The 144,179-nt window shown below is 40.5% G+C and overlaps 2 protein-coding genes across 6 annotated transcripts; both read left to right on the forward strand.

Annotated features, from left to right (window-relative positions):
* Positions 1 to 38,479: 38,479 nt before the first annotated feature.
* Positions 38,480 to 85,148, forward strand: LOC117673915 (protein SSUH2 homolog). Of its 4 annotated transcripts, XM_034431635.3 has the most exons (13): positions 38,480 to 38,739; positions 40,390 to 40,451; positions 54,220 to 54,318; positions 55,564 to 55,642; positions 56,701 to 56,830; positions 62,294 to 62,354; positions 64,472 to 64,596; positions 65,867 to 65,929; positions 68,452 to 68,534; positions 76,939 to 77,031; positions 78,741 to 78,846; positions 81,382 to 81,489; positions 84,221 to 85,148. In XM_034431635.3, the coding sequence occupies exons 1-13, from the start codon at positions 38,714 to 38,716 to the stop codon at positions 84,359 to 84,361; spliced, it is 1,176 nt and encodes a 391-aa protein (XP_034287526.2). In that variant the 5' UTR covers positions 38,480 to 38,713; the 3' UTR covers positions 84,362 to 85,148. The 4 variants fall into 4 exon arrangements, with proteins under 4 accessions (XP_034287526.2, XP_034287527.2, XP_087744029.1 ...); XM_034431636.3 differs by lacking the exons at positions 38,480 to 38,739; positions 40,390 to 40,451 and adding an exon at positions 45,408 to 45,705; XM_087887903.1 differs by lacking the exons at positions 38,480 to 38,739; positions 40,390 to 40,451 and adding an exon at positions 46,365 to 46,741.
* A 25,292-nt stretch (positions 85,149 to 110,440) lies between these two features.
* On the forward strand, positions 110,441 to 139,740 carry LOC117673830 (protein SSUH2 homolog). 2 transcript variants are annotated; one of them, XM_034431469.3, is made up of 13 exons: positions 110,441 to 110,659; positions 111,266 to 111,324; positions 118,285 to 118,386; positions 119,670 to 119,730; positions 120,742 to 120,871; positions 122,668 to 122,728; positions 124,103 to 124,227; positions 126,512 to 126,574; positions 128,184 to 128,269; positions 129,910 to 130,002; positions 131,795 to 131,900; positions 133,121 to 133,231; positions 138,138 to 139,740. In XM_034431469.3, exons 1-13 carry the CDS (start codon positions 110,637 to 110,639, stop codon positions 138,276 to 138,278), a joined length of 1,161 nt encoding a protein of 386 aa, XP_034287360.2. In that variant the 5' UTR covers positions 110,441 to 110,636; the 3' UTR covers positions 138,279 to 139,740. The 2 variants fall into 2 exon arrangements, with proteins under 2 accessions (XP_034287360.2, XP_034287362.2); XM_034431471.3 differs by lacking the exons at positions 110,441 to 110,659; positions 111,266 to 111,324 and adding an exon at positions 117,707 to 117,842.
* The last annotated feature ends 4,439 nt before the right edge of the window (positions 139,741 to 144,179 follow it).

Raw genomic sequence — 144,179 nt, forward strand, 5'->3', positions numbered from 1 at the left:
GTAGTAAATACATGCAGATGTGAGATACAGCTTTCCTTCCAGATTTTGCCGTCTGCCAATGGCAGTGCAATTTAGAATTTCCTTAGAGAGCTATTGCACAAAATTCATTTTTGCTGACTTTTGCCCATTATTTGTACTTTAAAGAAGGTTGCCAGTGATCAGAGCATCTAGGACAGTGATGGCTAACCTTTTCCAGACCAAGTGTTCAAACTGTGTGTGCATGCACGCGCCCAAAACCCCCAAACTGCAATGTGTGCACGCCCCTGCGTATGCGCCCCACCCCCATGCATGCACCCTGCCTCTGCATATGCACCCACCCCTGAGCATGCACCTTGCCCCTGTGCATGCGTGTGCAGCCCCACCCTCTGCGCAGGCACATGGCCCCCCGCATGTGCCCCACTCCCTACATGCGCGGCAGAGACCCAAAGACCAGCTGGCCAGCGGGAGGCACGCACACATGCACAGCAGAGCTGAACTGGGGCGACAGCTCATGTGCCATCAGAGAGGGTGCTGTGTGCAACCTCTGGCACATGTGCCATAGGTTCACCATCAGGATCTAGGATCTCTCTCTCTCTCTCTCTCTCTCTCTCTCTTTCTCTTTCTCTCTCCAGCTGAATAATTATCTATAATTTCTAATCTTTGTTTCCTTTCTATGCTCTGAGACTCTTCTTCTTTCACTACTCTATCCTATTTCTTTGCTAGACCTGCACTTTGTAAATCAAACATAAACATATATGAATCAAAGAACAGTGGTATAATCAAATCTCAGAATACTCTATAATCTCATTTTGTATAATGGTTACCCATCCAGATATACTTGAATTCTTTATAGTTGGTACACAATGGCATCAGAATTCAAAATCCATCCTTGAACCATATAAATAGACAAAAGAAGATATTTATACTGTGAGTCACTCTACATTCCACCGGGAATTCTTTCCATCAGTGGTCAAGTATAACTCTATTAATATACTCAGCGCAGAGGTGTATCAGCTTCATCAATGTGCTTTGAGATGGTCTCCATTTTCTTTTGTGTGAAAATCCTTTTCTTTGCAAGGGTTGTATGACGTTCTGACATTATTTTCCAGACTGCTGAACTTTATATGTTGTTTGAACAGATTCGGATCATCCCATACTTACAGAAAATCAAGCAAATAAGAATTCATCCAAATGTTGCATGCAAGAAATATCTGGAACATTGTAGTCTTTTCACCTTTTCAAAACATACTCTCCTTCTAAACATCTATGGAGATTCTCAGTCATCCAGGTCATGGTTGTCCCAAAGGTGCTTTTTCAAAAGGCAACTGGACTCCCTTTGTTTTTCCTTTGAAGACGTTTAGCTTCTCATCCAAGAAGCTTTTTCAATTTTGATTTCTTCTAAACAGCTACAGGCAGCTGCATCATGCAACCCATTCCAGATTTGCTGATAAATTTGCTTTCCTGCTGCTTAGTTGTGTTGCTTCCACTCTGGACAGGAAAAGGGAATTAACAATGTATTTCCCACAGAGGGATTCAGCGCATCCGTATTCAGAAAATGCAGTCCGTGTATGATAGTTAATTATAGCAGTTAGGGTTAATTAAATGGAAATTAAATACTTCCATGTGGTTTCCTTGGTAACAATATATCAGGGGCTTTCTTCTGGGTGTGTTTCCATCTTCCCAGTGTAGTCCATAGCCTTAGGATTTCATACTGATCTCCATGGCAAGGATGAATCAGCTCTAACTTTGCTTAGCTTTCTCAAATTCAGTTAGTGTTGGTTAGCTGCAACAATGTTGAACAATAACACAAACATTTATTGAATGCTAGACAATTGAAACTGGCCGATGATGTTGGAAGTAGGCAATCACACACTCCTGGAATTGCTCAAATATTTTGCTTGATATATGACATTCGGACTCACCGCCTGGAAAACACTTTAAAGAAAAAGTATAATAAATGTTCCATAAATATTTTGATAGAAAGCACAACCTGGAAGAACCTGTTCACTATCTTCACCTTGGCAGTCCCACAAAGGAAACAGTGATCACATGGGATGTTCAGATAGTTGCCCATCATTAGCACTGAGGACACAGCTTTTAATTAGTTGAACATAGCAGCTTTATAATGTTTCAGTACATTGGGGAAAGGTACAATACATGGCAGAGGCAAAGCTGTTATAAACCAGCCCTGCATATAAAGGTAAAGGTAAAAGTTCCCCTCACACATAGGTGCTAGTTGTTCTGAACTCTAGGGGGCAGTGCTCATCTCCGTTTCAAAGCCGAAGAACCAGTGCTGTCTGACGATGTCTCCATGGTCATGTGGCCAGCATGACTAAACACCAAAGGCACATGGAACGCTGTTACCTTCCCACCAAAGGTGGTCCCTATTTTTCTACTTGCATTTTTTATGTGCTTTTGAACTGCTAGGTTGGCAGAAGCTGGGATAAGTAATGGGAGCTCACCCCATTACACGGCACTAGGGATTCGAACCACTGAACTGCCGACCTTTTGATCGACAAGCTCAGTGTCTTAGTCACTGAGCCACCACATCCCTATATGCGCCCTGCATATAGTTACCTATATGCACCCTGCATATAGGTAACTGGAAATCAAAGTCTTCTTGTTAGATTTGAAATGCATATACACGGTCCCTCATCTCTTCTTTTTTATTTCATTAAATTTCAAGGTTGCTTAACTCCAGACAGCCTTTGAGTGCTTACATGTTAAAAGTCAAAAACCACACAAAGAAAAAAAAAAGAGACAATTGAGCATCTTATATTAGTTTGTAAGAACAGAAGAGTAGGAAGGAATGAAGAATGATTAAACTGGCAATATAGTGATCAGATGATAATACAGGTAGTCCTTGACTTACAACCATTCAACTGAGTCCCAAAATTCTGTTGCTAAGTGAGATAGCTGTTAAATGAGTTTTGTCCCATTTTACGACCTTTCTTGCCTCTTTCTTGTTAAGTGAATCACTCTGGTTGTGAGTAATACGGTTGTTAAGTGACTGGCTTCCCCACGGACTTTGCTTGCCGGAGAGTCGCAAAAGGTGATCCTGTCACCCTCAGGGACACTGCAACCGTCATAAGTATGAGTCAGTTGCTAAGCTCTGAATTCTGATCACAGGACTGTGGAGATGCTACAACGGCCGTAAGTGTGAAAAATGATCATAAATCACATTTGTCAGTGCTGTTGTAACTTCGAATGGTCACTAAATGAACTGCTGTAAATCGAGGACTACCTGTAGCATATTTTCAAGGCTAAAAAAAAAAGGGGGGGGGAGGGAAGGTGAAGATAAGGACAAAATCCAAAAATAGTTCCAGAAAGGAATTAGTAAACTTTTGCATAAGAAAACAGCAAAACATTTCTAAAGATCCAGATTCAAATACATATGGATGTTAGGAGGATTTTAAAGATTAATATAGAACTGAAACCAAAAGTTTCAGAGAAAAGCAGTCTGTTATTTAGCTTTTTGATTTTTATCACTGACCTTAAAGAAAAGTATTGAAGACAATTTCAAAGCAGTAAGCTACTCTCATTTCACAGCAGTCCTTAGGAACTGTAGCATTTTACAAAATAAAGCATCCCCAAAATTATTCATCCCACTCTTCCCTCTCCCATTTTAAAGGGCCATCATGTTAGATTTCTGAATACCGTATCTTTTTTTATTTTTTAAAGGAAGAAATGGCTGGCTCTAATGACAATTGAAATTATTGACCTCCTGTTGAGAGATGACTCTTTACAAGGCAAAGCACAGATCAGAATTTAAAAGTTCACACATGCTTTCAATTTGTCCCCTGAAGGGCAATTTAACCAAGAAGACTTATGGCTTCTCTGAGTAGAAAAACAGGGAATTAATTATCCAGGTAGGCACTCAGTTGCCATAATTCTGCAGGGAAGATGAGTGGTACTTGCAGTGGTGGGATTCAAGTAATTTAACAACCGGTTCTCTGCCCTAATAATTTCTTCCAACAACCAGTTTGCCAAACTGCTCAGAAAGTTAACAACCGGTTCTCCCGATAGGGTTGCCAGGTCTGCTTCCAAAAAATAGCGGACAAGCAGGTGTGTGTGTGTGTGTGTGTGTGTGTTAAGTAGTAAAAAAATAAAAAAAATTTTTACAATTAAATTATATATTTTCTTACAAACATTTTAACATGTATTAAAATAATCACTTCAAAACTTTACTTAAAATTCAAAACATCAAATATATTATAATAATATGTAAAATATTAAATTACATTTTACTTTGCTGTCGTGTGTATTTTTTATTTGACTGCGCAGCTTTGATCAATTCTTTGTGTTTAAGGAATAATTCTTTAATTTCAGTACAACGTTGAGAAATATTAAAAAATATACAAAGTTCACTTCGAACTGATGGTACAAGCAGTCGGTTACATTCGTCAGTCCACAAATTTCCCATGATGCTGAAAATTCGTTCAATGTTTGCATTTGATACCGGAATTGATGCACAATACTGGAACAGTTTCAGTAAACTCGGAGCTGGCTCTTTCATTCTAACTTATGAAAATAAAGACAAAACACGATTCTCCTATCCTTATTCTCTTAGATTGTACAGCTTTAGATTACGTACCATTTCATCATAAAGCTTTTGAATAAAAAAAATGTCCACTATTTTGTGAAAAAAAATAGTGAACATAATGTGAAAAAAGCAGACTGTCCGCTCAAATAGTGGACACCTGGCAACTCTAGTGGTGCAAACTGGCTGAATCCCACCACTGGGTACCTGATACTCGGGGATTCCCCCCTCCCCCCTTTATATGCAATCCAGACCTCCAAAACAATCTCGGCAATCTCTTCTGCTTGGTATAATTAACATTCCCGATAATTGCTTTATAGATTCTGTTATTTTTCTTCTTCTTTTCTTATGGATCTTAAAGCACGAACTGGTTATGTGTGATGCTCTGTCGTTTGGCTTAGTCATTGTACGTGAATACTGAAATGCGGGGACCACAAAGTAAAGAAAGAGGAGAAATCTAACAGCACCACACTCCAATATGTGATGAAGAATTAGAGAAATGAATTTACGAATTTGGTAGAAGGTTTATTAAAAATGAGGAAATGGATGGATCTACAGTATTGTAAAATATTGCCAGACTTCCATGAAAAGAATATAACCACAGTTATTTCATTTCAATATTACCTTTTCTTTATGTAACTTTACAAGAAAATAATGTCATTTTTAAATCTATTGCAATTAAACCACAAATCTTGAATGTACCAATACATACACCCTTTTTCTTTCTTTTCAAGAAAATCAATATCACAGATTGGTGCGGTTGCTGCTGTACAAATTCCTAGGGAATTAAAATTGAGAAAAGATTTTCAAGTATTCTGGATAAATAAATGGCGGGGCTCAAAGAAGCATTGATGAAGCTGCTATTTACAAGATATTAAGATATTTAAAAATATTAATGATTTGCCTGAAATCCACTACTATTGCATTTTAAGCATGATACTTTTTATATAATTGTTATTAAAGATTTTTTAAAAGAAAGATAAAAACTAATACAAATTAATATAAATTAAGAAAAAGAAAAGAAAAATAAAAAGTAAAAAAATGAAAAATAAAAATAAAAAATAAAGAATAAAGATTCAAAGAAGTAGCTTCTTGTCTTCTTTAAAGCAGGTATAAGTACAATTATATGTTTATCACTTACTCTATGGTTACAGCATAATTCTTTCTATAATCTATCCTGTCTAATTATCAAAACCATGAACCATATGGTCATTTTTTTCTGTTTTACATAAAAATTCTTTAAGGGATTTCCAGTCAGCAGTAAATGTAGATATTGTAGGAGATGACGAAGCTGAGTCCAAGGGAGAGGTCAAACACAAGTCCCTGCGCACCCGCAAGACATCTCAGTCCAGCCCACTTTGAATTCCTTCTTATCTCCCACTCATTTCCCTTGACTGTTAGTAGGTCAAATTTTTGTACAGAGATTAAGCTTGCAATAAATCTTTATACTTATTTGAACTGCCTAGATCTGCTGATTTCCCCAGTGCTCGTCAGATATTGTCTTTTCTCTGATTAAACAGGTCAATTTGGCCATTTTAGCAAGTGCCATCATCTTATCATTCCTCCATTGTGGGCATTGTTGAATCTTTCAATTTTTGTGCATACAATAATCTTATTGCAGTTATCATATAGAAAAAGTAAAGTTTGTCTATCAAATATCAGGGTTCCAAGTAACACCCCCAAACCAATGAAGACTCCAAGGCCAGCAGTTCCTCAAAGTTCCATTTTATTAGAGATGTTATATTGGCACATCTGGGAAAACCCGAATCTGAAAGCCACCGGGTTTTCCCCACCTAAAGGAAAATCCAAGTCCCTTCCCCTGCACCCACATTCCATCACATGGTCCAATCAATCCACCATCCCAACTGGAGATGATCCCCCAGTCACACCTCTCCAGGTGCAGGCTGAATGTCCTTGACTCCCAGAGAAAAGAATGTTGTTATGGCTATATATCTCCACCAACTCCATGTAAACCCCCTCCCATTTTCCCACAGCCCTAAAAAAAATGGTCTCCAGGGCTGATGTCAATCCCAAAAGAAAAACTTTTGGTTTCAGTTGTATATTAATCTTTAAAATCCTCCAAAGATCTATATGTATTTGAATCTGGATTTTCTAGCTTTTTTACCTCGCTTATGATAAAAGATCTGTTCTTGTTGTTCACATTTCCAACACAGAAGGAGGAAAGAGTATTATGTATTTTAGTTGCCTTGAATTATTTATAAAAATAATAAAAGTAGGATAAAAAACCCTAAAAAGGTGCCTTTCTACATTGTAGGCAATTTCTCTTGTGCCATATATCAATGGTGCATCATTTTATAAAATATCTCTAAGATTATAGCATAATCTAAAGTCCCTTCACTCACATATTTCCCCATTGTTCCATCTGTAGATTATCAGCACATAATTTATTGCGCATTTCTTTCACGTATGTTTCAAATTTCAATAAAAGTTTATACATTTTAGCAATTATGGTACATGTCCATCACTTGTTGAAACAATTCTGTTTAGTTTTAAGACATTCAAAACCATACATTATTTTTACTTTAAAATCTAATAAATTTTAAGCATGAAATTTGTCACATGCTAAACATTTAAGTTTCTCAAGAAGTCCCACCTTAACTGATCCTTGGAGATGATATGTACCCGATTAAACTCCTGTGTGAAATTTTGTTGACAGTAATAAATTATTTAAATGGCTTTGCCCAAGTCAAAAAAGGAGACAATTTGAGGTTGTTTAATCTAGTCTTCTCTTGCATGTTTTAGTTCCAATCTATGGGTTGAGTATGGGTTGATAGAAAGGTCAGCAGTTCAGCAGTTCGAATCCCTAGTGCCGCATAATGGGATGAGCTCCTGATACTTGTCCCAGCTTCTGCCAACCTAGCAGTTCAAAAGTACATAAAAAATGCAAGTAGAAAAATAGGGACCACTTTTGGTGGGAAGGTAACAGCATTCCATGCACCTTTGGCGTTAAGTCATGCCGGCCACATGACCATGGAGACGTCTTTGGACAGCACTGGTTGTTCGGATTTGAAACGGAGATGAGCACTGCCCCCTAGAGTCAGGGATGACTAGCACATATGTGCGAGGGGAACCTTTACCTTTTACTTATGGGTTGAGTGATTCTGATGCGTAGCTTTAATGACTTGCTTTCCCAGAAGGAGGTTTAGCTATTTCTGAGAACTTGCTTTTAATCCCCTCACCCACACTGGTTCCTTCACGAATACCCAAGGTGCTAGACACAAACTGACCTTTGTTTTGTTTCTTGTAATTCTGTTTCTCTTGGCCCTATTTCAATGGCATTGAGATTCCAACTGGCCAAACCAGCAGGGATATGTTTAAGGTAACCAAGGATGTGGCCAATCAGAGACAAGGCTATGTGAGATAAGTAATTTGTCTGTTGCTGGAGCTCATTCATATGTTATGATTTTCTGGGACTGTGTTTTGCTTTTATTTCAGGAAACCATCCAATAAGGTGTTATTGAATGTGGAAGAGTAGAAGAACCAGGCCTGCGACACTTTTTCCCTGCTGAAATCTTATTCTTGATCAGGTTCCTTGCGCCTGCAATTTAAATGAGCAAATATTATATTTGCATTTCAATTAATCTTCTCTTTTCTCGGCAATGCAAATGTCACAAGAAACCTAATCCATATTAACTGCAATTCAGAAATGGTGTCACTATTCTCTCCTGCGAATCACCCAACAGTGGGGCAAACCTCTGCCAATCGTAGCATTGCTGCAAAAATAAAGTGGGCCTGGCTGTAGGAAACTGACACTTCTAAATTCATTTCTGTGACGTTACTATACTAATGACTATTACTATAGCAATTACTATATTCTATTATTATTAGAATATTTCCTTTGTACTGCAGCACATTGTATAATATATATTGTTCAAGACAAGGTTAAAATACTGGTACAAAACTCAAAAAAAAAATCATCCAAAAAACAAACAAAAATAAAAAATCACAAAACAATCAGAACATTAAAAGGGTACATCAAAAACAACAACACATACATGCATATTATCCCCTCCAGTTGGATACTGATTAACATATTACATAAGTTACCACCCCTTGAGAAACAGGCCCTCCCAAAATTTTTAAACTATTAAATGTATTTGCAGAGACCAGGGGTGAAATGCTCCCGGTTGGGACCGGATCACCCGATCCGGTTGCGATGGCGGTGGGTGGTTCGGAGAACTGGCAGCAGAAAACCCTGCCCCCCCCCCATGCCCAGCTGAGCCGCACGATCATCAGAGGCTTTTTTTAACTTTTAAAAGCATTTTTTCTACAAATGCTTTTAAAAGTAAAAAAAAAAAGCCTCTGATGATCGTGCGGCTCAGCTGAGTTCCTCAGAGCCTTTTAAAAGCATTTTGTCTACAACCTCTTCGGCTGAGACATCACCCTGCCAACAAAAGTGTGTATAGTCAAGACTATGGTTTTCCCATTTGCAATGTATGGCTGTGAAAGTTGGACCAGAAGAAAGGCTGAACGCCAAAGGACCCAGTTTGTGGGGGCAATAAGATGACTTTGTATAAAATATACAAAAGTATGAAGGCTATTGTTTAACGCATTGTAAGCCGCCCTGAGTCTCCGGAGAAGGGCAGCATATAAATCAAATTTTTTTTAAAAAATTTTTTTTTAAAAAAATTGAGGCCTTTGAACTATGATGCTGGAAAAGGCTCCTGCAAGTCCCTTGGACTGCAAGGCAATCAAACCGGTCAGTCCTAGAGGAGATCAACCCTGACAGCTCTTTAGAAGGCCAGATCCTGAAGATGAAACTCAAATACTTTGGCCACCCAATGAGAAGGAAGGACTCACTGGAGAAGAGCCTAATGCTGGGAAAGACTGAGGGCAAAAGAAGAACGGGATGACAGAGAATGAGGTGGCTGGATGGAATCACTGAAAGTAGTAGGTGTGATCTTAAATGGACTCCAGGAGATGGTAGAGGACAGGAAGGCCTGGAGGAATGTTGTCTATGGGGTTGGGATGGGTCGGACAGGACTTCGCAACTAACAAGCAAACAAAAAAAATATATTTGCAAATTGTTGACCTGTCTTCTATATGTTATATTATTGACAAAATAGTTAAGAGAAGGTATTAAGAAACAAACATGAATATTTGACACAGGACAAACTATAACTTTTGGGATGACTTGGAATAGATAAGATACCATGGTAAACTCTCCATGAGTGGATTACAATAATAAGAGTTTTGTAACTTTAATTTTATTTTGTGTTACTGTTATTGTGTTACTTTCTACTGTACTACAACTATATAGCAGTGGTTCCTTCTTACAAATCCTTCTGCCTTCATTACAAATTCTTCACCTTTTTGTTTTGCTTTATTGTGCGTCTATACTTCTTTCTTTTCTGGACCATTCACTTCCTTTGAAGAAGCACCTTTCATTTGGCTGGTTTACTCTGCTGGTGGCTGCACAGTGGCTTCCAAAACATACTTCACCTTCATGTTCCTCTTGTCTCCTCCCAAATTTTTTTCAAGGTTGCAGCTTTATTGGCAACTCTGCTGTGTTGATGATGGGAAAATGGGAGGAGAGGAAGGCAGCACAGCTGCCTGCAATTTTTCTAAACAAAAAATCCTACAAATCCTCCAAACCAATCTTAGGAGCATTCCAGATGATCCAGAAAGCCCTGCTGGTAAAGTCCAATGGAGAGACCACAAACTGGAATTAGCTTTAGAGTTATAGATCTCTTACAAAATGCTCAGTTCCTTTCTCAAAAGTCCTGTCTTCTTCCACTGCTTGGGTTTCCAAAAAGTAGGCAGAGAACCTGTCAGAATGGTGACCATCAGCCCACAGCTACCTGAAACATTGGTGCTTGGGATCAAATCAGAGGTGGTATTCAGCCGGTTCATACTGGTTTGGGCGAACCAGTAGTGGAAATCACAGGTGGGCCTGCCCATCCGCCCCAGCTCTAGGCCATCCTATTTAGGCATGTTTTCGAGGCCGGGCACATGCGTGACAGGTGCGTGAGCGAGCAAAGTGCATGGATGGAAGGCTGGGCACATGCGTGGAAGGTGCACGCATGCACAAAGCAAGTGTGTGCGTATGTGGCAAACCAGTGGTAAGAATATTGGAAACCCACTGCTGGATCAAATGGTGCTTCAGTTCTCCAGACAAGATTCGTAGGTACCTGTAGGACTCATGACTCAGTCTGACACTTTTAAAAATTAAAAATTAAAATCGATGGCCCTACTGTACCATCTTCTAAGGAGACAAGAGATATGGTAGATGGATGGTATCAGAGAAATTGCTGAAACGTTCTTAGACAAGATAAGAATTTGCTGGGAACAGGTTAAGATGGTACGCATTGATCCATACAGTCACCAAGTGCCAGACCTTACTCAGTGGTGCCTAACTAATAAGACTGTGTGATGAAGCACGCAAGAGTGTGAATGTCCCATTTGTTTATGAATCTTGTATTTTCCCCCCCAGGAAATTACAGAAGCTATTTTAAACAGTTGCAGGCAGCTGTTATATTCGTTCACTCAATCCAGAGCATCTTTTGGAATCAAATAAGAAACATGACCCAGACCTATTACAAGTAAGGAGAAATTTTCTGACAGTGAGGACAATCAGTGTAACGCCTTGTGGGTGCTCCGTCACTGGAGGTTTTCAAAAGTAGATTGGACAACCATTTGACTAGGTTGGTATAATGTCTCCTACCTTGAGCAGGAGGTTGGACTGGAACAGGGGCATCAAACTGGCGGCCCATGGGCCGGATGCGTCACATGCAGGCCACAACCACCCCAGCTCCATGGATGGGAAAAACATTGTGAACCGTGATGGCAACGTGACGTGGCGAGTTTGACTAGAAGATCTTTAAAGCCCCTTCCAGCTCTATGATTCTATGTTCTATTAATCAACAAATCTTTCTCTGTGGGTAAAAGTGTTCACATTTACTTGAGTTTAAATTATTTTTTTAAAACAAATTTATATTTTTGACAGGAGACAAATTGTTCTATATCATCCTGTGAAAGCAGTAACTGGGCAGAAAAAGCAATCAAATCAACAAAAACTTAAGAACGTGAGCTGCAAAAGTAGCCAGCTAACAAAGTAAAAGAGCTATAGAGGAGAGAGGAGCTTCTGATCATCCAATCAACAGCTTTAAAAGTATTTGTAATAGGTAGTTTGGATTTCAAAGACTCTGAATATCTCAACAAGGCAGGGGTGGGTTCTACTTACCTTTACTACCGGTTCACAACGGGATCACACACACGTGCTTGCTTCGCTCGCGCACATGCCTTGCTTCTGCACATGTACAGAACTTCTGTGCATGCACAGATCGCCGATGACAACATTCGGGGCAGTGGGCGGGGCCTCCCGCTGGTTTTACTACCGGGTCAGGCGAACTGGTCTGATCTGGGGACAACCCATCACTGCAACAAGGCCTTTAATGGAACCTTAATAAGAATGATGACTCCATCCCAAATTCCAGGCAGCCCCATAGTCTGATTCCTACAAAATCTACTGCTAATGTTATTTCAACAATTATTCCATAGTGATAATTAAAGATGTAAAAAAAAATAAAGTTTGTGATTTACTTTCTTTAAATGTATAATACAATGGAAACAAAAGGAATATAGACTACTGGATATTATCATTACTGAGCCCAGCATGTGTTTTGTTCAAGCACCTGAGGCTAATGACGTGCAAATGGGAGATTTGATTGCCACTTTGAAGCTGCTAATGATTCATCCTTTGATGTTTTAACCGAAACTTAGGAGACTGATAGCCTAATGTGACTGGGAGAGGGAGGGGAGGGAGGGAAATATGGATTAGCTTCACAAGAGCCCAGAAGGATGGCAAGTATAAAATATACAAAAGTATGAAGGCTATTGCTTAACGCACTGTAAGCCGCCCTGAGTCTCCGGAGAAGGGCGGCATATAAATCTAATTTTAAAAAAAAGTAGAACGAGATCCAGGATTACAGAGACCCGAAAGGTTTTTTCAACATCATTGCATGTTAAATGCCTGCTATTTCATTGACTGCCAGAACGCATCACATGACCAGTTTTGTCCTCATTGGGACTCCTCAGATGAGAATAACCAGACATGCTGTGAAGTTCAAATTCTTTACCAGGAAATGAATTCATGGTCGTTCACACTTAGATGACTCTATGCAGTACATTAGCTTTAGGGGCAATTGAAGTCCTTGCACTCAGTGGTTATAGAATATCTAGAAAAGCTCTCAGAATACAGACCACCAGAGATACAGATGTTGTATTATGTCATATGGCATAGTATTATGTTATAGTATGGCATTATGGCATATGGCATAGCTATGACATGTGTCCCCTGGTGGTCAATGCAACTAAAAATATCAACAGGATATACAGTATATGTAAATATAATGCACACACACACACACACACACACACACATTCACAGACATCACAAAAGAGGAGTGTGCAGAAGTCATGTAAAAACCCATACATGAAGCCTGGCATAATGTGACATCTGTATCTCTCTGCTCACAGAAAGTAGGGGAAGATGGACTTTTATAGAGCATTCTGATAGATTAATTGTCTGCAATTAATTTTTCAGAGTAGAAAAATGGTTGCAGCCCACCAATTCTTTTTCCACAATAACTATGAAGCTGAAATGAACAATATGTTCATGGCTAATTATATTATTTCTTAGGTATCATCTCTTATCTTCAAGTACATTATAATATTCAAGAATATTATTTGGTAGCAATACATGCTCCAAAACTGGAGACATTCAGTTGATACAGAATATTTTCAGAGTTTTAGCAGATATGTTTGTCTGTCTTTCTGCCTGCCTGCCTGCCTGCCTGCCTGCCTATCTATAACCCTAAACTGGTAGCTTCCCAGGGTCAATTAAAGACGGTTTTCCACTAATCCCCAGCCTTGAGCCTTACTCTATAATATGCCTCCCAGAGGTCTAGTTTGGCCAGCATGTCCTTCATCAACAGGAGTGGGTACAGGTTTTCTACGCACACAGCATTGATTCCCCGAAAGTCAACACACAAATGTAAGCTATCTATCTGTCTGTCTGTCCGTCTGTCCGTCTGTCCGTCCATTCATGTACATACAATCTAATCAGTAGTGGGTTTCAATTTAGTTGGTGACCACCTTTAAAGCGCTCCATGGCTTAGGGCTGGGGTATTTACGAGACCGCCTTCTGCCACCAATAGCCTCCCACTGGCCAGTATGCTCGCACAGAGCGGGCCTCCTCAGGGTGCCGTCCGCCAGACAATGTTGGCTGGCGACCCCCAGGGGGAGAGCCTTCTCTGTGGCGGCGCCCACCCTCTGGAACAACCTCCCCCCAGAGATACGTACAATAACAGACCTCCGGATTTTTCATCGGGCCCTGAAAACTTATTTATTTCAACTAGCTGGGCTGGCTTGAGTTAAATTTTAAACTGATTTTAAATTGGGTTGTTTTTAAATTATGGCCAAAAATATTTAATCATTTTAAACTGCTTTTAAATTTTGTATGTTCTGTTTGTTTACTCTGGCTGTTCACCGCCCTGAGTCCTATTGTAGAAGGGCGGTATAGAAATGGAAACAAATAAATAAATAAATAAATAAATAGTTTGCTACTGAGAGAGAGAGAGAGAGAGAGAGAGGGAGAGATTGGTCATATAATTTCATTTACCATTTTAGGGAATTATAGCACTCAAAGTTTGAAAATCCCGCAGGGAGGTGAAAATTAAGTGGCTATTAAAATTGGTGTTCCTTCAAATCTGATTTCTTCCTATTATGCATTGGTATTGACTAAGTACAAGCAAGTAAGAAAATAATATCTACTACTAGTAGTATATATGAGGATCGTAAGTAGATATATAATTACTATTAGTAAATAGCCTTGGTAGGCTTGGTACTATTAGAAGAGCCTTGGTAGTACAGGGATTTAAGGCACCCTGTTATTAAGCTTATTAAGACCAGCTGCCTGCAATTACTGCAGGGTTCGAATCTCACCAAGGCTCAAGGTTGACTCAGCCTTCCATCCTTTCTAAGGTAGGTGAAATGAGGACCCAGTTTGTGGGGGCAATAAGCTGACTTTGTATAAATATACAAAAGGATGAAGGCTATTGCTGAGCACATTGTAAGCCGCCCTGAGTCTTCGGAGAAGGGCAGCATATAAATCAAATTTAAAAAAAAAATGGAATTAATATAGTAATTACATTAAATTCTTCATAGCCAAAATTAATACATGCACATATGCTCATTATAACATTATAGTTACATTCAAACTATTTTATGCTAATTATTTCAATGTCTTCAATGCCAAAGGGTGTAACTTCATTAAAACATAGTAGAAAACTATGATCTGAATTATGGGATAAAGAGATTTGAGTCTTAAACTCACATGTATTCCTTCCCTTCCCTTCCCTTCCCTTCCCTTCCCTTCCCTCCCTCCCTCCCTCCCTCCCTCCCTCCCTCCCTCCCTCCCTCCCTCCCTCCCTCCCTCCCTCCCTCCCTTCTTTCTTTCTTTCTTTCTTTCTTTCTTTCTTTCTTTCTTTCTTTCTTTCTTTCTTAGATTCAAACAAAGGAGACCCGAAAGCTTATTACTAGTCAGCAACAAACCACATTTGTTATTGTGTCTACATTTAACAAGTTATCCATTATTCAACTAACATTGCTTACAGTTTGGTTCATTCATAAAAGAGTAACAAATGGAAACAAAGTTGGCATTTGAAAGGTTGTATAATTTACCCTTCATCAACCTCTACTAGTTGCTGAAACTAGATTCAAAGAAGATGAGCATAGTTTTAAATTTTGAGAAAAACATCCATAAGTTGGACTATGCTGATGACACTCTTATTAGGCAAAGGATCTGCAAGCTCTAGTAATAAAAAAATCAAAGAGCACAGTGAAAAAAGTAGGACTAAAGTTAAATATAAAGAAGTTCAGACTAAAGACAACCCTTCAAAGATCAGAATCATGTAAGCGTGGTATTCCCTGTGATGCTCTATGAAAGTGAAAGTTGGCCTTTGAAGAAACAAGATAAGACGAATGCTGATGCTTTTGAACTTAGGTGTTGGAGAATATTCTTTTTTTCAAGTTTTTTAAAAAATTATATTATTTAAACATATCAATGTGTGAATATTGTGATACCTGGGTATCATACATTTTGATACAAATAGTATCAAATATTGAGTAATACAAATAATAGTATACAAATAGTATACAAATAATGAGTAATATTATTACTCATAGTTATTATATTTAATTTTCATTGTTTCATATTGTTTAAACATACCTAATACTACTGCCCTTCAATATCTAAACCTCCCTCTTATTATTACATACAGTGTTTCCCTGAAAATAAGACCCTGTCTTATATTTTTTTGAACCCTGAAATAAGCGCTTGGCCTTATTGCCATGCACTCAAAAGACCGATTGGGCTTATTATCAGGGGATGTCTTATTTTGGGGAAAACAGGGTATATCTTGTTATGTTAATATATCTATATCTATATCTATATCTATATCTATATCTATATCTATATCTATATCTATGTACACACACTATTATTCCCCTCTTATTTCTATCTCTATTTTAACTTTTTCCCCATATCACTGTAATATTCAAAGACATTTCTTTTCTATCTTCCATTTTCCCCTGCTTTGTGATTCATATTTCCATTATTTAGCTCGAGGCTCCAACTGGTCTAGAATGCGGCTGCACAGGTGATTATGAGGGCGACACGGCGCATCCATGTAACACCTCTCCTGCACGAGCTGCACTGGCTCCCGGTGGTCTTCCGGGTGCGATTCAAGGTGTTGGTTACCACCTTTAAAGCGCTCCATGGCTTAGGACTGGGGTATATACAAGATCGCCTTCTGCCACCGATAGCCTCCCACAGGCCAATACGCTCCCACAGAGAGGGGCTCCTCAGGGTGCCGTCGGCCAAACAATGTCAACTGGTGACACCCAGGGGGAGAACCTTCTCTGTGGGGGCACCAGCCCTCTGGAATGAGCTGCCCCTAGAGGTTCGTATGATCCCCGACCTGTGTACCTTTCACTGCGCCCTGAAGACTTATTCCAACAAGCTGGGCTGGCCTAATAGGAATTTTAAATTGGGTGTCTGTTAGCTTTTAATTTTGTGGGCCAAATTTTCATATATTTGTTTTTAAAGTGTTTTAAATTTTGTAAGTGTATATGTGTTTTAAGATAGCTGTACACCACCCTGAATCCTTTGGGAGAAGGGCGGTATAGAAGTGTAATAAAATCTAAATCTAAATCTAAGTTTCGTCCTTCATTCTTTCATTGTTCAGTGTTTCAATGTACACTTCTAGTACCAATCACAATCATGGAAACATATAGAGTAAATCTATTCATCTTCTTTCCAATCATCCAATCCATGTGATTCTACTATTAATACACATTCAAGTGTTGGAGACTATTCTTGAGAATACCATGGAATCAACCAAATGAATCAATGAACAAATAACTTCAGAATTCTCACCCAAGACCAGGGCTCCAATCAGTGGTGAAATCTAATTTTTGGGGGGCGGTTCTGTGGGCATGGCTTGGTGGGCATGGCAGGAGAGGGATACTGCAAAATCTCCATTCCCAACCCACTCTGGGGCCAGCCAGAGGTTGTATTTACCAGGTCTCCGAACTGGTCAAAATTTCCACTACCAATTCTCCAGAACCTGCTGGATTTCATCCCTGGCTCCAATTATCCTACTTTGGACATATTAAGTGAAGACCTAGGTTTCTAGAAAAGGCCCTAATGCTAGGAAATGGGGAAAGAAAGAAAACAATGGGCAGCAAGAAGGATGGACTCTGGAACACTGGCAATGAGTGTACCCTGGAAAAAAATTATCTATGTGATCACTAAGAATCAACAACAACTTGATGGCACATATTAATCTATCAACATCCATGTGACATAACTAGACATATCAGCTAAGAAGTTTTAGACTGCTTTCATACCATCCACTCTGCATACTATTTTCTGTGGTTGAGAATAATCTTTATTCAACTTAGCATACCATATTTTTGGAGTATATAAGACAGTCTGGAACACACATTAGTTTTTGGGGAGGAAAACAAGAAAAAAAATTCTGCCTCTGCCTACCAGCATCCATTGGTATTCATTTGGCTAGCGACCTTGCAGCAAACAGCCTGGACAGCTTCAGCATGTTATCGCAGCCTGATTCAGCCTGAGCAGCTGATTGGCGGTTGGATCGGCCTCCCAGAATACCTCCAATCAGCTGTTCCAGGCTGCGGGGATCGTCAGAGTCCATTGCCACCTCTGCACATCACATTTTCGGCCTCTGCGCATTGCATTTTCAGCCTCTGCACGCTGTTTTAGACCCGTTCCAGGCTGCTGGGATCACCACAGCATATCACCACTTTTGGCCTTCACGCATCACATTTTTGGCCGGTTCCAGGCTGCAGGGATTACCGGCAATGCCGATCCCCGCCGCCTGGAACTGGCCAAAAATGCAATGTGTGGAGGCCAAAAACAGAGTGTGTGGAGGCCGAAAACATGACACGCAGAGGCTAAAAATGAGACGGCAGAGGTGGCAATCAGCAGCAATCCCCGCAGCCTGGAACAGGTCTAAAATGGAGTGTACAGAGGCTGAAAACAGGATGTGCAGAGGCCAAAAACGGCCAAAGGGTGGGGGCCAGTGGGTGGTCAGGGCACTTCAGCAACATTCGGTGCATAAGACGCACCACAATTTTCAACCACTATTGGGGGGGGGGAGTGCATCTTATACTCCAAAAAGTACAGTACAGTTACTTCCACTTGATCTGCAATTTCCTTTCCTAAATGTCTGCCTGCTCTCATTGTATTTTGTCCTCTCTCATGTTGCTTTGTTGATGGTTAATGGGAATTTGGAAGGAAAATAACAAGCAATAAATGCTACCAAATCAGGATTCAGCTGTTGAACTATACAGATTGTTTGAATAGAATCCAATCTTTCTAGACTCTGGCAGTGACAAAGGGTGCTATTAAAGTAAATGTACCAATTAAAGAGCTGTAGAGAGCACTGATGATGTTACTTAGTTGGGTGATAAAACATCTGCAGGAAAATAACCAAACTGAGAGAGCACCAAGGACCCTACACTAAATATATCTAGATAGCAATGTAAGGTAGCATTTCACTAAGTGTTGGAAGAAACTCTAGTTGTTGAAACGGAATGAAATGGATGTTCTTGCCCATAGGACTCTTCTCCTTCTGAACAGCCATTTTAAAGAAAGGAATATGACTTTAATAGCATGAAGAATCCAGCAATCTGTAAGGGTGAGGAGCAAAGTCTGAAAGTTGAGGAGCAGAACTAAGTGAATTTGAAAACGGGACTCATAAAATGGGTAAAAAAGATGTAGCGAAAGACCTGCTCCATTATGTATCTGCCCATCGTCTAAAGAAGTGAGGAAAACCTCTGGAGAACATTCCATCTGCTAAGGATTTGCTATGCAATGATCTGAAAGAGGCCATTTTGATATTTCCTCCCTCTGGAAATACAGGGGGTGGGGGGGGAAACCCCAGCTCTTTGATAAAATGGTGTGCTTTTGTGTTTCTGTCTAGACAGTTATTGTTGTTCTGCCTTTGCAGGCTTTTAGAATAATAACATTTTTATTGTTTTAGCTCAGTGAAATCAGTAATTTAACTAAATTGTACTTTTAGGTTGAGATTCATTCTCTAAATGAAATTGTGGAATATGAATAGTATAAATTACAGACTGAAGCAATGCTTCAGATTTAAAAATAAAAAAAGAAATGTTTGCACCTTTCTTGGCAAACATTGCACCTGTCTGCAATCCTGTCTCTTCCCCAAACTATTCTGCAGTCTGAATAATAAACAAACAGCATTTATTTTATTGATAGCTATTAAACCATGGCAAAACCAGAAAATGTGCTGAAAATGGCAACTCATGGTATTTAGCTATTATTGCATATCAGATGGTTATTTTTTTAAAAAAATATACATGATGTAGCGAATGGTTTACAAGAGAACCCAAAGTTAATTTATCTTTTTTCATTCCTTCACCTTTCATCCATTATGCTATATCCTGATTTTGAAGATTCAATACTGCTCTTGGTAGCTGCTGTTTCTCTCCATATAAAATTGTCTTGTGTTTTATTCCAATGTCTAGTTATTTGTCTATGTAAATGACAAAATGTTGCCATTATCTTCTGTCAGCTGACTCCTGGTGACTCCAATGATAAAAGCTGTTTAAGTTGTCCTTTGCTGATGTACAAAAGTTTTGATGCATTCCTGTGGCTTTGTTCCCTCCATTTCATGCACTGTCTGCCTCTTTTCCTGGTGACTCCAATGATAAAAGCTGTTTAAGTTGTCCTTTGCTGATGTACAAAAGTTTTGGTGCATTCCTGTGGCTTCGTTCCTTCCATTTCATGCACCGTCGGCCTCTGTTCCTTCCAGCCAACGGGCCCATCATAATCATCTTTTCCTAATAGGTTCATTAGCTTTCAGGGTGTGTCTAAAATACAGTAGTTTTGGTTTTTCAACAATCCTTGTTCTCAATGAGTCACCTGGCTTGATTGTTCTAGAATTGGGTATTTGGGGCCTCGGCTAACTTAAGAACTACAAAGCCACTTTCTCCATAGTTCAAAAAAGGCCAAGATATTTTTATTTTGATATTGCAATGTATCCCTCTATCCACCTATCACAACAGGGAAGTTAATTAAATTGGCTATGCTAACTTTTATGATAACTGAAATATTATGGTCTTTCTAACCATCTGATATTAGCTATATGGACCGTATGCCAGGACTGACTTCATTCTGTCTGAAAACAGGAAGAAAGAGTTGGACTTTAAAAGTGGTCCATACTTGCCTTATCACAACATCATCTGTGGCATTTTATAGAACTATGTTCTCCCTCATCGATAACCACATCCTGTTGTCATTGCCTTTCATGGCTTGTGACTGCTAATTCATCAGAATCTATCTTGTTTGTATAATATCTAACATCCTTATCTGCAGCCTGTCTCAACATTCATCATCTGTAAATGTACCCTGTTTCCTTGAGTTAAGGCATGAGGAAATGTCATTTACAGATACGCACTTTGCATGAATTAGACTTATCTTCCTCTTTTTTTTTTTTTTGAAGTAGCCAGTTTAGCACAGAGGCTAAGGCATCAGGCTAGAAATCTGGGAACCATGAGTTCTAGTCCTGTTTTAGGAACAAAGCCAGATGGACCTTGGATCTCTCTCAGCCCTGGGAAGAAGGCCGTAAGGGCAAATGACTTCCAAAATCTTGCCAAGAAAGAAACCCGTCTGAAACCTGTCCAGTCAATCATCAGGAGCAGTGGTGGGATTCAAATTCAAATCCCGGTTCTCTGGGCGTGGCTTGGTGGGTGTGGAATGGCTTGGTGGGCATGGCTTGGTGGGCATGGCAGGGGAAGGATACTGTAAATTCTCCATTCCCACCCAACTCCAGGGGAAGATTACTGCAAAATCCCCATTTCCTCCCGATCAGCTGGGACTTGGGAGGCAGAGAATAGATGGGGGTGGGGCCAATCAGAGGTGGTATTTACTGGTTCTCCAAACTACTCAAAATTTCCACTACTGGTTCTCCAGAACTGGTCAGAACCTGCTGAATACCACCTCTGATCAGGAGTCAAGACATAATAGTAGAATGGAATGGAATGGAATGGAATGGAATGGAATGGAATGGAATGGAAGCTGGAAGAGACCTTGGAGGTCTTCTAGTCCAGCTCCCTGCTCAAGCAGGAGATCTTATACCATTTCAAACAAGTGGCTGTCTTTAAAATCTCTTCTTTAAAACCTCCAGTGATGAAGGTCCCACAAGTTCTGAAGGCAAGCTGTTCCACTAGTTAATTCTTCACACTGTTAGAAAGTTTCTCCTTAATTTCAGATTGCTTTTCTCCTTGATTAGTTTCCATCCATTGTCTCTTGTCTTGCCTTCTGGTGTTTTGGAGAATAGTTTGACTCCCTCTTCTTTGTGGCAACCCTTCAAATACCAGAACACTGCTATCATGTCACCCCAGTCCTCCTTTTCTCTAGGCTAGCCAAACCTAATTCCTGCAACTGTTCTTTGTATATTTTAGTCTCCAGGCCTTTAATCATCTTAGATGCTCTTCTCTGCACTTTTTCCAAAATCTCAACATCTTTTTTGTAATGTGGTGACCAAAGCTGGATGCAGTATTCCAGATGTGGCTGAGACTTTAAGACTGGTTCAAAGGCACCCCCACTCCGAAAGAGTGAATGGGCCAAGGCTGTTTATCTGATGAATAGCAAGGACATCCCCCAGTCCTATTTGTAGTAGAACAACTGAATTTGCCAGCATTTTAGAAATGATTGTATATTCACTGATGATGCAATTGCATATAAAATTATTACACAAAATTAACCTTGCAAAAGCCAGAGGCAATTTCTTTTGAGTCAGTCTATGAAGCATTAGGCTATAGATCAAACTGATATTCATAATATGATTTAGAAAGAATTCCATCTTTTCAATATGATATATTGCTGGTTTCTGAGATTTAAAAATCTGTGCCATATTATACGAAGAGGCTATTTCATACTGTTCAGATTTAGATGTATTCCTAGCATGGTGCATTTGCTGACTTTCCTCACAAAAGAAACATCAAAATAAATTTCAATCAATCAAAATAAGAGCTGGAAGGGACCTTCCATGTCTTCTAGTGCAACCCCCTGCTCAAGTAGGAGACCCTATACCCGCGATGGCGAACCTATGGCACACATGCCACAGGTGGCATGCAGAACCCTCTCTGCGGGCATGTGAACCGTTGCCCCAGCTCAGCTCCACTGCACATGTGCATGCACTTCCCACCGGCCAGCTGATTTTCGAGTCTCTGCCGTGCATGCGCGGGGGCAGGCCACATGCAAGAGACACGTGTGCATGCATGGGGGGTACAGGTGGGTTGCATGCACATGCATGGGGTCAGTGTGCATGCATGGGGGGCATGTGTGTATGCGCGGGTGGGGGAGAGGTGGGGTTGTGCATGCATATGCCGGGGTGTGTGGATAGCGGGGGAGGGCGAGCAGGGGAAGCTCGTGCGCGCATGGGTGGGGACGGGGCAGCACGGGGAGCGAGTGCATGCATGGGAGGGCGGGAGGAGCATGGGGGGGTCACATGCGCATGTGCGGGGGTGGGGAGAGCACAGGGGGTGCACACGTGTGTGGGGGGGCAAGCGGGTGGGAGGTTGCACGCGCATTGCATTATGGGTGCAGAAGTGCAACAACAAAAAGGTTAGCCATCACTACCCTATACCATTTCAGACAAGTGACTGTCCAGTCTCTTCTTAAAAACCTCCAGTGATGAAGTACCCACAACTTCTGACAGCAAACTGTTCCACTGTTTAATTGTCCTTACTGTTAGGAAGTTTCTCCTTAATTCCAGGTTGCTTCTCTCCTTGATTAGTTTCCATCCATCGTTTCTTGTCCTGTCCGCTGGTGCTTTGGAAAATAAGTTGACCCCTTTATCTTTGTGGCAGCCCCTCAAATACTGGAATACTGCTATCATGCCCATCCTAGTTCTTCTTTTCTCTAGACTATATTTATATTTGTATATATTGTAACATGTTAGGGCACAGAGTATCTTACCAAAGCAAGGATCATAATTAACCAAACATTCTAAAAGTGTATTGGTAATTTTTTTGTTTTTTTCAAAATTTTCAAAATAAATAGTAAATTTATGTAAATGTAAAAAGCATAATCTTTTTAATTCTAATCAAAAGGAAAGAAAACAAGGAAAAAGGAGAGAAATGCAGAGAGAGAGAACAAAAAGAAATAAAAGCTTTTGATTTCTTCTGCAGCATACTGCATAATTACAAAATTAACTCTTACTTTATAATTACAATGAAAAGAAAAATCTCACTTTTTTTCAAACCCACCAATCATACATTCATTCTTTCCATTTCATACAAAAAGTCTATAAGGGATTTCCAGTATCTATAGATGTATTGGTTTTCTCCCCCAATCAAAGAAGTTATTTTATCCATCTTTGCAAGTTCCATCATTCACAATCCAATTCCTCCATTGTGGGTAGTGTCAAAACTTTCCATATTCAAAGTATATAATAGTCTTGCTACAGTTGTAAAAAAAAAATTCCCATGACTTTTTTTCTAATTTCTCTTCCAAATGAAAAACCTCTAATTTCAGATCTATTTTAAACTTTAGAATCTTCTGAATTAGTGTATATATTTGTATCCACCATTTTTGCCTTAAATGTATATGCCTACCTTATGTTCAGCTAATGGAAAGATGGGAAGAATTATGAATTTGAAAATGGTAAGGTGTGAATTTTGTGGTGCTGGCATAAATTATTGTGTATACCATGGACAGCTAGAGTAACTAACAGAGAGATATTAAATCATAAAACCAGACACATCACTGGAAGCTGAAATCATAACACTACATCTGATTTACTTTGGCCATATTATGCATGCGAATTCATTGGAGAAGGCAATGATGCTAGGAATGGTTAGTGGAGAAAGAAAAAGGGGCAAACAAAGAACACGCTGGCTTGATGACATCAAATCTTATGCAAAGTTGAACATACAACTGAAAGAAGCTGTGATTGACAGGGTAGCATGGAGAGCACTTGCCTATAAAGTCATCAAGAGTCGGACATGACCAAATGATTGAAAACAAATAAAACAAGATTGAATTTCAAGTGGAATTGTGTACAAATGACAACCATAGTATTGCTATCATGTACGAACTTCTCTTGAAAATGGAAACAGAGAATTAACAACTTAAAGACTATATAATAAAAGAGGAAAACAATTTTGGATTATGTAGTATTGTTATTTTTATTATATTTTTATGCTGTCCATCTGGATCAGTTGGAGAGTATGTGGAACAAGAGATTGAAATATACACTTAATTACAGCCTTAAGGAGAATTTTTGTTACAATGATATATCACTGGTACATGACCCCATACAAATTGTCAAAAATGTATAAGGGAATTTCAAATATTTGTTGGAAATGTAATCGCTAATGTGCATTTGAAGTAAGACTTGCTTTGGGAAGAAAGAGTGTTAATAATGTCTTTGGCTTCTGTTGCAAAAATTGTATTTTAAACCTAATTTACCAGTTTAGACTCTTTCTTTTATGACTATATAAATCAATGAGGTTATTTCTCTAGGAGTTCTTATGAGAGATAATTTTGGAAATGACATGGTATTCTTATTAGGTGGTCAACATGGTGAGCATTGCCCTCTTATAAAACGGCTTCTCTAATGGCCCGACAGTCACAAAGTACCAATTTACCAAAAAGTGAACTGCTGAGATTACTTCTTGCCATCTTTATTTATTTATTTGGAAAATTTATATTGCCACCTTACTCACTCATGGTGACTCAAGGCAGCTTACAAGAAATAAAAACACAATATAAAAGAAATAAAATAATAAAAATAATAACGCCCCGCCGCCCACCCTGGAAACACCACACACTCATACCAGCCATTTAATGGGCTCCATCCAGCTCTGGGTTCTCCAGGCCCGCTAGCAGAACCACATCTTCGGGGCCTTCCAAAAGAGTGTTGGAGTGGCAGTCAGTCAACTTCTGGAGAGATGATATTCCAGAGCCATCACAGGCAAGGCCTTTCTTCTTTGTCTTGACATATGTATCTACTTAGAGGATAGGACCTGCAATATTCCTTGTCTCCCTGCTCTACTAGGCCAGGTGGATATGACCAGCAAGAGACGGTCCCTCAGATAACCTGGTCCCAAGCTATGAAGGCTTTAAAGCTAAAAACAGCACCTTGAATTGCATCCGGAAGCAAATCAGCAACCAATGCAACTCCCGCAGGAGAGATGACACATGTGCACACCGAGGTCTGCACAAAACCATGTGGGTCCCTGTATTTTGCACCAACTGGAGCTTCCAGATGCTTTTCAAGGTCAGCCCCATGTAGATCGTGTTGCAATAATCAATACAGGAGGTGACTGGGCCTTATGAATGACTGTGAGTAGAGATTGTCGGTCCAGGAAAGGGCGTAATTGCTGCACCCACAATTGCGCAAAGACTCTTTGTGCAGGAGTCATGAGTCCAGGAGAACCCCCAGATTATACACTGGGTCTGTTTGGGGCAGTGACACACCTTCCAAGATCAAAGGTGGCAATTCTCCATGGACCAAAGAACCCCAAACACAGAGCCATTTGGTCTTGCCAGGGTTCAGTTTCAACCTATTGCTCCCCATCCAGCCCCTAACAGCTTCCAGGCACTGCGGCAGGAAGATGACAGTATCACTTAACTCACCACAACTGAGTATCAGCAGCAGATTGATGATATCTCAGTCCATGGTGTTGGATGATGTCACCCAAAGGCTTCATGTAAATGTTAAATAGGAATGAGAGAGTACTGAGCCCTGCAAGGCCTGGATCTCTCTCCATCTATTAACACCAACTGAGAGCGGCCACAGAAGAAGGAAGTAAAGCAGGATAGCACAACCCCCTCCCCACTCCAACCCTTCTCTGTCTCTCTCCACCCCAAGATGGAGTAGATGGGTACAACAGGCTAAGCATGGGACTGCAGCAATTCATCCTTTTATTGAATGGGACAGAGAGTCTGGCTGGCACCAAGTAAGGTCTTTGTGGCCATTGGAAGGCTATAGCCTAATGTTTGAAGTCCCCATATCTGTCTGCCTGGGAAATTGTCTGCCTGGGAATAATTGTCATTGGATTCAATGTTATTATTTTCTGGTGGGTTTACAATGTTAGACTACATTTAGAGAAAATATGCCCAACTTTTGCTTTTACATAGAATCACAGATCTTTTTGAACTAAAGTTTTACCTCAGAATATAATCAATATATGCTTACAGAAACTCTTTTATGAAATTTCCATTAAACCAGCAATACATTTTAAAGGGTATAATTAGCTGCAGGCAGCATATTGATTTACAAAGGTGGCAGTTGATTAGTTGGTTATTTATTCTATAAAGGCAAATAATGGCAGAATATATTTAGCAACTCAAAATGAAAATAATAATGAAGTTCAAATATCTAGTTATGAAGTGATTTTCTAATTTATGCTGGGATGACAGCTAGTGAGTATTTATTTTAAACCATAATAATTAATGAAGAAGACAACGATGCTTCCAGAGATTAACAATTCACAGTTCTAACCACATGGTGGTGCCTTGATCATAATAAACATAGTAAAACATGTTCACCAGCTTTTAAAGGAGTTTATGACATTTTAATTACATTTCACCAATATATTGTTTGCTTTCCCTTGTATTCAAGTAGGCAGCATGGAAAAATCTGTCTAGCTGCAAGAAATTTAAGGTAGGTCTCCTGACATTTAAACATTTCTCATGAACACTCTGGGACAGGATCTCCAGTATTTTGTTTTAGTATGAAGAAGATACGTTTGAAGCAGTTTTATACTATCATGGAAAATTTAGAGCACATGTAAGACAGATAGAGCTAGTCCTTTGTTGTTGTTAGTTGCGAAGTCGTGTCCGACCCATCGCGACCCCATGGACAGCATTCCTCCAGGCCTTCCTGTCCTCTACCATCCTCTGGAGTCCATTTAAGCTCACGCCTACTGCTTCAGTGACTCCATCCAGCCACCTCATTCTCTGTCGTCTCCTTCTTCTTTTGCCCTCAATCTTTCCCAGCATTAGGCTCTTCTCCAGTGAGTCCTTCCTTCTCATTAAGTGGCCAAAGTATTTGAATTTTGTCTTCAGGATGAGCTAGTCCTACTATTAGACAATAGGAGGAAACTGTCCCAGATGGCAGATGCTGCTGAGGGCAGCTTTGCCTACTGGTTCTTCTTTCTAAACCCTTCATTGAGCAGTGAATGCCATAATACTTGTTCCAAGCCCCTGAATTTGCTTGCAGCCTTAAGTACAGTTAATGATACCATTAAGTGAACAGGATTGAAGATCCAACTGCTGGCACATTCAACGGCTACATGCAGATGGGGAATAGGGAGCCATCTTATGCTGAGGTTCCTGTAACAAAACATTTCATGACAATCTTGAATTAACCCAAGAACCCTATCCAGACATTGTTCTGATGATTGCCACTGGATGACTGAACTCCACAATAGAACTATCTACAAATATATATTTCAGGTCACAGAGTCCTAGGCTCTCTTTCTCTCAATTTTATTCCAATAAGTTTGGAAGAAGAATCAGAGATTTCCCATGGAGTTCCATGCACTGTAGAAGTTAATAATTTTATTTGCTACTTAATTTGATTTAGATAGCTACCCCTCTCACATAAGTGACTTTTACAATAAAACAGATAAAACTAATAACATTCATAACATAAAATGAAAAACATAGCAGCCCAGCTCCATAAATAAATGTAATTTATTAAATAAAGGGGAGTGAGGAAAAACAACACAAACTGGTTCATTCAATTTGGATCCAGCTACAATTCAGAAACTCTTGGTAGCTTGATGATGATCGTGTGCCATCAAGCCACTGTCCACTCTTAGCAACCACATGGATTATATCTATGATGATCTGTGCCTAACCTGGTTCTACAGCAATTCCAATAATGCAATCACATCACTTCTGTAACTGAGTGTATCCGCCTTGCTCCAATTAAAGCATCCACAATAAGATTTAAAAGCCATTTAAAATGAAGAATTACAAAAACCAAATAAATTATGTAAAACGAAAGAAAAAGATGGCCAAAATTAACATTAGCTAGAATGCTTTGTGGGAACAGCTGGCTTTTTCAGCGTCTTCCTGAATGCCATCATGGAGAGGGTTGGCCTGATCTTCCCTGGGGCTGATGGTGCCGTTGAAAAGCATCAGCAGTTCCTGGCTTCAGCTTCCTTCACTTCCCAGAACCAAAAGCAGTTTTTTTACCAAACTGACCTCTTCAGGGCGAAAACCGTACAAAAATCAATGTGTAAATTTTATACTCTATACTTATGCTCCTCAATTAACAAAGCAGACTTGGAGGGGGGGGCAGATTTAAATCTCCATCACCTACACACCTCACGAGATGATTTCAGTCACTTTCTTTCAATCCATCCTTTCTTTCAACCCTTTCAATCTCATAGGATTGTTGTTGGAGAATGAAAGGATAATCCCCTTCATGATAGCTTGGACTCCAAAAGGATTGAGAGATATTAACATGGGATATATAAGAGGCATTATATTTGTGAAGGTCCCAAGCAGAGGTGGTATTCAGTAGGTTCTGACCAGTTCTGGAGAAATGGTAGCGGAAATTTGGAGTAGTTTGGAGAACTGGTAAAATATCACCTCTGACTGGCCCCGCCCCCATCTGATCGGGAAGAAATGGGGATTTTGCAGTAACCTTCCACTGGAGTGGGATGGGAATGGAGATTTTACAGTATCCTTCCCCTGTCATGCCCACCAAGCCACGCCCACCGAGCCATGCCCACAGAACTGGTAATAAAAAAAAACTGAATCCCACCACTGGTCACAAGACTATGTTTGATTTACTTTGGCCATTTACTTTGGCATGCAAATTCATTCAGAATTCAATGATGCTAGGAATGGAAGAAGAAGAAAAGACAAGCAAGGAACAAGCTGGCTGGATAACATCAAAACTGATACAAAGATGAACATCCAACAACTGAAGGAAGGTGTGCTTAATAGGTAGCATGCCTATAAAGTTACCAAAAGTTGAACACAACTGAATGGTTAAAACAACAACAACTTGTGAAGGTACAGTGGCATTTGTTCCTCTGTCTCTTTCTGCAGAAATTGCTTGGGAGGCCTTATTGGGTGCTGCTCATCTTGAAGAACTAAATCGGATAGGTCCAGGTTTCTTCTGAAGTGTTGAGGTAAGAAACATTTACATGATCGCTCTCAAGAAACCAAGCAGAATCAAAATTATTTGGGAGATACCAGAACTACTAGCTAATGTATAAATAAAATAGAAGCATACCAGAGAAAAGTAGTGGCAAACCATTTCCATGATATTGCCAAGAAGACTCCTTGGACATGTCCATGAAGCCATCAAGAGTTGGACTTGTTGAAGAAACATTATGGTAGAGAAAGCAGAACATCAGCAGAGGTTGCTAAAAGGTGCCAGTCAGTTCAACAGTTTTCTGGTAACTTTTGGTCATCTGATAAAAAGGCAAACAGCTGAAGCTCCAGTGATAGTTTATCACTTTTTAATTTTGCTATAATATTACAGTTTCCATAAGTGCCCTTGAAAGCAAAAATACAAACTTAATACCTGTTAATCCATGGGAAAACTTTAGTTCTTCACTGGCCTTATTTCGCTTGCCATGCAGAAAAAGGACTTTATTCATGGCAGCTTTTCATTTTATTTTGTATCTGAATCAGATTTTTAATTTTTAATTATCTCACCCTTCTTTCACTTTCTTTTATTTAGCTCAGCAGACATTTAAGCATGTTTTATATATGGTCTAATCAAACAAACAGAAGGTTGCTTTGTTTTTGCTTTTTTTTTTCCTTATAGGTTTATTCATCCCTTCCCCTCCCCCCCCAGAAAGATCTTATACAAGTTACTTTTTCAGACTTGGTATCCATATTTAGCCCAAATATACCTTTTATTAGGATTCTAGCAGTGCTACTGTATGTTGCTGCCATATTGGTTTAGATTGTGATCCATAATGGTTCACCAGCTAAGATTAATGGTTTAGATCAAGTATTCTTTATCTTTTGGGCCACTCACTGCTTTGAGAATCTGGTGAAACCCTCAGACCCACTTCTCAGTTAATGTATTCATGTGTATAAAATACAGAGCTAGAACTGTATTGCAAAGGAATACAGAGCCTCAAATACAGTTATCAAAATATGAACCAATAGAACCCTAACCCTGTTTTAGGCATTGCTTATCAATCTGGCTCCATCCATGTCCAGGATTTCCATATCCATTGGGATCTTGGGAATTTCTATCTGGAAAATATCAGGTTGGGGAACATTGGTCTGCGGAATATGAGATGTTTGCCTATCAGTTTAACATAAGAAAGTGTTTTAGGAAAAGAGGAAAAGAAAAAAGAATCCTTTGTGTATCCAATCAAATTGTTGAATGCTTTGATGTTCTCTGAGCTTGGTTGTTTGCCTACATTTTATTACCCACCTAGGCAACAATATCAGTGCTACTGAGACTGAGGTTTGCTCCCTGTTTATATACAGTAGCTTGCCCTGTGAGTGCTGGTGGAGATGTTTTTCTCATTGATAATTCCTTGATTAGGGTATTGTTTCTGTTTGATAGTTTGTTTGGTGTTAATCCCTGCTTAACTGGCTGTTGGAAAGGATGTGTTCTGATCTTTTGGGGGTTTTTTTTGTAGCTTTTTATTGTTTCTTTTGTATGGCTGATTCATCTGACTTCAAACTTACAGTAATTCTTTAGCATTTCTGGAATTAGCTTAGTCTAGGAAAGGGGTGTCAAACTCGTGGCCCGCAGGCTGGATGTGTCCTGCGCTGGCCACGCCCATACCTGGTTTAGCAAAGTGGGGGGGGAGTCACAATATGTCACATGATGCCATGATGATGCGTTTGACACCCCTGGTCTAGGATATTCAGAGTTCCCAACTGAAACTATATTTGAGTCTGTCCATGTGTTGTACAATTTAATGGTTTTCATTGTCTTCTAACTGCTAGTTAGTGTTTATGGATATACTCTGCAAGTCTTCAATTTGTCTGTCCTAGGTAGTGGTTGTCAGTCTTTATGCTGTATTGTTGCAGATGAGTCCTATTTTTTTTCTTGGAATTCTGAATCTTTTGGTTTACTTAAAATGTTTCAGAAGGCTTTAGTTGGTTTGTGTGCTGCGTGGCTGTAAGAGTTTGATGGTTGTTTCTGAGATGTTTTTAATGTATGGCAATGCTATCTTTTTAATCTTTTTGTGAGGTGGGAAGTTATATAAGTTTAATTAATACATAAAATAAATAGGTCGGTTATTCTGTAGAGGGTTGAGTGGTCAGGCACATATGATAATTCTTTTTAAGCTTGGGTATTTTTCTGGAGTACTGTATTTTCCGGCGTATAAGACGACTGGGCGTATAAGACGACCCCCTACTTTTCCTGTTAAAATATAGGGTTTGGGCTATACTCGCCGTATAAGACTATCCCTCTTCCAACGCACACCAAATAAAAATTAAAAAAACATCAACTGGCTCACCCACAATGTAAAAGCAGCTGTGCTAGACCCAAAATGGCCCCTGAAACAAGCAGGAACCTCACACAGCCCCAAAAAGCCCCAAAAAACAACTTTCACGCTTTACACACACACAACACAACACAACACAACACAACTGGCTCATCCACAATGTAAAAGTAGCTGTGCTAGACCCAAAATGGCCCCTGCAACAAGCAGGAACTTCACACAGCCACAAAAAGCCCCAAAACCCAACTTTCACACTTTACACACACAAAATTCCACATACAGCTGTGTGAGATTTTGTGTGTTTGTGTAGTTAGAGTGAAACACTACAGAAACACACTAAATCTCAGAAAGCTGCACAAATATTATTTTATTTTATTTTATTTTATTTTTATATGAAAGCTAAATTTAAAACTTCCTAAACTTTAAATGGCTAGGTCTAAAAAAGAACTTAAAAAAAACCCAATTAACTATTTTTTTTTAAAGATCCCAAAGGGGAAAAAAACTTACGTACCCAATAGAACAGGGGTCTCCCACCTTGGCAACTTTAAGACTTGTAGACTTCAACTCCCACAATTCCTCAGCCAGCTTTGTTTTGCTGGCTGAGGAATTCTGGGAGTTGAAGTCCACAACTCCCTGCCTGCTTGGTTGTAGGCAGGGAGTTGCTTGCTGATGGAATGGATTCAGGCAAGCGAAGCAAGGCAAGCAGCTAAGGCAGTGGTTCTCAACCTTCCTAATGCCGCGACCCTTTAATACAGTTCCTCATGTTGTGGTGACCCCCAACGATAAAGTTATTCCTAAAACCATCAAAAATATTTGTTTTCCGATGGTCTTAGGCCAGGGGTCCCCAACCTTTTGGACCTCAGGGACCACCAACTTCATAATTTTAAATTTCGCAGACCACTAATACGAATCCAGTGCCCCGCTTGCTGAAGCACCTGGACTCCCAGTACGGGATGGGGTCCTTCAGGCACTCTCCATCCTCTCTGTCTCTCTCTCTCTCTGTCTCCCACTCTTTCTCTCTCATTCTCTCTTTCTCTCTCTCTCATTTTCGCTTTCTCTCTCTCTCCCTCTCTTTCTTTCTCTCCCACTCTTTCTCATTCTCTCTTTCTCTCTCCCCCTCTCTCATTCTCTTTCTCTCTCCCCCTCTCTTTCTCATTCTTTCTTTCCCCCACTCTTTCCCTTTCTCTCCCCTCTTTCTCATTCTTTCTCTCTCTCCCACTCTTTCTCTCTCATTCTCTTTCTCCCCCCTTTCTCTCTCTCTTTCTCCCACTCTCTTTCTCTCCCCCCCACTCTCTCTCATTCTCTCTTTCTCTCTGTCCCCCTTTCTCTTTCTCCCTCCCGCTCTTTCTCTTTCTCTCTCATTCTCTTTCTCTCTCCCCCTCTTTCTCTCTCTCCCCACTCTCTCCCTCTCATTCTGATTCTCTCACTCTGATTCTCTTTCATTTTCTCTCCCTCTCTCTCATTCTCTCTCTGATTCTTTGGTTCTCTTTGATTCTGTCTCTTTCTCTGTCTCTCATTCTCTCTCTCTCACTCTCTCTCTCTGATTCTCTCTGTCTCTTTCTCTCATTCTCTTTCATTCTGTCTTTCTCTCTCTTTCATTCTTTGTCTCTTTCTCTCTCTGTCTTATTCTGATTCTCTCTTTCTCTCTCATTCTCTCTCTCTCTCATCTCATGGGCCAGCCAGTGTCTTGGGGCTGAGAGGAAGTCAAGCATCTCCCTGAGAGACTGAGGGCCGGAAGAAGTGTGGGAGCGAAGCACTACTTGAACTTGTGCGGCATGAGCATTCGCCTTGGTATATTTGCGCCAGCCGATGGCCAAGGCAGCCCTCATCTGTCTGCTGAAAGTGCAGCATCAGGATTCTGCCTTGCTATATTTGCGGCGCAAGGCAGCCTTTGTTTCCTGCTGCCTGGGACTCAGAGTGGTAAATAGCGTCTGATCCGGAGAGCTGCTGGATTTTGCTCTCTAATCCGGATGCCAAATCGGCCCCCTGCAAACTCTCGTCTCTCAAGGAGCGCTCCCTGAAGCGGGGCTGGAAACTTTGGTTGGACTGCTTGAGAGGAGAGCTTGCAGGGGGGCGATCTGGTGTCTGCAATGGAGAACGGCATCCGGCTTTTTCTCTCCGCTGTAAGAGCGCTGTAAGAACGGCAGCCCTCATCTCCTAATGTTTGGGACTCGGAGCGATAAATGGTGACTGGTCCAGGGAGCAGCTGGATTTTGCAGTCCCAAGCATTAGGAGATGAGGGCTGCCACTCTTACAGCGCTCTTACAGCGGAGAGAAAAAGCCGGATGCCGCTCTCCATTGCAGACATCAGATCGCCCCCCTGCAAGCTCTCCTCTCAAGCAGTCCAACCAAAGTTTCCAGCCCCGCTTCAGGGAGCGCTCCTTGAGAGACGAGAGTTTGCAGGGGGCCGATTTGGCATCCGGATTAGAGAGCAAAATCCAGCAGCTCTCCGGATCAGACGCCATTTACCACTCTGAGTCCCAGGCAGCAGGAAACAAAGGCTGCCTTGCGCCACTCCTGACACAAATATACCAAGGCGGAATGCTGCTGCCATACAAATGAAAGTTGTGCTTCACTCCCACAGCTTCCAGCCATCGCAAACGCCGCTTCTTCCCGCTTCTGCCGCCCCCTCCCCCACCGCCACAACAGCACCATTCATTCCGGATGGCGAGGGCTGCGCTCGTTTTTCTGTATTGCACCACCATCAAAACCCCTGTGAAAGGGTTGTTTGACCCCCCCAACCACTGAGCTAAGGTAAGCAAGCCAGGAAAATGCGCTGCGCACTCCCACCCTTTGCCTGCGAGCCCGGACGCTGATCCGGACGGCTGCAGAACGAACTGGGCACCGGCTGTCATGTCTTTTCTGCTGTGCGGGGTTCGGCACCTGGGCTCCCGGGGTTTAAGCCTCTGGGCCAGCCCGTGCTGCTCCAGGATGTTCACTTCGGGCTCCTTGGAATCGCTGCTGGGCAGTTCTTCCCGTTGGGGCGATGGTGGGTGGCAGCGATCGGCGTCGCTTGGACTGCGGGAGCCACGGCGGACTCCTTCCCCACGAGGTATTGCTCTGCATTTCACCACCTCTTCCAGGCTCGCAGCCACCCACCATCGCCCCAACGGGAAGAACCACCCAGCAGCGATTCCAAGGAGCCTGAAGCGAACATCCTGGAGCAGCACGGGCTGGCCCGGAGGCTTAAACCCTGGGAGCATAGGTGCCGAACCCCGCACAGCAGAAAAGACATGACAGCCGGTGCCCAGTTCGTTCTGCAGCCGTCCGGATCGGCGCCAAGCCAGGAAAATGCGCTGCGCACTCCCACCCTTTGCCTGCGAGCCCGGACGCTGATCCGGATGGCTGCAGAAGGAACTGGGCACCGGCTGTCATGTCTTTTCTGCTGTGCGGGGTTCGGCATCTGGGCTCCCAGGGTTTAAGCCTCTGGGCCAGCCCGTGCTGCTCCAGGATGTTCGCTTCGGGCTCCTTGGAATCGCTGCCGGGCGGTTCTTCCCGTTGGGGCGATGGTGGGTGGCTGCGATCAGCGTCGATCGCTGCGCACTCCCACCCTTCGCCTGCGAGCCCAGGTGCCGATCTTCTTGGACTGCGGGAGCCACGGCGGTGCTGGCCGGGCTGGGTCTGGTGCGGTGGGCGGAGATGAAGGAGCAGCCTCGGCGGCAGCAGCAGCAGCAATTACAACGGGAAAAGCCGTGGGGAAAGGAGGACGAGGAAGATCTGGCAAGGCGGTGCGAGCACTTCATGGCTCCTCCGGTGAGCGGATTGCGAGAGCTGCGCGACTGGGGCGGAGACATGCGAAGTCGCATGGAGCTTCTCATAATGGAGACGCAGAGCCAGGTGTGCAAGGCGCTGGCCCAGGTCGACCGCGCCGCCGCTTTCACCGTGGACTGCTGGGAAAGGAAGGAAGGTGACCCGAATTCCGGGGTAGAGTGGGGACGCGTTCCTTTCTCGTGGGCCGCGCACTGCCTGGCACCTCTTGTAGGTTGGAACTAATTCAGAGTACAGCTTCCCCTCAATGTTGCCGGCGCTCCCAAAGTGTCATCAGTCAGCGCCAGCAACTCAGATTCGGGTACCCGGCGTATAAGACGACCCCCGACTTTTGAGATGATTTTCCTGGGTTAAAAAGTCGTCTTATACGCCGGAAAATACGGTAATTTGTACTCAGACTATCGACTTTGCTTGGTAGAAGAGTTTATTTGTTCAAATGACTAACGGGAATTCTGCTAAATGAAGTCAAAGGTCTAGCCATACAGCAAAGTATAAACTTTGAGAAGATCACAAGCAGGGCATAAGGTCAACAATGAACACTATCCATCCTCTCACTGCAGCCACTTTGGGAATGACTCACATACTCGCTCGCTTTCTCACATACTCATTCTCTTTCTCCTTAAGCGGAAAGGTCCCATAAATTTAGCATGCCTGTGTGCTGTTCACCAGTTCATGGAAAATTACATGCTTCAATTTACCTTCCTCCACATTTATTGAACAAATCTTCAGGAGTCTGGTATAATGTCTATGGCTTCCTCTTTCACTACTGATTCTTACCACAAAACAGTGAGATAGTTTAGGCAGAGAGGTAGTAATTTGTCCAGAGTTGACTGACTAGTTTCAGGGACTGACCCAAAGATGTTTTTTTCAAGAGGTTTTTCTGAACTTTCTGGTTTTTCTTTGAAGACATTTCGCTTCTCATCCAAGAAGCTTCTTCAGCTCTGACTGGATGATGGGGGAATGAAAGAATTTATACTCCTTGCAGACAGATGGTCACTTGTATTCTTTTAGCGGGTTGTTAAAGTCACCTGGAGGTTTATTTGTGTCATCAGGGTCATCTTAGTGGTGCAAATTGGTGTGGAGCCTTCTTGGAACTGTTGAAAGGACTGTGTTGTAGATAGATGATGTCGTATGCCTCCCCCTCTGTTCGATTTTGACATAAATGGCCTCTTTAACCCCTCTTTCAAACCAGCAATCCTCTCTGTCCAAAATATGGGCTCTGTTGTCTTCAAAGGAATGGCCTGTGTCTTTTAAATGCAGCTGGACTGCTGAATCTAATCCTGATGTGTCAGTGGTGAGATCCAAATTTTTTTACTACAGGTTCTGTGGGGTATGGCTTGGTGGGCATGGCAGGGGAAGGATACTGCAAAATCCCCATTCCCTCCCCAGTCCTAGGGCCAGCCAGAGATGTTATTTGCCGGCTCTCTGAACTACTCAAAATTTCCGCTACCGGTTCTCCAGAACCTGTCAGAACCTGCTGGATTTCACCCCTGTGATGTGTTTGTTCTATGTTGTGCCATTCATTTATGAAGTGGTTGTTTTGTTTCCCCAATGTACAGATATGCACATGACTCACTGCACTGTACTGCATATACCACTATCATATATCTCCAATCTACAACACAGTCCTTTCAATAATTCCAAGAAGGCTCCACACCCATTTGCACCAGATGACTCTGATGATACAGATAAACCTCCAGGTGATCTTAATGACCTGCTAGAAGAATGCAAATGGCCAGCTGTCTGCAAGGAGTATAAATCCTTCCATTCCCCCACCATCCAGTCAGAGCTGAAGAAGCTTCTTGGATGAGAAACGAAACGTCTTCAAAGGAAAAACAAAGGGAGTCCAGTTGCCTCTTGAAAAAAAGCATCTTTGAGACAACTATGACCTGGATGACTGAGAATCTCCATAGACTTTCAGGGACTGAGGTTTTTGAACCTGGGTCATCACCATAGTAGCCATTTTTATAATACAGATGTTTTGGAAATCTGGAAAACACTCTGCTGTATGGTAATATAAAATAAATCCATTTATCACTGCCATCATTGCAGACAGGAGTTGCCATGTTTGAACTTTACCTGGGCAAATATCTAAGAATTTGAATTCAATTCTTAGTAAACAGATCTGTAGCACTGATTAACTTAGGGGATCCCAAAGCCAGTTAGGCAGGGAAAGATGTTGTTAATACTTGGACTGGAGCCCATCAAAAAATCCCAGAGTTAGAAAAAGAACTCCACTTGGCAAATGTGCGTGGGCTGATTTGCTCCAGAATCTTTGAGGGTTCCCCCCCAAATCCATTACAGCACCCCCCCAAATGTATGTACGTGTATGTGTATATATCAGTGGTGGGTTTCAAAATTTTTTACTACTGATTCTGTGGGTGTGGCTTGGTGGGCATGGCAGGGGAAGGATACTGTAAAATCTCCATCCTGTTTACTGCAAAATCCCCATTTCCTCCTGATTAGCTGGCCCTTGGGGGCCCAGTCAGAATTTTTACTACCAGTTCTCTGAACTACTCAAAATTTCCACTATCAGTTCTCCAGAACTGGTCAGAACCTGCTGAAACCCATCTCTGGTATATATGTATATATATATACTGCTCAAAAAAATAAAGGGAACACAAGCAGAAGACATCCGAGATCTGAATGAATGAAATAGCCTTATTAAATACTTTGTTCTTTACATACAGTAGTTTATACACTGCTCAAACAACTAAAGGGAACACAAAACTACTGTATGTAACGAACAAAGTATTTAATAAGGCTATTTCATTCATTCAGATCTCGGGTCTCTTCTGTTTGTGTTCCCTTTAGTTTTTTGACCAGTGTCTGTCTGTCTGTCTGTCTGTCTGTCTATCTATCTGTCTGTCTGTCTGTCTGTCTATCTGGGCTCGCGCTCTACAGGATGAGCGGTCAAAATGGGGGTGGAGAGGGCGAGGTTCTCGCGCGTGAATGATTTGGGATCGAGGCTGGAGGCGCTTTTGTGCCTCCTGGAGTTTGCCAAGGTGTTGTGTAACAGATCCACTCACCCGAGCGGGCGCGACATACCTTGGCAAACTCCCAAGAGACACAAAAGCACCTCCAGCCTCGATCCGAAAACATTCATGAGCGACAACCCCGCCCTCTCTCCCCCTCCCCCTATTTTGGCCGCTCGTCTTGCAGAGCGCAAGCCCGAAAAAAAGCACCCCAAACCTTCCCTCTGTCGCGTTTTCCTTCCAGAATCCAATCCGGAGATATATTTTTTTTTCCCCACAAACCGGAAAGTTCGTCCCTCGGGCGGAAAGGCTGGGCCCGAGTTATTGGTTTAAAGAGAAATGAAAGTGAAAGTAAGGGGAAAGTCAGGAGCTTGTGGTTCGCTTCTAGCTTCCAGAGCAGTTCTTCGCAGCCATGGCCCAAGGAAGCCGAGCGATCCGGTGAGAGCCTTTTTACCCTCCCGCTTCCCCGGCAGGACCCCCTTAAATTATTTCAATAACTCTCTGCAACTAGGGGAAAAAGGGGAAGTCGAGCGGAGCTCAGCTGACTGCAGAATGTCAACCACGCGCCGTCGCTTGTCTCTTTCTGGAGACCGAGAGAGCGATCTAACGAAGGTTTAAAGATCGGGGCTTTGCTCTCAAAAACCACGGTTTACGGATCGAATCTGATTGTCTAGGTTCTCACGGCACGTGAAGATCACAAGAGATCCCGGTTCGCCCAATCGGGTCGCTTGTTTTATGGGTTGGTTCAAAACTGAACTGCCATTTTCTTCCGAAAAGAAGAAAAGTAGTTGAACTAGTAAACGCCTATTTGCAGCAGCTCTGGAGAACATAGAACAAAACCTGTTGAAGGCACTCCGGATTCTTAATTAAAAACATAGGGCTTGATTCACACTGAATCACGAGGCTGCTCATTTAACCTCCCACGCATAGTGGCCTCAGGCTTTGCTCACAGTTGGCTTAATCATGGATCACTGAATAAACTACCATTATCTGAGTTCACACAACATGCTAGTAACCTCTGGTTTACAGACTGCATCAGTATGCAGTAACAAGCCACATTATGACTGCACTCTTACAATCCACTAGTTATATAAATTATTGTATAAGATGTTGTGTACTCATTGTGATTTATAAGCAATCTTTATGGAGTTGTGATGGTCAGCTTGTGGCTTCAGGGTTGCAAGAGGTCTTGGATCCCTTTTTGTGACTCTTGGAGATTTCTCTGACCATGAATGCTGAAAATCATAGCATATTCTTTTACAGATTTGAGTTGGGGTAGGCATAAAATCTGTAATTTATCGAAACCAAGTTCTAATCTAGACCAAACCAGTTTATGGGCCCTCAGCCTTCAAAAAAACGTTAGTGTGCTCTGTGGCCATCAAAAGATTGTCCACCCCTGCAATAAACTATAGTTAGGCCATGTTGATTTAGGATTGTGTGTGCATACAGTTATAACTCCTGAGTGAAGTTGGCTTTCCTATTAGTACAATTTATTTACTTTTTGTCTGTGTCCCCCTTCATTTCAAATTAACCACACGTTTTGGAAAAATTAGAAGATTGCTCATTGCCTTGGGACAAGAAAAACAAATGGTCACAGGAATTTAACCTTATTTAGTGCAAATCATATCTGGACAACAAAAATACAGACAAGTATTAGATAACCACAAAGAGTTTTCAGAATCAATCTCCTGTCATATGGTTCCTGATTTATTAGGCCTAGCCTGGTTATATTTGAATTATTAATGGGCCATGTTTTCCTCACTGTTAAATATTGGATACATGAAAACTTATTGAGACATTGGAAAAGGGCAGAAGCTTATCCTCGGTTTTTATCTATGAAAGTTCATCTTTGTAGTAACTACAATGGTAAAGAAATTAGATTTGGATCACGGAAACCTGGGTTGATGTCCCCACTTGAACCTGGAGTTGGCTGAGAGGTTTTGGACAAGTTGTTTTTTTTCAGTCCGGCCTCCTGATGAGATTGTTGTGAGGTTCAAATGAAAGGAATTTTCAAGAGGGGAAAAAAGGGGGAATAATCAACTAAAGCTGTGTGCTGGTTTACATCATCTTCTCTTTTTCTCCCCATAGCAACTCATCAAATCATAAATATTATGGAACTATTGATCAGATGCCTGCTCCGGAGACTTTTGGTATGAGAATTAATCACTAACAGCAAGTATTCTAAAGATTGCAAGTGAACCCTGCAACATAATAAATGTAGATGTTATTGTCATAAACCCTGCTTAAGATACAGTAGTGGCCAAAATTGTGGAAACCTTTTGGGAAAAGTGTATTTTTGAGGTTTGATGGCTAATAACACCACTCTTTTTTTGGAGTTTCAAGGTAATCATATTCCACTGTTGGAATGGCCTGGGAATAGCATAGACCATAACCCAATTGAAAATTTATGGAACCGACTAAAGAAACTTGTTAGTCAGAAGCGACCCAGCAATAAAACCCAGTTAATAGAAGCAACCATTCAATCTTGGTTTCACATTATAACAGCTGCAGAACTAAAAGACTTGGTCTCACTCCATTGGAAGACGTTGTAAGGCCGTAATTCATGCTAAAGGTTACCCAGCTAAGTATTAACTGAGATGATAATTTTTGTACATCTCATTTTTTCTACGTGTTTCACTTTTCTTCTTTATACTGTAACTGCTGTTCTAATAGCAAGTTATTGCATTACATTCTTTATTAAATTATCTTTCCATTGATATATAATTTTATGGTACTACTCCCCCCCCCAAAAAAGTGATGTTATTAGCTAGTTTTAGAAAATACACTTTTCCCAAAAGGTTTCCACAATTTTGGCCACTACTGTAGGTTGAGTGCAATCAGATAAAAAATGATTGCGGCTGCATCAGTTGATCTTCTGAAACTTACTCCTTTAACATACAACCCCAGTGTGTTTGGCGGGATTTTCTGTATGCTATCCAGAGCCCATGAGAACTCCAGATCAGATTGGCTGAGCTAACTGCACCTGCCTCACTTCTAGAGATGTGCTAGGAGCACTTTGGATCTGAAGCCAAAAAGCAACTTCAGGATATGCTGAACTGGTCAACAACTTAAAGAAGCTGGATCTTTTCCTAGCCTTGGGTGGTAGCTGCACAATCCTCAGGCAAACATGTATCTTTAACTGTCTTTATTTTATTTTATTTTATTTATTTATTTGTCAAGTATGTATTAGATAATATATATAAGTATAAGCATGGATTGGATACATAAAATAGATACAAATAGCGTAAACATTAGGACAGGGACGGTAGGCACGCTGGTGCTCTTATGCACGCCCCTTACAGACCTCTTAGGAATGGGGTGAGATCAACAGTAGGCAGTATTAGGTTAAAATTTGGGGGGGTTTGGGATGAAACCACAGAGTCAGGTAGTGCATTCCAGGCATTGACCACTCTGTTGCTGAAGTCATATTTTCTGCAATTGAGTTTGGAGCGGTTCACTTTAAGTTTGTATCTACTGTGTGCTAGTCTATTGTTGTGGTTGAAGCTGAAGTAGGACATTGTAACAGATAATTTTATGAGCTATACTTAGGTCATACCAAAGGCGGCGTAGTTCTAAGTTTTCTAAGCCCAGAATTTCAAGTCTGGTGGCATAAAGTATTTTGTTGCAAGCAGAGGACAGGAGGACTCTTCTTGTGAAATTTAATTCAAACACTTCTTCTTTCTGAGAGCTTCTACATGGCTTCTATAGGGAGATGCTCACAGCTATGACACTCCACTTCTCAGATTCAGATTCAAAGCCCTGCAAATCTCTGCTTGTCAATTATTAGCAACAGGAAGCTTTAATACCTTCCAAGAAACAGCTGGAGTTGGCAAGCTGCGGTTCTCACCATAACCAATAACTTTAACACCATAGAGACTGAAACAAATCCTAGCCTTTCTGCCCCTTAAGGACCAATAACCTTTCTTTCACTGCAGTAGAATACTCCAATTTAGGCACTGCGGGAGTTTTTTTTCTTCTTCTCCAAATTATTTGGGACACAGACACTTCTATTACCCCTAAATAGGAAAATTATGTCTTATAATACATGCATTATCTCTAGAATTATTTTTTACATTCCAGGACTTACCTCCACTCCCACTCTTCCAATTTCTGACCGGATTTATCATTTCACTGCAAAATATAAATTGTGACATCCTGTGGTTGTTTTTTTTTTTTTTTTGCTGAAAGAGATTTCAAAGCTTATTTAAACAGTTTCCCACCCTTAAAACTGAAGAACTGCAGGCATATGATTTTTGCTCATTCTCCTCCAAGTCTACTTCTTCACGTTACCCTGTAAATCTTAAATTGGCATATTCTGCCCACACGTAGCAGTGTGTTCTTTGGCACCAGCAGAGTTGTTTTTCCTTCAGCAGTTGCCTCCCCAATCTCCTTGATCCTTCTCCATCCAAGCAGACATGGACAAAGCTGAGGGAATAAAAGGAGAACGCACCAAATTTGCAGATGATACTAAACTGGCAGGAATAACTTATAACTTAACCCTAGAAGATAGGCTCAAGATCCAGATGGAACTTGACAGACGTTAACACTGGACCCTGTCTAACAAAATGAAATTTAATGTAGAGAAAAGTAAAGTCCTACACTTAGGTAAGAAAAATCAAAAGCACACATATAAACTGGGGGAAACCAGGCTTAATAGCAGTGACTGTGAGAGGGATCTTGGAGTCTTAGTGGACAACCAGCTAAATATGAACCAGCAGTGTGCAGCGGCAGCCAAAAAAGCCAATGCAATCCTAAATTGCATTAACAGGGATACAATCAAGATCAAGTGAAGTACTAATACCACTCTATAAAGCCCTAGTAAGACCACACCACGAGTACTGCATCCGGTTTTGGTCATCACACTATAAAAAAAGATGTTGAGACTCTAGAAAAAATGCAGAGGAGAGCAACCAGGATGATTAGGGGACTAGAGACTAAAACATGAAGAATGGTTGCAGAAACTGGGCATGGCTAGTCTAGTGAAGGGAAGGACCAGGGGAGACATGATAGCAGTATTCCAATATTTGAGGGGCTGTCACAGAGAGGAGGGGGTCAAGCTATTTTCCAAAGCACCTGAAGGCCAGATAAGGAATAATGGATGGAAACTGACCAAGGAAAGATTCAACCTAGAAATGAGGAGGAACTTTCTGACAGTGAGAACAATCAACCAATGGAACAGAAGTTGCCTTCGGAAGTTGTGGGAGCTTCATCACTTGAGACTTTCAAGAAATGATTGGACTGCCATTTGTCAAAAATGGTGTAGGGTCCTCTGCTTGAACGGATGGGGGGTTGGACTAGATAACCTACACTCAGGTCCAGAAATATTGGGACATCGACACAATTCTAACATCTTTGGCTCTATACACCACCACAATGGAGTTAGAATGAAACAAACACAATGTGCTTTAACTGCAGACTGTCAGCTTTAATTTGAGGGTATGTACATCCAACTCAGGTGAACAGTGTAGGACTTACAGCAGTTTGCATATGTGCCTCCCACTTGTTAAGGGACCAAAGGTAATGGGACAATTGGCTTCTTAGCTGTTCCATGGCCAGGTGTGTGATATTCCCTCATTACCCCAATTACAATGTGCAGATAAAAGGCCCAGAGTTCATTTCAAGTGTGCTATTTGCATTTGGAATCTGTTGCTGTCAACTCTCAAGATGAGATCCAAAGAGCTGTCACTATCAGTGAAGCAAGCCATCATTAGGCTGAAGAAACAAAACAAACCCATCAGAAAGATAGCAAGAACATTAGGCATGGCCAAAACAACTGTTTTGAACATTCTCAAAAAGAAGGAATGCACCGGTGAGCTCAGCAACACCAAAAGACCCGGAAGACCACAGAAAACAACTGTGGTGGATGACCGAAGAATTCTTTCCCTGGTGAAGAAAACACCCTTCACAACAGTTGGCCAGATCAAGAACACTCTCCAGGAGGAAGATATATGTGTGTCAAAGTCAACAATCAAGAGAAGACGTCACCAGAATGAATACAGAGGGTTCACCACAAGATGTAAATCATTGGTGAGCCTCAAAAACAGGAAGGCCAGATTAGAGTTTGCCAAACAACATCTAACAAAGCCTTCACAGTTCTGGAACAAGATCCTATGGACAGATGAGACCAAGATCAACTTGTACCAGAGTGATGGGAAAAGAAGAGTATGGAGAAGGAAAGGAACTACTCATGATCCTAAGCATACCACCTCATCAGTGAAGCATGGTGGTGGTAGTGTCATGGTGTGGGCATGTATGGCTGCCAATGGAACTGGTTTTCTTGTATTTATTGATGATGTGACTGCTGACAAAAGCAGCAGGATGAATTCTGAAGTGTTTTGGGCAATATTATCTGCTCACATTCAAATGCTGCAGAACTCCTTGGACGGCGCTTCACAGTGCAGATGGACAATGACCCAAAGCATACTGCAAAAGCAACCAAAGAGTTTTTGAAGGGACAGAAGTGGAATGTTATGCAATGGCCAAGTCAATCACCTGACCTGAATCCCATTGAGCATGCATTTCACTTGCTGAAGGCAAAACTGAAGGGAAAATGCCCCAAGAACAAGCAGGAACTGAAGACAGTTGTAGTAGAGGCCTGGCAGAGCATCATCAGGGATGAAACCCAGCGTCTGGTGATGTCTATGCATTCCAGACTTCAGGCTGTGATTGACTGCAAAGGATTTGCAACCAAGTATTAAGAAGGGAAAGTTTGATTTATGATTATTATTCTGTCCCATTACCTTTGGTCTCTTAACAAGTGGGAGGCACATATGCAAACTGCTGTAAGTCCTACACCGTTCACCTGAGTTGGATGTACATACGCTCAAATTAAAGCTGACAGTCTGCAGTTAAAGCACATTTGTTTCAGTCCAACTCCATTGTGGTGGTGTATAGAGCCAAAGATGTTAGAATTGTGTCGATGTCCCAATATTTCTGGACCTGACTGTATAATATCCTTTCCAACTCTGTTAATCGGTTAAAAAATCTTTAGCAGGTAGCCAATTTTACCTGTCCCAAATGCAGACTTTTAAGGATACAAAGACGGCAGTTATCTGCTATAGGGCTACCTAATCTGGACTGAAAAGATCTAGGAGATGGCAGGAAAAGAGATACAGAAAACGGTAACTCTTTTGTGCTTTGTGGTTGTTATGAGTTTTGCAGCTGGTAGCCTGCTGCTGCAGATAAGAGCTAGAGAATTTTGATTCAAAAGTGAAATCTTCTTGAGGGAAGTAACAACAGATGGCTTCTGCTCCACCCCTAGCTCGGCCCCCCTATTGGTAAGCTCATTGGGAGGGGGAAGAAACTTAACAGGATGTAAACTCATCGGCATGCAACAAAGCATTTGACGGGGAGAGAAGGAATAGCGTTGAAAAGCCTGGAGGAATTCAGATAACTGACAGAAAGGTAAGCTGAATTTAAGGGAGAGAAAGTCTACAAAAAGACCCCAAAGCATGGTCTTTTAGTGGAGAGGAAGCCTGTGGGAGAGGCCCTTGTACTGTGAGGAGGGACTTCCAATTTTTAGAATTCTCCAGCCAGCAATCCTGGCTGAGAAATTCTGAGAGTGGAAGTCCACCCAGCTTAAAGTTGCTAAGGTTGGGAAACACTGCTTTACACTGATTGTCTGCTTAGAGGATGTTGAGCTGTAACATAACAGTGTTTTTAGATGAATCCATCCTTGGCCTGTGTGGTTGGTGTTGCGCCATTCTCCAGACAATGCTTGCAAGATTCTCCCACACCCAGCCATGTTTCCCCAATAGAGCACAAGCTGGATTCTTGTCCGTTGCTTGGCAAGAAGCAGAACTGGGCTTCTTCCCTCTTTCACAGCAGCAGATAAAAGGACACTCTTCCACAGCATTCAGTAGGTGTGAGAAAGTGGCAGCCTTGTCCAAATTCATCCCTGGAGGGGAAAAAAATGACTTGTTGCAATGCATTTTTCCTCCATATATGACTGCAGTCTAATATACTGCAAACGGAAAACTAGAGTGATTGGGAACAGTGGGGATTTGCGAAGCGGGTGTGGTCTGAATCTGCAGGAAGACGGAGGGAAGGGTTTTGCTCTGGGTGAGAGACAAAGAGCCAAGACGGAGACCTACAAGCAGCTACAAGAAACGGCTACAAGCAGCTACAAGAAACATAGTTTTCCATTTCTTCCACTTTCTCTGTTACTAGTCACATCTCTTCTACAGCTTGCCTTGATGACTCCTCCTACTCTTTGACCATATCTGGGACTTAGTAAGAGGAAAGGGGCTGGGCTGTTCCCTAGGCCTTTGTATTTGGTGTTATTTCCTGGGTTGAAAAAGGAAATGAGATTTAGAGAATTGAGAAACATTTCTTTCTTAGTTGCTCCTTTATGGTGATGAGATCAGCAGGAAGGAAGATCATCCTGGTGTTCCACAAATCACAGAGCCTTGGTGGATCTATTGCTTGCAGTTACAGGCTGGTACCTGTTTGTTTGCTTCCCCTATCATGTTTTTCTTTCCCGTTCTTTCCTTTCCCCCCTCTTTCTACTGCTTCTCCTTTTTTCTTTCTCTCTCTCTTCGCTTTTTTTCTTTGCAATCTCAGCTTTTGGTTTTCTTGTCTATGGAGAGTCTCAGTCATCCAGGTCATGGTTGTCCCAAAGGTGCTTTTTATCAAGAGGCAACTGGACTTTCTTTTTCTTTGAAGACATTTCACTTCTCATCCTTGGATGATCCAAGGATGAGAAGTGAAATGTCTTCAAAGAAAAAGAAAATCCAGTTGCCTCTTGATAAAAAGCACCTTTGGGTCTTGGTTTTCTGGTTTGCTTTTTTTAAAAAAAAAGACATTGGCACAGGAATATAAAAATCAGGTGGCTGCCTTCTGACTAAAGCATTTTCAGAAAAGCTTTTGGAAGCTGCATAGATCTCATGAAAGTAGCTGCAGCTCATGAAAGTTTATGCCTTTTGATGAAATTGTTAGTTGGAAAAGTTACTATCAGACTCCTGATTTGGGATTACAATAGACTGATGGGTCTCCCTTCCGACAGTGGTTGCATGAATAGAAGGAAATTCCTTCATCTTTGTCTCATGCTATAAAAATGACATGGCTTTTTTTAAATAAAGATTTTTAATTGGCCTTTAGTTTCTCACCTAATGACTTTTTGGCTTGAAATAATGAGGAACTGGTATTTAGGGGAATATTCATTTTATGAACAGAGTGGCGCAGTGGTCTTGAGGTGAAGAAGCTCACACTTGAAAGGTTGAGAGTTCATTCCTAGGCAGCTGTTTCTCTATCAGGGTGCAAAGAGAAAGTATCTGCTGTGAACCCTGCATAGGCATCAGGAAGGGCATCCGACCGATAAACGCTGAGCTCCATTCAGTCGCCCCAAATGAATGGATTAAAAGGTCATTAAAAAAATCAATTTTATGAACAGCTCCCCATGGCTGCTATTTCTTTGTTTGTCTGAATTCAAAACATGCTCACCAGTCAAAAAGATTTCCAGTACCTATCAGACAGGCTAGCTCGGAAGTAAATCCCACTAAATTAAGTGAGCTTTTCCCCTGAACAAATATGGAAACCAGCTCTGCAAGAGTAGCTCAGCAAAAAGTTTTCTTAAAAGGAGGAAATTTTCTTCGTACAGGCAAGCATACTCACTCATGAAGAGTTCTGGCTATATAAAAAATAGTAGTAAACGTATCAGAATAATGAACCATATTATTTCAAGGGATTGGCTAAATTCTTCTTTTCAGAATGCAGTTCTACGCAATAATAATAATAATAATAATAAAATAGCCTCCCTATTAATAATAAAACCACTTTCGGGTTGTTGTTTTTTTAAAAAAAGTAGATTACTGCACGACTTGCAAAACCAAAAGAAATATAAAGTGTCTGGTTTTCATAACCTTCCTTTTTTTGGCTTTTAATCACAGATGACTTTCATTTTTGGCTTCTCTTTGGATTTCCTAAGCTGGAGCCCAGCAATAGTCTTGGGTTGTGCAACAAAGGACTTGACTTGCACAATATCTTGGAAGTTTTAGAACATAAAAAGTCAAACAGGACATTCTTCATCAGATTACAATTAGAGCTCTGTAAAAAAAAAAAAAAAATTCAGCATTTTGCCATTTTGACTCTCCCTTTCTGGGAAGTGCCTATTCTGAGTAACATGCAGTAACATGCACACTGCATTTTGTGCAGAGAAACTGGTTTCCTTGTCACTGAGATTAGAACTGTTCGCCTTTCATACGCCTGCCTTAGCTTGGATGCGGCTCCAGAGCTGCATGTGGCTCTTTGGGCCGTCTGCTGTGGCTCCCTGTCAGGAGATCCGACCACTGGCTGGCCCTCCCCTCCCAGTCACTTTTCACCTGGCCTGAGAAGATAAGGGTGACGGCGGGGGATGGAGAAGTGGCCAGGGCAGAGACAGAGAGATACAGAGAGAGGGGGAGAGAGAGAGAGACATAGAGAGATACACAGAGAGAGGGGGACAGAGGTGGGGAGGGTGTGAGGGAGAGAGAGAGATGTCAAAAGGGTTTTGTGGTTCCCGGTGTTTTTTAACAACCGGTTCTCTGTCCTAATGACCAGCTAGGTAGGTGTGGCTAGGGTGGTCATGTGACTGGTGGAAGTGAGTGACATCGAGTTGGCCATGTCCACCCAGGTTTTGTGGCTCCCGGTCTTTTCTGTGGGAAACGGGTCCAAATGGCTCTTTGAGTATTTAAGGTTGTAGACCCCTGCCCTACCCAAAGCAGATCCTAACAAACATACTAAAATGCAAAGGAATCAGAAAACGCTGTGAGCATCGAGGTATTTTACCCCCATTACAGATAGTCCTCAATTTATAACAGTTCATTGAGTGATGGTTCAAAGTTACAACGGCACCGAAAAAAAGTGACTGGTTCATGTTTATGACAGTTGCAGTGTCCCAGAGTCATGTGCTCCCCTTTTGCAACCTTCTGACAGTGGGAAAATCAGATTCACTTTAACAACCATGTTACTAACATAACTACAGGCGGTAAAATGGGACAAAATTCACTTAAATGTTTCGCTTAGCAACAGAAATTTGAGGCTCAATTGTGGTTGTAAGTCGAGGACTACCTGTACTCAATGGTGTTCACTTTGACCCTTGGTGGACACTGATTAACTATAAATGTTACTTCGATTACACTGAGGTTTTTAAAAAATTGTTATACAGGCAGTCCTCCACGTAGGGCCATAATTGATCCCAAAATGTATGTTGCTAAGTGAGAAATTTGTTAAGTGAGTTTTGCCCCATTTTACGACTTTTCTTGCCACAGTTCTTAAGTGAATCACTGCAGTTGTTAAATTAATAACATGGTTGTTAAGTGAATCTGGCTTCCCCATGGACTTTGCTTGTCAGAAGGTCCCAAAAGAGGATCACATGACCCTGGGACACTGCAACCATCGTATATATGAACCAGTTACCAAACATCTGAATGTAAATCGCGTGACCATTTGGGGATGCGGCAATCTCATAAATGTGAAAAATGGTCGTAAGTCACTTTTTTCAGTGCCGTTGTAACTTCGGTCACTAAGCGAACTGATGTAAGTTGAGGAGTACCTGTATTTATTGAGGATTTTACATAGGGTATAAGGCAGGGGTGAAATGTAAAATTCGTTACTACCTGTTCTGTGGGCGTGGCTTGGTTGGGGGGTAATGTGACTGGGTGGGCGTGGCCAACTTTTTTTTTTTTTTTAACTTTTCAAAGCATTTTTTCTAATGCTTTGAAAAGCCTCTCTGCCGATCAGGCAACTCAGCTGGGATCGTCAGAGAGGCTTTTTTAAAAATGCTTTGAAAAGCCTCTCTGAGGATCAGGCAACTCAGCTGAGATCGTCAGAGACTTTTCAAAGCATTTTTTTTAACCACCTCTTTGGCCAAGAGGTTGCAGAAAAAAATGCTTTGAAAAGCCTCTGACGATCCCAGCTGAGCCACGCGATCATCAGAGGCTTTTTTTTTTTACTTTTAAAAGCATTTTTTCATCGGAAGAGGTTGTAGAAAAAATGCTTTTAAAAGTAAAAAAAAAAAAAAAAGGCCTCTGATGATCATGTGGCTCAGCTGGGCATGGTGGGGGGGGGCACAGGGATTTTTGCTACCGGTTCTCCATCGCTACCGGATCGGGTGATCCGGTCTGAACCGGGAGCATTTCACCCCTGGTATAAGGCAAATCTAAAGAAGAAGATAAAAGATAAAAAAGAAGAAAGAAGAGCAAGGCAAGAAAAGAAAACTAAAATTATGAAATATGACTTCCAATGTTCTCTTTGACAGATATTAACAAACCTACTGTCTATCCTCCCTCTTAACTCTTCCAGAAATCCCTTCAACCCCTTATTCAATTCTCATCTGTTTCAATAATTACATTCATAAATAATCATCTCACTTTCTTCTTCTTTTAGTGAGAAGTCTATAAAAGGTTTCCAGACTTTTTAAAAAAACAATAACACTTGTTTTCTGCCTGACCAGAGAGGTCAGTTTTGCCATTTCCACTAGTTCTGACATGTTTATGATCCATTCCTCCACTGTAAGAATTTCAGTACTCTTCCATCTCTCAGCCTATAATAAACTTGCTTCAGTTACATATACAAGCTACTTTTAATTACGTTGGAATCATTTGCGGAATGCTTTAAAGTAGCTAAAGTTGGTGGAACAGAGTCACTTTGACGTAGTGGTTAAGGAACCAAGCTAAAAACCAGGAGACTGTTAAATTCTATTCCTTCCTTAGATATGGAAGGCAGCTGGATGACTTTGGCCCATCACAATCTCTCAGCCTCAGGAAGAAGCAAGCAATGGCAAATCACTTCCAAAAATGTTGTCAAGAAATCAGCAGGGACTAGTTTAGGCAGTCTTCAGGAGTCAAGAGTGACTTGAAAGCACCAAAAATTAAAAGAAAAAAACCAACCCCCCCTCCCTAAATTAAATATAGAAAGCCACACCTGTGTTACTGGCAACAGAGCAATGGTTACCCTTTCTTTCTAATCAGCATCAGTGAAAATGTCTTGATTATTCCTCGGTCTGTTTCAGGCCACAGAACCTGCTTTATTTTATTTTTTTAAATCCCAGAACTCAATCCACAAAATGGCAACTGTGGTACATTTTTTTTTACAGTAGGAACCCTTCTCCCCTCCACACTCTTTCCAGATGCTTCTGGCTTGGTCAAATGAACTTCTTTGGGGTTTTTTTTGCCTTTTGTCATAGAACCCCATCAAGTTCTTGGGGAACCCTAAGGTTCCATGGAGCACAGCTTAGAAAACCCTTTGCTAGAGAGAAAAGGAATACGGAGTGCAAAAAATGAAAATGGAGAATCGGGGAAAGAGCTATGGTGGCACAGTGGATAAAATGAAGTATTGCAGGCTAAGTCTGCACAGGTTCGATTTTCACCAGCACAAGGTTGATTCAGCCTTTCATCCTTCTGAGGTTGATTAAAATGAAGACCAATGAGATTGTTGGGGGCAATATGCTGACTCTGTAAACCGCTTAGAGAGAGTTGTAAAGCATTGCAAAGTGGTATATAAGTCTAAGTGCTATTGTTATTGCTACTGTTTGCCAGCTGGGGAAGATCCTGTTGCTATCTGAGGAGACTTAAGCTAATGGATAGGCAAAGGCCGGTGTACTCTGTAGCTTGGCTGTATCTGGTTGACGTCCAGGAAAAGGATGATGAGGGATGGTGTGTGGAAAGTCATCTGCATCCCCTGATCCGAATCTATAATTTTTTTAAAGCAGGAGTTATGTTTGTCTATATAAACAATGTAAACATTGATGATTTATTAATTTATGCATGCAAACATTCCTTGAACTCAGTGTTGACTCCTGACAACTGCCTAAATAAGTTCCTGCTGTTTTCTTGGCAAGGATTTTCAGAAGTGTTTGCCATTGCCTTCTTCCTAGGACTGAGAGAGAATGAGTGGAATTTAAGAGGTGGAACACTAAGGTGGAACTAGAATTCATGGTGATGCCTTCACCACTACACCTAATTGGCTTACAAAATTTACATGAAATTGTAAGAAATGTTGGCTGATTAATACTTTATAGTCATCCAGATAAGGATGTAGAGTATGTTATCTTTGAAAGAGGGGGCATCTGCTTGTTTGGGGAAGAGGGGTCACTTCACATAGGCATTAACTTACCAGAGGCATACCCTGCGAATAGCCTCTTCTGATTGTTGTATGTTGGACTCTTCTGGTGTTCTAAATGCAGGAAAGGCTGCATGGATTTATTGTCTTTATCTTTATCCTTGAGTAAATCAGCATCACCAGAGGACATCTGACGTGCATTTAGACTATATAGTAAGGAATGTGGGTCTTGCTGGTGTCATGATGATTTCCTACTTGCATGGCAGTTTGATGTTTATGTATGAGTTGAGAAGAATTGCAGAGACTGCAATTCCATACAAGGTTGCCAGTTATCATAACCTTCCAGGTTCTATGCTATTCAGAAAGCTTGTAGCTTCTCATTACTAGAGTAAGTAGCCCTGGTCCCACAGTTAGGTCATTAAAATGACTTAAGAGAAACATTTTATTTTAATGTTAAGGTTCTGGAGTTAAGTTGCCCTCTTGCCATGCTTCTGGTCTTAGATAATAAATTGTATTACTATATAAAATCCTACTGTTGACTTCTAGGGTAAATAGATTCCTTATCATCTCCTATTCTTTTACACTCCCAGTATACACTGACAATCTATCTTTATTATCCTATAAAGAATGGGAGAAAATAGACCTAACATTCCAGCTGTAAGCAGGGTGACCTGCTAAAATATCCATATCAGTTTGTTTATATTTTATTCACTTTTTCCTTTAAAAAGCTCTTCGTATCATTCACTTCCCATTGAATTCTGACATTATCCCTTGGTAAGTTAGATTGAAAGATGATTATCAGTCAAAGTTCATCCCATTGGATTTTGCGGCACAGAGAAACATGAAGTTGTATTTCTCTGTCTTATTACATTTCATTGACAGATGATATAAACTGAGTAATAATATAACCTTTTAGTATTATATGAATAGTTATCAAGAAGATTCTTTGAGCTGAATCACGGGATGAGCGTGCTATATTTTTAATAAGAAAAACTGGCTTTTTGTGCAGTTAGCTTGTACATAGTTATGAAATATAAATATCATTTAGAACACAGGCTGTGTTCTGGTTAAGCACTGTAAATTTAGAATAGAATTAGAATTAGAATTAGAATAGAAGAATAGAATAGAATAGAATAGAATAGAATAGAATAGAATAGAATAGAATAGAATAGAATAGAATAGAAATATAGAATAGAATAGAATCAGAATCAGAATCTTGATTGTCACTTTAAATCAGGGGTGAAATGCTCCCGGTTCGGACCGCCTCAGGCGAGTAGGTAGCGATGATGGCCAGTGGTTCGGAGAACCGGTAGCAATGGCAGCTGGAGGCTCCGCCCACCCGCCCCATTCCCTTGAGTTGAGGAATGCACCATTCCCCAACTCCTGCCTTGCTGCGGAGCTGCTGCCTGCTCGCCCTTCACCATGCGGTATATCCTACTGTTCAGTTCTTCTTCAGTTTTCCTCTTAAAAGTCCCAAGGGGGCGGGGGGGGGGAAGTAATTCAGTGTTCTGGGGTTCTCAGGATTGGTGAGAGGTGCCTTAAGCCTCCATAAAAATATTGTTCCAATTGAAATGATAGATCTGAAATGTTGGGCTGTGGGAACTTGAGAGCTGCAAGCAGGGTGCTGGGGGGAACTACCTGTGACCCATTAGTCATAGATTGTCCACCTCTGTCTTAAAGTTTTCTGAAGACAAGGTGCATAAATTAATGGTTGTATCAAATGACCATCATTTTGGGGAGAAATGCACTTTAGACTTTTCTTCCAATGTATATATCATGTGACTTTTGAAACAAAGAGAATATATTAGATGCTGTGTTTCATATGGCTTGTTAAATGCGTGTATGCTGGTAGTATTAATGTTTCTCCGTTGCATGTTGTAGGGATCACATCTCCTGTTATGACAACTGAAGTACCTTCTGCTCCGCCTGCCTTTGATGTAAACAACGTGTCTGGCTACGAAGGCACTACAGTTGGAGATGGTAAGTTTGGTGTAGAACTGATGAAAACGATGACATCCACGTGATAATATATTGAATACTAAAGTGTCCCAAGGCTCTTGTGTTGATTTTGTGGCAATTAAATTTGCTGCTTTGGGGGGAATTAACCATATTTATCTGAAAGGAAGATTCCTTGCCCTCCAATAATTACATTGCAATGGCGATAGCACTTAGACATGTACACCGTTTCACTGTGCTTAGCAGCCCGCTCTAAGCGGTTTAGAGAGCCATTCTATTGCCCTCAACAATCTGGCTTCTCATTTTACCAATTTCAGAAGGATGGAAGGCTGAGTCAAGCTTGAGCCGGTGAGGATCGAACTGCTGGCAGTCGGCAGAGTTAGTCAGCAATACTGCATTCTAACTACTGTGCCACCATGGCTCTTGTTGTTTGATCTGCAAACAACAGATCAACTTATATTTGTGGAGTGTGGCAATAGTAGCAGATGGAGGTGTAGAAAAAGAGTGAATGAGGAGGGTGTGGAAACAAATAATGACAGTAACTGACTGGAGCAGAGAGAGGAGAGCTTGATCCCATTGCTTTGAGGGAAACACGGACAAGTTTGCTCATCCTGTCCTGATCTTACCACCTGCAGTCTCTCTGAGTTGCGAGATTGGTGGTGCCAATAACTTTTTATACCTTTAATAAATAATATAAACATGCAAGTGGAGAGAGTGAAAGTCCACCATGTAAAGCCTCCCAGTTTATGAACATACTCCAGAGAGTGAGCACCCTCAAATCAATCACACACAGCACTTCCATGGACTTAGAGGCAGATTTTGCAGATTTTCCTCCCCAACATGGAGGACATTGAGAGATTGGTTCTGTTTGTACAGGATTTAAAATCTTAAGTATACTGACCTACGTAGTGGGGCGAGCCACTGAACACAGTGGGACTTGACAACAGAGGAGAAATGTATAGGTTTCCTCTTAAACATAAAGGACAAAAAATAGAGATCTGTTTTCTCTACCCAAGTGATCCATTGGCCACCTGCTCAACCATCACCTGTTGCTTGTATTTGGTAACACTCTATAAGGAAACAGATTACAGATTACACTGTAAACAGATGCAACCTGAGCATAGCAGGATACTTACTGGACAATAAGAACCTTGAATTTAGGATGACTTTTAATAGGATAAGCCACTCTCACTGCTCTTTCCACCACAGACCACTGGCCACTGTTTAACCTGCAACCTCTTTTCTCACGTTTACTCCCTTGTTTTGCAGCAGGGAAGTATTTCCCTCCTCCACCTGATTCGCTTCCTTATCAGGAAAGTGAGCCAAGGCCAGCTCAGACAAACTGGAAGTAAGATGGATACTGTTCTTTTGATTCTAAGAATCTATTTTTACTTTGTTTTATTTTATTTTATTTTGTTTTATTTATATTTTATTTTGCTGTAAACTAAATGGTTATCCGCTGATTATCTGGAGGGAGAGAAACATGAAAGTGCAACAGATACCCAGGTAGTCCTTGACTTACAACCACAATGGAGCCCAATATTTCTGTTACTAAATGAGATGGTTGTTCAGTGAGTTTGGCTCCATTTTATGACCTTTCTTGCCACCGTTATTAAGTGAATCACTCCAGTTTTTAAACAAGTACCATGGTTGTTAAGTGAATCTGGCTTCCACATTCACTTTGCTTGTCAGAAGCTCACAGAAGTTGATCACATGATCTCAGGATGCTGCAACCATCATAAATATGAGCCAGTTACCAAACGGCCAAATTTTGATCATGTGACCATGGCGATGCCCCAATGGCCATAAGTGTTCAAAACAGTCATAAATAAATTTTTTTTTCAGTGCTGTTGTAACTTCGAACAGTCACTAAACGAAAGGTTGTAAGTCAAGGACTACCTGTAAAGTGAAGTAGCTCAAGCAGGAGATAAGAGCTGCTTCTATTCAGGGAAGGTTATGTTCCTTATAAAGCATGGTTTCCTCAGCATCCAGTAGGCCTATAGTTCACGTGGCTTTTATTTACTTGTTTCCAGCATCACTGTTTTTTCCCCCCAAAGCTTTCTTTGAATGTAAAATGATGGGTAGCTACAATCGGTTGCTTTTGGGGGGGGGGGGGAAACACAGAAGAAGGGGGGGGAAAATACTAAAACCCAAAGTCATTGAGAGAGGCGATGAGAATCCTAAATCAATAGCGGCCTCTCCATTTTGTCACCTGATAAATGACGGTCGGCCACCGAGTGTGCCCACCGGGGTTTTTCATTTTGTGGGAGAAACCAGAGAGGCTCTAAAAATTCTGACCGTGCCCAGCAACTCAAAAGGTAGCATGTCCCCCTGTCCTGGAGGAGTATTTGAAGCTAGCCCTGTGATTTATGTTCACTGTCTCCGTTGCTTTTGCTTGTGCCACAGTATTCCTGCTATTTCGGAAGATGAAGCCAAAGAAGCTTTTATCGAGTACGCTGCAAGCAAGTGTTGCTACAGCAAAGCTCCAGCCAGAGACTTGATGTTTCAGGATCTCCTAGCACTGAATACCTACAGAGTAAGCAGAATATACATTAGCATGTGTGTGCGTGCATGCAACAAACTGTATATAAAGTCATTCACAGGTAGTCCTTGACTTACCACCATTTGTTCAGTGACTGTTTGAAGTTACATCAGCACTGAAAATTGTGACATATGGCCATTTTTCTCATTTACAACCGTTGCAGCCTTTGTTGTTGTTAGTTGCAAAGTTGTGTCCAACCCTCACGACCCCATGGACAATGCTCCTCCAGGCCTTCCTGTCCTCTACCATCCTCTGGAGTCCATTTAAGCTCATGCCTATTGCTTCAGTGACTCCATCCAGCCACCTCATTCTCTGTCATCCCCTTCTTCTTTTGCCCTCAATCTTTCCCAGCATTAAGCTTTTCTCCAGTGAGCCCTTCCTTCTCATTAGGTGGTCAAAGTATTTGAGTTTCATCTTCAGGATCTGGCCTTCTAAAGAGCAGTCAGGGTTGATCTCCTCTAGGACTGACCGGTTTGTTCGCCTTGCAGTCCAAGGGGGCATTGCAGCATTATGTGATCAGAATTTGAACATTTGGCAACTGGCATGCATTCATGACGGTTACATTGTCCCGGGGTCATATGATCCCCTTTTGCGACCTTCTGATAAGTAAAGTCAATGGCGAAGCCAGATTCACTTAACAACTGTGTTTATTAACGTAACAACTGCAGTGATTCACTTAACACCTTGTAGCAAGAAAGGCTATAAAATGGGGCAAAGCTCACTTGAAACTCACTTGCTTAGCAACAGAAATTTGAGGATCACATACCGTATTTTCTGGCGTATAAGACGACTTTTTAACACATGAAAATCTTCTCAAAAGTCAGGGGGCGTCTTATACGCTGGGTGTCATTCTCCTGTAACCAGGCAGACCAGCCCGAAAGACTCTGACGAGCCTTAAATGGCTCTGGCGATCCAAGCTCTGACGATCTGCTAATCAGGCAACTCAGCTGGGATTGCCAGAGCCATGTAAAAGGAAAAACTCTGGGAGTTGAAGTCTACAAGTCTTAAAGTTGCCAAGGCTGGAGACTCCTGTTCTATTGGGTAGGTTTTTTTCCCATTTGGGATCTTTAAAAAAAATAGTTAATTGGGGGTTTTTTTAGTTGTTCTTTTTTAGACCTAGCCATTTAAAGTTTAGGAAGTTTTAAATTTAGCTTTCATATAAAAATAAAAATAAAATAAAATAAAATAATATTTGTGCAGCTTTCTGAGATTTAGTGTGTTTTTGTAGTGTTTCACTCTAACTACACAAACACACAAAATCTCACAAAGCTGTATGTGGAATTTTGTGTGTGTAAAGTGTGAAAGTTGGGTTTTTGGGCTTTTTGTGGCTGTGTGAGGTTCCTGCTTGTTGCAGGGGCCATTTTGGGTCTAGCACAGCTGCTTTTACATTGTGGGTGAGCCAGTTGTGTTGTGTTGGGTGTGTGTAAAGTGTGAAAGTTGTTTTTTTTGGGCTTTTTGTGGCTGTGTGAGGTTCCTGCTTGTTGCAGGGGCCATTTTGGGTCTAGCACAGCTGCTTTTACATTGTGGGTGAGCCAGTTGATGTTTTTTAATTTTTATTTGGTGTGTGTTGGAAGAGGGGTAGTCTTATACGGTGAGTATAGCCCAAACCCTATATTTTAACAGGAAAATTCGGGGGTCGTCTTATACGCCCAATCGTCTTATACGCCGGAAAATATGGTATGTTAAATTTGGACCATATGCTGCATAAAGACCTTGGTTAAAAATGTAGGTCACAAACTTAATTAATTAACAAACAATTAGTACAAGAAGAGTGCTTTACGTCTGTAGGTAAACTCATGACTTCAGCCCCAACTTTTTCCAATAAGATTGGGATATTTCTTAATATATACAGGGAAAGCTTTGAAGAACCATTGCCCGTCGCTTGTTCCACAATAAGGCAAATTGATCTGTTTATGAAACTGTGAACCAAGACGCCTCCCCACCCCCGATGTTCTTGATTTTATTACACACAGTTTTCTCACAAATATTTATATTGTGTCTATTGATCTGAATATGCTCAGAAAGATTTGCAGTTTTCTGGCTTTTATAAAGAGTGTAAGGCAATTCACATTGAATATTTAAAAGTACAATAACAGCAGTTCGTACAAAACAATATACAATTTCAGGATAAAATGGCTTAAGAAAGGACATGTAGAAAATATGGAACCAGGGGTGAAATGCTCCCGGTTCGGACCGGATCATCCGATCTGGTAGCGATGGCGGTGGGTGGTTCGGAGAACCGGTAGCAAAAATCCCTGCGCCCCGCCCCCATGCCCAGCTGAGCCGTGCGATCATCAGAGGCTGTTTTTTTTACTTTTAAAACCATTTTTTCTACAACCTCTTCAGCTGAAAAAATGCTTTTAAAAGTAAAAAACAAAGCCTCTGATGATCGCGCGGCTCAGGTGGGATCACCAGAGACTTTTAAAAGCATTTTATTCTGCAACCTCTTCAGCCGAAGAGGTTGTAGAAAAAAAAAATGCCTTTAAAAGCCTCTGGCGATCCCAGCTGAGTTGCCTGATCGTCAGAGGCTCCTAAAAGCATTTTTTTCTGCAACCTCTTCGGCCGAAGAGGCTGTAGAAAAAATGCTTTTAAAAGTTAAAAAAAAAAAAAAAAAAGTTGGCCACGCCCTCCCAGTCACATTATCCTCCCCCCACCAAGCCACGCCCACAGAACCGGTAATAACACATTTTAGATTTCACCCCTGTATGGAACGTATAGAAGTTTCTCTATTTCAAGGTGCCAGGGGTTTTCAATAGTGTACCTGAAGTGAATCCAACAGGAGAATAATTAAATCAGGAGCTATAATGGAATAGATTCTTTCTCCAGTTACTATTCACCTTATTGAGAACAGCATGGCAGACTGATATCAAGGAAGGAGTACAATATTTACAATATACAACTTGTGTATATTCAACTGAGGGGTAATAATTGATGAGAAGTTTCATTTTCCACAATTTTTTTAAAAAAAATTTGATTTATATGCCGCCCTTCTCCGGAGACTCAGGGCGGCTTACAATGTGCTAAGCAATAGCCTTCATCCTTTTGTATATTTATACAAAGTCAGCTTATTGCCCCCACAACTGGGTCCTCAATTTACCTACCTTAGAAAGGATGGAAGGCTGAGTCAACCTTGAGCCTGGCGAGATTCGAACCTGCAGTAATTGCAGGCAGTTGGTCTTAATAACAGGGTGTTTAGACCACTGTACTACCAAGGCTCCTGAAATTTATTCAGTGGTCTTAGACGAGACCATTATTAAACTTCCATCTTCTGATCTGAATCTAAGGTGTGACAAAACATAGGCAAGTGACAAAACATAGTGCAAACGCTGTGTCACATTGCACATTTTTGTCATTTTGGCATCATGGAGAGATATGGACACCTATCTGTAATCCTGGGAGAATAATATTTAGTGTAGTGATGACTGTAAAAAAACAGTTGGAGGAATGGGGAGAATGTTAAGTAGACTGTCACTTCTGTTGAGATATGGTTTGTGTTTCTTCTGTCACTTGCTGCTTTTTCCCTTTTTTCCTTCTTGCTTCTTTCCTTACCCATTTACTTTTTTTCAATAAAATATCAGTGGTGAAGATAGAATCTTCCAACCAGGAAATAAGTGATTGGAAAGAGAATAGAAACTGGCAGCTTGATAATTCAACGTGGGAACACAAGCACATAACATGTGATGCCCAGTTGGACTGAGAAAGTCATCTGTTGCTCAATGTCTTATGTACAGAGTTGTATATGTTTAAGAGACAGGAAGGGAAGAGGAACAAAAACTTCATAAAATCAGTTGACTTGCTGGCACTTTGTAACTTTAGCTCAGCTTTGGATAAATTATACTTAAGACTTTATACTATAGCAGGGGTCAGCAACCTTAAACACTCAAAGAGCCACAAAGGTCTTAACTGGAAGCCCCCTGTTCAATTCTGGAGCCAACCGGAAGTCCACTTCCTCTGCCATAGAGTCTCCTCCTAGTGTGGCGTCCTTTTTCCTCTACCTGTCCTAACCGAAAGCCCTATCAATTGTAGAGCTGACAGGGAGCCGCAGCAGGGTATGAAAGAGCCACATGCGGCTCCAGAGCCACAGGTTGCTGACCCCTGTACTATAGAATATAACTTTCATTTTGTGGATTCTGATTAGTGGGTTGAATCAGTGGCTGTGGGCCACATTCACCCTAAATCATAACAGTACAACAACAACAATAACAATAACAAGCCATAATTCTAGACAATCTTGGTTATCAGCAGCTGTGGGGCCATAATTAATAGTCTCTTGTGCTAAAATGCTTGGAAATTCCTGGAAATTTGGCATCTACACAAATCAACCACCAATAGACACACCGAGATAAATTCCCTTTACATACTGTGTTAAAGATACAATCAAAAGTCAGGGAAGGAAACAAACAACCTAGAACAGCTCGCCAGCAGCCAAGTACAGATAAAGAGGAAACCGCACTAGGAAAACACAGAAGAAACAATACTTTAGCTCTCAGGGCAAGCTCCTACCCATGTTTCCCAAAAATAAGACTGGGTCTTTTGGGCCCCAAAATAAGCACTAGGGCTTATTTTTGGGGTGGGTGGGTCTCTTATTGTTTTTCCATGTACAGGAGGCCCACTTCTTCTGGCTTGTGGAGTGGGGGGCAGGAGGCCATGTGGTGTGTGAATGCTGCTGCCGCGAGACAGGGGAGAGTGGAGCTGCCCACATGCCCTGCACCAACTTACCTCAGGTCCCTTGCAGCCAGGCCACCCATGCCCCGACCCCTGCCTTACCGCGCCACTCAGCCTTCTGCTCCATTGCAGCTGCGAGCAAGCAGAAGTGAGCCGGTGGCCACATGGGCTCCTGCTGCACATGGCTACTGGTGCTGCCGCTGGGAGGCAGGTTGGGGCGTGGATGGCCTGGCTGCGGAGGCCTGAGGGAAGTTGCTGCAGGGTGCATGGAGTAGCTACACCCCCCCTTATCTCAGCTCGTGGCCGCGGCATCGTGAGCAACCAGATGGAATGGCCGGCCAGCTGTGCCAACCCTCTTAGGGTTTAGGTGTAGGGCTTATTTGGGGTGTGTGTGTAGGGCTTAGATGCATGCATAAAACATGCCAGTGCTAATTTTCAGGGAAACAGGGTTATATATATAAAAAACAGCAAAACCTGCCCTCTCTTACACTGATGATATTACCTAGCCTTGTAATGAAACATCTGCGAGCTAACAAGGCCCAAGAAACCAGCATCAGTAGCTTCCAATATCCTAGTTATGTGGACTAAGCAGAATAAAACTTTAGTTAAAGCAATCTTAACTCAGAATTTTAAACTAGCAGTTTTGATCATTGTGATAAGTTGTTTCTTTATTATATGTAAAGATATTGGTCTTCTCTGCAATCCATGGCTGTCTTTGATAATATTTCTTAGAGATTTCTGTTAATCTGAGACTAAGCTGTAGTTTTTTTTATTGATTGATTTTTTTTTTAGTATTACCTGGAGACTTTCACTGAATCAAGGTCTTCATTATGGAAAACCATACCATATAGAGGTAAGTGTTGCTATGCTATAGTAGAACTTTGATTTTGCTGCTCCAATATATTGTAGATTTGTATTCAAATGTATTCCTCCTGGTAGTTATTGGGGAAGTCATAGGGATGGCACTGGATTGTATTCGGTTCGCTCCCACAGAGTTGGCCTCTTCAGGGTACCTTCGGCTAGACAATGTCGACTGGTGACCCCTAGGGGGAGAGCCTTCTCTGTGGGAGCCCCTACCCTCTGGAATACGTTACCCCTGGAGCTCCAGATAATTCCTGACCTCCGAACCTTCTGCTGGGCCTTGAAGACCTGGCTCTTCCAATGGGCGGGCCTGGGTTGATTCTATACTGATTTTGTAGCTTTTTATATTCCTAAATCTTAAATTTGAATTGATATTCCCACATTTAACTTTATTTATTGGATACTCTGTTTTAATTTGTCTTTTAACTTTTGTATTTTCTGTTTCTTATTGTTGTGAGCCGCCCTGAACCCTTCAGGAGAAGGGCGGCATATAAATTCAATAAATAAAAAATAATAAAAATAAATAAAATATTAAGCTTCATATGGGATTCAGATTCCATACTAGAGACATCTTGCTTCACCCATCATCAATTTTCATTGTGTCATGTCGCATTCAATTTTGTTCTAATTTGTCAGACCCATTTATACATTCTTTTGTTTTAGTAGCAGCAATGTGGGGAGTAGAGACATGCTTCATCCTATAAGTTATGTGTGTGAGGATAGTTTCTGTATCCATGGAGTGTTCTGTATTCCAGGGCCTTATGCTTCATTCAGTACACTGGGAAACCATGGCTATAAGAGTCCCTTACCTCGTTTGAGGAGGATATGAGGATAACAAAACCATAGGATGAAGCTAATATGCTTCTCCTCACTTTCAAACTTTAGTTGTTAACTTCTGCCAAGAGAAAGGATGATGGATATGGCTTTACAGCACCAGTTTAAGTTTAATGTGAGTTTAGGAAATTAATGATCTATTTACACCACTACAAGAATTTATTAATTTGGACACGGTAATGCATTTTGTGATTTATACAGCAAAAGTGCTGCTTAAGAATTCCACTAGTATAATGAACTGTATAATTTGTTGAGTTCCTTGGAAAGGAGATTTTTTTTTTTAATACTTAAATATTAATCCACTTATATAGGTAGGATGAAATATAAGAACTGCATGACATTCAGGCTTTATCTGCTTTCTGAGAAAAATGGACTTCTTTTTGCTATTATTACTTATTATTTCCTGCTTTTCAAAATAGGGAACTATTTTGCGAAAATAAACACAGTCAAAAAGGTGAGAATTTCAACTCTCAGAATTCTCTAACCAACATGATAAGTTTGGGAGTTGAAGTCCACAAATGGAGACCGTCCAGGTTAAAGATGCAGTTATCTGGTTACCTAGTTGGGTAGTGAAATGTTTGAAAGCGGATAACCAAGCCCAGGGAACACTAAGGATTCTGCAGTTCATCCCTGAGTTACATATATTCCCTCCTATTGAAATGAAATACTACCAGCGGCCTGCGCGGATCATTGCTGATCCCGATGACGAGGAGGCTGGTGTGGTGTTGCGCCAGCAGCCTGCGCAGCCGACGCTCACGTCGGACAGCGAGGAGGCTGAAGAGGATGTGGTGCCAGAGGCAGAGACTCAACCAGGGCCTTCAGAACCTCCAGAGGCTCCTTCAAGTGGAGAGAGTGAAGTGGAGGAGCCTCTTCTCAATGCTCGAGCATGCACGGCTGCCAAAGGCAGAAGTGGCTACTCAGGAGGAGGAGGTCTCCTCGAGAGTAAGGCTTGAGGATAATTGGCCAGTCCCTTAGCTATTTAAGTCACACACAGTTAGTAAGTTTCTTGTTGGAAACAACTTGTAATTATCATCAGAGCATTTTTGGAAAAGTCTTATCGTATTTTGTTTTCTGGGCTAGTTGCCAACCTTTGCCAGACTTTGGTTTATTCTTGCTAGTTAATAAATTTGATAAGGACCATTGGTGTGTGTCAATATCCTCGGAAATCCGGAGCTGGAGCAGAACAAATACGTATGTCCCAAGCTATGCTGCTGAGATGTTTGTGCGCAAGATAGAATATTATGACCATGTCCAATCATCCTTGCTTTTGATCAGGAGAACCTGTTGATTCTGCGATGTATGGTGCAGCTCCTTCTCCCTGGGACATGAGAGTAGAAGTTCCTGAAATATTCAAAGACAACATCATAAGAATTAAAGTGCCTCATACTTCAACAGTAAAGGTACAGAAAGCAAAAATAGGATAAAGTTCTAGTTGTCAGGACTTCCCTCCCTCCCTTCCCTCCCTCTCTCCCCTCCCCTCCCTCTTTCTCTCTGTCTCTTCAGTAAAATTCTGTTCTTTGCTTTACATTATTTATTCATTGGGACAATATAAACTGCATCACATTATGTAGAGCTTGGTTTGGGAGGTGTTTAAGTGCACAGAATTGCAGCCTTAATTCTCAAGCTCCCGCTGCTTCTGTGGGAGAAGGTCAATAGTGATCACCGACTTTGCACTCTAGTTCACACTAGATTAAAATGGAACATTAATAGAGATTTCTTTGGGGTTGACTGAAGAAAGTAACTGGAGCATCTCTAAGCAAGTCTGTCCACCTTTCCTTTGAGGAGCTGGGGATTTGTTTTGGGAGTGCTGAGGGTGCTTTAATAGCCATTTAATAGCTAAATGGTCAGCCCATTTTCTTTCTATCTTAGAAAAGATGCAGGTGGTTAAAGTTCTGCATTCAGACATGCTTCATATTAAACAAACCCCGAGGGGAGAAATGTAGTAAACAGAGGTGGACGTGTTTGAGGCTTAAACACAAGCTTAGGTAACCACAACATTCAAACTGCCTTGTTTTCTCCTCACTGTTAGATTGTGATAAATAGTTAGATTGTTCGATTGATCCTCATCCGGATAGGATATGTGGCAGAAAGATGGACCACTGGTGACTTAAGCAATTAAACCAACTGGGATTGGTTTTTGAAGAAAATATTTTCTGGGAAAGCAAGCCTATTTTCTTGCATATATAACCGGGTAATATTTTATTTATAGAATTCTTAATATTTGGATTTTTTTGCTATTCAAAGAAAAACAAAAAGCACAGTAGAAAAATCCTAAAAAAAACCTTTGGAAACTGAGGATGATAGTTATGAGATCCATTCAAGTAAACGATCGTGTATACATTTAGAACATGAAAAACTAAATTTAGTACACCATTTCTTTTATTTGCTGGTGCAGACCTTTGCCCCAAAATAGGGGACTATTGCTGTAGAATAATAAGAATCATCATTTCAGGGTGCTTTCTTTAATTATAAAGCAATTATTACCAGCTCTGATTTTTATTTTTATTTTATTTTGTTGTGGAAAGGATTTTCAAGAGGAAACTATGGAGCATGGACAGAGCATTGAAAAAGAAAATAACTTTCTGGCGCTGATTAATAATTTTACATTTCTTGTCAAAGCTGAGCCAGTCATAGTTAAAGACTGCCTTTAACACTTTTTTTTATTTGAAGGGATGTCCGATATGTGGCTGTTCCGGCAGGCGACCCTGCACCCAGTGCCATTGCCTCACAAGGGTATGTACTTCTAAGTCAGAGACATGTCTTGCTTTCTGTGGAAGAGTTTGTCCCCTGAGGAAAAGTTTTTTTTAAAAAAAAAGATTAAAAAGTTGACATCCTCGCATCAGTTTGCAAATAGGGTTGATATTCATATTGATACAAATTAAGAGCTGAGGTAGCATAGTGGTTAGAGTGCAATACTGTAGGCTTCTTCAGCTGACTGCTAGCTGCAGTTCAGCAGTTCAAATCTCACCGGTTCAAGGTTGACTGAGCCTTCCATCCTTCCAAGGTTGGTAAAATGAGGACCCAGATTGTTGGGGGCAATATGCTGAGTCTGTAAACCACTTAGAGAGGGCTGTAAAAAGCACTATGAAGTGGTATATAAGTCTAAGTGCTATTGCTAGTGGTATTGCTATATAAATGTTAAAAAGCTAGCAGTAGTGCTATTGAAAATATGATGGTTGAACTTTCTTTCTGCTAGCAGGTTGAAAAGCCTGCTAGCAGAAAAAAGTCTTATTGGGTCTCTGATGGGACATTCATCCAGCCCTACCTACCATTATTTGAAGATATGTCCTCCCAACAAAGCCTCCATCTCACTGATAATCTCCTGGGGAAGCAGACTGAAGCCTGTTCAAGGCATTCCAGTATAGAGAGAGGAGTGTTTTTTCACAGGAAATGGAAAAAGCTCTGCCATTGGGGGAGTCCATGGTGCGTGGAGGAAGTTCAAGGTGAGCTGGTTAGAGTACACCTCTGCTTTATTACAACTGGCCCAGGAATTCTATCCCCTTGATACAGTGCTGTTTTGATTGTGAGGGAGATCGCAAACCCAGCTCCCATAGCCACCATGCTATGGAAGCGTGTGACCTGGAGAGTGTGAGCCTCTGAAATTGTAATTGAAAAGACGGGGGGTCTTATATTTCTATAGCACATAGGGCTGGGAATTCCAAGTGACCTCCTCTCATGCCCCTCTTTTTAGAAAAAAAACATTCTACCATAGAATAAAACCTGGCACAGAAATGGCTTCAATGTGGAACCACATTTTGCCTCCCCTTCCCTTTGAGATGATGGGAACTAATGATTTGCTGTAATTTGACACACGGATCAGGAAAGTGTTTCTCAGACTCCTCTGTTGACTATTTGGTGCTCAGTAATAGGTTAATTGGTCAGCCAGCCATTTTGAGAAATGAGGTGAATAAAAGAAAATAAAAGAAAAACACATCCACAGTTGGATGTGTTTCTCACACACTCACCAAACCCCTTTCTTGAACTCCATCTGCAAGAAGACTTAGCAGTTTTATCTCAGCTGCACAAATCCAGATGACCGTTCTTTTGCAGTTAAGACTCTTAACTTTTTGCCATCTAGTGGTAATTATGTTAATAGATTCTTTCGGGAAAATCCCAGAAGTGCTCTTTCAAGAGGCAACTGTACTTTCTGGTTTTTCTTTGAAGATGTTTCGCTTCTCATCCAAGAAGCTTCTTCAGCTCTGACTGGATGGTGTGGAATGGAAGGATTTATACTCCTTGCAGACAGCTGGTCATTTGCATTCTTTTAGTGAGCTGTTAAGGCCACCTGGATGTTTATCTGTGTCATCAGGGTCACCTGAGTGGTGCAAACGGATATGGAGCTGCCTTGGAACTGTTGAAAGGACTATGTTGTAGACTAGAGAAAGATGATGTTGTATCCCTCCCCTTCAGTTGAGAGAGGACTGTTCAATTTTGACATAGATGGCCTCTTTGACACTTCTTTCTATAAGAATGCAAATGACCAGCTGTCTGGAAGGAGTATAAATCCTTCCATTTCCCACCATCCACTCAGAGCTGAAGAAGTTTCTTGGACGAGAAGCGAAACATCTTGAAAGAAAAACCAGAAAGTCCAGTTGCCTCTTGAAAAAGCACCTTTGGGACAACCGTGAAATTAAAAGCTACCCTAGGAATTGATAGCTTTTCCTGTAGTTGGCGATAGTCATATTTTTGTTAGAAGAAATGACCAATCACTGGTTTTTTAATGTCATGCCAAGGAGCTGCCGTGCAATCTTACGCAGCGGCGCTTCTGGTTCCATTGTAAGCCATGATGATGCATGTTGTGTGCCTCCTGAAGACACAATATTGTTATTAAACAGTGGTTGCCACTGTTGTCAATAGCCACGTGGCTGCACACTATGCTCACACACAGCTTTCAGTGTGAATTTATTTACAGAAAGAATGATGACTGTGATGGTTGGGCATCTCTCTCCTCATTACCGGCAGCTCAGGCTATCTTATTTATTATTCTATCAACCATTGAGAGTGGAACTTTAAAAAGTGATGACAGTTTCCATGGAAGTAAGGATTTTTAAAGGAAAGGAATTTCATAATGAGGCATCTTTCTAGTCACTTTCACAATCCTACCCAATCTTAAAGCCACGCGATATAGAGTGCTATGTTGTTGTTGTTGTTTTTTTAAAGAGGAACGTAGAGGTCAGCTTTTGACTAATGAAAAATTTTGTTGGTGGAAATCCTGTTAATTTGATGCTCTTCTATTTGATGTTATATGTCAACAGAAGCAATGTTGGGTCTGTAATGGAACAGGATCCCAGTTCACTAATCAGAAGTGTTCTTCTTGTTCTGGATCAGGTACAACCATGTACGTGAGTTACTGTACTTCTTTTTCATTTGCACTCTGGGCTTGAATGTGAGAAAATGATTGTTGCTCACTTCTGTTCTGTAAATCGCAACTGGGTGATATACTATCAATAATATGATAATGGATTGTCCTACGTGATGCCAAATCTTTAAGCTAGACTGAGACTAGGAAACCAGGGTTAAGATGCTAATTTTACTTTTATTATAAGGTTACAGCAACAAAATCATCTAAGTCTGAATATACCTCCCCCTTCCCGACCTTAATTTTTGTGAGAACTGCAAGGGTCCTGTCTAAGAGGCTTCCTTGAGTGATGTTTCTGCCCTAGACTCAGATTTCTTTTATCTGATCTTGGTTGTGGCTTTTCCTTGTCTTCCTCAAGTTCTTCGGTCCATTACATATATAAAGGTAAAGGTTCCCCTTGCACATATGTGCTAGTCGTTCCCGACTCTAGGGGCGGTGCTCATCTCCGTTTCAAAGCCCTCATCCCCGTTTCAGAGCCAGCGCTGTCTGAAGACGTCTCCGTGGTCATGTGGCTGGCATGACTAAACACCAAAGGCGCACGGAACACTCTTACCTTCCCACCAAAGGTGTCCCTATTTTTCTACTTTCATTTTTTACATGTTTTCAAACTGCTAGGTTGGCAGAAGCTGGACCAAGTAAGGAGAGCTCACCCTGTTATGCAGCACTAGGGATTCGAACCGCTGAACTGCCAACCTTTCAATCGACAAGCTCAGCATCTTAGCCACTGAGCCACCGCATCCCTTGATCATTACATTACATATTACATATGTATGTGTTCAAATATTGGAATAACATTTACATGGAGCTGTGGTGGTGCAGTGGTTAGAATGCAATATTGCAGGCTGACTCTGCCCACAGCTAGGCGTTCGATCCTGACTGGCTCAAGATTGACTCATCCTTTCATCCTTCTGAGGTCCATAAAATGAGGATCCAGATTGTTGGGGACAATGTGCTGAATTCTAGTCATTGTTTATCCAATTCTGGATGAAGGCCACTTCCACATTTCCAACCAATACAGTCTTGCGCTTTCTTTTGCGAACTGGACCCACAATACTTGGTGGTTTTGATCCATCTTGTTTTAGGTCTCTTTTGTGAATGTAAATCAAGGTGGTTTTCCTACTGCAACATACTGACTACTTTTGCTATCTGAGGCAACATACCACTTCATTTCAGCTGCCTCATCCCCGATCATTGAAGCAGTCTGCTTTGGAGTGATGCCTCATTGAAAAATAAGACACTTGATCTTGGTGGCTCCAGTTGAAAGCCCAGAAATGGGCCACTTCACCTGGTTGCTTTGCTTCAGCAAAGCACTTGGGAACATATTATCTAGAACGGGTATCAAACTCAAGGCCTGGGGACTGGATCTGGGCCCCGGGGCCGCCCTGGAAACAGAAAAGGACCAGCCCACAGTGCCTCTGCCAGTGAAAACAGCTTGGGAGGGCTGCGTGCGGCCTCCCCCAAGCTCTGTTTTCGCTGGCAGAGGGTTGCAGGAGGCCGTCACAGCCAAAAACAGAGCTCAGGAGCCTGTTTTCACTGGCAGAATGCTCAAGCCACCACAGGTGCCCCCAACATGAGTGACGTCGAGCTGGCCAGGCCCACCCTGACCCCCCAAGATCAAACACAACCCTGATGTGGCCCACAATGATATTGAGTTTGACACCCCTGATCTAGAAGGCGGTTGCTCTATGCAACTGTAATGGAGAGGTCTCATCCAAAACAATAAGTCCCTATGAGTCTTTGCATGGACCTCCTGAGTAAGTATGCATGCAAAACAAGTTATTTGTCACGTCATTATGTGGACTTGAAGCAATAGACAAGGAGCTTCCTGGTGTCAGATCTCACTCTTAATTTTAACTTACTAAGACTGCCTAATAGACTTTAGGTGCGAAATGAGAGGAAGCATAATTTTGAATGTCCTTAGAGAAATGAGAACATGCTTTAAGGAAACAGCATATGAAGGTGCAATAGAAATGCTAATGTTACTTTTGTTGAAAGAGCCAGAATCCTGAGTTAATTGAAATGTAGCTTGAAAAGCAGCCCTCATTTGGACATGCAGCTGTCTGAGAAACCAGAAAGAGAAAAATAAGTCTGTTTTGTTCTGCTCTGCATTTCAAAGAAATATTTAGTGACTTTCAGAAGCTACATCAGCATGGAAATTGAATACATCTCAGGTGAATCAAGAAGAGATCCTTGCTTGGATTGTGCATCTTTTCTAGTTCTGTTTGGGCTTTATAAACAAGTATGGAAGTCACCTTGTGAGCTGTGATGAGCAGCCCCACTTGTTCTTTAAGATTGCACTGGAGTTGTCAATGTAGACTGGTCTTCATGAATATAATGCAGTTTTCTACAGCCAGGAGTCCTTGTGTGTACTGTAGATTTGTCCAGTATGAAGGCTTATGAGTTTGTTGGGAATCCTTAAAGTGTTTTTGATCTCTCCTCCCTCTCGATGGCTTAGGGAGAGAGAAGTACAGCATCTGGACCAGAATATATAAAGACAACAAATAAATGACATTATGGAATCTTATGTCCTCAGCATACTTATAGTATTTGCTATATACCATTCTGATGCGGAACACAACTGGTGGAAAATATATTTGTGCAACATATAGGGAGATTTATTTGTTAAAATTTATATGACACCCATCTTGTTAGCCATAATGACTCTGGGAAGCTTACAATGCAATAAAAATAGAAATATAAAAAAAATTATAAATATAGGTAAAGGTAAAGGTTCCCCTTGTACATATGTGCTAGTTGTTCCTGACTCTAGGGGGCAGTGCTCATCTCCGTTTCAAAGCCAAAGAGCCAGTGCTGTCCGAAGACGTCTTCGTTGGCATGACTAAATGCCAAAGGCGCACGGAACGCTGTTACCTTCCCACCAAAGGTGGTCCCTATTTTTCTACTTGCATTTTTTATGTGCTTTCGAACTGCTAGGTTGGCAGAAGCTGGGACAAGTAACGGGAGCTCACCCCATTACGCGGCACTAGGGATTTGAACCGCTGAACTGCTGACCTTTCGATCAACAAGCTCAGCATCTTAGACACTGAGCCACCACATCCTATAAATATAGGAACAATTAAAATTACAAGAACTTGCCTGGAGTGAGGATGGTGCTTTCTCTGTCACTTCCAGCCTAAAACTTCCCAAATGGGTCCCCATGCCAACTGGCAGAGCCAAGTCTTAAGGCCCCTTTGGAAACCAAATGCATGGGATTGGCCTACACCTCCAATAGCTAGATGTTCCAAAGGGCAGGGACCATGGCAGAACAGACTCTTCCTCTAGATCCCCCAACTGAAATTCCTTGGCTGACAGGGTTCACAGTAGGCCTCTTCAGTTGGAATATGTTGGGTGGGCAACATAACCTGGCCCCATCAGTGTGCAAGATAACCTGGCCCCATCCCATAACGGGCTTTAAAGGAGATAACCAACATTTTGAATGGGATCTAGAAGCAGATCTGCAAGCAGCACAACTTGAGTAAGAATGGTATTACATGTGCACCTCCAGAACTGTCTGCACCACGGTATGCTGAATCAATTGTAGCTTCTGAATACTCTTGAAGGGTTGCCCCATATCTAGAGCACATTGTAGTAGTCCAGATAAGAGATGATCAGGGATTGAGTGTCTAAGTCCAGGGCTTCGCGATCCAGGAAATGGTGCAACTAGCGCACAACATGAAGTTGCACAAAGGTTCTCCTAGCCATGACTGCCACCTGCACTTCAAACAGGAGTCGTTGAGTCTAGAAGAAAACCCAGATTGTGCACTGGATCTGTCTGGGGTAACGCAGCCTCATCCAGAACTAAAGATGGCAAACCTCTGGATCCCAATACATAAAAGAAAGCCAGCTAAAAGAAAGATATGAAACACCAGCCTTTAATTCAGAGACCTCTTAAATTTTGGTGGTATGCCCCAATGTGTGTGAGAAGAAAAAGGCTTTTTATGTAGCGCATTGGATTATTAACACAAACCAATGTGTGTTGTAGTGTTTGGGGTGCTCTTAGTGTCCACTGACCTCCAGTTTTTTTTTTAAATTAGTAAAATTACATGAAATAATTTCTTAGCTCTCTTATGAAACTCATGAGATATCGGCCAAAGTTAAATTGTTTTCAATTTGATTTAATTTTTCCCGTTATTATTGTTTGATACCTGTGATGGTATACAGTATCACCCGCCCCCAAAATCTGCTAATTCCTGAGCTTCCTAGTTGGTAATAGTGATGACAGTCAGAAATACCTGTCTGGAATAGAGTCAATATTTAGTTGCTTAACTTTTATTCTAACATCTAGCAGATCCAGCAGATGGCGCCATTACCCAGCAGAAAAGCTGAACAAAAAGGAAGCTGTATTTATTTAGTTATTCTTGAACTTCTATGGAATGGAATGGAATGGAATGGAATGGAATGGAATGGAATAGAATAGAATAGAATAGAATAGAATAGAATAGAATAGAATAGAATAGAATAGAATAGAATAGAATAGAATAGAATAGAATAGAATAGAATAGAATAACAGAGTTGGAAGGGACCTTGGAGGTCTTCTAGTCCAACCCCCTGCCTAGGCAGGAAACCCTACACCACTTCTGATAATTTCTTCCCATAAAGGAAGAAATTGCTATTATTTTTAATATCTAAGCCATTGGAAAAAAGAAGTAAGAAGGAACTTAGATACTTGTGAAATTATACCTTACACGTTTAAAACGTGTAAGGCTTCTTGATCCATAAATAAAATTGCATATCAACCCATTTTATTCCATGTAGCTGCTGGAATTCATTGTAATAAGTTTGTTGCTAGAGTAGATGAAGAAATATATTACTTTTATTATTATTATTGCACTTTTGATCCACCCAGATTACCAGAGTTCTCAGGATACATTACAAAGTTATATTGCTGAGCACATTGTAAGCCGCCCTGAGTCTTCGGAGAAGGGCGGCATATAAATCAAATTAAAAAAAAAAATACAATAAATAATATGAAACATTAAAGAGTACAGGAAATGTATAATACAAACCACCATCCCATATTAATGTTGGTAGGTGCTTAACATCACAAACTCAGAAAAAGTACTTAGAAGAGAAGAAAATAATCAGGAAACTTCAAGTTCAAAGACTGGAAGGTTTCTCTTCCAAGGGTTCAGGGTATTGACCAGGAAATAGACATAAGGTCAGTAATGTGGTATAACTTTGGACTACAGGTAATCCTTGACTTACAACAGTTCATTTAGTGACTGTTCTAAGTTACAACGGCATTGAAAAAAATGACTTACGACCATTTTTCACACTTACCACCATAGCAGCACCTCCAGGGTCACATAATCAAAATTCAGATGCTTGGCAACTGACTTATATTTATGACGTTGCAATGTTCCGGGTTCATGCAATCACCTTTTGAGACCTTCTGACAAGCAAACTCAATAGGGAAGCCCAATTCCCATAACAACCATCTTACTAATTTAGCAACTGCAGTGGTTCACTTAAAAACTGTGGCAAGAAAAGTCATAAAATGGAGCAAAATCAACAACTGTCTTGCTTAATAAGAGAAATTTTGGGCTCAATTGTTGTAAGTTGAGGATCACCTGTACTCTCTCGACTTGTTTGAGGGTAAAATGAGGTGATACATATGTGAACAACCCTTGAATTCCCAGAGGAAAGTACATAAAAAGAAACAGCCTTTTAGCAAAATTGACTCTGGTTGTCTTTCTTAGCAAGACTACCGAAGGCCCCAGAGGAAAGGTAAGAAATAAATGCATTGATTGATGCAATCAATAATGTCCCTTTGTCCCATCCACCCATGCCTGCACATTCCACATGTACATCTCAGCAACCCAATCTGTCCAGGGATCATCTTCCTTATTAGGAAAACGACATCAGAAATTTCGGTGAAAGTCTTGAGACAGAAAAGATTCACCAGCCATCTTACACCATTAGGCTTTTCGCAGGTTGAACAGCCCAAGCTCAAAGCATCCTGGCTTTTGACAAAGCTGCTAAGAAAATTTATTCAGCTTTTGGGATGGCTCAGACTCAACCCCTCCAAGACCGAGTGGCTGTGGCTTCCGGCGCCCCGATTTAGTCAGCAGGTGCCATCGCTGACTATTGGGGGTGAATCCTTGCCCCCCACAGAGAGGGCTCGCAATCTGGGTGTCCTCCTGGACGCACGGCTGTCTTTAGAAGAGCACATGACGGCCGTGGCCAGGGGGGCCTTTTATCAGGTTCGCCTGATTCGCCAGTTGCAGCCCTTTCTGGATCGGGACGCCTTATGCACGGTCACTCACGCCCTTGTCACCTCCCGGTTGGACTATTGTAATGCTCTCTACATGGGGCTCCCCTTGAAGAGCACTCAGAGGCTCCAACTGGTCCAGAATGCGGCCGCGCGGGTGGTTATGGGTGCAACTCGTTGCGCCCATGTGACACCCCTCCTGCGCGAGCTGCACTGGCTCCCAGTGGTCTTCCGGGTGCGATTCAAGGTGTTGGTTACCACCTTTAAAGCGCTCCATGGCATAGGACCCGGGTACCTTCGAGACCGACTTCTGCCACCAATAGCCTCCCACCGACCAGTCCGCTCCCACAGAGAGGGTCTCCTCAGGGTGCCATCGGCCAAGTTATGTCGGCTGGCGACACCCAGGGGGAGGGCCTTCTCTGTGGGAGCCCCAGCCCTGTGGAATGAACTGCCCCCGGAAATACGTAAGATCTCCGACCTCCGGGTGTTCCGCTGCGCTCTGAAGACCCTGTTGTTCCGCCAGGCCGGGCTATTAACATAACGTTTTAAATTGGGGTATTTTAAATTTCTGGGATTTTAATTGGAGCCTAATTATTTAATGATTTTAAATTTTAATTGTTGTTTTGTTTCTGTGTTTTTAAATAGGCTGTACACTGCCCTGAGTCCTTCGGGAGAAGGGCGGTATAGAAATAAAATTATTATTATTATTATTATTTCTTATTATTATTGACTCGTTTTGACCTAGTTCCATGTAGAATATTGTAGAGCCCGTGATGGCGAACCTATGGCATGCGTGCCACAGGTGGCACACGTAGCCATATCAGTGGGCATGCCAGCTCAGCTCTGGCGTGCATGCACGCGCCAGCCAGCTGATTTTCGGGCCTTCTGGGCCCACCAGAAGTAGGAAAACAGGCTGTTTCCTACCTCCGGAGGGCCTGGGGGGTGGGTGGGGAAGGCCCATTTTTCTTTCTTATCTGGCTGCAGATCCTCTCTCTGCATCTGTGGAGGGCAAAAACAGCCTTTCCCACTCCCTCAGAGGCCCTCCGGAGGCATGAGACGGCCCATTTCCCAATTCGTGGTGGGACAGGAAGTGACTTTTTTAATGTCCCCAGCCTCCAGAGACTCCTAGAGGGACTCTGAAGGCTGGGAACAGCAAAAACCGTCACTTCCTGTCCCATCGGGAGTTGGGAAATGGGCCGTTTCAGGCCTCTGGAGGGCCTCCGAGGGAGTGGGAAAGGCTGTTTTTGCCCTTCCCAGATGCATAGAGAGGATCTGGAGCCAAGTAAGGAAGAAAAAGGGGCCTACCCGGGCCATCGCATGCCAGAAGCGGGGGGGAGGGGTTGCATGTGCATGCACAGGACAAGGTGCATAGAATTATGGGTGTGGGCAAACCTCCCCCCCTCTCCTGGCATGCAATGGCAAAAAGGTTAGCCATCACTGTTGTAGGCCATCTGAAAGAAGAATATCCTGAGGAAAACATCCTGAAATTGAACAGGTGTATCCTTTTCCTACTATTTGTGGTGCTTTTTTTTTTTTTAAAAAAAAATTTTTAAATGCAAAACAATTTGTGTTCCTCACAAGAATTCTGTACAGGGTTCTTTCTGCCTCTTTTTGGTTCAGTGGGATGAACCAAAATGGTTCACTTGCTTTATCATGGTGGTCAGTACGTGCCAGTTCGGATAAACAGGTTTCAAATCAGTGGTGAAATCAAATTTTCTTTTACTACTGGTTCTGTGGGCGTGTCTTGGTCGGCGTGGTGTGGCTTGGTGGGCGTGGCTTGGTGGGCATGGCAGGGGAAGGATACTGCAAAATCTCCATTCCCATCCCACTCCTGAGAGAAGGATATTGCAAAATTTCCATTCCCACACCACTCGGGCCAGCCAGAGGTGGTATTTGCCGGTTCTCCGAACTACTCAAAATTTCCGCTACCGGTTCTCCAGAACCTGCTGGATTTCACCCCTGTTTCAAATCATCATTTGTGTTTGGCGTCCTTACACTCTGTCAGGAACCTGACACTGAAGTTTCTTTAAGAAAGTGCTAGTGGGTTTTAAGCCAAGCTGTTAAGAACTTCAAGGGTTCATTCTTGTTATATTTCTCCATCCTAACTGCTGCATGGATCATGCTGTTATATCCACTCTCTGAAAATGTCTTCTTGTCTCATTTTCTTTACAGGTGCAATGTCTGTTCTGGCCTGGGGACAACTGCTTGTACAGACTGTGGAGGAACAGGAAAGTTGCTGACGTACATTGAGCTGCAAGTTGAATGGCAAGTTCTGCCAGCCTATAGATTGAAGAACAGCCTTTCTCATTCCAGCCTTTATTTCTCAACAGATTTCTCTGGGTGTTTCCAAGTAGGAAACACCCAGGAGACAGAGACGTAACAGTCTCCTGCTGTTCTCCCTGTCCCTTTTCCTCATGTAACTGGTGTTTGGATCCACACTGTTCCCAGCTCTGAAGTAACATGGAGGCATCAAGTCTGGTAGTCTTTGATAGACCTGTCCTGAAAGAATTAATTAATTAATTAAAATATACATCCATATTGTATGTGGACAGTGTTGATTCTGGGCATTGTTCATATTAATCCAAATTACAATAACAATATTAGTAATTTTTATCACATTTATCAAACTTAGGTGATCCTCATAATATTATTTAAACAGCAGGAAAAAAAATGCCTAACATCTATAAACCTCTAATCTTACTATTATTTTTGTTTATTCTATTAAAATATACGTTCGAATATTTCCCCTATCTAATTTTATTTCTGCCTCTATCAATTTACAACAAGCTCCCTTAATGTTTAAAAGGCAATTTTTTAATCCACTTTCAGAGACATCCACTTTCAGAGACAGTTTACAATCCATATTTATGCAGTGGGTTCATTGCTGGGTTATTTATTGTGTTGGTTTCTGGGTTATTTATTTATATTTTATGAAGAGAAGGAAAAAGAGAAATACATAGGAATTCCAAATTATAGGCACAATTTAGAAAAGTTTCTGTAGCAAAATGAAGTAAAATTAAAATAAATGAAAAAACCATTCCATTGGAAGAAACATCTCACTTTTATTCTTATATGACAACTAGGATTAAAAAAATAGATTGTTTCATAACAGTTGTAGGTTTTACCACTTTCAAAACTGTTATATTACATTGAACAGTTACTAAAATCAAACAATAGGTTAATTAATTAATTAATTAAATTTGTATACCGCCCTTCTCCCGAAGGACTCAGTGCGGTGCACAGCCAAGATTAAAATACATACAATACAAAATTTAAAATAATTTAAAAGCAGAATTAAATCGAATTGGCTTCCCAAAACATTAAAACCCATTGCCCTTAAAATAACCCATTAAAATTTTAAGCCAGCCAATTGTGAGATTAACCTTAGATTTCAAAGTAATCATAGTTAGAGGGTTACTTTACTCTAAGAGGCCCCAAGTCTTGAATGTGACAGCAAGCTGTAAAATTGTATTCCATGAACAATACTTAGGTTAAACATCAGGCTTTTTTTTCATGTATGAAATTATTTCGGTTGTTGTTGAATACTCCCATAATTTAAGATGTCATTCCTCTAAGGAAGAATTTCAGTGTGGACATTTGGAATTCTCTGGAACCTGTACAAATGGAATACCTCCAGTTCATGTCAAAAATAGTTATAATGGCTAAATCTTGAAAATTGGGCTACAATCTTTTGTCACTTAACTTTGGCAGTACTAGATTTACGGCGCTGGCCTGTATTTCAGAGCCACCATTAGCCATTTTAGAAGCAATGCTGAGGTTTCACTTCATTTTATCTCTTTTTGACATAATCCAACATAATCATGTGTCTGCCTCATTGTTGATCTATATTAGAGGCTTTTATAAGCAATTGACCTTATTCTTCCTGACACAGAGTTTTTCTGAATCTGATTTGTTGTGAAAATAGGGCATGCACCAGAGGTTCTCTTTGTAAATGGTGTTGTTTGCCTTCACAGGAAAAATAACATTTTTGAATATGTGGTGGATGAAAGAACTGGGTTTCCTACTGAACTCTTCAAAGCAGTTAAAGGGAAGAAGCTGTTTGTGGATGAGCAATACTTGGTAATGAAATATGTATGGTAGAAGAACAGGGCTTACCCCATGGCAGGATTGAAAAAAGCAATTTGAATGCATGTATTTATGTACCTATGCATGCCTGAATGTATATAGGTGCATGTTACACAAACACTCAGGGCAAATTATAACAATTAAAAATAGCACAATATAAATATAACCAGTCCTCAATTACGAATGGTTGCTTAGAAACTGTTCAACGTTATAACAGATCCCTCCCAAAAGGTACTTATGACCCAGTTCCAAAATTGTGAAGGCCCGTGCCCCCACCAATCATGTGACTGCATTTCAGGCAATCAGTAATTGGCTCACATTTATGACTTGTTTGCAGTGTCCAGCAACCATAATTTACAAAAAAAAAAACAAAAAAAAAATGCTGAAAATTGGATTTACTTCAGTTGACTGTCATGACTTACAACAATAACGAGCAAAATGTTAGGAAATGGTTATTGCCTAATTGGTTGGTCAGGAAGTATATAAGCCAACATTGTATGTTTGTATTATGTGGATGTATTATGTAGCTTTAGGAATTGTGCTGAGTCATTCTGCATCCTGATTGGCTGAGCTCTGTAGCCAATGTATTTAAGGAGAGCTAAATTATGGTTAGTGTGGACGACTACACCATTTTACCTGCTGCTATGCTGTAACTCTTTTTGATCTCTCTATGGTCAACTGTTTGATCATGATTATTTATTTACTGCTTTCTGATATTTATTGAACTGTTTTTATATTGTTCCTGATTGTTCCTTGTATTTTTCTACTGGTAAGAAGATTTTATATCCCTGGATTGATCTTATATTGCACTTTATATGGCTAAGACTTGGATTGTTAAAGGACTATGAATTTGTTTTTCCCTAAAAGTAAAATACTATAAACCCAGTTTGTCTGTTATTCACAATTACTCTAAAACTGTTTCCGTGTGTAAAACTCTAACGGTACTCTGCTTTATAAGACACAACTTCAGGTGCAACTCAATAATATCCTTAACATTGGTTATGGGCCCAGAGCCAACCAGAGTTACCCAGAGTTACCTAGAAATATCTAGAGCACTGAGAGTTGATGTGAATGATACAGTAATTTATTCAGACAGCTGTGTTTGTTATTAAGTATCCAAGTGAAGATGGCACAAGATCAGTCATCCAGTATATCCATGACAACCCGGTTGGACGGAACAAACTATGTTTCCTGGTCCATGAAATGCAAGCTGCTTTTGCGTAGGGAAGGACTATGGGATGTAGTTAATAATCCACCGGATGTAAAACTCTAACGGTACTCTGCTTTATAAGCCACAACTTTGGGTGCAACTCAATAATATCCTTAACACAAGATCTGTTAAGGTCATAAGTCAAGAACTTCCTGAATTGTGCGCTTTCTGCTATAATGCCCACCTTACGAAACATCCTTTCCCTGGAGATCAGGAAGGCTTTGACCCCACTGGACTTTTGTAATGTCTTAAGACTTGCTTCTGTGCCCAAGCCTGAGTCCCTGAGTATGTGCAAGGGCCGGTTTCTTGATTATATTAGTAGTTTGGACTATGATGTTTCTTGGCTGCTGTGCATTTTAATTTTTATAATGTTTGTTTGTTTATTTATTTATTTAATTTTGTTCACTTCCCAGAACCACTTGTTGAGATGGGCAGTCATATAAATCCAATGAATGAATGAATGAATGAATGAATGAATGAATGAATGAATGAATGATAGATAGATAGATAGATAGATAGATAGATAGATAGATAGATAGCAATATATCTTCTTCCATTTATCCGTGAACCTATCCAGTAATTGCTCTATCCAGCACTGGATGGAAACTTATCAAAGAGAGAACCAACTTAGAAAATAAGGAGAAATTTCCTGACACTGAGAACAATCAATCAGTGGTATGGTTTGCCTTCAGAAGTTGTGAGCGCTCCAACTCCATTGGACCACTGCAGTAGTCTAAAGTTTTGGAATAAAATATTGTGGACTGTAAATGTCTGTTGTACTTGCCTGAGTCTAGTCCCGTGATGGCGAACCTATGGCACGCATGCCAGAGGTGGCACACAGAGCCCTCTCTGTGGGCACATGCGTCATTGCCAACTACTCTTCTGGTTTCCTGGTCTTTGTGGGCGCTGAGTGCCAGAAAATGCCCTGAAAAACGGCCAAAAACCAGGCTCTTTTCCAAGCTGTTTTGGGGCCATTTTGGGGCCGTTTTTTGCCTGAAAACAGCCAAAAAACAGCCTGAAAAACAGCCTGAAAAATGGCCAGAAACTGCTAAAAAGCATGCATGCATGCTCCGGCCAGCTGGTCTTCAGGTTTCTGGTGCTCCAGTGCGCATGCAAGGATGCGTATTCCGGTTTGGGCACTTGGTGCCGAAAAGTTTCGCCATCACTGGTCTAGTCCATACAGAAACTGTTTCAGGGCTGTATCTAGCTCTATTTTCTGCATTCAGTTACGCTTCTGTTAGTGTAGGGCAATAACTTTACCCATCCCTTCTTTTTATTGTTCTAGAGTTTTGTATCTCCTAAAAATGTTGTTTTCCTAGGTTTATCCAGTGGTAAGCTTCCCTATCAGTGCTATTAATCAAGCTTCCCGAAATGCCATTGAACAACATCAAGCCAAATTTGGAGCTACTGCACGGATATTGAGACAGGTGAGAACAACTGCGATCGGAAAAACGTTTTGTAATGGTGATGATCCACCACAGTTACTATGGATTAACTGATTTATACACCCTTCTGATAGGGAGTATAAAGGAAAGGGAAATACTTGATAGTGGCAAATATCTGTAGCTCAGCTGTAGGATGAGGGTGGAGGTTTGTTTTCTGAGCTTGTGGAGGAAACCATGTTTGGAAAACAACCCGCAAGGTCAGAGAATGAATTTCCATCCTCAAAGGGAAATATCTCTGGGCATGGAGCTATTCCTTCTCCCAGGAGGCCATAATAAAATTATTCCATGTGCGTTATTAATTTGTTCCGCTTGTATCTCTGAGCAAACTGTGCATGATGTAAGGGTATACCTATACCCCAAATATGTGGTTCTCAGGGCTCCTGTAAAAGCTGCATGCAAATTAAGATTTAAGGAAATAGAATTAAAAATGTATTAACTGTATTGAATTAATGTATTTAATTTTTATAATTTAAATGTAGCTGGCTGCCTTTTAAAATGCAGCTTCTGGCCTAATATCCAAAGAGCTGATATAGTCTCAACTCTCCAAAACTTAAGACCAGGGGTGGGCCTCAAAAATTTTAGCAAGGGGTTCTCTGCCTGGTTGCTGGGTGGGCATGACTATGGTGGGTGTGGCCTAGTTGGCCTCCTGCACCATGGTGGGGGTGGGGGTTTTGTTTTTGCCCTCCCCGGGCTCCAGAGACTTTCCTCGAGCCTCTGGGATGGCGAAAATGGCCTCCCCAGGCTCTGGAGACTCTACAGAGGCCGGAAACGGGCCCGAACTTCCAGAAGGTAGGCCCGTTTTTCACCCTTCCCGAGCCTCCGTGCATGACCTGCATTTACCTGCATCCAAAACAGGCTACATGGAGACCCCTGGAAGGGGCGGGGTTGGTAGGTGGGGCCAGCCAGGAGTGGGATTTGGGTGTTCTCCAAATGGCACAGAATCTTAGCTAGAGGTTCTTCCAAACTCCTGCAAAGCCCCAGCAGCCCACCCCTATTAGGGACTCTTCTGGTTCCTACAACCTATTCTTGTTTTCCAGTTTCTTTTTGTGTTTCATGTCAAATTCATATCAATTAGGGATGGATGAAACATCTATGATTGTGGACGGAGGAGCTGGATTGGGTGAGAGGCTTAAGTGTTTGTCACCTTGTCATTTCTACCATTTCAAAACAGAGTTGAAATGTAGAGTCAAGGGGTACCAGAGGTAGAGAGGTTTTGACCCACATTGCAACCTTAATATATTGTCCAACATGCTTATTTACTGGAATTATAAATCTAGGATCACTATTTCTACTGCAAGTGAGCCACAAATTGCAATGTTATTCTCCTTGTGAAGGCAAAAGACCTAGATTGCGATGAACACCTCTAGCAGTTTCTTGTTCTTTGCTTTTATTAATGTCTCTGTCAAAAGGAAGATTCAGTGCCTTTTAAATATACCTTGGTACTGTTTCCCATGTAGTCACATCTCAAAACAATTTACACTTTAATAACATGATTAAAAACTAATCCATATATCTTAAAAATATACAACGTGTTCATTATGTTTGAGTGGGAAAGAAAGCAAAACCAAACACACAGAAAAGGCAAGAAATTGGCCTTGTAGACACCCTAATGGATGTACTAGGAAGTACAGAGAGTCCAGAGAACTAGTCTTCTACATAAAATAAATGTTTAAATTTAATTAATTAATAGGATAAATGAATGAGATATGTTAAAGGAATATTTCAGAATTATTTCCAGTAGCGGCAACTTCCTGAGTGATAGACAGGGTAAATATTGAGGGGTGGGGGACAACACATATACTGCCTTAATAGGAATAGCACTTAAACTTATATACTGCTTCATGGTGCTTTACAGCCCTCTCTATGCAGTTTACAGAGTCAGCCCCCAACAATCTGGGTCCTCATTTTACCTTCCTCGGAGGAATGAAAGGCTGAGTCAATCTTGAGCCAATGAGACTCGAACTACTGAACTGCTGGCACCCAGCAGTCAGCAGAAGTAGCCTGCAGTACTGCATTCTAACCATTGCATCACCATGGCTCTTAAGGACACACACACACACACACACACACACACACACACATACAAGTCAAATAAATCAGTGGATGGATGGATTGGATGGAGGGGAATATGTATTCCAGCCAGGGGGCCAGATGCATCACACGCTGGCCATGCCCACACCCAATTTAGCGAAGGAGGAAAAAGTTGCGATATGTCATGTGATGACCCCGTGATGACACGAGTTTAACACCCCTGGTCTAATACATTGAAATTATAAACAAGTGTTCAAAAGAAGCCAGAAAGATTAAGAAAACAAGTACATTATAGCAGCAAGGTGGTGTTGGTTTGGTTGCTTTATACCCGGGTGTCATTATCTATGCATGCATTTTTATTCTACCTCTTCTCTAAAGTGGCAGGCTCACGGTAGTGGTGGGGAATCTCCTCTCAGTTTGTGCCCACAACCTGCCTTAGAAAACACAGGATGAATGACTTTCCCAAGTTAAGGCAGGACACTCAACAATTATAAGGGAATTTTAGCCTCTCTTAAGCCTCTCTTACCTATGGACCCCCTTCAGCTTGCTTTCAAAAATTCTCTGAGCCGCTGAGGATCAATGTAGTGTAAGTTTGTGGAAATTGATTGTCCCTAAATAATAGTGATAGCGAAACTATACCAATCTGTTTCTCAAAGAGTTGGCTGTTTTTGTCTTTTTGCAGAAACAAACCATTGAGCTGGTATTTCTTACCAAAGTGGAATATGAATGGAACAGGAAATCCTATTCCTATTATGTCTATGGGAATGAGCACAAGGTGTACGTGGAGAATTATCCTAAAAAGTGTGGCTGTACTATTATATGATACATGACCTTCCAACCACTGACAGAGAAATCCTGATCATTCCTGCATTACGTCTGCTCATCTGCTTCCCCCCCCCCAGTTCTTTCTTGTTTCAATTCCTATATCTCAGATGAATTATAAACAATTGTGTTAGCCTTTAAAAGAAGACCTGGGGGATTATCTCTACAGCTGAAACACTTTGCATATTTTTTGTACAATTGAATGTTCATTGTTCTTGATTGTTAAAAATACTTGTGTTGGTATATTAGTTATAACAAACATTAAAAGTTTAAGCCAAACATGCCAGAGATTCCATTCCTTTCCTATCTCTGGTTTTCCTTAGTTTCTTCTCTCATCCTGAATTAATTCATTATGTTCTGAGCCTTTAATGGAATATTTTGTTTCATTGGCTTGGTGCACAAGGTACGCACTGTTGCCCAATTCCAGATATAATTTTGGATTTTTTTAAATCAATAATTTTTAGTTGCACTTTTTTTTTAAACATACTATTTCAATATAAATCAGGAAATGGATTATCCAAAGAGGCAGAAACTAAGACTTTGTAGAGGCTAAAACTTTTACATTCTTTTGTTCATAGTTAATTCTTCAGTTGATTACTATTATAACATGTAATTGATAGGACTGTTTATAAGTAATACTAATTCACTTTACTCACATTTGAATGATTACAAACTGAAAAGATCATATCCTAATAACTATGTATTATAATCTTTTTAGCCTGAAATTGGAACTAATAAAGTGCAGTGATTCTAAACATATCGCAATAAAAAAAAATTGAACACTCTGATATGCTGTTATGAGGTTTTAAATTTTCTTGCATAATATCATAAAGATTTTATAAATCTATATCCTTTTTTCAAGTGCTGGATGGAATGGCTCAATCCTAAAAAGCATTGTAACACAATGGATTATAGAAAAGAACAAAAAAAATGGTTTCAGTGGAATAAAATAGAAACAGATAGTGACAGAAATGTCATCTAACATTCCGTTGACAGTTGCAAAACAAAATGGCAGCTCAGAGCTGAAACTCCGAGGCTAGGAGGGAGATGTTTTGACATTTTCAAGAGTGTGGGGGTCAATTAACCATCCACAGACCCCCCTCCCAGCAAGCTGAGGTATTTTCGGCTCAATAGAGCTGTGGATGGAGCCCAAGGATAAAATCCGAGCCGAGCCCGAAGATCAGCTGTTTGTCAGTAAAAAGACTGAGGGCGGTGGGGAGGATGTCAACATCAAAGCCTGGCTGTCATGACCGGGTCAACCACTGAGTCTAATACAGCTGATGAAATGGTTGGCGAGACGGTGGCAACAGCGACTCTGGATAGGGTGTTGATAATGATGCCTGGGCTAATAGGCGCTGCATGTAGCAACACGGCGGCGATGATATCTATGGCAAGGGGGGTTACCACAATGGCGAGGGGAATGGCGCTAATGGCAGCGACGGCGACGGCAACACCAGGAGGCTGCAAGGAAGCCCTCGTTGTTAATAGAGGAGAGGGCAATGCTGCAAAGGCTATAAATGTTAGGATCCCTTCAACCTCTAGGGATCTGTTGCACTCCTCTTTCTTGAAACTCTGAGGACTTATTAAACTAATTGAACTAAGTAGCCTGAGCAAGGTGATGGATAGGGACTGAGGATAACAATCTGGAGATGATGACTTACTCTCCCCCTCAACTGTCCCTCCTTTATCAGATCTAGATCTATTACGACCACTCAGCGTTAACTTGCAATCTTAGATCGATCTGCAGCTTTATTTACCACCTATTTCCCCAAGATTACCCTGATTATTTAACCCTAAATACTTTGTCCAGTGGCTCTGCCTTACTTTTTTGATCTAATCCTCGGCCATCGCTGGTATCAGGACTGGAGGAGATACAGACATCGAGAGTCTTGGATTATGGGGAGATAGACCACCTTCTCTTTGTTTGTTTCAAATGGTTTGGTCGCTGTGAGAGGACGACCCTTTGAGACCTCTACCCCCACCTCCTTTGGATGGACTTACTACAACCACAAGACTTCCCATCGTCGTGAGAGGGCGATGATGTTCCGATGTATTGACATTTGTAACATACTGGTCTCCCTTTTACATCTATTTCCTCCCTTATTTTAAATTACCTGTCTTAACCATCTCTAACACTCTTAGAAGAAAATGATCCTTCATCTCCTTCAACTCGCTCCTATCTTTGATGTATTCAACTGCGGAGCTCCTTGCACTGCGAGATTCCCCCCTCTCACATGTCTGGCCCTCTCAGTTATCAAGGGCCGCCCTTGAGGACGGGTTTTGGAACCCTGAGAGGTGGTTTGCAAAAAACCAACGGCTTTGGGGTTTTTTAGATAAATCTTTAAGTTCTATTTTAAGGGGTTCTGGGAGGGATTGTGGGAATGGATCTGGGGGGATCCATAAATCCACTGAAAGGGGTAATGGGTCTGATAATCATGGTAGGGACGATGGGGACAGAAATCTGACAAGGATGCAGGGGGATGAAGCGATGGGCATTAGTATAGTAAGTGGGAGGGCCAGATATGACGGCTGCAGGGGGCCATATTATGTTTCGGGAGTGCGCACTCGATGTTTACGAGCGATTGCCCACTCCGACCCCCAAAGCACTGCTCGTTTCCTGGGTTGTTCAGAGTCTCAGACCCTGGGTCTACGGCTGATGTTATGTAATGCCAGGTCAGTGGTAAATAAAGCCCCCCTCATTCATGATCTTATTTCAGAGGGGGGTGCTGACCTGGCAGGGATTACGGAGACCTGGTTAGGCCAGGAGGGAGGAGTTCCCCTTGTGGAAATGTGCCCGCCAGGTTTCTGTGCATTCCATCAGCCAAGGACTCAGGGAAGGGGTGGGGGAGTGGCAGCAATCATTAGAGAAAGTCTTTGCCCGAGGGAGGCCACCGTTCCTCAGATAGCTGGATGTGAGTCCCTCCTTGTGAAGTGGGGTCGGGGGATTCAGATGGGCCTACTGATTGCGTACCTGTCTCCATGCCACGTAACAGCGGTCCTGCCTGAGCTGCTCGACATAGCCGGGGTGGCGGTGGAAACCCCCAGACTTATTGTTATGGGGGATTTTAACCTGCCATCTGCTGGTGAGATGTCGGAGACGGCTCGGGAGTTCATGGCTTCCATGACGGCCATGGACCTGACCCAGGTAGTTCAAGGCCCCACCCACTTGGGGAATCACACTCTGGACTTGATTTTTGTCTCTGATCAGTGGCTGAATGATCTAAGAATAGGGGATATAGACATCAAGCCCTTGTCATGGTCTGATCATTCTCTCCTTCACATGGACTTTCAAGTCACTTCCACCCACCGCAGGGAGACGGAACCAACCAAATGGTTCCGTCCCAGGTGCCTGATGGACCCCGAAAGGTTCCTGATGGAGCTTGGGCCATTTCCTGAGACTCTGGCTCACGACTTGACTGAGGACCTGGTGATCGCCTGGGACAGGGCGGCTACTGGGGCCTTGGACCGCGTCGTGCCTTTGCGGCCTCTGACCCGATGCCAATCTCATCTAGCGCCTTGGTTTTCCGAGGAGCTGAGAGAGATGAAGCGTCGGAAAAGACGCCTGGAGAGCGATTGGAGGACAGGCCGATCTGAATCTGACCGAACACAGGTGAGATCTTATATTAAGACCTACTTAGTGGCGATAAGAGCGGCGAAATCTAGCTACTTCTCCGCTCTTATTGCATCTGCAGAGAACCGCCCAGCTGCGTTGTTTAGGGTGACCCGCTCCCTACTTCAGGTGGGGGTACGGGAAGATCCCTTAAAGGGTCGAGCTGAGGATTTTGTACAATTCCTGCATGATAAAGTCGCTCAGATTCGGGAAGGCCTGGACTCCGATTGGGTAGATCCAGGGGAGGAGACGGGGGCAGGTCTTGAGAGCGTTATCTGGGAAGAGTTTGACTCTGTGGCTCTTGAGGACGTGGACAGGATTCTGGGCAAGCTTAATGCTGCCACATGTTTATTGGACCCGTGTCCCTCCTGGTTGGTACTGGCCTCCCGGGAGGTTACAGGAGGCTGGCTCCAGGGGATTATAAATGCTTCTCTGAGTGAGGGTGTCTTTCCCACCACCTTGAAAGAGGCGGTTGTGAAGCCCCTCCTCAAGAAGCCTTCCCTGGACCCGGCTATATTATCAAATTATCGTCCAGTCTCCAATCTTCGCTTTGTTGCGAAGGTTGTTGAGAGTGTGGTGGCGCGACAACTACCCCGATACCTGGATGAAGTTGTCTATCTGGATCCGTTCCAGTCGGGCTTCAGGTCACGATACAGCACGGAAACGGCATTGGTCGCATTGGTGGATGATCTCTGGAGGGCTCGGGACAGAGGTTGCTCCTCTATCCTGGTCCTATTAGATCTCTCAGCGGCTTTTGATACCATCAACCATGGTATCTTACTGCACCGGCTGGAGGGGTTAGGAATAGGGGGCACCATGCTTCGGTGGTTCTCCTCCTTCCTCTCTGACCGTTCGCAGTTTGTGTTGGTAGGGGGGCAGAGGTCGACCTCGAGGCACCTTATTTGTGGGGTGCCACAAGGGTCAGTCCTCTCACCCCTTCTGTTCAACATTTATGTAAAACCGCTAGGTGAGATCATCCGTGGTTTTGGGGTGAGTGTTCATCAGTATGCTGATGACACACAGCTATACATCTCCACCCCAGACCACCCCAATGATGCCCTTGCTGTGATGTCCCGTTGCCTGGAGGCCGTGCGGATCTGGATGGGGAGAAACAAGCTCAGACTCAACCCCTCCAAGACCGAGTGGCTGTGGCTTCCGGCGTCCCGGTATAGTCAGCTGGTACCATCACTGACAATAGGGGATGAGATCTTGCTCCCCACAGAGAGGGCCCGCAACTTGGGTGTCCTCCTGGATTCACAGTTATCTTTAGAAGATCATTTGATGGCCGTGGCCAGGGGTGCCTTTTATCAGGTTCGCCTGATCCGCCAGTTGCGTCCCTTTCTGGATCGGGACGCCTTGCGCACGGTCACTCATGCCCTAGTTACCTCCCGTATGGACTACTGTAATGCTCTCTACATGGGGCTCCCCTTGAAAAGCACCCGGGGCTCCAACTGGTCCAGAACGTAGCCGCACGGGTGATTATGGGCGCAGCTCATTACGCCCATGTAACACCTCTCCTACGCGAGCTGCACTGGCTCCCGGTGGTGTTCCGGGTGCGATTCAAGGTGTTAGTTATCACCTTTAAAGAGCTCCATGGCTTAGGACCTGGGTACCTACGAGACCGTCTTTTGCCACCAATAGCCTCCCACCGACCAGTTCGTTCTCACAGGGAGGGACTACTCAGGGTACTGTCAGTCAAATTATGTCGACTGGCGACTCCCAGGGGGAGGGCCTTCTCTGTGGGGGCTCCAACCCTTTGGAATGAACTGTCCCCGGAGATACGGAATATCCCTGATCTCCGTGCTTTCCGCCGTGCCCTCAAGACCCTGATGTTCCAACAGGCAGGGCTAAACATACAAACATGTGAATGATTTTTTAAATGTTATCTAATTCTGGGTTTTATTTAATTGACCAAACTAAGTAATAATTTTAATTAGCAATTTTATGATGTTTGTGTGTCTATATTTTTCTTGACTGTACACCGCCTTGAGTCCTACGGGAGAAAGGCGGTATAGAAATATAATAAATAAATAAATAATATGCTTTTAAATTGTCAGTGCCCCTGGCTCCTTCCTATATTGTGAAGATTCCTTTGGAGGAAGCTAATTGGGGTTCACTCCAGTCCCAATGAACTTTCTGTTATTTAAAGCACAAGAAGGGAAGATCTGTGAGAAGAAAGCAGATTGGGTCAGTAATGAGGAATCTTGTCCCATGCTTCTGTTGGAAGAAAAGTCCATCTGGTTCAAGCCAAGGCACTGGAGTTTAAATGGAGGCTGATTGGAAAGAAAGGTTCTCTTTATTGATGAAGCAGAACCACGTGTGATTCTGGACAGCTGACAAAATGGAGTTGAGAGTGGGTGGGTTTTTATACCTTCTTTGGGCTTTGTATTTGAGCTTCCTGTTCCTGTGCAAGAACAAGTCCTTTAATATTCTAATGGCTGTTGTCAGATTCCTATGGGGTCATGTAGGGGTTATGTAGGGGTCATAGCTGGCTCTATAGGCAAAAGGAGAAAGGCAAATCCTAGGTATTTGTCTGAGCCAATCTATAGTTTCTGTCTGGCTCAGTCTTTCTGAATGGATTACCAAATCTGCATTTCTATAAACTGGCCTCAGTTTCTGCTTGGGGCAGGGAAACGGGCTGGTTTCTGCCTCCCTTAAGGTTTTTTTCTCTTTCTCCTTTAGGGGAAATATTCTATCCTACCTTTTTGATATTCTCCAAAATATTACATTATTCAGGGGGCGGGGGCGGGGGGGGATGACTCCCCACACCTCCAAGCTGCATTTTAGGGGATGAATTCTAGTGGTGAATGAATCTGAATCTAGTATGCATCTGCTCACCTTCAGGTTTGCTTCCAGTGCATCTATTAGATTTAAGCACTGCTTCTGTTTTGAAGTTGATTTAGATGCTGTGGTTGGGCTTAAAAAAAAATCTCACACCAGTTGAGTTCTCTTGTGAGAGGATTTCTTGGGGGTCCCCTGAAAGAAGTCTAAAATATGCTACTCTTTCAGTTCTCCCAGTGGAGTTTTCCATTGCGGATCCTTGGTGATCTCTGAGCTTGATTGTTTTCTTGCAGATGTTTCATTATCCAACTAGATAATACTAGCACCAATGAGCTCAGAGAGCACCAAAGATCCCACAATTGAACCCTGAGCTACATACAGTACATTCAGAACGTATTCAGACCCCCCCTTCACCTTTGTCAATTTTGTTATGCTGCAGCCTGATTCTATGGTTATTGAAATTCATTTTTTTCTCATTAATCTAAGTACCCTCTAATGACAAGGTGAAAACAGAATGGTAGAAATTTCTGTAAATTTATGAAAAAGAAAAAAAACCCTGAAATATTTATTTTATTTATTTATTTATTTATTTATTTATTTATTTATTTTATTGAATTTCTATACCGCCCTACTCCCGAAGGACTCAGGGCGGTGCACAGCCATAAGATAAAACACATAGATATACAAAATTTAAAATCGAATAAAATGAATTAAATAAATTTGGCTGAATTAATACCCATAATTTAAGATACCCATATTTTAAAATACATTAAAAATTTAGAATTTACACTTAAAAGGGAGAAGATTTAGGCGAGGCCAGCTTGATGAAATAAAAGCGTCTTCAACTCGCGGCGGAAGGTGCGCAGATCCGGAATCCTCCGTATCTCTGGGGGGAGCTCATTCCAGATCGTCGGTGCCCCCACAGAGAAGGCTCTCCCCCTAGGGGTCGACAGCCGACATTGTTTGGCCGACGGCACCTGGAGGAGCCCCTCTCTGTGGGAGCGTACTGGTCGGTGGGAGGCTGTTGATGGTAGTAGGCGGTCCCGTAAGTAACCAGGTCCCAAGCCATGGAGCGCTTTAAAGGTGGTAACCAGAACCTTGAAGCGCACCCGGAAGACCACCGGGAGCCAGTGCAGCTCGCGCAGGAGAGGTGTTACATGGGAGCTCCATGTTGCTCCCATAACCACCCGCGCGGCTGCACTCTGCGCCAGTTGGAGCCTCCGGGTGCACCTCAAGGGGAGCCCCATGTAGAGAGCATTACAATAGTCCAGACGAGAGGTGATGAGGGCATGAGTGACTGTGCGTAACGAGTCCCGATCTAGAAAGGGACGCAACTGGCGAATCAGGCGAACCTGATGAAAAATCCTCCCGGTCACGGCCGTCAAGTGCTCTTCTAAAGACAGCCGTGAGTCCAGGAGGACGCCCAAGTTACGAGCCCTTTCCGTGGGGGCCAATGATTCGCCCCCAATAGCCAGCGATGGTGCCAGCTGACTATATCGGGACGTTGGAAACCACAGCCACTCGGTCTTGGATGGGTTGAGCCTGAGCCCGTTTCTCCCCATCCAGATCCGTACGGCCTCCAGGCACTGGGACATCACTTCAAGGGCATCGTTGGGGTGGTCCGGGGTGGAGATGTACAGCTGGGTGTCATCAGCGTACAGATGGTACTTCACCCCGAAACCACGGATGATCTCACCCAGCGGCTTTACATAAATGTTGAACAGAAGGGGCGAGAGAACCGATCCCTGCGGCACCCCACATATAAGGGGCCTCGGGGTCGATCTCTGCCCCCCTGTCAACACAGACTGCGACCGGTCAGAGAGAAAGGAGGAGAACCACCGTAAAACACATAAGTATTCAGATCTTTCATTCAGTACTTTGTTAGCTGTACTTTGGCAGCAATTACAGCTTTGAGTCTTTGGGTATGACACAACAAGCTTTGGACATCTTGATTGGGGGATTTTCTGCCATTCTTCCTTGCAAATCCTCTCAAGCTCAGGTTGGATGGCAACTGTCGATGGACAGCCATTTTCAGATCCCTCCAGAGATGTTCAATAGGCTTCAAGTAGGCTCTCACTGGGCCAAACTAGGACATCCACAGAGTTATCCCTAAATCACTCCTGTGATGTCTTGGCTGTGTGCTTAGTATGTTGGAAAGTGAACTTTCGGCCCAGTCGGAGGTCCTGAGCACTGTGGAGCAGGTTTTCATTGAGGATATCCCTATACTTTGCTCCATTCAGCTTTCCCTCAACCCTGACCAGTCTCCCAGTCTCTGCTGCTGAAAAATGTCTCTATAGCATGAGGCTGCCACCATGCTTCACTGTTGGGATGATATTGGGCAGGTGATGAATGGTGCTTGGTTTTCTCCAGACATAATATTTAGAATCGAGGCCAAACAATTCAATCTTGGTTTCATCAGACCAGAGAACCTTATTTCTTACAGTCTGAGAGTCCTTCAGGTGGTTTTTTGCAAATTCTAAGCGGGCTTTCTGTATTTTCCACTGAGGAGAGGCTTCGGTTTAACCACTCTGATCGCTGGAGGACTGCAGTGATGGTTGTCCTTCTAGAACTCTGTCTCACCTCCACACAGGATCCTTAGAGCTCAGTCAGAGTAACCATTGGGTTCTGGTCACCTTTCTTACTAAGGCCTTTCTCCCTTGATTGCTCAGTTTGACCAGGTGACCAGCTCTTGGAAGAGTCCTGTTTGTGCCAATCTTCTTCCATTTGGGAATTATGGAGGCCACTGTGCTCTTAGGAACCTTCAGTGCAGCAGAAATTTTATTGTAGCCAAAACTACCTTGCAATAATCCTGTCTCTGAGCTCTGCATTTACCACAGGTTGACTCCAATCAAAGTCATGTCAGCAATAATGAAGAGAAATGGAAGGCACCGGAACTAAAATTCAAGTGTGGTTGCAAAGAGTGTGAATACTTATGCCAATGTGATATTTCAGTTTCTTCTTTTTAATAAATTTATAGATATTTCTAAAATTCTGCTTTCACTTTGTCATGGAATATTGAGTGTAGATTAATGAGAAAAAAAATGAATTCCAACAACTGTAGAATCAGGCTGCAGCATAACAAAATTGACAAAAGTGAAGGGGGTCTCAATGCTTTCTGAGTGCACTATATATTCTCTTCTATTAATTGATTATACTTGGAGAGAGTGTATGGAGATTCTCAGTCACCCAGGTCGTGGTTGTCCCAAAGGTGGTTTTTCAAAAGGAATTGGGCTTTCTGGTTTTTCTTTGAAGACGTTTCGCTTCTCATCCAAGAAGCTTCTTCAGCTCTGAAGAGAAGTCGGAGCAGTGCTTTCTGCAGAATATTTTGTGCCCTGTGTCCCTTCACTGTTGAGCACAGGTGCAAGCTGTTGGGGATGGGTCTGTGCTATCTCCATTTCGTCGGGCCCTAAAAACTCATCTCTTTCAGTTAGCCGGTCTCTCTTGATTTTATGATTTTATGGTTGGTTTTAAATTTTGATATGGATTTTAAATTGATACATTTTAAACTATGGGCCAAATTTAATTATTTTAAATCTATTTTTAATCGTACTTTATGTATAAATGTTTTATTTTGGCTGTTCACCGCCCTGAGTCCAAAAGGAGAAGGGCGGTATAGAAATTCGAATAATAAATAAATAAATAAATAAATCTCAAACTGAAGCATAAATGGTTCCTGTAGTCTGTAATTTTTCTGGAAATTCGTTCATACTCCCTCACCATTTGAAGGGTATGTCAGGGTTCCAAGTAACCCTCCCAGTTTCCCACAGCACTAAATGTGACAGGCCTGAAGATCCAATACAAAGATGGCTTCAGGCCTGACAAGGTATTCATCCCAACATGCATAGCTAAATGTCTATGGAGATTCTCAGTCATCCAGGTCATGGTTCTCCCAAAGGTGCTTTTTCAAGAGGCAAGTGGACTTTCTGGTTTTTCTTTGAAGATGTTTCACTTCTCATCCAAGAAGCTTCCTCAGCTAAAGAAGCTTCTTGGATGAGAAGTGAAACGTCTTCAAAGAAAAACCAGAAAGCCCACTTTCTTCTTGAAAAAGCACCTTTGGGATATACTTCGAGAGAAACGTCTTTGAAAAGACTAATACAGTTAGGATGAAATGGCAAGAGACACTTTAGCTATTTGTTGGTAGAGAGCGATCATGATTTTTCTTGAAGCAGAAAGTTAAAAATTGGTAGAGTCAAAGATATCTGGCTTAAAATGGCAATAGACATGCCCAAAGCTTCCTAAATTATTTCTCAAAAGCTAGAGTTATTGCATCAAAACCAGCATTTGTCATTTCCCTTCATAGAAGCTCCTGCATTAATAAAACTTCAACAGCCAGTTGTCTTTCCATGACCTTGCTTTACTATTGTTGGTGGCATTGCAAACTTTGTGTCCTATTTTATAAATAGGCACTTTTTAATTTATTTTAAGATTACTTACTTTAATTGTGTTGCCACCAGAGCTTTATTCTCACTCTGAAATCCTATAGGACCATACAGTTTCTTCCAGAATCAAGGAAACAATCTGTTCTTGGCCAAAAAAAAAAAAAAAAAAAGAGAGAGAGAGAATTGTCAAGGTGCCGTATCTTTAATGTAACAGTTGGATAAGGCCATTCTTACAAGATTATCTAGAGGTGATCAGGTCCTTCAATTTTGTCTACTTTAGAGGTTAATTATTAGGCTTTTTAAGTGTGCTAGTTATAAATAGATCAGATCTTTCAGATGGTTTCTTTTTGATATATTTGCCTTGGTTCTGACTTGGTCACTTTGATTTTTTTTTTTTTAATTTTTTTTCAAACATATTATTCCAGCAGTTTTCTCAGAAGTAATACCAGTGCTTAAATTCTAACTAAAGGCAGTTTAATCACTTGATCCTGTTCAGATACTTTGAAAGACACATTATGGTGTAAAGTTAACAACCCAGTTGTTACGTGGTCAACTTTCAAAGGATGTCTCACCATATTTCAAGTAAGGGTGTACATGCTATGGTTCAACTTGATCTGTGGTCATTTTAGAGACACCAATAATTAAAAGTCAACAAAGGCAAATTAGCACATATGTATTAAAAATGTTTAGGTCCAGGTAGACTAGATTGAGCCATAGCAGAGCACTTCAGGAATACATTGACTTCAATATTTTCAAAAGTTAGGTGACAGTTTCCTAACCATGCCATCTGCCATAACATAAACAGTTATTCTAAGTTCCATGTGTAAATGCAGCCCATTAGAAAAGGCTGCAGAGGTATTCTTCAACAAGGGAAAAACCTGTGGGATCCCTTTAGGATTTACAAAGAAAATTAATGGACAATCTCTTCTTCCATATCTATGCTTTAAAATTAGGCTAATGAAATGGTACCCATGTCTTCCTTTTTCTTCTGTTCAACCTTGTCCAATCCTCAGAGACTAGACAAGTCCCTGAAATTTTCTGTTCATCAGTAAATGGACTCTCTTTCCAAGCAGCCCCCAGCCTCCATTTTGTCTCCAGTGCCTCTCTCCCAGTTTGGAACCGAACCAGATGGATATTTCTTCCCACATGATAAAACAATTTGCATTAGACAGTTTTAAACACAAATTGCTATGAACATGTGCAATCCTGTGTCTTTGGGCTAATTATGTAGCTGAAATGAGGAATTCCCTGATCTGTGACCTCAGTCAGATTATGTTCAGCACATCCCTGCTGGGGCCGAAGGAGCAATTTTTGAGTAAACGTGTTTGGACGGGGCTGCAGGCCCAAATTTCAACCTACAATTTGGGAAAACAGTAATGAGTTCAGTTCAGTTCAGTTTCTTATTAGAGTCACTGATCAGCAGGACAAATGCTGTACAATATAACAAATAACAAACAGAACACTTCACACAACTAGAGAGAGAACAACAATGCTAAAAATAGATACCAAGTCAATGGACATTCATAATGTATGATGCCGTGCCATAATTCAATATTAAGGCTGCCAGCTATGATAATCAAAGAGATTGTCAAATGCAAGCAAATTCTACAAGTCAGAAAAAAACCATAATGGATAGTGAATTCATCTGATCATGCAAGAAAAGATTTAATAAGGGGTCTTGTCCCTAGAAAGAGGTTGTCAGTCAGAATGGGTGATTTTGATAAGTTTGCTGTGTAAATAAAAATATAAATTCCTACATAAGTGGATGACAGGACCAGTCACTCACTTTCATTCCAACCTACCACACAGGGGTTTTGTTGTGGGGAAAATAGTGTTGCCTTGAAATTCAGGTACCCCAACTTTGGTATGGAGCTGAGTAGGACCTCTAATGTGTCTTCTTAGGAGCATACATAACTGCCTATGCCAGCGCATTTTATACAGCTTAAGTTTCTGAATTCTTAGCATTCTATAAACCCACAGTTAGTTTATAGTTCAGTGTGTTGTGCAAATCCTCAATTTGTTTACAGTAATTCAGTAAATCATGGGTTAGCTTGCAGTAAAATTATAGCCTTGCTCCTGCTAAGTAATTTTGCTGGTAGAAAATGTTTCCTGTGTGCAGTTATCTGAGTAATTGTTTGCTAACCCACCATTCAACATGCAAACAATCAATTGTATAATATACTAAGCAAGGGCCTGTGAAAAATGTTACAAGTTTAGGTCATAGATAATATTGGAAGGGAACAAGGACAGTTAATTTGCAATTAAACCAGAATGTTTATTGATCTTTTTAAGCTATAGTATAAGCCTCTAAGACATACATAATGTAATATAGCTGCTTTGCTTAAAGGTGTCAAATGTACATAATCATCCTTTTGTAATTTCATTAAGAATGGCCAATTCAAAGCTACCATGAAGCGGGTTGAATTCAGGATGGCTTTTGTTCACAACCAGGAATTTAGCAAACTTTGAACAGTGGGGGAGGCAATTCAGTCTTTCATCTTTTTGGCATGGGTGTGGAGGGGGGTGAGAAATGTCACAAGAAGCAATTTGGTGACATAGTTGTTAGATCAGGCGATGGAAGAGACAGGACTCAGTGCTAACAGTAACAACAGCTCTTTATTAGTATATCAGTACAACCTAGCAGCTGGCTTGTCTGGGCATGCCCTTTTATAGGGAGCTGTCAGATGGGTTGGCCAATGAGGTTTGAATATTTTCATGCCAGATTGGCAGACCTGAGTGAAGCCTATGCTCACTCAATTTCAATATGTAACACCAGTGATAAAATCATAGTGATGTTTTCTGTTATGTATTGTATATAGTGTATAGTTGTCAGTTGAAGTTCTCATTCTGGTCCTCTATTGGAGTGGGAAAATGCTCTCTCCTAATTGGTTGTTTGGCTGATCAATTACATATAAAAGGAGCTGTGTCAGCCAAGGAGACAGTTTTGCCTCACAGGCAGTATTGAATAAAGAACTGTTAGAAATCACTCCGGCCTTGCCTACATTCTTCGCCGAGAACTTAACATTTTCCATCCCATTCTTTATTTGGGAGTTTCCAGGTGCAAGTAGGAATCAAAATATTCTCATTTTATTATTATTCTTGTTAAAAATTTACATGAAATGCTAGATTGTGTTGCCAAATTTTAGGTTAAGGGGATTTTTAAGGGTAGACATGAGACTCTTGTGTTTCCTAGAGGACCAAATGTAAAACATCATAAACAGATTGGTTTTTGGCCTCTAGAAGAACAATAGTTCTAAGTTAGAAGTCAGACTAGGGAACTTTGGTGGTCTCTGAGCTTGGCTGCTTTCTTGCAGACATTTCATTACCCAAACAAGGTAAGATCGTCAGCGCTAGTGCTGATGAAAACAATCAAGCTCGGAGAGCACCAAGGACCCCTCATGTCAACTCTGACGTACAAATATTCTCTCCTTTAGAAGTCAAATTCCAATTAAATATTAGGAAATCTGAACGTCGTCAAACAGCAGGCGTGACAATGAGCTATATCCTTCATCTTCAAGCAAAATATGGGCAACAAATGGTTTATTCTGAATCTTTGCACTAAAGAGGGGGTGAAACTTGATGCCTAAATAAACCATTTCACTTTTACAACTCTGGAATCCCGTGAAGTCTTAACAGGTAGTCCTCGACTTACAATATTTCATTGAGTGACCTTTCAAAGTTAGAACATCACAGAAAAAAGTGACTTATGACCATTTTTCACACTTACAACCATCGCAGCATCCTCGTGGTCATGGGGGTCAACATTCAGACTGTTGGCAACCAACTCATAGTTATGACAGTTGCAATGTCCCAGGATCATATGATCCCCTTCTGCGACCTTCTGACAAGCAAAGTCAATGCGGAAGCCAGACTCACTTAACAACCAAGTTACTAATTTAACAACTGCAGTTGATTCACTTTAATAGCTGTGGCAAGAAAGGTCATAAAATGGGGCAAAACTCACTTAACAAATATCTCATTTAGCAACATATATTTTGGGTTCAATTGTGGTCATAAGTTGAGACTACCTCTATATGTTTTACAGTCCAGGTAAGCATCCTCCTTGTTGGTTGCTTAAGTGGTTTTGTTCTCCTATAGACATTTGTGAAATCAAGCTAGTGTTTTCAGGGGATAAAAAACCCTTCACATACAGTTTATGAATGAACAGGCACTGGATTCTCCCCAAACTTCAAAAGATTTATCTTCATTTGAAAGAAAACCTTGGTTTATTAGGAACAACAGAAAGCAGCACTATGAATAAATGACTGAAATTAGACTGGAATTGTTATAAACTGGAATTAATGTAGTATGAAATCACTTATTAATCTTTGATTTATCCAATATTCTTTAGATAATTAAAAGCCTGTTTAAGAGTGCCTTAACTGCTAAAGTTCAGCATTATATAGAAATAAAGCAGAAAGCTCCTCTGGAATGCTGTGGCATTTGCTGTACCCAACTAAGTTTACTTGTGCCTATTTTTCTATTCTTTGCATATTTACTTAAACAAATCTCATAGGAAAAAAGGCTGTTTCACTGTAAGCAAATAAACTGGCTGAGAATAATAAACCAGGAAACATATTATACTGCAAGGCTGAACACATCTATGGAGATCTGTGAGACTTTACTTAAGCACATAACTTTGCCATTGCTCATGCCATCTAGGAATTTTAGTGAATTGTAGAAGCTAGGAAACATCAGATTGGAGAAGAATGGTGTTTCAGCAAATTCAACCCTAAGTATAAATACATTCCATTAAACACAAGGGTGACTGAATTCTGAATAGCTATGATCAGTATCACACGACTGATATGTGAACCTCATCAAGTATGTCCTTCAGCAGTGAAATCCAGCTGGATCTATCCAGCTCGCATGATCCGGTAGGGCCACCAGCAGAAGACTCCACCCATCCGCCTGGATGTCATCATGTTCCGTTTTTGACCATCTGCGCATGCGCAGAAGAGGCGCGCATGCTCTCACATTTCCGATCCGCTACCTCCGGTAGCGAAGGTAAATGCATTTTACCCCAATGTCCTTGCTTAGAAGCAGAGGTAAAATGCACTTACCTTTGCTACCTGATTGGAAATGTGAGTGCGTGCACTCGCTACGCTCGCGTGCACCTTTTCTGCGCATGCGCAGAGCCTTCTGTGCATGTGCAGAGGATCAAAAACAGGATGTGATGACATCCAGGCAGATGGGTGGAGCCTCCTGCCGCCGGCCCTACTGGAGCGCGCAAGCTGGATAGATCTGGTTGGATTTCACCGCTGCTTAGAAGCACATCTAAGTTTGTGTTTTGGTTGTAGCTTGGCTCGACATACACTGAGGTGTTTTGATGACAAGAGCATAAGTAGTTATCACAACAAATCGGCATCTGGACAGGCAAACTAAACACATCTTTTTATCAATATCCAAACTTTACCATTCTGAAAGCTTTGGCTGCAAATTCTTTAGGATTCCATCAGCCCCAAATCACCCCAACGTTCCAGGTTTTAGAGACACTAGCCACATCTAGATGGTCACATCTAAATGCATGGGGTGAATCATGGATTTAACAACTATCTGCCCATAGGCTCCCTTTTTATCAGTCTCTTCATATTTATTTCTCTCTTACATAGCAACAAGAAGCAATCTTGATTCAATCTGAATGGTAAATTCCAAATTTGAAGAAAGTAATAGTAAGTTTACAGGATTGGATGGATATCTTTATCCTAGCTATCTCCGAGACCGCCTGCTGCTACCAACGACCTCCCATCGACCCGTGCGCTCCCACAGAGAGGGCCTCCTCAGGGTGCCATCAGCCAAACAATGTAGGCTGGTGGCCCCCAGGGGGAGGGCCTTCTCTGTGGGGGCTCCCACCCTCTGGAATCAGTTGCCCCCGGAGATAAGAAGAATCCATGACCTCAATGCCTTCCGTCGTTCCCTGAAAACCTATCTTTTTCAGCAAGCCGGGTTGGCTTAGAAGAAATTTTTAAATTCTTTTAATTAGTTTGTGATTCTTAACTTTCGGGCCAAAATTTATATATATTTTTAAATGTTTTAATATTTGTATTCTATGTTTTTTATCTTGGCTGTACACCGCCCTGAGTCCTCAGGGAGAAGGGCGGTATATAAATTGGAAATTAAATTAAATTTAAATTAAATTATTGTCTTCTTTTAAGGCAACACTAGCTGGGAGGAGAAAAAGACAGGACAAGTGTTTAAATTGTTCAATAAGGAGGCAGGTTGTGCTGAACCAATGTAGGAAGTATCCTATCTAAATGTTAAAATTAAAATTATCAAAAAAAAGTTTAAGAAGAAAGATCTTGCTTTTCTGTTTGCCTTTCTGGGATGCCAGGCTTAACTTGTCACTGAATGTCAATGGACTGAAAAGTGTTCATTGAATTATCCTTGTAGGCTAGCATGTTTTGCTGCCTCTCATCATTAGATTTTCTGGGATACCAAAAGCTTGGCATAGCTAGTTAGTAGATTGGGCCCTTCTTGAGAAGGATCTCCTCATTATTGGCTTGGGTGGATTTCCAAGCTGGACATGGAATATGGAAAATGTGTCAACTCTTCTAGGCAGGAATTGGAAGGATGTTCCCTGATAGTCCTTATATCAAGCCTGAATTTGATTGGGATGTGGGATTTTTTGTATCCTTGTGTAGTCTGACATATTGGGGTGAAAAACTCAGGAACTTCAGTACTGGCTTTTCACCAGTTAGTGCCAAGATGGTGTATCTAAATAAATTTGTTCTTTGAGAAAACAGAATGCCTCAGAGTTCAATTTGTGATGGATGCATTACTTAGAATCTGACACCTTATGTCCAATGCATTTTGGGATTTTCTGAGGAATTAGCAGGTGATTGCAAACTTGGATTCTCCTGGAAATGATTTCTTTATCATCACTACCCGAATTGGATTTTTTTTTAGCTTGCTGACAATATCTTATTGTAGTTGCAGGACAGTTAGAAGCAGGGTGGGCCTGTGAGACACAATGGTAGAAAATTAGGCAACTCACAGAAAAAAAGGCTGTAACAGAGACAGAATAGCATTCACAATAGCATAACCTGAGAACCTCTCCAGTATTGATGCCTGTAGGTAATGGCCTGACAATCATTCATTCTTTGTTGAGATATGTCAACCTGCCACTCCAATCATTCAGAAAGTCAGAGTAAGGTTAACCCCAAAACTGAGATGACTGCTGAGATGAGCTTCCAACTGGATTGGCAGGGCCAAGACAGAATATTTCCCAACTTGTAGCAAGTGGGAAAGCAGGAAAATCACATTTTTCATTGCTTCTTCTATTGATACTATAGATTTCTTTTGGGATAGAATTGTAATTTCTCATTATAACATGACTGACAACCTAAAACCTTCTGCTTTTCTCTTCCATGGTACAGAAAATGTCTCCAGAGATAAGCATAAAATATAATTACTATTATTTTTGAGCCAAATCAATAAAATATGTGTTTAGGGCGGTATCACTGATAAAAATGAGTATCATTTTATGTTAAACACTATTTCTTATATATCAGTCTATTCTTTTATTTCTTTGGTATTATACTGCTTAACTGTCCAACAACCACAGTTAGTGTGAAAGTGTTAACAGCAATAAGGTAATAAAAAAAACAAGCAATAAGACTCTTATCTGGAAAAAAAATGGATTTGTTATTATGCATCGGAAAGACCATAATTCAGGTTTCCAGGCCAGCCTCTTAGAGGAGAATATTTCTCAAATGTAGCAATTACATTGTGAAAAGGTTTGACTTGTTATTGCAAGTCATCTGATGCAGCATCTGGAAAAACAGACCTGGATGGAAACTTTAAAATCTGAGCAGGTAGATAAGAGAAAAAAAAAATACAGTCCACCTTTCATTTGTTCTCAAAGCAGAGAAATACAAATGTTACATTATCTCATAAATCCACTAAGGAGCAAAAAAGAACAGGTTAATCAGCAGATGTGGGCACAAATACGAGCAACTGTAGTGACAATGTGGAAAACCATTTTGAGGAGTTTGGTGGCATATTTCTCTTTCATATTAAGAACCGTCTAAAATTTTTGAGTCCATTCTGAACTAACCTTCCCTTGTTTACTGAACATGCTTGAGCTTTAAATCCCTTTAATGCACTGCCATGTTCATTATCTCTGGATTCAAAAGAGCCAATTGCCTAGTACCTATTCCAAGCTCTGACACTTGGAAAAACAGCAACTAAGGCAAAGTGGGAGTACCTATCCTTGAAGGTCTTCTCTTTTGTTTGACTGGCATTTCTATTTGCAGGACATGTTTATGTTCTTGGGGTGACCTGCCTTCTTCCAGGGCTTCTTTTATGTTCCAAAAAAGAAAATTGTTTCACAGAATAAGTCATACTTTATTCTGATTAAATGCATAGAATCTAGCTTTTTGGCAGGACAAGAACTGGTTTCTATTGGAATCAAAGCAGGTAGGGAAGGGAAGCTTTGAAGAGAGCTGAGGACACTTAGTTTTAATGCTGTTAGTGGTTCTGATATTTGTTTGATATTTACTTTGTTGAGTTAACAAAGTTGTTTTAATAGTGAAAACACTTAGTTTGCATTAGTGTTAGGTGCTATCATCAGTTGGAGGAATAAAGTAGATTAGACAATTGAATGTAAATACACTGTTCAACAGAATGGGGCTTCAAATAATTTACTTTTCTCTTGCCTCTCTTATTTGCTTAATGCCTTTGCCATTTCAGTCAAATAAGCTTTTATTCAATAAGTGGCAAGCAACTGCTGGTATAGAGAGATATGATGATGATTTATGAACTAAATTCATCCAGGGCTTGTCAATAAATAGAAGAGTAAGTAGAATTGTGACTGCAAATTAGATGACAAATCCATTTGTTCAATATTTCATTCAATTGTATGGAAAGCAGGCACTAGGTTCAGAAAAGACCTATCAGTAAATATTTGGGCTTTGTAGAATTTCCTGCAGATTTCTGTAAAAAGTTACTGAATATACTTTTCAAAGGCTTTCTAACTGATTGATTTGTGTGCCATTTTATGGCTCGATGAAAGTAGTGCTACTTTCTTATGAAACAGTGGGGCTGTGCAGCACTTTAGGTTTGATCTCCAAAAGATGATCCTGAGAATAAGGACAGCTCTTGCCAGAGACATCTGCAGACTCTGACCTGTTCTTTTTCCCCCGCATTAGCTTTTATTTTGAGGTCAACAGGATCTCCAAAACCAGCTTCAATGCCCACCTCTTAGATTTGCACAATAGTTTCTAGTCTATATCCTTATCAGTAAACCACAAAAAAACAAAAACAAAAACAAAAAAACCCCTACTTGATTAGAGTATCACATATTCTAGGGATCAGCTTTTATATTTGCGTATATATAATAGGAATGTTTATCTATTGTTTTTATTCTGTAGGAAATATATTTTGGGGTTTTTCTCCATTACAGTTCCATAGCTCTGCAATTCAAGCCACCTGGAATGCCTTTTGAAACAATCTGAAACTCAATTTCCATCTACAACACAAACACTGAGGCAGGTGAATGCAGAGAAAAGTAGCAAAACAAAACACTCAAAATAAAATCAGTAATCTACAGTGCAACACGTTTTCAGGAATTTCTATTCCTTTCTATTTGAAAAGATTCTGCTTGAATGTGGCTATAGTGTTTTCCATTCTATGCATGCAGCTTTTCAGCAAATAGAGAATACATTTTCTGCACGTGTTCTTTTTAAATAAAAATCTTTAAATTATCTTTGCCTGAAAATTTCAGATGATAAGATGTTATACAATTAAGATTAGGTTTAAAATAAAATCTCTAGAGGACACAGGGACATATTGATCTAGTTGGGGTCATTTTGAAATTCCATTATTATAAAACAAATTTACAATACATATTCCCAGGTTAGCTACATCTTACTCTGAAGATTTCTTAGGGAATGACCCCCAAATATGCATATTTAAGTTAAAGGTCCCATGCATAGCCCTACTGCATTGTTTTATCTATATCTCTTTTCTATTCAAACTTTGCATTCAAGGCAGCTTCCATTTTCAAGCAATTAAAAATACAAAAGATAAAGCAAACAAGTGCAAATAATACAATTTAACTCTGGAGTAAAAGAAAATTTTAATGACTTTTCTAATAGCAAAAAAGTGGTGACAAATTCCAAAGAGAAGCTGTGTGTGAGATAAAAAGCAATTTCAGAAAGATTTTCTCTCTTCAGATCTTTATGGCTAGACAGATTCATGATAGGGAAGATGCTAACAGGCTAGTTAGCTAAATGTTGCCCCTCTTTAATCTGTAAAACTTCTCAGTACAGAATTTCTGTTGCTAAGCAAGGTGGAAGCTGCACCTGATATTACAATCTTTTTTTTTTTTGCCATGGTTGATAAGCAAATTGCTGCAGTTGTTAAGCGAATCATGAGATCGTTAAGAGAATCCAGCTTTTTCCATTGTCTGTTTGTTGCAAGCTGGCTGGAAAAGTTCCAAATGATGATCTGCTACAACTGTTATAAGGACCAGTTGTAAGTCATTTTCTTCAGTGTTGTTGTAACTTCAAATAATTGCTAAATGGATAGTTCTAAGCAAAGACTACCTGTACAGGTGGCCCTTGGGACTTACATCTCTTTATGCATAACTGTCTGTTATCCAGCTGGAAGCTAGGCAGGTGACTGGACACATGCCTGTTTCTTTGGAATACACTGTCCCTCCTCTGCGGATCAGGAGAGGACTGGAAATCACCCACATGTGTTCCAATGTGCTCAATGTGAGAAGATAGCAGGACAGCAGTTTTCTGTGGATTTGAGTGTTGGGATGTAGGAAGTTAGCACCCACCCCTCTCCTAGAAAATGAAATATTTTAGGAAATATTAAAAGGGCAGAATATTTCCCCCTAAAAGGGAGGCAGAAACTCATCCCCCCCACTTTTGTGAATGGGCCATTAAGGCCTGAGCCAGCTCATCTGCAACACAAAAGACATAATAGGACCCATCTAGCAACAGAAACTCACCACATGGCACTTGGGAAGATTATATCAGCCAGCAAGGCTCAAGCAAGCCTGGGAGACAAAGTTAGCTAAGACTCCCACTCCCTGGGAGTCTGACCACCAATCAGAGTGCATTTCTTATACATGGGGAGGAACAGGCTCAGGCTCAACCCATCCAAGACTGAGTGGCTGTGGTTTCCGACGTCCTGATATAGTCAGCTGGTGCCATCGCTGACTATTGGGGGCGAATCATTGGCCCCCACGGAAAGGGCTCGCAACTTGGGCGTCCTCCTGGATTCACGGCTGTCTTTAGAAGAGCACTTGACGGCCGTGACCAGGAGGATTTTTCATCAGATCCGCCTGATCCGCCAGTTGCGTCCCTTTCTAGATCGGAACTGCCTACACACAGTCACTCATGCCCTCGTCACCTCTCGTCTGGACTATTGTAACACTCTCTACATGGGGCTCCCCTTGAGGTGCACTCGGAGGCTCCAAGTGGCGCAGAGTGCGGCTGCGCGGGTGGTTATGGGAGCAACGTGGAGCTCCCATGTAACACCTCTCCTGCGCGAGCTGCACTGGCTCCCGGTGGTCTTCCGAGTGCGCTTCAAGGTTCTGGTTATTACCTTTAAAGCGCTCCATGGCTTAGGACCTGGTTATTTACGGGACCGCCTGCTACCACCAATAGCCTCCCACCGGCCAGTATGCTCCCATAGAGAGGGGCTCCTCCGGGTGCCGTCGGCCAAACAATGTTGACTAGCGGCCCCTAGGGGGAGAGCCTTCTCTGTGGGGGCACCTACGATCTGGAACAAGCTCCCCCCGGAGATACGGAGGATCCCGGATCTGTGCACCTTCCGTCGCGCGCTTAAAACGTTTTTATTTCATCAAGCTGGCCTGGCCTAAATCTTCTCCCCTTTTAAATATAAATTTTAAATACAAATTTTAATCTGTTTAAATTATGGGGTATTTTAAATTCAGCCAAATTATTTAATTCGTTTTTAATCTATTTTAAATTTTTGTATCTCTGTGTTTTATCTTCTGGCTGTTCACCACCCTGAGTCCTTCGGGAGAAGGGCGGTATAGAAATTTAATAAAATAAATAAAATAAATAAATACAGGAACAGGAAACTCTAAGGTGGGGCCCAACAGAGGGCATAAAACCAAGGCACTCTCAGCATCTCAGCCCTTTTTTCTGCTCAGGAAGAGCTCAGGAAGCCATGTGATCCTGTTCATCACTAAACCTTCTTTCCAAGCAACTTCCATGAATCCAGTGTCTTTTTCCCCACTTGGAACTGAACCGAGAAGGATATTTCTTCCAACAGGGAAATGATGGGATTAGCCATCTTGTTCACCACCACAGCGCAGCCTTTTAAAGGACACTCCGTTTACTTTTTAATCACTTTCAGAAATTGCCCATTAATTGTTCTAAAGTTATTAGAGACCTTCAGGAGGATAGGTTTGAAAAGTCTTCCTCAAGTGAGTTTAACTTCAGCTCTGAACAAAAGAAAAATAATTAAAAACTTAAGAATTTAAAGAATTTGGAAAAAAAAGTAAATAAGATATTGATCTAAGAAAGTTATAAACAGATTAAGAGCCCAGATAAATTTGGAATAATGACTTTTTACTGTACAATTTTGGAGATAACATAAAAATAAACAACTTTTTATGGGAAACATGGTTATTTTGGTTATTCTGGAAACTGTAAGTTCATAACAAAAGATGCCAAAAGATGCATGCCAAAACAACTAGGCATAAAGATAGTTTCTTTCCCCATGCCATCACTCTGTTGAGCACCTAATTCCCACAGTACTGTCTTATGCCTAAAGACATTTACCCATGTAGTAGGGTTGTATTGTTATTATCTTTGTCGTCTTCTCATCTTTTTCACCTTCTCATCTTTCCTACTACCTTCTCCTATTGGTATCTTGTGATTTATCGCTTGTTGTTTGTATCTTATGTCTATGATTGTATCTTATGATTTATGATCCATGACTTATCACTTTGTTATTTGTATGTACAGTGAGAGCTTTTGCACTGGAGACAAATTCCTTGTGCTTCCAATCACACTTGACCAATAAGGAATTCTATTCTATTTTATTTGGAAACTGGCCATTAGAGAGGACTAAAGACTTTAAGCAGAAAAAAACCCCCAAATCTGATGTCAATTAATATTGTCATTAGTATCTGGTATCAACAGTCAGCTGGATAGATACTGTAAATTGGCACTGGTTTTTTTGTTGTTGTTGTTTTCTTATGTTTTTTTTTATTACTATTAATCATTTGAAGTTGTGTTTCCCAAGTTGGGTGGCAATATAATCCTTTTAAATAGAAAAATGAATAAATTAATGACTGATTATTTCTGCCTTCAGTCTGCCTAAAGGTTCCTGCCTGCCTGCCTGGCTCTGACTATCTGTGTATCTTCCCCCACCCCACCCTATACACACATACAGCTAGCAAAAATAAAGCTTGATGCTTATTTATTAAACATCAGCAAAGTACATGAAACTTAATTGACAAAAACAGAGCAGAAGGCATGCAAAAGCCAGGAAAGACTAAGATAAGAACAACAGGCTAAAATGCATACGATCAATATCTGTATCTCTCATCTCTCTCTTTCTCTCTCATCTCTCATCTGTCTGTCTGTCTGTCTGTCTGTCTGTCTGTCTGTCTGTCTGTCTATCTATCTATCTATCTATCTATCTATCTATCTATCTATCTATCATCTATCATGATCTGTCAAAAGTTCACAGAACTTTCCAGAGCCATTGGAAACAATCCTGTAAGTTATTACCAGTGGTGGGATTCAGCCAGTTCGCACCACTTCGGGAGAACCGGTTGTTAACTGTCTGAGCAGTTTGGCAAACTGGTTATTGGAAGAAATCATTAGGGCAGAGAACCGGTTGTTAAATTACTTGAATCCCACCACTGGTTATTACCATAGACAATCCCACAGGAATGGACTATAGTTTTTTCAGTTTCAACTCATTTACGTGCAACATTAACAAATTTGATGCAATTTGATGTAAATGTGCAATATATCTCCTGACGTCTGGATAATATCATCTTCAAATGGAAATATACATATATAAAATGATCGCTCGGTCTGAAAACATTTCTTGGGCTTCTGTGGTTTTCCCCCCCCTATTTTCTGGTTTCACATTGCCACCCAGTGGCCCAAATATAATGAGCAGAAGGTAATTTTAGTCATCCCTTCAGAAGACATTTTATCTTCCATAAGAAACCTGTTATAGAAGGTGGCACTCCTTCTGCCTCCTTCTTAACTCTGACCAGACTTCCTGAATTAATCTAGATTCTAGAAGGTCTAAAGGGCAACTGTTCATGGTTGTTGTTTTTTTGTAAAAACAAGCAAAGGCATATTGCAGAGGTCCCCAGTTTTTTTAAGTTGCAAATTTTGAGAGCATGTTAAGGGTATACTCTCAAAATGCTTGCCCCCGAACATGACATACATACATACATACATACATATTTCATTGGATCACATGCAGTATGAGAAAATTGAAAACACAAGGATTGGGTGACATAAGAAAAATATTGCAAGATTTGAGCAGTTTAGACAAGAGCGAAAGGCTCTTCGGTAGAGCAAAATGTTCTTAATCCTTGGCAGTATTTTACAACTCTACAATGTTTCTGTTTTTGTTACTGTGAAGAACTTAATGTGAATGTGAGGTGAAGAAAAATGACTAGGAGTTCAGGATTTCTTGCAGATTGCTCCAGGCTTTCAGGAGTCATTAAGAGTCTATTAAGTTTAATAAATTATTACATTTTGCAAAGGGAGTTGATTTCATAAAAGTCTTTTGTCAGCTGAAAGAGGCCTACCTATTCTTCCAAATTTTCTCCTGCCTAATTCATTCCTGTTCTAATGATGTTGTCCCTGATCTCAAAAAATTAATCCAAGATATACCTATTTAATCTTTGGATGGAAGACCAGGAAATATTAAAACTGTATAAAGCAGGAAGTGGAAAAGACAAGCCATTCCAGAAAAAGGCAATGGCTAATCACTTCTGTATTGTTATGGAGAAGGCTACCAAAATGTGTTTGTGAAACAATGCTGTTTCAAAATTGTTGGGGGGAATGGATATCTGCATCTATTTAATAAAAAAGAGTGAGCAATGCAGCAATCACACCAACATTTCTTGAAATAATCTTCTTTACTTCCTGTCTTTTGTGATGTAAACTGTTTTGTGATGCAAACTGTTCTTTGTGAGAGAGAGAGAAAAAAAATAGAAAACACCCCCAATTACAAACAGAAAATATATTCTTAAATGGAGGATGGGTGAACTTTGCTCCAGAATGTATAGAGTTCCTGTCACTTAAGAAAAACCTTTTGCAATACAGAATTACTGTTACACAATCATGACGTCCTGTTGAAAAATGACAGGAGGGAAGGCCATTTTCAACAGTATGTAGCAATAAAGTAGAAAGCTCTTGGATCTGGGTCCTTTTCTGTTTCCTTTGGATAAATCTACTTCCTTAGTCTTGGAGAGAGGCTTTTTAAAAGCAAGGATGTTTTTTTTCTCTCTCCTTTGACCTAACCCACCCCAGCAAACAGCAATGGAGAAAGACCTGCTTATTGGGTAAGTTGTTTTTAAAGTAGTTTTATTTGATTGAGTAACTCAGGTATATCAGCATGATTTCTATCAACCTCTGCCTCTATCTTTGTCTCTTAGTAAGTAGTAGCTTAAGTAAGTAGTAAGCAGTAGATATAGAATGAGATGAAACAGAGACTTGAAATAATATACATTAGGAATAATAGATTTGGAAAGTTTTAAGTGGAAACTACATAGTAAAATTTTATATTTTTTTCTCCTGATGTCAGGAATTAATGCCAGTTACCAGCTGGGTGTGCTTTTGTTCTTAATAGAACAATACAGCTATGTGTACTGTTTCAATGTCATTTTTTCACCATATGACCCTCAAAAGTATCTTCATAAAATAATTTTGTACTGTACATTAAACAATTGTTGGCTTCTTTTACTATGGAAAAACCCCATGTTTCCTTATTTGTGTACCAGAGGAATCATTGTCAAAGTAAAGGGACCTCCCAAAGGCATAATCAGTCTAGTCATCTCTTAGCTTTAGAGAAGATCAAGTTGCTACTTTTGATCATGATTTTTTTTTAAAAAAACTTTTTGTTTTTCAAAAAAAATATTCCTTGGCATTTTTTCTTTTTCTTCTTCCAGAGACAAAAGCTTTGTCAGCTATGGAAGTGACAGTCTCCTCCCCCCAAAATCTGCACAAGGTATGGAAACACAATAGCAGCTAGCTTCAAACGGAGGGGGGGGGTTCAAACCGGGATTAAAATATTAAACTCCTTGACTGTTTTCAAGTCAAGGAAGCTAGAGGGCCAGAATACTTAGATTGCTGGCTGCTTGATTGCTTCTATCCAGTTCAGGTAGAGGAGGAAGCAGGTAAGCGAGAAGGCAGTGATGGTTAAGTATGAAGACAGTGATTTCAGTAAGAAAGATCCATAGTTGCAGATACCTTGGAGATATGCCAAAGATGGTAAGAACATACAGGAAGAGAAATTCTTTTAGATACAATTTGGTCTCTAATTGTTAAGGGTTATATACTGTATTTTTTGGAATATAAGACGCACTCCCCATCCCAAAAGTGGGTGGAAATGTCTGTGCATCTTATACTCTGAATATTGTAGCGGGGGGAGTGGGGGGAAGGAAAGGGGTTGGTGCAGCACCGATCAGCTGTTCTAGAATGGGCGGCGGCTACAAACAGGTGGTGGCAGTGAATGGGCTGCAGTGGTGAATGGGCCGCGACGAACAGGCCAGATGAATACTGGATGGATGCTGGGAGGCAGAGGCAGATTTTTTTTCCCTTGATTTCCTCCCCAAAAGCTAGGTGCATTTTATAATCCGAAAAATACGGTAGTTAAAACTAGCATCCTGAACTGGATTCAGAATCAAAAAAGATAATAATAAGCTAGTGTAATATAATATCACCCAGTTTCTGCCAGTCCTCTTGCAGTTTGTACTGATTGAAGATTCTTAATTATCTCCAAGGACAGCCCACATGTAATGTATTTCAATCCTTTATACAAGAAGTTACCAGGGCATGGATACTGCCAGGCCCTATCAATGTAGGGCTGTACCTAGTGTATCAAATTAAGCTAGTAAAAGGTACTTCATATAACAGAAGACTCTTGTGTCTCCAGTGTCAAAAATGGATCTAAAAACATCTTGATCTTATAGGGGACTACAATCCCATCCAGATCAGGTTAAACACTGCTTAGTTGACAGGTAAACTATTCATAACAACACTTCTGTATTGTCTGGACTGTCTCAGTCTTGTCTGGACTGAGCTTCAATTTGGCCCTCCACTTCCATAGCCAGATCCTGATTCAGCAATGTATTACCTGGGTATAATGAAAAGCAAATATAGTATTCCAGGGGTGTCAAACTCAAGGCCCGCAAGCCGGATCCGGCCCATGGGGTGCTTAGATCTGGCCCATGGAGCCAGCCTGGAAACAGCAAAGGACCAGCCCATGGTGCTTCTGCCAGCTTGGGAGGGCCTGAGCTCCGTTTTCGCTAGCAAAAGGCTATCAAAACAAACTAAAAATAAAATAAAAGGAGAAATGTTTCCCCTTTTGCATTTGAGCATGCAAGAAGGGACAGGAAAGAGAAAGGGAAAGAGGAAAGACAAAGAAAAAAAAAAGGAAAGATGGGAATAGAGCAAGGAAGGAAAAATAAGGAAATAGGGGAAGGAAGAAGAAAGGAGAATGAAGAGGGAAGAAAAAAGAAAAGGAAGGAAGGAAGGAAGGAAGGAAGGAAGGAAGGAAGGAAGGAAGGAAGGAAGGAAGGAAGGAGATAATAATGAGAGTGAGGGAGGGTCTCAGGGAAGTCCTACCTTAGCACCTGGCCAGCACAGGTGCCTCCGACATGAGTGACATCGTGAGGTGGGGTGGCCATGCCCACCATAGCCATGCCCACCCCAGTCACGCCCACCCCCAGCCCTCCAAGGTCAAACACAACCCTGATGCGGCCCTCAATGAAATCAAGTTTGACACCCCTGTGCTAAGATTTTGTTCTAGCATTCTGAACTATCACACTCAGTAGTTTCATAGAGACCACAGAACATAGAATAATAGAGTTGGAAGGGACCTTCTAGTCCTGGAGGTCTTCTAGTCCAACCCCCTGCTCAAGCAAGAGACCTTATACCATTTCAGACAAATGGCTGTGCAGTCTCTTTTTGAAAGCCTCCAGTGAGCACCCACAATTGCCAAAGGCAAGCTATTCTATTGGTCAATTGCTTTTACTATTAGGAAATTTCTTCTTAGTTCTAGGTTGTTTGTCTCCTTGATTAGTTTCCATCCATTGTTTCTTGCCCTGCCCTCAGGTGCTTTGGAGAATAGTTTGATCCCCTCATCTTTGTAGGGGCTCCTCAAAGATTGGAACACTGCTATCATGTCTCCCCTAGATCTTCTTTTCATTAGACTAGACATACCCAATTCCTGTAACCGTTCTTCTTATGTTTTAGCCTCCAGCTCCCTAATCATTCTTATTGCTCTTCTCTGCATTCTTTCCAGAGTCTCAGAGAAGCCTCTTCCCTGAGATATTGAATAATGGTGATAATAAAGGGAAACTTTGCAAATCCATTACAGAATAACATTCAAGTGAGAATATCCCAGCATCACGTTCTGAAGATGGCCACCTAGCTGTGAGAAGAATCATAAACTGGTTGTTTTGCTTGCACATAATTTGGATAACGTCTCCAGAAGATACTATTATTGATAATTTTGAAAACTGCTCAGAGATTCAGGAGAATCAATAAGTTTATAGTCCCCTACTTCTCTCCTGGCAACGTCATCCAACAGAGTGACCAAAACAATGTCAGTGCAAACACCAGTCCTAGAACCTAAATGAAATGCATGATTTTTTTTTCTCAGAAAAGGACTCATTAGATCACAGGTGTCACATTTGTAGCATCATGTTGCCATTACGTGATGTTTCATGATGTTTTCCCCCTTTGCAGAGCTGGGGTGGGTGTGGCCTGTGCATGATGCATCCGGCCCATTGGTTGTCAGTTTGACACCCCTGTTAGAGCATCCTTTAATAAATATGGAATTATTCAGTGTGGGGCAAATGCATAGTTTCCTGGATCCAACTGAACACCCTTTTTGGCAATGGTGGAAATAACTGAACACCTTATTCAATCAACAGGCTTAAATCTAAGTATAAAGTTATCATCTTATTTGATATCTTTGTACCCAATCCAATACCCAATAGGTCCTATGTCACTGCAAAACTAGTCTCCAGAGCCTCCTGACCAGTGGTGGGATTCAGCCAGTTCAGGCTGGTTTGTGTAAACCAGTTGTTAAATTGCTGGCTGGCCCCTCCCCTCCCTGCCCCTTCCAGGAGTCCCCCTGCACCCCATTTTTGCTTCCAGGAGGCTGCAGGGAGGCCTACTAGGCCCAAAACAGGGCAAAACAGGGCACATTTTTGCTCCCAGGGGGATGCAGGAAGCCGAATGCTGCCTGTCACACCCTCTGGCCATGCCCACCAAGCCGCTCATTAGGGCAGTGAACCGGTTGTTAAATTATTTGAATCCCACCACTGCTCCTGACATAATGCTATTTAATGTCAGTGGCCAAAAAATAAAATAAAAAATGAAGCATTTTTTCCCATTCCCTTTAGAAACAGAAATAAAAGAGGGAAAACTGTGAGGCTCTTTTTAAGATCAACAACCATAAAGAATAACAAGGAGCCATTTGTTAACCCATGACTAGGGCCAGCACATACTTTCATGGCAGAATAATTGTGAGATTTATCAGCCAAAGTAATAACAAAGTCACCTTCCCTTGCACTCATTTTATAATTGTTTTCTATTCCATACAGTGAAGGCTATGGTAAAATAATGAATGTGGGAAATAGAAGTCTTGATATTGTATTAAACAAATATGGAATAATCCAGCACAGAAATTAATGGCAAAGTTCCATGTTCACCTGTAACTTTTAGAACTAATTACAGATATTCTTTGCAGCTCTCTAATATCTTATTAGTTTATATTTAAGTAAATATATACTACCCTTTTTGAAAGTCAGATTAAATGTATTGCTATCAAATATGTTCTATGATAGATTTTTTTTTTTTTAAAAATCCCATTTCTGAAAGATTTTGTCCCTGTAATGGTATTGATCTAGAAACAATGGATCATATTTTATTGTATTGTGAATTTTATAAATCTTCGGCAGGATGTTTTTGGGCCTACAGTATTTTAAAATTAAATCCAGAAGAGATGCAACAGCCAGATTTTTAACAATGGTTAGAAGAGCAAGGTCTTTTGTAGCACATCAATAATTTGAGATTTTGAGTGCTTTATGTAACATTTTTTCAAATATATGATATAGAAATATGTTATTTCTAAACTTTTATTTAATGCTAAATTTTAGATTATATTTTTAGTTAGGTACTTGGGTCTTTTTGACCATAAATAAATCTTTGAACCATACCATCTGAAGAAGATGCTTACATCAATAGATACATTATGGTAACTGATTAGTTAAGTAGTCCTAAATCATAGGAATTGCATTTTGAGAAGATTGCTACTTAATTGATCCTTCCTTAATTGCTTAAGGAAAAGTATCATTGGAACTAATGTGTGTGAATAATTTTGCTACTCATCTAGTCCTAATTGATAAGCCACCACAGTAATAATTTATTTCTAACTGTTTGCTCTAACCCTAAGGATAATATCATGACATTAATTTTATTGTTGGAGATCAATGGAGAGAGATATTTTATGTCCCTCTGTGTCTTTGATTTGTCTCCAAAGATGCTATTTGGGGAGATAATTTTCCACCCACAATTGTGAGTGCTTGAAATATGCTGCTATTATCCTAATATAGCAGGTCCTGCTACTATTATCCTAATATAGCAGGCTCCAGAATTCAGATTTATCTTCTTTTCAAGCAAGAGATAACCTTACTGTTTTATTTGGCTTGTTTGAAGTTGCTTAGACTTGTGTAGCAATTTAGAAGATTCCTTTTTTCCCCGCCAATATGAATGAGCAAACTAATTTAATTGCTAGGCATCTTTTTCTTTATATAACTATTAAAAAGTGAAATAAGCTCCAATTTCCTGAAGTGTTGATACACAACAGTTAGTTCAAAACTAAAAGTGAGAGATTTCAAACATCTCTCCTGTTGTAAATTGAGTATAGTATATTCTTATAACAGAAAAAACTTGTAATATCTGTTGTCTGCTTCAACTGAACTAGATTAAATTGCATGTGTGAAACTCCCACAGAATCTAAAAACTGTCTATGGGGAAGCTGGAATATTTTTCTTACATTTTTACAATAAGAAAAGATTATAAAGAGAAGACAGTAATGCTGGTTCCTGCCAATATAAACAAATGAATATACCACATAGCAAAACACATATAAAGGAAGACTTATATCTTATGTATGGAAAAACATGTGTATAGGAAAGACAAAATGTCCATTGTTTTAGCTCTACATGAAGAGGCATCTGTTTCAGTATAAATAAGGAAGTTTCCTGTAACTCTAAGATAAGGAAACTTCTATTTTAGCAGACTATGAAAAGAAGGAAGGATTGCACAGGAGGAAGAATTTATGATGATAGAGCAATTGCAACTTTTGATTGAATAAGCATATTTCTTTGGACTCTCCACTGATCGCGTGGTGATTTTTATTAAATTCTCGGCTTGGAAATGAATAAAGAAAAAATAAAGGTTTGATCCTTCTGACAATATGATGAAATCTTTTAAAGATATCTCTGTACAAGCCTCAGTATTATGTCAAGTCTCACAGAACAACATTCTTGCTTTGTTGCACAATACACTACAAACAGTTGCAGGTTTCTTCCTCTTGCTCAGACTTATCCTTTACTACAACTACAATGTGCAACTTCACATATATAATTGACTGCCCTTCAGAAAGTTTCTCTAATACAGTACTCTTTTGCAAATGTTGCAACTTTCAATGTCGAGAAAAGGTGGTGGCGTTAGGTTTACATATTTGCTGTTCCCTTGGCCTTTCAAAACACTTTGATTGTAGCAACAGCAAATTTACTCATGTTATTTGAGAGTCCTTTACATGCAGAGTATATGTGGAATATTCCATATACCATAGAGGGTACTTAGAATGCTTAGAATACAGCAGGCATGCTAGGTATGTGAGAAGAGAGCTTAAATTCAAACTTCTTTTGCTTATGAATTGCTTAGAGCTAAATTCAGGAGTGGCTTTTAGTGGTCAGAATGCTGCTAGGTTGGTCATACGAAAAGCAAAGTCAGACAGCAGATAAAGATTGAAAGTTCCTCTGGGAATTAAAACTAAGAAAGTAGAAGAACTACTACTACTATTATTTACATCGTGATTCTACTTATAACAATGACCACCATAAAATCCAAAACAGGGTGTCGCGTATTTGATGTGATGGGATATCTCGTTCATGAGATGGCCTAAAATGAGGTGAAATGAAATGAGTTGTTTCCCATAGCCTAATTGGAAGATTAGTTACGTGAGTAGTATCATAGTTTACAGAATGGCATGGCTATTTTTCTTTTGCACTTCTGGAAGCTTGGAAAGATTTGTATGAAATAAGACATAGATGGAATATATCGACTTATTTTTTTCATCTGTTATTCAGAAATTTTTGATGTCTTGAATTGGTGCTGGAGCTGGTAAAACTCGGAATACTAGGTTATGCTTTAATTCAGTTAATATGGAGGAGATTCCTGTTGGAAAGAGAAAGGATTCTGAATTTGGGACTGAAGATGTTTTAGGTAAGGACCAGGCTGCAGCCCTGCATAGGGGTAGCTAAATCCAGGTTATATTGGTATATTTGCTGTGTCCATTCTTGAAAGAAATAGCCTTGACTATGGGCAACACAAAGAAATAGTTGACTATGGCAATACCTGTTATATATCTGCTGAATAATCACAATACTCTCTGTTTGGGGCTACCTTAAAAGTACTTTTGGAAATTTCAACTGTTCAGAATGTTGTAGCAGAATTTTAGTATATGCTTGGTTATGGGATCATAATCATCTGGCTGAAATATTTCACTGATTGTCACTTTATTTCCTAGAACATTCTATGTATCAGAGCTCTATATTGCTTGTGTCCAGTATATATAATTAGTTGTTTCATTCCATCCTTGCTCATCAAGAATAAGTGGGAAGGTTTTTATTTGTGTTTCTTTCTATAACAACTTTCTCTGTTGTAGAGACATCTAGTCATTCATCTCTTTTTGAAGGAGCTTCTGCACCTCCTTATGAACTGATGAACAATGGATCTATAGATAAAAAACAAGATTCAGGAAAAAATGGTAAGTAATTTTTTTTAAACGCACTTGACTCACCTGTTAAATCAACTCTACTACTATATTATCTTTTCTTTTTATTCTTTTCTTCTTCCTTTTTCAACAACAACAACAACAACAATAATAATAATTGATGCATATGAAGACCAACACCAGCTAAAGAATTGGCAGTTGTGATTTCACATAATTGTGAACAAATAACAACAACAATATCTAGTATGGGAAGATGGCCCTCTTTTCCTCTTTTATGTTCAAACATTTGAGGAACATTTCTAGGACTTTGATTTAAATTAAAACCTGAAATATATAAAAGAATTGTATTTTTAGATATTTTGCTTTACAATTCTTAAACAATATTGACAATCAATATGTAATTTTCAGGATAATTTCTTTTTTTCAATGGAAAAGGTTTTTTTAAAGTTTTTGGAGTATGCAAATGTTCTTATTTAACAAAAACAGTTTCACAGTCTGTAGAAATTGTTTTTATATTTTAAAATTCTATACTAATTAGGTTCTTGTACATCCTACATGTCAAGATTTCCTTCAGTCATTGCCTTTTCATTGATCAGCTAGTCATTTTACCATAAAATAATAAGACTGGGCATATGTTACTAGAAGAATCACTAATTCCTATCATATATCTCCTAGTATGCTTATCCTAATTCCATAATCATACCTGTTTGTAGTTCACATACATAAAATTTTTGTTGACATACTTTCCCCTGGCCCATTTGCCAGCTTTCCAAACAGATAACTGCAATCAGAACAACATACAACCTTAACATGGTTTTCAATACAGCAGATAAATCAATAGAGAAATGGATTTATGACTTCCTGTCATCCTCACTGGATAAACCAGACCAGGAAATCAACTTCTAAAAGACTCATACGACTTTTATTGAAATTCTCTATAACAAAAGAATCTTGCAAATCCAATTGTACTTGTACCTTCCCCTACACATAGCTGTGAATTAGGGTGGCTTCTGCCTGAGCAACCAGTATCTTCTGGACTTAAAATATGTTTCAACCCTATTTTGTCTGATATGCAGAGATCTTCCATATCTGTCTCATGGTTAGCTTCCTGGCTGCCTACAATTCTAGAATTGTTAGTCATCATACTGCTCCAGTATATCTGGAGGACAAACACACATGAACTATATTTGCAAGATTCAATTCATGAACATTATGCAGTGCCTTAAACCACTTATATTATCTTGGAATGGATGTAAAAGAAAAGAAGAAAATTTCCTGTGTTATTTATTATTATTTTACCTCTTCTTGCATTGCAGGAAACAATTCTGTGTCTGATTTACTAGATCAACAGCCACCTCGACATCTAAGTGATTCAAAGTATGATATTATTTGACTACCATAACTTTATTCCGCCATTTTACTCAAATAGACAGGATGACTAACCTTAGTAGTATTGATAAAAACACTGTAATTTTGTTGCTTTGAAAGAAAAGTAAGTACTGTAAGGAGAATTCAAGAGCCTCCATAATAACTGGGACACACATACCAAAGACTGGGTGAAAAGGATTTGTTAAGAGAAATATCATTCCTTTTATTATTCTGAAGAAACAATGGTATCCTTTCCTAAATAAGAGGGCAAACATCTTGTTTCTGAAACCAAGGCGTAAGAGTTAAAGAGTCGGGTTTCAATAAAGGAGAATTTTTGTAGCTCAGATTGAAATGAAGAGTCCTTGCTGTTCTCTGAGTTTGGTTGTTTTCTTGCAGGTATTTCATTACCCAAATTAGGTAACATCATCAGTGGTAGGCTGATAACATTACCTAGTTTGGGTAATGAAAACACCTGCAAGAAAGCAACCAAGTTTAGAGAGCACCAAGGACCCTTCAAAATCTAATCCAGGGGTGTCCAACCTTGGCAACTTTAAGACTTGAGGACTTCAACTCCCAGATCAAAGTTGGCTGAGGAACTCTGGAAGTTGAAGTCCACAAGTCTTAAAGTTGCCAAGATTGGAGACCCCTGATCTAATCTCTTCTGCTTAGTTTAGAAGATGGAAGCACTCTAAGCAGGCATCCTAAAATTATTTTAGTGAACAGTAGATTAGTGTGGATTACAGAAATTACTGCTTCAGATACTATGATCCCAGCTGCTGACTACACATATCACAGAGTAAACCCAACTGTTCTTTCAAAACAATTTTATCCAGTTCACAGACTGACCTATGATTCTCTAGGTGAAGGAAATACATTGAGGAAAATGGGAATGTTTAGAGAATAGAAGTTATGACTTCATTACATACAATAATTTTGAGGGCTCAGAATATCAGATATAAAGTTTTCTAATAATTATTTCAAACCCAAGTGAAGTTGCATATTGTCTATTTTTTTTCCTAGCACCCTCCTCACCTCTGAACAAGAGATTAAAGATGCATTTCTCCAGTACATAGCAACAAAGTTTTGCTATAGGACTGCCCCTGCAAAGCATTTAAAAGTCCAGAAGCTAACTCCTCTCAACACATACAGAGTACGTACCATAGTTGTATCTAGGGAACCAGACATTTCTTGAGAACTGAACTATTGGGAAGTCTGACCTGAGCTTCAGCAAAGCAGCTCTTAGGCTGTCTCCAGTCAAGGTCTGGATAGGCTAAATATCTAGATTCCCTGACATCACTTCTTGCACTTTCAAGTTTGCCATTTAGCACTTATGAAATATTACTCAAAAATGTAAGTATACCTTCAGTTGAGAACCAACACTGAACTTTAGAGAGAAGGGTCAGCATGAAAAATCTATGTATCCTTTAGAATGTTTTCATCTTAGCAATGAACATTTGGGGTAACTATGTGTAAGATTTCACCACATGTATGTAGACATGTTTGCCAGTGTTATTAATTTCCAATTAAGAAAATGTTTTAAGAAGGTTTATCAAAAAAGTATCACCAGGACTGAGAAGCCTAAACATCTATCCTGGAATTTCCCCATCTTAATAGTAAACACGATATAGATAATATAGGTGTAAATATAGATATTGCAATGATATACCAAAGAGAGAAAATGAAAGACATGTTCAAATACAAAACAATATATTCAAATCAAAAGGAAGAAACATAATGATAACAAATAAAATATGAATTTATTTTTTAGGCAGAGAATAGATAAAAATATGTCATCAGTTTTGTTGCATTCCATGGTCAATAAATTTCAAGATTTCCATAAAACAATAAATTCCATGTTTTCAAAATTGTATGAACATCTTTAAATGTGATATAATGCCACTTTATACTGACAACATTTTGAGGAAACTGTAGAACAGATCCAAATTATATGTCCTCATCTACTTGGAAGCATCTGGTCCAAGGGTGGGTTGTACTTACCTTTACTACCGGTTTGCAACGGGGCTGCGCACATGCACTCCCTGATGACATCAGGGTTGGTGGGCGGAGCCTCCCGCCAGTTTTACTGCCAGTTCTTGCAAACCGGTCTGAACTGGGGTCAACCCACCACTGATCTGGTTGCATCCTGGCAGGACCAACTGAACTCAAATGCATATTTTCATGCAATTGTTTGGCTACAGTGCAATTGTTTGGCTACAGTTAAGCTTATTGCTTAACGCATTGTAAGCCGCCCTGAGTCTCCGGAGAAGGGCTGCATATAAATCAAATAAAAAAAAAAAAAACCCCAGAGAAAGATGCAGCTTCTTTAAGGGGGCACTAAGAAGTGTGGTACCATTGGGCTTTGGATTCAATATGTACACATTCCTGTAATCAAGTCCATGAACTTGTCATGCTACCCTCTAGATTAGGGGTGTCCACTTTGGCAACTTTAAGATTTGTGGAGTTCAACTTCCAGAATTCCCCAGCCAGTCATTGAATTCTGGGAGTTGTAGTTCACAATCTTAAAGTTGCCATGGTTGAACATCCCTGCTTTACATTATTTATTTCTTGAAAGGTCTCATCCAAGGGCATCTACCGGTATTGGTATGTGTAGATGTGTAATTTAAGAATTCAAAATCAATATCTATAAATAAGTTTGAGTTCAAACTTCTAACAACTTAATTGTGTGGGAGCAGTTATTTCATGGTGAATGAAAGTAGTTTATACTTACTGGAATAATTAAAAACAAAGCAGTAATTGCTTCATTTCAAACCATTAGGGGTGGGTTTTAGAATTTCTCAAAACAAAGTCCAGAGCCAGATTCTGCTAATTGTTGGCTGAGATTTCCACACCAGAAACCAGTTTGCTTTCCAAGGATGGCCATTTCTCTTCAAAGAATTAAGACTTCAGTTTCAGGTTAATGGATTATTTGCTGTTTTCTGTTTTCAGTATCGGTTAGAGACTTTCACTGAAAGTAGAGACACACACTTGGCTAGTGAATGCTACTATGGTGAGTAACTGGGGAATGAGGGTAAATTTCCAGAATGATCCCTTTGTAAGAGATCACCACTTTGAACTTTTCAAGATACTAATCCAAGTAGTCATACTATTGGTTACACTCTAACATTAACATTTAATGGAATCAGGCAAAGCACAGGTAGTCCTCAACTTACAACCATTTGTTTACTGACCATTCAAAGTTACAATGGTATTGAAAAAAGTCACTTATGATTGTTTTTCACATAACCGTTGCAGCATCTCTGTAGACACATGACCAAATTTTGGATGCTTGCCAACTGGCATGTATTTATGATGGTTGCAGTGTCCTGGGATCATGTGATCACTTTTTGAAAACTTCCGACAAGAAAAGTCAATGGGGAAGGCAGTATTACTAACTTAACAACAGCAGAGATTCATTTAACAACTGTGGCAAGAAAAGTTGTAAAATGGGGCAAAATTCACTTAACAATTGTCTCACTTAGCAACATAAATTTTGGGCTCAGTTGTAGTTATAAGTCAAGGACTACCTGTAGTAGACGGGCCCAAAACATTCCCTCCCTCCCTCCCTCCCTCCCCCCTCCCTCCCTCCCTCCCTCTCTCTCTCCCTCCCTCCCTCCCTCTCCCCTCTCTGTGTATGTAAAAATTAGTAGACTTATTCATTGTGCATTAATATTTTCTCCCATCACACTAAAAAATAGAAAGGGCTTCTGACATCAAACCAAGCCTTTGAGACACTCCGTTTGGTACAGGCTGAGTTAAAGGGTTGGACTCGAATTAGAACAAGCCTGTTTCAGCTATCAAGGTCACTGGATGAGTTTCTTTTCATATCCAACTTAATTGAAGAATTGACTTACTTATCCTGAAAAGGTCTTGAGGGTGAAAAATTGAAAAACAAAAATGTGGTTTAGGAAAACTGTCACAATTTTGAGGCATTTTCCAATTGAGGAAGCAATATTTTACTTTCATTTCCATCAGCAGAGATGTTAATTTCTGTGTAATTAAGGTAAAGGTAAAGGTTCCCCTCGCACATATGTGCTAGTCGTTTCTGACTGAAGGGATCCTGGGAAAATTTATTTTATTTATGTTTATATATCATATTTCGAGACTGCTCATCTCCCTCATAGAATGACTCTGGGCAGTGTTTTTTTAAAATGTGTTTTTAAAAATTGCTACAATACTCACACATGGCATATTATTCAATATTTTTTTTAAAAAAATTCTGTACTGTCTAATGAAACACTATTAAAGCAGTATATCTCATCAGTTGAAGCTATGTGTTTGTCTACTTTGAGGCCAAAATACCTAAAGGAATGCAATTCACAATTGTGCTGTTTTGTTATTTAGTTTCTTATTGACTGAGGAGGGTTGTGTGTTTGTCTTCCAGGTGGATTTGTCGACTCTGCTGATGTTGTACCTCCGCCTACCCCCTGGGAAATCCCCGTGGATCCACCTCCCTTGTTTACAGACTGTGAAATGCATATCCCAGTGCCCCACTCATATTCCCTGGGGGTAAAACAAATATTTCTTACTCTTCTTAGAGTTTATGCTGCTTTTCTAAAGTGTGTTCAATAAGGCAACCAAGTCAGTTTTGTGAATACATCATTACCAATTAATGGCTCTTGTTACAGGAAGTGACATCAAATTGTGTTTCCCTGACTCATCCTTATCCATTTGATTATTTGCTTTTTTTTTTTAATGGTTACTTTTAAGTTCTGTGAAATGCCTTACCACCTCTAATGTGGAATTTGCTTTTCCGCTCTCTGATCATTGTAGCAAAAGTAGTTTTTACTGTTTGAAACTCTAAGTATTTTAGTAGATAAACTTTAAAAGTAATATTTATATTTGACAAGGGAATCTTCTGGTTTACACATATTATATAATGATAATATATTTATTATTTATATTTTCAGAAGATCACCAGGGTCTTTCCACACCTATGATTCTATATAGTCTTTCTTATGCATTTTAGTTAGAGAAAGTGGGAAAATTGTCATAAGCAGGGATTTGATTACATATTGTAACAATATGCGGGAATGATCTCAGAAGAGAAGAAGAAAAGCCATAAACTAGGCAATAGCCAGATAAGATCCAGTTGAGCCCAGAGAAGGAATATGGGTGTCAATGTTCTGACTGACAAATCCAATCAAAACAAGCATGGTTGAGACAATCCAATCTCTTAATGCAAAATGTCATTGAGTACATCATTTCGGCAAAGATGAGGGCAAAACCAGATCTAACTATTTCCCGTGCAAACCCACATAGTTAAAGTTTAGGTTTCCCCTCCCCCTATTAGACCAGGTCACGTTGTCCAATGGAGTCTCCTGGTATTGTTGTGAGAGAGTCTTTTGGCTCTGGTAAGCACCTGCCGAAGTGTCCTTGGATCTCACGCAGTGGTGGGATTCAAGTAATTTAACAACCGGTTCTCTGCCCTAATGATTTCTTCCAACAACCAGTTTGCCAAACTGCTCAGAAAGTTAACAACCGGTTCTCCCGAAGTGGTGCGAACTGGCTGAATCCCACAACTGGAACTGGCTGGAATCTTGATGTCTGGAAGTTATATTCTATCTCTATCTATTCTTTCCCTCCCCCCATAGTTCGTTGGCAAGCTGAGAAGCAATAATAGTTGCAACATTCTGCTTGACAGCGGGTGTGGCAAATGTCTCAGAAGGACTCCCTAGTTTCTTGGTCTGTACAGATGACAAGGAAAAATGTACTTTCAGACTTGCAAGATTCTATTAATGTCAGTTTACCATAAAGATAGAGCTAATATTCCTGGCTGTGTTTTTTGTCTGACTATCTCATGAGTTTGACACCCTCCTCCTCTCTCTCAAGGTCATTCCCACATACCACTACAAATATAGAAAAAGTTTTTACATGGATGGGGAGCATGGTGGCTCATATGGTTAGAATGCTAGGTTGACAAGCAGCAAGCCTTTGTTTGGGACCTGAGTGCTGGTGTGGGATGGGTTGAACTCCTATCCTTCACTCCAGCTCCTTTAGGAGACATGAAAGGATCCCCACCTAGGTATCCTCCAGGTAACGGTGATGTCACCAGCTAATCTTTTCAACCCGGAAACACCTCAGAATTTCTGACATGAATGCAATGCGATATGCATGGATAATTTATTTGTGTGTGAGCTTTAAGCAAAAATAATAGAACTGATGTAAGATATTAATTTTAAAGATAAATTAAACTTTTAAAGATAAGTTGTTAAACATACTTTAATCTAACTAATAGTAAATCCAAATAAATTCCAAGTAAAGTAAACAGCTACAGGGTTCTAAATGTTGTCTTTTGAACTCTTGTACTAATTGTAAAATGAACCAATGACATTTCATTGCTATTAATAGCCTTGAGTGATTCAATTAGTATGTAATGTCTGGGATTTTAAGTAGAAATTAATATTTTTCTGTAGGAAAATTAATACTCAGTTCAAGGGACAATTGCTTTCTGAAATCATTTTGGGAGCTTTTTCTCTTTTTATTACATTTGTAGAGATATTTAATTAATTCAATTTATATTATTTAGATATCCACAAGACTCCCATCAAACATTTGATATTTGTGTATTCATAGTTGGAAATATACAGTTTTGAGGAAGCCTAAGGCATAGGATGTCAAAGAAAAAAAATATGGACAGGAATCTTTTGTCTTCTTGCTGAGGTCTACTGTTATTTTAAGAAAACTTAATAAAATTGATTATTGGGCACACTAATTCTCAAGTGAAGTAGGATTATCCTGTCAACAGAGTCTTTCTAATCATTTGCTTATGTGTCTTTTGCTTTACTTTCAGAATTGTCAGAACTGCAAAGGGCGTGGTGCAATTACGTGCCAATCATGTAAAGGAAAAGGCACAGTAAGTCAGCACAAGAAGCATTACAATATTCCTGTCAGGTATCAGTGCTTCCTTTTGTACACAAATTGTGAGTAGAAGGAATACATGACCACCCCAAATCCAGGAAAATAGGTGATACAAATACAGGTGGTCCTCGACTTACGACCATAATTGTGCCCCAAATTTCCATTGTTAAGTTGTTAAGTGAGTTTTGCTCCATTTTACAACCTTTCTTGCCACAGTTTTTAAGTGAAGCACTGCAGTTGTTAAGCTAGTAACAGGGTTGTTGAGTGAATCTGGCTTCCCCGTTGACTTTTCTTGCCTGAAGGTCGCAAATGTGATCACATGACTCCCCTGTGGGACACTGCAGCCATCAACAACACATGCCAGTTGCCAAGCATCCAAATTTTGTTCATGGGAATACTGCAGTGGTTGTAACTGTGAAAAATAGTTGTGTTACTTTTTTCAGTGCCGTTGTAACTTTGAATTGTCACCAAGCACATGGTTTGTAAGTCAATACCTGTAACTAGACAATTTGACTCAGTTTGGATCAGGCTTGGGTTCTACTTACCTTTACTGCCGGTTTGCAACCGGGTTGTCCGTGTGTGTGAGCGAAGCGAGCGCGTGCACGCGCTCTTCTGCACATGCGCAGAAGCGTTCTGATGACTTCGGGGTTGGTGGGCGGAGCCTTCTGCCGGTTTTACTGCCATTCTATAGAACCGGTGCAAACCGGGGGCACCCACTGGTTTGGGTGGTTGTATTTCAGTTTCAAAAGGCAGTTAAGAGACCTGGTCTTTCATTCATGAAGGGGAGGTGCAAACTGCAGTATGTGTTCTGTACCTGTAGGAAATTTTTTTTTTTTTTTTGCAAATTTGGCTGTTAGCAAATCATGAAGGATTTTAAAGGTGATAGCCAGCACCTTGTAATGAAACCAGAGCTACAGTGATCATACAGTATTTTCTTGAAAATAGAGGACAGTCTGAAATATGGGCAAATCTGAAAGAGGTGGATAAATGATTAAAAAACTTAATTGTTTGTGGCTATAATATTGGTTTACAAGGGAAAATTTGAGAGCAAAATCAAGAAAATTTAGGAAAACACATATTCTAATAAAAATATCTAAAATCAAAATGTACTTATTGTAAAAAGACAATGCAATTTTCATATTTTCCACATATATTTGAAAGACTGTCCTAATGGCACTATTTATATAGTAAAAGTTAAATAACCTGAAATAAAGGGCTAAAGAGAGTTTCTGAAAAATAAATCTAAAGGACAACTTTCTGATTAAAAGACTGCCCTTTATAATAGAGGATGTACCGGTATGTTCACTGAATCGTAAGCCATCTGAAAAGAAGCTTATCTCTCAAAGCAGAGCATTGTTCCCTGTTGAACTGAGGGGTGGGCTTCTTGGCTTCCCTTCTGAGAAGCCCTAAAATACTCATTTCAAAACAGCTTTTCTTTTTGGTATCTTTGATACTGGTTTGAATGTCACTGGTCTTATCTCAGGTTTGATGGTTTTTATTGTAGATCCACCAAAAATAATATGGAAATTTAGCTGCTTGTTGTTGATGACGTTATTGTTCTTAAATAAATAAATTTCAATTATACTGTGTTTTTTCAAATATAGAAAAAGTGTTCAGCTTGTAATGGTACTGGGTTCAATTCATCTGACAACAGTTCCTGCTCATGGTGTTCAGGCACAGGAAACAAGCGGTAAGCTTTGCTTCAATCCAAACTTCATTTCTATTCTTATAATAGTTTTTACTATAAGTTTTTATTGGGCTGTCATACCTCATCTAGGTCTTTCAGAAAAGATAAATGTGTGGGTGTATTGCAGTGATGAAATCCAATTTTTTTTACTACTGGTTCTGTGGGTGTGGCTTGGTGGGCGTGGTGTGGTGTGGCTTGGTGGGCATGGCAGGGGAAGAATACTGCAAAATCCCCATTCCCTCCCCACTCCTGGGGGAAGGATATTGCAAAATCTCCATTCCCACCCCACTCTGGGGCCAGCCAGAGGTGGTATTTGCCGGTTCGCCGAACTACTCAAAATTTCCACTACAGGTTCTCCGAACTGCTCAAAATTTCCGCTACCAGTTCTCCAGAACCTGTCAGAACCTGCTGGATTTCACCCCTGGTGTATTGATATAAATAAATATAGGTAGAAAGATATATATCGAGAGAGGACAAATGAAAATATACAACCATGATGGTGAACCTATGGCACACGTGTCAGAGGTGGCATGCCGAGTCCTCTCTGTGGGCATGCATGCCATCACCAGCTGCTCTTCTGGTTTCTGGCATGCACATGCGCGCTGGACACCTGGTCTTCATGTGTGCTGGAGCGCTGGAAACCTAAAGACCAGTGGCCGGTGCGCATGTGAGCGCAGACCACTTGTCTTCGGGTTTCCAGCACTCTGGCACGCGCAAAGACCAACTGGCCAGCACGCATGCGTGCGCCGGAAACCCAAAGACCAGGGGGCCAGCGCCTGCATGTGTACCGGCCAGCTGGTCTTTGGGTTTTTGGCACTCCAAGCGCTTGCATATGGGCCCTTGGTGCCGAAAAGGTTCACCATCACTGGTGTACAACATCATCAACAGTGTAAAAGAATTGAAATGGAAATGGAAATAGGCTGGTCATATAGCAAGAACTGATGGCAGGTGGACCAAGGCAGTCATAGAATGGATCCCACTTGATAAAAAGCATCCACAAAAGAGACCTAATAAAACAAGATGCGCTGATGACATCAGCAGCATTGCAGGCCCAATTGGCAAAAGAAAGCTCAGGATCGTATTGCTTGGAAATGTGTGGAAGAGGCCCTTATCCTGCAGTTGATAGACAATGACTAAAATGATGACAATGAGATATAGATACATAAATATATATGAGATCTACATTGTCTAACATTCAGGATTTCTCCTCATGCACTTTCCGCATATTACTTGCAGTAATATTCCTTCAGCAAATGGAGAATCTAATCAGTGGACTAGGAAGAATAATATCTTTTTTCCCTCCTTTCTGTTCAATCATGTTTGATTCTTAGAGACTGTCTGGGCAAATCCCTTCCTGGTTTTACATTGTATCTTTTCTCTTATGTAGCCATATTATTTAATAATATTAGAAGTTTCTGATAGTGATAGATAGACACCAATACCTTTAATTTTTGCACTTTTATATTCTAAACTGATGTAATTACTGATGGCAAATTTAATTTTGCATTATTCTAGACTACCTGTGAGTGAAATAAAATTATGGTGATGATGACGAAGTTGGTGATATTTATTTACTGTTTTCCAAGAGAGGAAAACTTATAATATCATAGGGTCTAATTCAAACATTGATCTCTCTTTTACAGTTGCTTCAGTTGCCGTGGCAATGGGCGGAATATGTGTTACCGTTGTGACTGGAAAGGCATACTGCTATATCATACTGAACTTTCAATCACATGGTAAGATAGAAAGAATGTTGTAAGTCTCTTTGGTCATTTGGAGGGAAAAATACATGTAAGAAGGCCTTTAAGGGCCATATATCTCTTTTTTTTTGTCCCGGTAATATATTCCCCAATATGACCAACTCCTTCATGGATACTTGGGTGCATAAGATTTTGGATTACACATATTTTGCCAGAGTGGAGAAGCAAAACCTAAGCATAGTACATAAAATTATCTGCCACAATGTCCTACCTGTCAATGACTACTTCAGCTTCAACCACAACAATACACGAGCAAATAATAGATACAAACTCAAGGTAAACTGCTCCAAACTCGATTGCAGAAAATATGACTTCAGTAACAGAGTGGTCAATGCCTGGAACACACTATCTGACTCTGTAGTTTCTTCCCCAAACCCCCAAAACTTTAACCTTAAACTGTCTACTGTTGACCTCACTCCATTCCTAAAAGGTCTGTAAGGGGCGTGCATAAGTGCACCAGTGTGCCTATCATCCCTGTCCTAATATTCCTTTTTACTTACTCTTTTAATGTATTCAAATTATGTTTATACTTTTACCTGTTATCTTATATATGCTTGACAAAACAAACAAACAAACAAATAAATAAAATAAAATAAAATAAAATAAAATAAAATAAAATAAAATAAAATAAAATAAAATAAAATACTTTCTCCCTTCATCTAAGTTTTAGTTCTTTGAAAATTGTTAAGGGTAGGGTTAAGACCATAAGTCATAAAGCTTCTGATCTCTGGGCTACATGGGTGGGGGTCAGAGGTGGGTTTCAGCAGGTTCTGACCAGTTCTGGAGAACCAGTAGCAGAAATTTTGAGTAATTCGGAGAACCGGTAGTAAAATTTCTGACTGTCCCCGCCCCCATCTATTCTCTGCCTCCCGAGTCCCAGCTGATTGGGAGGAAATGTGGATTTTGCAGTAACCTTCTCCTGGAGTGGGGTGGGAATGGAGATTTTACAGTATCCTTCCCCTGCCATGCCCACCAAGCCACGCCCACCAAACCATGCCACGCCCACCAAGCCACACCCACAGAACCGGTAGTAAAAAAATTTGAAACCCACCACTCTGGGGGGCATGATAAGTGTCTTCCAATAATTGAGGAGCTGTGACAGAGAAGAGGGGACTTACTTATTTTCCAAAGCAACTGAGGACAGACAAGACGTAATGGGTAAATGCTTGTTGAATGAGAGATCCAACCTAGAAGTAAGGAGACATTTTGTGAACAATTAATCAGAGGAATAGTTTGCCTCCAGGAATTGTGGGTGCTCCATCACTGGAAGTTTTCAAAAATAGATTGGACAACCATGTGACCGGGATGATATAAGGTCTCCTGCCTTGAGCAGAGGGTTGGACTAGAAGACCTTTGAGGCCCCTTCCAGCCTATGATTCTATGTTCTAATAAACCATTTTATTATCCCAATTCATAGCATTCATTTATCTATGACTTCGAGTAAGGCCACTTTAAATCAGATCAAATTATAATGTTAGGATTTCTGTTTAGTGTTCTTTTTGTAAAAAATGGGGAACCTGTCCAATACTAAGTTAGACTTTGTGGCTTAGTTCTATATGCTCTGATATTTTAACATCCCTCCTTGAATATGCCTCAGTTGAATTTGGAATACCATTTTTTCTTTATTTATCTGACTTTTAATCATTGGAAGAAAAATATATTCATGCAGTTAACCAAATGCATTGTCAAACTTATTAACATGTACTCAGTCAATTTCAGCTTTAAATTGACATCATAACAAGCAAATATAACTTTCCCCCCCTCATAGGACGAATAATATTTTAGAATACACAGCAGACAACAAATCTGAATTTCCAGTTTACCATCTGCAGGAAGTAACTGGAAGAAAAATACATAGCGATGAGCATAACTTGGTAAGATATATACTGCCACAAATACGTATGCAAAGATTACTGGAAGAATAAATAGGTGGTCCTTATCCAGCAACCACAATTAAGACTGGCAAGTCGGTTGTTAAGGAAAGTGATTGTTATGTAAAACTGCAACAGTGCTTATGATCTTATTTCAGCTTTCTTTTGCCTTACAGACCTGCAAAGGTCATAAATGTGAGAATTGGTCATAAAATTATTTTTTTCATCACCATAATGTGAGGATTGGTTATAAAGTGATTTTGTTCATCATTGTCATAACTACAAAGAGTCACTACAGGTGCTCACTAAACAGGGCAGTTGCTAAACAAGGACTACCTGTATTTATAAAAGAATATTGGAAGATAGAATGTAGACAGCTCTAGAATGCTAGAACAGAATGCTAGAGTTTTCTTATTGGTCATTCAATCCCTTGTTCAGCTCAAGAATCTATTAAAGCACTCCAAAAGGGATCTCTCTAGTCCATTATAGAGTTTTTCCACACGTACGTATAATACCAAAAGTTTCACTTTATGAGCAAGAAGCTTTTTGTATTTTTGTACAGGTAATCCTTGATTTACAACAGTTCATTTAGTGACCATTCAAAGTTACAATGGCACTGAAAAACGTGACTTACGATTGATTTTCACACTTATGACCATTACAGCATCCCCATGGTCACGAGGGCCAGGCGAGGCTAAGCACTCCTTGACGTGAATGACATCAAGTTGGCCATGCCCACTCAGCCACATGACCACCCAGCCACTCCTACCCAGCTAGTCAGTAGGCCAGAGAACCGGTTGTTAAATTATTTAAAGCCCACCACTGATTGGAAGATGTTGACGATTAAATCTGGAAGCTTTTGCACGCTTCTGGCCAACAGCATAGTTTAATTTTGCATGCAATAATTTACACCAGTGTTCCTCAACCTTGGCAGCTTTAAGATCTATGGACTTCAACTGCCAGAATTCCCCAGCCAACATATGTAAAGTTGCCAAGATTAACAAACACTGATTTAGACTACTCATGTCTTCTGTACAAAAAAATAAGACAGCTACATTTTCTTAAACTTTTAGTGATGGATGTATGCTTTTTGGTATACAATTCCAACCATTTATTGAGAGAAAGTTGATGGTTCTATGCAGTCATGCTGTGCAGTAGTTCAGTCCAAAGTGCTAAATAATTTAATTCAAAAGTGTATTTTGTGGCCTTTATCTGCATACCAGGTACGTCCCATAATTGAGTTCCCAGAATCATCCATTAAAGACTATTCAAGGACAAGCATTGCTCAACACAAAATGATGTTTGCTTCAGGTGAACATCGGATCTTGAAACAGGTGAGTGCCAAAGAGAGCAATTGCATTTTAAAAATGAAACATTATTTTCATTTTTATTTATTATTTTCATGTTCACTTTATTTAAAAACCTTCTTGATTTACTAAGTAGCTCTTTTGGGTTTTTCCCCAATATGTTTTGAAAACGTTTGTGTAAGGGGTATTTCAAGTTGATGAAGAATTTATCTTAGATTTATTTTATCTTATTCTGCATTAGATTATTCTTCCTTTTCCTTTTGCAGGATGTTTTGCAATCAGATTATTATTATTTTTTTGCATTTATCAACATTTTCTTATCCTTTTTTGTTTTTAACTGCTGCAAAGTAATAATAAAGTAAAACCTTACTTTAAGGGACCATTAAGAAATAGGGAATTTTTAACCCCCGAATATCCATATAATCCAACTTTCTATTATCTGCATCAATTTATGTCAGTTTATGTCACTTGCATAATGTACTTACGTAATGACACAAGTTACTACAAATTGCATAAACAGCAGCATTTGTTTACTTCATAATAAGACACATATAATGGAAAGTGATGGAAATAATGCAGGCTTAGTGAACTATTCAGATTACTTCATATATAATGAATTTAGTCCTTATTTCAGGGGATGTCTGGGTGCAAATTTTGTCCATTGCATCTAAAGCCTAGTAACTCTAACCGTAATCCTTTACAAAAAGGTTTCATTGTCCAGCAATATATAAATCAATAAAAAGAAAAATAAATAATGTATCACTACCAATATTTTATTATGATTTGTAACCTTTTGGTTCCAAAAGGTTATAAAGGATCCACAAAACTGGTGGATCAGGCGAATCTTTTATCAGGTTCGCCTGATCCACCAATTGCATCCCTTTCTGGATCGAGATGCCTTACGCATGGTCACTCATGCCCTCGTCATGTCCCGTTTGGACTACTGTAATGCTCTCTACATGGGGCTCCCCTTGAGGAGCACCCGGAGGTTCCAATTGGTCCAGAATGTGGCCGCGCGGATGGTTATGGGGGCGACTTGGCGCTCCCATGTAACACCTCTCCTGCGCAAGATGGACTGGCTCCCAGTGGTCTTCCACTGGGTGCGCTTCAAGGTATTGGTTACCACCTTTAGAGTACTCCATGGCTTAGGACCTGGGTATTTACGAGACCGCCTTCTGCCGCCGGTAGACTCCCACCGACCAGTACGCTCCCACAGAGAGGGGCTCCTCAGGGTGCTGTCGGTCAAACAGTGCCAACTGGCAGCCACCAGGGGGAGAGCGTTCTCTGTGGGGGCACCTACCCTCTGCAATGAGCTGCCCCCGGAGATATGGCGGATCCCGGATCTGCGCACTTTCCACTGTGCCCTAAAGACATTTCTGTTTCATCAAGCCGGGCTGACCTGACCTAACTTTTTAAAATTGTTTTAATTTTAAACTGTTAAATAATGGCTTTTAATATAGGGGTTTTAACTGTGGGCCAAATTAACTTAATTGGATTTTAATATTGTTTTAAATTTTGTATTTTTTGTATTTTATCTGCTGGCTGTTCACTGCCCCGAGTCCTTCGGGAGAAGGGCGGTATACAAATATAATAATAATAATAATAATAATAATAATAATAATAATAATAACAACAACAACAACAACAACAACAACAACAACAATAATAACAATAACAACAACAACAACAACAACAACAACAACCCTGGGTTGCAGGTATTATTGAGGAAAAGGAAGGTATTCAGACAGAATGGTTTAGCTTTCCATGACAGCTGTGACTCATTGATCTTCAGTGTATGTTCCCCCTTTTCTAGTCTAATGATTGGTATTTAGGGCAGCTTTTTGCAGGCAAAGAAGCTTTTTGTATTTTTGTACAGGTAATCCTTGACTTACAACAGTTCATTTAGTGACCATTCAAAGTTACAATGGCACTGAAAAAAGTGACTTATGACTTTTTCACACTTACGACCGTTGCAGCATCCCCATGGTCACAAGAGGCCGGGTGAGGCTAAGCACCCCTCGACGTGAATGACATCAAGTTGGCCATGCCCACTCAGTCATATGACCACCCAGCCATGCCTACCCAGCCAGTCAGTAGGCCAGAGAACTGGTTGTTAAAGACAACATGATGCTCAAGAGCCAAACTAACTTTTGAGGCAAAAGGCTTCCTCTTAAAAAAAACTAAAATGAAAACTTATTTCCATAAGACTTTGATGGGGAATTGGAATCCATATTTTTCTCATGGCACAGTCGGTCTTAGGTAACACAGAAATAATGTTTAGCTATTATTTAAGCCCTTTTCTCTGAAGTGCAAAGGACACACTTTTAATACTGTTAAACATCAAGAAATTATTTCTCCAATAAAGGAGAATATTTGTCACTCAGAATTAATACGAGGGGTCCTTGGTGCTCTCTGAGCTTGGTTGTTTTCTAGCAGATACTTGATTACCTAAACTAGATAACATCATTTAATGTATCATTGATTTTTATTTTAAAATGCACCTAAAAGTCACAATCCACAAATTGGCCTGAGTTTTTGTGAAAGTTGTTCTCCTGAAAATAAATTTTCAAATGTTCTTTGAATTCTTCAGTTCACAAATTCTAGTAGTCTGATCTAAAGATCGTTAAAGGACTAAAACAGTGGCATGCTGTTCTTTTTTCTAAGTAATGTCACATTAATTTCTCAATTGTGTTTATATTATAGAGACATTTGATATAAACACATTCCCCCCCTCCAAAATAGGCACACTTGTTCCAATTGTTTTTGGCGGAGTTAAGTTACATGCTTGTGAATCATGTATGGAAAGAGAAATTTGTTGTTCTTTCTTATTTTTGCCTTTATTAAACAACAAGCAGAAAGGAAAGGAGGGGACCAATGAGAATTAAAAAAACAAAAGAAATTAGAGTTTTCCACCAGCATGTTTTTCTGAGATAATATTTCAACTGATGTATGTTGCAAAGATTACAAACTGACAATGATTCTAAATTTGTAATACTTGCATCCATGAATAGTGAAAGAGCTGCTTGGTCAGGGAACTGATTTCCATCACATGGAAGCAAAATTGGAGGTTGTAGAAATATTCATCAAGTTTCTCTGTCTAGGAATTAGGAATTATGCGTCTACCTCCCTTCTTTCCACAGGCTTACAAAAGGCCCCCTTGTAATGTGGAAATTATTTCAGCCTATATTATTAATTGAAAACATTTATATAACTGCCCATCGTTTCAAACTCTAGGGTGGCTCCCAATCAACATTTAAAACAACATCTGTAATGAAACAAAATATGCATATATCTATTAAAAGATAGCAGTGTTCCAATATATGAGGGGCTGCCACAGAGAGGAGAGGGTCAAGCTATTTTCCAAGGCACCCAAAGGCCAGGCAAGGAATAATGAATGGAAATTGATCAAGGAGAGATTCAACCTAGAAATAAGGAGAAATTTTCTGACAGTGAGAACAATCAACCAATGCAACAGCTTGCCTTCACAAGTTGTGGGAGGCTATCAAGAAGAGATTGGACTGCTATTTGTCAGAAATGGTGTAAGGTCTCCTGCTTGGGTGGGGGGTTGGACTAGATGACCTACAAGGTTCCTTCCAACTCTGTTAATCTGTTTTTAAAAAATCTGTTAAAACCATAACAATTGAAAACTGGCACCAAGCTTCCAGATGTGAAGAATTGGAGGATCAAGATAGTAAGGGGCTTTGCTGAAATACTTTTTGAAGAACCCCTGAGGAGCATCTTGAGGCTTTTTCATTCTATTTTCCATCTTTAAAAAATAAAAATAAAAACTGGGCTACAAGTGGCTTGTTTATGAGGATTGACCTCCTCTTTCCCTTCTGTCAGGTTCCCAAAACAATGAAAGTCACATTGTGATTCTTCTAAACAGATTTATTTATTATTCCTCACCAATAAACAGATATCATCCCAAACTAAAGCAGACTACTTGTACCATAAAACATGTATCCTGGGAACTATTAGGCAGGAGCCATCCTCACCCTCTTTCTCTCACACAAACTATCTAAACTGTGTTGTCTTTTGCTCCTCTGGACTGCACTCCCTTCCTCTGGACAGCATTTCATCACACATTTCCATCCTCAATTTTGAATTAAATCTCAGTAGATCTGGGTTTTGGGATGAAGGGGTGGCATAAAAATGGTGCTAGGATTAACACAGAGTTTGCAAATCATTAATTCCCTTCCTCTTCTTCCTCCACTAGTTATAGGATGCTAAGGGAATGAAATGACCAATACCTCACCATGTACATCAGATTCCAATTGTTTTGTGTGTTTTTCCTAAGGAAAAGGAAATATGCAGAGCACAGCACTCATTCACTGGGCTAATACTTTACTGCTTTTTTATTTCAATATATTCTAAACAAGCAATGTCCTCTCAAGGTGATATTCCAAAGAAAGCAAGACGAGTTACAAACAAGTGTCAGAATAACGTATTGATTGTTTTGACAAAAAATGGTCTGCAAACATAAACTCTTGATTTTCTGTTAAGAGGAACATTGAAGAGACTCACCTGAATGCCTGTACTGAATGGAAAAAGTATAAGCACTTGGAAAGGAATTTCATAACTTTTAGGCTCCTGTTGGGAAGGGCCTGCCTTTTGCATATCCACCTTAGACAGTCTGAATTGCCAATCTTATGTCTAATACCTAAACTGTAGAGTTCACATTGGAAGAGGATCTAAATCAGGGATCTGCAACCTTAAACATTCAAAGAGCCATTTGGACCTGTTTCCCACAGAAAAGAAATCACCGGGAGCCACAAAACCTGGGTGGGCGTGGTCAACTCGACATCACTCCTGAGAGGGACAGGGAGCCACAGCAGGGGGATGAAAGAGCCGCATGCGACTCCAGAGCTGCAGGTTGCAGACACCCGATCTAAATGATCTCAGAAATATAACTCTTTTCTTTTTCCTTTTGCAGAGACAAACGGTTGAACTGGTGCCACTCACAAAAGTTAAATATGAATGGAAAGGCAAACCTTACTTCTTCTATGTCTTTGGCAATGAGAATGAAGTCTATAGCAAAGACTACCCTGCAAAATGCTGCTGCTCAATCTTGTGAAAAACAACCAGTTTCGTGGCAGTCCTCTATCAAACTATAAGCTGTTCCCTGCTTTAATCTCTACAGCATCTGTCCGGATTCTTTTTCTGCAGGGACTATACAAAAAAAAGAATGTTACTATGTGCTCCCTCCAGAGGAATCTGTGCACTGTTTTCTCTGTCCAGAAGAATTTGTGGTTCATTCATTAATCTTATTTATGAGATGAAAAGTGAAGGAAGTTACTCGTTCTAATGCACCTTGAAATAGCATATTTGTATATTTTGCAGTTTCAAATATTTAGATACTTTTCATGAGCCCCATTCAGTCGTTTTTCTACTTAGAGCATTCACGGCAAGAACAGACTGGAGAAGCTGTGCGTTCCAATGATGCTACTCATCAACATTGTGTGTAAATGCTGATTGTGTAAATGTAAATTCCCATGAATTGCTGTAGAGGCAGGCTTCTACACCAGTCAGCATTGTGGGGTCTGCATCTCAGAAATCAATACACATACCATCATATGTACTGTATATCTTTTTTAAAAAAATAGGGCAATTGAATGTTCTATTAGTCTTTCCTAATCCGGTGCCTCCAGATATAGAATAGAATAACAGAGTTGGAAGGGAGCTTGGAGGTCTTCTAGTCCAACCCCCTTCTTAGGCAGGAAACTCTACACTACTTCAGAAAAATGGTTATCCAACATTTTAAAAACTTCCAGTGTTGGAGCATTCGCAACTTCTGGAGGCAAGTTGTTCCACTGATTAATTGTTCTAACTGTCAGGAAATTTCTCCTTAGTTCTAAGCTGCTTCTCTCCTTGATTAGTTTCCACCCATTGCTTCTTGTCCTACCCTCAGGTGCTTTGAAGAATAGTTTGACTCCCTCTTCTTTGTGGCAACCCCTGAGATATTGGAACACTGCTATCATATCTTCCCTAGTCCTTCTCTTCATTAAACTAGACATACCCAGTTCCTGCAACCGTTCTTCATATGTTTTAGCCTCCAGTCCCCTAATCATTTTGTTGTTCTCTCTCTATAGGATTGTACTTCTGTGCTCGCCAGGCTATATGGCCTTTCCTTTCTCCTCTTTCCAATTGTATTGTAAATTTAAAATCTGAAGTTGATAATCCGTGTATTTTATTAAATGTTCTTCTTTTCCAAGATTCCGATTTACCGTAAAAAGCTACATGCTTTGTAAGTCATGCTTATAGAATTATTTCCTTACAACTCTGTTTTCAGCATGTAATCATGTCAAAAGATCTTCTCTGTGAGTTTTCTCTGTTTAAGGCAAAATGGTATTTCAGTCGCAGTACTCTAAAACTAAACAAATTATAAATCACAACACCCTCTCTATGTCAACACCAGCTCAGTGAAGAGCTGTGATTTATATCAGAACATTTATTATAGTAAAGCAAACATTTGCCACGGTTTATTTGTTAGCTCCCATTTATCCCATGAATAAAGATTTCAGCACTGTTTTGATAAAGTGTGGCATCTTGTTTCTTACTTTTTTAAAAAACATATATTTGTCTGGATATTTTTATTTATGCTTTATTATTTTACGGTGCAATAATAGTGTTTTTCCCCAAATGTTGCTCCTTTTCAAAAGTAGATAAATAAAAGACAATGTTATCAGAAACTAACAGGCTGCTTTGTTTTGTTCTATTTATATAGCACTGTTAGAACAAGTTTAAGGATGTGAGCATAATTGCCTAATCAGGCTTTCAAAGGAGAAAAAAAAACACTAGGATGACGGGTATTAATGCCAGAAAAGCATTTGCAGATGGTACCAGTTGAAAAGTATTATGTGAGTGAGATGGGTGGTTTCCAAATTTGATACAGAAATAATTCAATAAAATAAATACGTTCCTTAAATATCCAGCACATCGTAGTGTTTAAAGCATTCGGGGAGACCCTGGTTTAAGTCCTCACTCTACCATGAAGCTCATTAGATGCATCTCTAGCTCAATGTTTAACCTGGTAAAGGAAGTTCCTCCCTGCTTGCTTCAGACAAGTAAAGTCAATGAGGGAAGCCAGATTTGCTTAACAACCATGGGATTGCTGTGATTCACTTAACAACGGTGGCAAAAAAAGCTTGTAAAATTGGATGCAACTCACTGAACATTTGTCTTGATTAGCAAAAGAAATTCTGGACCCAGTATTGGTCATAAATCAAAGACTACTTGCATTAGGCAACTATTGCTACTTCTGTTCATAGTAAGTAATATACAGTGAAATAATATTTCATGGCATCTATACTTTTTTATGGTATGTGACAGTCATGTATATTTGATATGGGAAATTCAAATGCATTATTTCTGTTAAAGCATTTATATTCCTCCTTTCATGTCAAGTTTTCAGAATTGCAATAATCTATTGCAATTTCTCATAAGTAACATGAAAGAACAATTTGTGGCACTTTTCTGACATTTGCAAGTAACGTTTTTAACAGCATTTGACACACAATAATAAAATGTGGATAATTTGACACAGAAGACATAAATAACTGGAGTGGAATTGGAGAAATAGCCTTTTTTAGTCTTTGAAAGAGGCAAATTCACCATAGGAATTTTGTATTTTTTAAAAATACAATCATATGATAAATGGTATTACAGGTAGTCCTCAATTTACAATCACAATTGAGTCCAAAATTTATGTTGTTAAGTGAGAAAGTTGTTAAGTGAGTTTTGCCCCATTTTACGACATTTCTTGCCACATTTGGTAAGTAAAACACTGCAGTTGTTAAATTAGTAATGGTTGTTAAGTGAATCTGGTTTTCCCAATGACTTTGCTTGTCCGCAGGTTGCAAAAGGGGATCAGATGACTCTGGGACACCACAACCGTCATAAATGTGAGTCAGTTGTCAAGCATCTGAATATAAATCATGTGACCATGGGGATACTACAACAGTCATAAGTGTGAAAAATGGTCATAAGTCACTTTTTTCAGTGCCATTATAACTTTGAATGGTCACTAAAGAAAATATTGTAATTTGAGGACTAGCTGTATTTGGAAGAGTGCAGAAATGCTGCTTGTTGTGGATTATTATTTTAATGGTTCATCCAATATATTATCTTGATGTTTCATCTAATAGATACTACTAAACTGTGTTTATAATTCTATGTACTTAGTATGATGGTGCAAAGATTAAATTGGGAATTTTACTTGGAGATTCGATAAAATGTTATTCAAACGAATCTGAGAACTTCAGTATCATTTCAACAAATTACATTTGTTCATTTGAAAAACATCTCAATAAAAATGAATTGATGAATTGACTTATTTAGATGCTTGGAATAATTGATAGAAATCAAACTTTTTGAACATTTTCAGTTTCAGAATCAGAACATTGTTTCAGATCAGAATAATTTGATGTTGTAAGGGTAATTTGATTGTGAGTGGTTAGGGTAGTGGTTAAAAGACCTGTAGCTCTTCCACAGTGTGAAATAGTTTTTTCCCCCCCAAAAAAGTGAGTTTGATAAATGTTTTAACAATGTCTAAAGGGGTGTTATAAGAATAGCACCAAATACAAATTCATTTGTAAATGTATAACTGCAAACGGGAACTGCAAAACAGTAGTAGGTATGCAGCAGCAGCAGGATTAACTTTCAAAAACCTGCATTTGCAAATAAAAAAGATAGATAATTTAAAGTACTAGGAAGATTAACAGGCCTTGCTATAAAAATTGCCTTACTTAACGGATGTCCCTTGTTCACTATCTTTTAAATTACTTCATTCCTTTCAGAAATCTTAGACAACTAAGATCATTTTCTAGACAACTGATGGCAACATGCATGTTCTTTGTGCTAGCATATTCTCAGTAAATGAGTTGTATAGTTACAGGTTATTTTTTTTAAGTAGTATTTAGTAGGAAAAAAAAATAGGTGTGCTTTTTCTTTAGTCATCTGAAACTTCCAGCTTCACATTTGGGAAATTCCCTTTTATTTTTGTTTTGGGGAAATTTTAAAACAGGAAATTGATAATTTAGCTGTCCAGAGGCTTAACACATTCCTTTGCATCTTTAAGGAAAAATGGAAAATTATGCTGTCAAAGACAGCAATTGGGATATTAAATATTTCAGTTTTCTTTTGCATTACAGATCTGTTTTATAGACCTTTAAGTGTGAGAATTAGTCATTAAGTTATTTTTTTCATCACAGTTGTAACTGCAAACAGTTGCTAAACAAGGCAGTTGCCAGATAAGGGCTACCTGTATTGTCTAAGATGCTGGGATAGAAAATGACCATAAGCTCAAGTCTCCCCTTGGCCATGAAAGATGGCTGGGTGATATTGGGTCAGTCATTTTGTTCCCGTCAACTTACAGGATTGTTGATGTGGGGAAAATAGGAAGCATGGGCATGAAGCATGTTCACAGCCTTGAGTTTGGCAAAAAGTAAAAGTGGGCTAAAAATTGGGTTGGAAGTTAGCAAGCCTGTGTTTGAGACTCAAGTGCTGCTGTATGGTGGGGTGAGCTCCCATCATTTGTTCCAGTTCCCTAATGGGGACATGAAAGGAGCTCCCTGGACATCCCCTGAGCAACGGTGATGTTACTGGCTAATCCTTTCAACCGGGAAGTGCCTTAAATCAGGGGTGTCAAATTTGTGGTATCATGTTGTTGTCACGTAACGTATCATGACTTTTTTCCTCTTCACTAAACCAGAGGTGGGTGTGGCCAGTGCGTGATGCATCCAGGCTGTGGGCCACAAGTTTTACACCCCTGCCTTAAATGGTGCCTCCAATATGAACGGGATGGGAGTCCATCCACTGGACAAGCTGAATCCATTAATTTAAGCCTGAATGACAGGGTTAGAAACATTACCTTGACTGAGATGAAATAAATCCATCAACCAATCAATGCAACTGTTCAATATTTGCTAAGGTTTATTCCATCTCCTTAGTGAGTGGACCGACTTTGAACAATACCCTTTATAATGTTCCTTGGAAAAGTAGCACTTGAACTTACATTTGTGGTGATTTTCCATTGCCAAAGCATTAAAAAGGATTCAATGAATGATGTGCAAGTCATGTGAATGCATAATTCCAAAGTCTGCTAATTTTGCATAATGTTCCCCTCTCCTACAGATGCCAATCACAGACCTGGTGGCAGGGTACCTACAAAAAAGATAAACAATAAGATGAAATTGTCCCCCTAAGACTATGGTATAAGTCATACATATTAATGATGACAAATAATAAAGGGTTCATTAATGAAAGCATTACTGCTAGGAGGACCAGATGCTATTATTTACTGAAATGCTGTTGGGATGTGGGAAGCCACTATGATTATTCAGATGCAATTTTAACATGAGAAACTGCAGCAAACCTGGCAATGAAATTACAGCTATTGACAAAGTTAAGGTTATAATTTCCCTTCATTTTGCACATTTTGGCAGTAAGGTTTGAAAAATTTACTGATTCTTATAATAATAATAATAATAAACTTATTTCTTAAGTTTTACCAGATGAATCTGGTCTTCCAAAAGACCAAAAAAAAATTTCCAATCCATAATTAGATTTACTTAGATTTCCTTTTGTTTTCTCTCCTCTCCTCTCTCTGTAATTAATTGCTGTTTTCTCCTATATCTAACTGTTTTTCTGTGCCTTGCATAAAATTGATTATCCCAACACAGGAGAGTATGACCGAATGGCTGTGGGTATTGCCTCCTAAAGACTATGTTGACTGTCCATCCTTGGTTCTGGGGGGGGGGAGAAATTGTCCCCCTCAGAACGGGCTCTCAATTTGGGTGTCCTCCTAAACTCGCAGCTAAGATTAGAACAACATCTGACAGTTGTGGCTAGGGGGACCTTTGCACAGGTTCACCTGGTGCACCAATTGCAACCCTATTTGGATTGGGAGGCTCTCCTCACGGTCACTCATGCCCTTATCACCTCACGGTTAGATTATTGCAATGCGCTCTACATGGGG

The sequence above is a fragment of the Pantherophis guttatus genome, chromosome 2 (assembly GCF_059756535.1).
Source record: "Pantherophis guttatus breed Tessera chromosome 2, ASM5975653v1, whole genome shotgun sequence".
Lineage (NCBI taxonomy): Eukaryota > Metazoa > Chordata > Lepidosauria > Squamata > Colubridae > Pantherophis > Pantherophis guttatus.

Coding starts and splice junctions, on each gene's coding strand:
- LOC117673915 (XM_034431635.3), top strand. CDS start 38,714: ATGGCCCAAGGAAGCCGAGCGATCCG. Junction 54,319..55,563: donor AGGCACTACAGTTGGAGATG/GTAAGTTTGGTG, acceptor CTTGTTTTGCAG/CAGGGAAGTATTTCCCTCCT. Junction 77,032..78,740: donor ATTGAGCTGCAAGTTGAATG/GCAAGTTCTGCC, acceptor TTGCCTTCACAG/GAAAAATAACATTTTTGAAT.
- LOC117673830 (XM_034431469.3), top strand. CDS start 110,637: ATGGAGAAAGACCTGCTTATTGG. Junction 111,325..118,284: donor CCCCCCAAAATCTGCACAAG/GTATGGAAACAC, acceptor TCTCTGTTGTAG/AGACATCTAGTCATTCATCT. Junction 130,003..131,794: donor ACTGAACTTTCAATCACATG/GTAAGATAGAAA, acceptor CCCCCCTCATAG/GACGAATAATATTTTAGAAT.